The sequence below is a fragment of the Neofelis nebulosa genome, chromosome 6 (genome assembly GCF_028018385.1).
Source record: "Neofelis nebulosa isolate mNeoNeb1 chromosome 6, mNeoNeb1.pri, whole genome shotgun sequence".
In the NCBI taxonomy this organism is placed as follows: domain Eukaryota; kingdom Metazoa; phylum Chordata; class Mammalia; order Carnivora; family Felidae; genus Neofelis; species Neofelis nebulosa.
This window is the reverse complement of record NC_080787.1, coordinates 53,804,305-53,916,871: the sequence shown is the minus strand read 5'-3', so window position 1 is coordinate 53,916,871 and position 112,567 is coordinate 53,804,305. Positions and strand designations below refer to the sequence as shown.

The following is a 112,567-nucleotide window of genomic DNA, read 5'->3' as shown; positions in this document are numbered from 1 at the left end:
CCACCACACTATCTACTATGTTTAAGACTTTCCCAGAATGAGAGCGACTCCAAGGGTCTCTAAGAATAGAACAATTTCGGAGGCTTCCAAGTAATAAAATGACTTAAAGTCACCTGCTGTAGAGTGGCAGAATTACTATAACAGGACTCTTTATTTCTCCACCAGCCTGTGTCATCATAGAGTCTTATGATACTGCTTTAGTTTCTCATTCAGGCAAATAAGAATGTTAGGATACTGTTATCCCTATTGTATTAGGTTGGACTTATGAAGTTGTCATTTTGTAGGTTAGAAAAAAAAACCCCATTAAACTATCAGCACTTTAGTATGTTTCAACTCATTAGAAATAAGGAAATAGAGATAAATGTTTGGTTTATCAACAAAGTTGAATAATACTTGTCCTGTCTAGTTCAGTTAAAGTGAATTCTTACAGAAAGATGGGTTAAAAAAATGAATAAAGAATGATTATTTTCAGCAGGGTTGGAAAATATGACTTCCTACCTATGTTAAACTGAGTCATGTCTGTGTTAAGTCAGAATTAGAAAGGTGAAATTGAACATACACTATTAGTCTTATTTGTGAGTGACTATTCTGACTCTTCTGGTGCTCAGCTGTTCTTGACTTGCTTATCTTCTTTATATACTTTCTCTGGATAAGCTCATCCTTTTGCTGCCAGCTGGACCCATCTCAGTCCTCTTGTCTGAGTCTTTGCTGGCTGATTCAAGTGTCTAGTGGACATTTTCAGTTGAATGGCTTAGAGAAATGAAAGACAAATCACCTCATTATTTTCCCCGAGCCTTGTCCTCCTCTACTCTTTATGGAGCAGAAACCAAAGCATTGTTCATTCATTCATTCAATCATTTTTCCAATACATATTCTCTAAACACTTACTCTGGGCTAAGCATTATTCTAGAAGCAGGATATCCAAAAATGTATTTTTTAAAACTATGAAAATCTCTAACCTCATATAATTTGCACTCTATTAAGTCTACAAGTAGATAATAAAATATGTAAACAAAATACATGGTATGTTAGATGACAATAAATGTTATGGAAAATAGAGGAGGATGGAAAAGGAAATGTGCGTGCTTGGGCGGAGGGTGGGGGGATGCATCATTCTAGACTTTTTCTCTTCCTTCCCCTACTGCTTGTTATGATAGGAAAAAATAGGATAAAATAGGCAGAGAGGGAAAGGATTAGGGCCTGAGATCCCTGGGTGGGGAAAGACATATTTTGGAACAATGCTGGGAGTGTCAGACCACAGCAAACCCCCTCAGGCTTAAGGTTCCTCTTAAGAATGTAACAGACCCCACCTACTTCCCCTCAGGTTTCCCCTCGGAATTTGACGAAAGACCTAAGTCTACAATGAAAACAACCCAATCGGGAATGGACAACCCAGCACCTAGAGATATCCAGCCAATAAGGGTAGAACCTGAGAAGGAACAGGGGGAAGAGATGGGGGCAGGGAGGGCACTACCAGAACCTTATAAAATAAGGATCCTTGCCTATAGTTGGTGGGCATTCATTTTCTAATGTCCCCTCTCTGTAAAGAGAGCTTTCCTACTTTCTTGCTTTCTGATTGTATACCCTAATAAACTTCTGCCTGCTGCTCATTTTGTGTCCTCCTCTTCATTCTTTGAAGTGGTGAAACAACAAATCCTGGGTTTTGAGGTAAAAAAAAAAAAAAAAAAAAATCCTGCAACACTGTGACTTGATTGTTAAGTCTGTTATCTTACACCTCAATATTGCACCCTTTTCTTAACCATAGTCTTCAAATGAATGGTACTACTTTAATACACACAGATATTTAGTAGGTTTCTCTCTACTTTGCACTGTCCCAATTTATTCTCCACGCTCCTGACAGAGAAATCTATTAAAAATAAAATCTGTGTTATTTGCTGTGGTTGTTCAGTGCCACAGGCCTCTCCAGGCAGGTACTTTCAAAAACCCCTCATGGGGGAAACCGATAATCAACATCTATAGTCGGAGAAATAGCTGAAATAGTTTTGAAGTCCTTTTGAAGGCATATATTTTAAACTGAGATCCATGTGAGTTCTGCCTTCTACTCTGTAATATAGCCTTGATGACTTTACTATGTTGTTTTAGTTTTAACTTATTTACCAGCCAAATCACTTTTGACTGGTAAAAAGTGACACGTGACACGTCTACCCCAATGTTGTCCTTCCTCCCATCCAGGAAGGTGCTCTGTGTAGCCTGTGACTTAGAGTTTCTGAAGTGAATGGTAAAGCTCAAGATGATAGTTGGGGTCAGGAAAGAAAGGGGGAAAACACATATATGTATTTAGTATATATACACAAAATGAAATGAGAGAATTTAAGTTCTGTTTAATAATACATGGGTTCTGTTTAATAATAGTATGTTTATGTAATGCCTTTTGTTCTCTTGTAGGGTACTTTGCTTATTTTAAGAGCCTTCAAATATTAGCTGTACCTATTATATGAATTTACAAGACGTTGCCCTTATTAAAAGTTTGTAGTTGCTATATTAAAATATTTGGTAGGGGTTGTCGTCTCAAAAGAAAGGCAGACTGCCACGTGCAGCGCCTCATTTGGATGTGTCTGGAGTCTTGGAAGCTTGACTACCCTACGTTCTCCTACAAATGGACCTTGAGAGCTTGTTTGGAGGTTCTAGCAGGGGAGCGCAGCTACTCGTATACCCTTGACCGAAGAACGGTCCTCCTCTATCGGGGAAGGTCGTCCTCTTCGACCGAGCGCGCAGCTTCGGGAGGGACGCACATGGAGCGGTGAGGGAGGAAGGGGACACCCGCCTAGCCAGCCAGATCAGCCGAATCAACCCTGGCGATCAATGGGGTGACAGATGTCGCAGCCAGATCGCCCTCACATCCAAAGCGCTAGGGGCGCGCACGAGCTATATAAACCTAAAGAGATTTTTAACTTTACGCATAGGCCGAGTCACTCTAATGGTACCGGGCCTCTAAAAGGATTTTTTAACTAAAGTCCTAATCTAACTAACACTTTAAAGTCTACTTAATTCCTCAAAACGCTAAAATTGCCGCTAAATGGCTCGAATTTGGACTATTTTCATATTATCCAGAATGCCTTGCAGATGGGTGGAGCATGCTAAACACTGCCGTCTCTATTGGTGAGACTTCCCAACCTCGCCCACCGGAGCGCCAGCTCGCGGCCAGCTGGTCCCGCCTCGCTGCAGACAGCTGGCAGAGCGCTTTGTGAGGCTCCGGGTGCTCCTAGCGGACTCCAGGTCTGTCTCCCTCCTGCCGCTCCCACCCGCCCATCCCCTTCGCCCTCCACTCCCTGGCCCCGAGTCTCTTCCTCCACCGTGCGTCCCAACTCTCTCCCAGCACCCATTCAGTCCTTCTCATCTCCCTCCCACCCGTCCTTTGGCGCCTCCGCCTCCTTCTGGGCAGACGTGGCCCTCTTGGCTGGGGCTGGAGTCATTCTTGGCTCAGCGTGCGTATTTTTATTAACCCGCTCTGCGGAATCCGAACCCACTGGTTTCCGTGGAAGGCTAGCTCGTGGGCTAGCTTTGGGTTTCCATGGGCTGAGCGGGGACCGGAGTAGCCCAGTCCTAGTAGACTAGGAGTCTAGTCTCGGGTGGTCGAGTCCGTGGCCTGGACGCATTCCCGAAGCCCGAGGCTCCCCTCCGAGCTGTGGCGGGGGACGTGCGGGACCCCGGGGAAGCTACCGCAGGCTGGAAGACCGACGCACATTTTGCAGACAATAGTAATGCTCGGCCGGCCCATCTCTCAATAGCTGTAATAATCACATATGACGATGCATGTGAAAACATGAATTCTTGCAAGGGTTCCAGAGTGCATAATTAATTCTCCGCGGCCCTCCGCACCTTGCCTCACCAGACCGAATTTGAGAAATTTAAGCTTTTCAAGGTCAAAGTGTATGATGTTCTGAATCGGGGAAGTACCGTACTGCTGGCTAGGATGTCTTTACAACAAATGGCCCCAGCTTCCCAAGATCCAGAATAAGAGATCATAAATAGAAATGGTATGGAAGTCAAGTGGTTGTTTCTTTTAATATTTGAAAATGGTGGTATGTTTTCATTGAGTGAGCGAAAACGCAGTCATAAAGGAAAAAAAAAAAAAAAACGAAAACAAAAAGCAAAACCGACTTCCTTTGCCAAAATCCTGAATATTCGTTTAGCCCGTGAGCACCGGGGTTGAAGACTCGAAATAAGAGAAATAAGACTGCTGGTGTGCGAGGAGCTGCGTATTTGTTTTTTTCAGAAACCTTTTCTGAAAGGCCATCATGGCAGCAAAGCCCAAGCTCCACTATCCCAACGGAAGAGGCCGGATGGAGTCCGTAAGATGGGTTTTAGCTGCCGCTGGAGTCGAGGTACCCTCTATGCTGTTTCTTCACAGATTTGTTGTACAACTTTGAGACTTTTGAGGAAAACATAAATGGCGGAGTCCTGTTCTAGCCCTCTCCCCCACCCAACACAGACATGCTTGGTTGAGTCAGAAGATTCCTTGGTTGAGTCAAAAGGGGTTTTTCTTTATAAATGGAATGTGGTTAATGGAAATCTGTTTTACTTTCCACTTTTACTTAATCATTGGCTTCTGATCTACCACCAGGAAGTATTAATAAGGAGAAGAGGAATGAACCTGAAATTTGCCAGTTACAACTTTTCTTAATTATACAAGCTATAGGTAAATTTCCTCTTCAATGGCTTCTAACTGGCAGCCTTCCTCTGCATATGTGTAGGCTTTGGCCCACGGTGGTTTTGTCTTTTTGTTCTATTCTTTTAGTTTCTTATTTATGGAAATGTTCTAGTGGGTTACAAAGGTTGGGAAACCATTGGCATAAATTTCCCTCACCCATTTTCTTTTTTTTTTTTTTTTTTTATTTATTTTTTTGGGGGGGGACAGAGAGAGACAGAGCATGAACGGGGAAGGGGCAGAGAGAGAGGGAGACACACAGAATTGGAAACAGGCTCCAGGCTCCGAGCCATCAGCCCAGAGCCTGACGCGGGGCTCGAACTCACAGACCGCGAGATCGTGACCTGGCTGAAGTCGGACGCTTAACCGACTGCGCCACCCAGGCGCCCCTCCCTCACCCATTTTCAATTGTCATTTGCTTTGTGCTAATCTTGTTTCATCCATCTCCTCCATTTGTTTTGTGGGAGTATTGTAGTTTTTATCTCTAAAAGGTAAGGATTTTAATACATAACCACAATACCATAATATCACCCAAGAAAATTAGCAGTTCTTTACTAATATCTTAACAGTCTGATTACTTCAAACAGGTCTTTTTATAGTAAGTTTATTCCAGTCTGGATCTATATCATGCCCACACATCGCATTTGCTTAGGTTTCTTTCAGGATTTTTTAAATCTGTAACAATTTCCTCTGCATTTTTTAAAAATAAACTTTATACTTGGGAATAATTTTAAATTTATAGCGAAGTTATGAAGACAGTGCACAGTGTTCCATTAATAGCCACTCAGTCCCTCCTGATGATATCGTCTTACATAATCATGTCAAAACTAAGAAATTAACATTGGTGCATGACTAAACTACAGACTATTTGAATTTAATTAGTTTTGCCAATAATGTCCTTTACTCTTCCAGGATCCCACATTATACTTAGTCACTACGTTTCCTTAGTCTCAACCTGTGACAGTTTCTCAGTCTGTCTTTTATTTCACGACCTTGACAGTTTTGAAAAGTATTGGTCAGGTTTTTTGTAGAATTCTCCATAGTTTAGGTTTGTTTGAAGTTTTCTCATAGTTGGACTGGGGTTTGAGGTTTTGGGGAAGAATAGCACAGAGGAGAAATGCCTTTCTCATTGTATCATATTAGGGCTGATATTAACATGAGTATATCACTGGTGCTGTTAACCTTGGTCATTTGGCTAAGACGGTGTCTGCCAGGTTTCTTCATTGTAAAAGGATTTGTTCCCTTTATTTTTTGGAAACGAGTCATTAAGTGCAGCCCACGCTTAAAAGGATGGGAATTAAACTCTACCTCCTGGAGGGGGCGGCATCTGTGTTTAGAATTCTTACATAAGAGAGATTTGGGTTTTTTCTTGTCCATTTATCTATTCAATCATTTATTTTTATCAGTATGGACTTTAGTATTTATTTTGTGCTTTGGGTTGTAATCCAATAATGTTTTCTTGCTCAAATTGTCCCACTTTGGCCATTAGCTCTTTCACGTTGGCTCCTGCGTCACACGTGTGCACATGACTTCATCCTCCCTTTTCTTTTTTTCCCTTTAGCTCTTTCTTACTTTCTGACACTACAAGATGCTTCAGGCTCATCTTGTATTTTCCTTGCCCTGGCCTTAGAAATTGGTATTTTTCCAAGGAGCCCTGGTCCCTTTTATTAGCAAATGGTATTAGCAGCCAACAGCTGAGTGCTAAGTGTCTGCATCTGTTTGTAGTGCCATTTATTTGTGGAAGAAACTACCCTGTAGAATTTCCCCCATTCTGGATTTGACTGACTTACCCTCATTTCAACATATTCTTTTATTCTCTGTGTTTCCTGTAAACTAGTTAGACCCAGAGATATGATCAAATCCAGGCTCCTTTTTTTCTTTCTATCTCTAAATCTTTTTTTTTTTTTTTTTCCTACCAGACTCCATCACAGGGATACTGGGTGCATATTTTTATTATACGACATCAAGGGATGCATGATGTTTGACTGTCTCCTTTTCAGCAACGCCGGCTTGATCAGTGCGTTCCGGTGACGTCAGGCTGGATCCATGCATAAAGTTTCCTCCATCACCTTCTCAACTAGTGGTTTTAGCAGCTATTTTCATCACCATTGTTAGGGATAACAAAATGGTGCTTTTTCTATTTCTGTCTATCATTTTATCTGAATTTATTAACTGTGTTTCTTTTCTGAAGAGTAATTTTTCACTTAACTATTTAATTACTTTGAACTACAGCTCATATGGGAAGAGTAAGGTAAATGCTTGATATAGTCTCTTTATCGATTTTCAGAATAATTAGACGTTACCGTAGTAACCTCCAAAGATGATACATGAGGGTTTTGGGGTTTGCGGTTTTGTGTTGTTTGGTTGGTTTTAGTTTTGGTTTCTTTGCATATCATTATAACTCACCATATAGTGTTTTACAGTTTTCTAAGTGAGTTGATATCACTTTTATATACAAATTCTGACTTCTGACTTCTCTTGAGAAATTTGAAGATCTGATTGATACTGGACCCTCATTTTCAGAGGGCAAGTAATTACTAAGTCTGACTAAGTAAGGAAGGACTGCCACCATAGATGGTCCTTTCTAGTTCATCACAGTCCCCATTATTCCCCCATTGTCTCAGGATATGTTTTCTAATTATGTTAATAAGATAGTGAAAAAAATTCTTGGTCCTGTGACCTGAACCTGGTTGGCTTATTGATGTCACCTACCTTTTCCCTGCATGCTTCTGAGTTTGCAGTTCTGTCTTATTGAATAGGTTTGCAATGGATATCTTATTTGTACCTTTAATATAATCTTTTCCCAAATCTTCTCTCTTCCAATCCTCATTCTACCTCATGCCTCCTACTCTCCTATGTATGAGTCAAGATTCTTGGTGACAGCAGTAGAAAGCCAACCCTAATTAAGTTCTACAAAAAAGAAAGTGGGTCACGTAACCCACCTCCCCTAGACCAGTTGCAGTGGGCAGGCAGGTGAGGTAGAGGAATTAGCCTAGCAGGTCCTGAACCCACCTTCCAGCAAGTGTGGAGGGAAACCGCAAAGAAGTGTATAAAGGAGAAACTGACTCATGAACTCCCACACAACTTGGTAACCAAATTCCATCTAGAAGAATTATCAGAGGAGGGCTACCTAACTAAAGTCTAATCTCTTAAATAAAGATTTGTCCTTGGAGAATGGAGCTCACACTTTCAGTTGGGAAGTGAAAGTTAGTCTAGGAAAGGAGAGCCAGATAAGTGGTAAAGACTGCAGAGTGGGAATGGCAGAGGTGGATCCCTCGAACCTGTTCACAGATGTTGCACACTCAGGAGAAACTTAAACACAAGCAAAACAAAAGGAAACAAGTTTTCTGTAGGTTTGAAAGAGTCTCAGCCATTTTTGTTACAGAATACCCCGCGTCCTGGATTTGCCTGATTTTCACCTTGCAGTTAGATCTGGCAGTATTTTTTACAGTGTTATTGTGCCCTTCTCACTGTCACGGCAGGAAGCACACACTGTCTCAGTGTCCCCCAATGGGGAGCTAAGTTTGACCACTTGGTTAGATAGATGGTGTGATCTCCAAATCTTTCCACCACAAAGATGCTTTTTTCCTTTGTCATAATTAACTTGTGGGCTGATACTTTAAGGTTGTTTGAATATTCTGTTCCCCATAAGGCAGTGATTTCAGCATCCATTTTGATCCTTTTCAGAATCAGTTGTTACATTGTAGGTTACAAATTGGTGATTTTCTAATTGTATCATTAGCACTAATTCTTCTGTTAAAAAAAAAAAAAAGAAGCTTTTCCTTCTGCCTTGTTGAATATCATCACTTAAGGACACAGGGATTTTTTTTTATTAGAGTGTGTGATGATCCTTAAGTGACATTACCCGTCTGATGCTTGAATTGTCCCTAATTTGGCTAAGGACTCCCCTTCAGGTAGGGTCCTGCCTGCCTTTGCCTTTGCCATATCTCATTGGTCTTTGAGCTCTTCCTTGCTTTCTGATGTATTAGCATCAACCTTTTCTCCCAGGAGTCCAGGTTTCTTTTAGTGATACAGGGAAACCAAGATGTGGGTGCTAAGTGTGCTCCTTCTGCTTCTGAGACAGTTTAACTTGGTATTTTCAGTCCTGATCCTGTAATGATATGTGCCTTCATGGGGGATATCTTTTTTTTTTTTTTAATTTAGTTTGATGAAGAATTCTTAGAAACAAAAGAACAGTTACAGAAGTTGCAGGATGGTGAGTATGGAAGTGAAACAACTGTTTGGTAATGCTGATTTTTCTTTTAAGAACCGATATTTATGTGGAAGGTCAAAGATGCTGCTTACACTGAACTCTCAACAGTATCCTAACACCAGGGGGGGAAATAGCTGAAATTGCTCTTCTCTGAGAGCTAAAGGGAGTGAACCATCAGGTGAACAGCCTTTCTCCATCCCTTTCTCCTCTCTCTGCCCCCCTCTTCTCCCGCTTTTTTTCCTCTCCTTCATACCTTCCCTCTTCATCTTCCCCACCTAGCTCCAAATTATCTGAGCCATCAGTGCCTGCTTGAGTATGCAAACAGAAGTCCTCATTTAAACTGGGCCACATATTTGCAGTGAATACTAAACAGAAATGAATTCAATGAAAGTCCCCCCACCTTCAACTCCTGATCAGCCCCACTCCCTCTATGCCCAGGCTCCATAAGGAATACCTAGTGACTCTGTAAGTAGCCTCCCTCCCAGCCATCAGCAGGGTCTCTAGACCCAACTGAAGGCTGCCTCAAGAGGTACCAACTGTAATGTCACTCTTCCTGTGTGACACTGGCCTCATGTCACTAGGCATGTGTTGAGTAATCATTTTCCCCAGACACTCATGTACCCCCAATCTGTGAGCTCCTTGAGGGCTAGGCTGTATCCTACATTTGCATCTCTCCCCAGGGCTTAGTATGTGGAAAGTGTTTGACACAGTTTTGTTGAAAAAAGCAAGTGGTTGGTTTTTGATCCATGACAGCAGACTTGGTAGTACGTGGTCTGTGGCTGTGGAACAGAAAGCCCGGTGAGTACACATGAGTCTCAGTCGGTGACGTAGGTTTTATGATCAGATTGTTTAAAGCAGTGCAATCGATAGAACATTCTACAGTGATGGAAATGTTGTATTCCCAGTCTGGTGTCATAGCCGCTAGCCATACGTGCCTACTGAGCACTTGCAATGTGTCTAGCATGCTTAAGGAATTGAATTCTAAATTTGTCAAAATTTTGATTAATTTAAGTGTACATTTAACTAGACACATGCAGCTACTGACTACTGACTGGGTTGGCCAGTGCAGCTCTGAAGAAATATCTTCCCCACATTCTCTCCCGCCCCTTGTCATGACTGTTGGGCACTTTTGCTGGTGTGAACATGAAAAGGGAAGGTTTTGAACAGGGCTTGTTTTCAGGCTTATTTGGCAGTTCAGTCTGCTACCCTGCATGAAGTTGATGTCATCTGTCATCAAGGAGCTTTCCACTGTTCCCAAGGCTCTGGCCCCACCGTCCCTTTTCATTCAATAGGGCGTGTTCAGGGGTTGGGGGACAGGGAAGAGATCAGTTTTAACTCTGGGCTTCCATTCTCAGGTAACCACCTGCTGTTCCAGCAAGTGCCAATGGTTGAAATTGACGGGATGAAGTTGGTGCAAACCCGCAGCATCCTTCACTACATAGCAGAGAAGCACCACCTGTTTGGCAAGGACCTCAAGGAGAGAACCCTGTACTATGGCCCTCTCAAGTGTTCTTGATTGTCACTTATTGAGACCTCAGCCGATTAGCAGTCTCTACAGCACACCCCGTCTCCTTTATGTCTTGTATCATTAGAGTAAACCGGGAACAAAAACCAGTTGGAAAATCAGCACAGAGAGTCTGGGCAAAACAATAGAGAAGAATTGAGTTCAGATACTAGATCCTCTATTTGGGGTGTGATTGTTTCAGGTTTCAACATGTTTAAATGCTTTGATATTGCTTTTTACCTTTCTTGCAAATTTAATATCACAGAGTATTAAGAACAGGCAGCTGCTATGACATTCAAGGTCAGGAATACTGTACCTTGATTATAATTTGGATTATATTTTTGAACTCAAAGCCTGATCGTTGTACCTACTAAGATGCGTGATCCAAGGCAAAATGCTGAGTTCCACAGTCCTGCCAAGTGTCCTGTACAATATATTGATATCATATGCCTGATAATGAAAGTCAATTAATATGGATAATGGAGTCAATGAAATATTGGGTGGAGTGTTTAGCACCATGCCTGGTACATACCAAGCATTCCATAAATGATAGCCACTGTTTTTATAAATGTGAAATTCCACCCACACCAAGCGTGGGTTCTGGAGTAAGGATACACAATTAGGGTCCCTGGAGAGGGGGATGTCATGGCTATTTGCTTTCTGATCTGTGACAGATTTTTTTGAATTACAGCTAAAATTGGCTTTGCATCTTTGCTCTTGAGCCACGTATAGATAAATGCTCCCGGGTCCTTAAGTGGCCAGAGCCTTAAGAGAAAAGCACTCTGAATTCTTAGTTGTGGAAGCCGATGAGTTCAAAGAAGGGGAAACTGAGATAACCTTTTTTTGTTGTTATTTTAAGGATTGACATGTATGTGGAGGGGACGCTAGATCTGCTGGAACTGATTATCATGCATCCTTTCCTAAAACCAGATGATCAACAAAAGGAAGTGGTTAACATGGCCCAGAAGGCTATAATTAGATACTTTCCTGTGTTTGAAAAGGTAGGTGGCAGAGCAACTCACGAACACAGCATGGCCAGACTACAAGGGAGCTGTCACTGACGCCCCGCTCTGCTCTGGGCAGTGGAAAGGGGAGCCTGCTGGACTAACCTCGGGGATTCCCGAGAGCTGACAGTAGCTGTCAGAGCAAAGCCAGGGTGTCTTGAAGCCCCTCAGGCTCTACTTGGACCATGTTACTCGGAAGTCTGGAAAAAACATGGGTTCACCACATGTGCGCATTATTGTTCACCGGGTGCCCACCCTGTGTAAGATGCAGAAAAGCAGAAACTGCCTAATTCCTACCTTCTTTCATCCCATGAACATTTGAGGAAAGGCCATTGTATACCAACATCCTACCTGATAGTTTGGTATGATGAGAAGACCATTGTTTTATTTCTCTCCCGTTTGCTCTCTTTGCTTCCTGTTTTGTTATTTTCCTCATCTTGTTAATATATCTGCTTTACTGGGCTTCAGACTCCTGTTTTTCTCAACTAAGAGCAATTGTTTTAAATGTTTCGGTTAAAAAAAAGAAGAGAGTGTAAACGTACAGAATTGGCAAATCTCTGGCCATCTTTGTAGAATTAGATTTAAGAAGGAGAGGTATTCTCTGGGTTTTTCGGTCACTTGGTTTCATGATCTCTCACCCACAGGCACTTTGCAAATGTAAAATGTGATAATGTAGAAATGTGTGACAAGGGAGGAAGAGGTGCCTTGGTGAGAGGTCACTGCTGGTTCTTAAATTCCTATGGCCCAGACTGAATCAGGGCTCCTAATACATACATGAGCTAAAAATTTTTAGCTTTATTTTTTTTAATTTTTATTGTTTTTTTACACATAATGGAATGGAATCACAGAGAGACTGAACAACATGCCTGATGTGGGGAGCCAGGATTGGGAATCCTGGCCTCTGACTGTAATTCTGGATTCACTATGCTCTCCCACTCTGGCTCCAGTAGCTATACTTGATTTGGAGTTGTATGTAGAGCCCCTGTCTGACACCCCGCCAACCCCCCCCCCCCCCCCCCCCACACACACACACACCTTGCATGCATTCATACTCACTTACGGGCATCTAAGAGTTCACTACAAAGGAGATCCCCCCTTTTCTTTCTTTCTTATTTTTTTTCTTTTTTTTTTTTTTTTAACTTTTATTTATTACTGAGAGAGAGAGACACAGAGCGTGAGCAGGGGCAGGGTAGAGAGAGGGGGAGTCACCGAATCTGAAGTAGGCTCTGAGCTGTCACCACCGAGCCCGACGCGGTGCTCGAACTCACAAACCTAGAGATCACTACCTGAGCCGAAGTCGGTCGCCCAACCAACTTAGCCACCCAGGCGCCCCAATCCCTCCCTTTTTTACCACTGTTCCTTGCTTCCTCCTCCTCATCATCTATCCCTATGAATCTCTGAAGCGACATGTTGCCCTCACAACGGGAATCAAGATGAGCCCTTGTGCTTTTAGTTTTCTCTGTCTTGGAAGTTGTGACAGGAAGCCTGCTTTATTAAAAAAAATTTTTTTTTCAATGTTTATTTTTGAGAGACAGAGACAGGTTGTGAGCAGGGGAGGGGCAGAGAAAGAGAGAGGGAGACACAGAATCCGGAGCAGGCTCTAGGCTCTGAGCTGTCAACACAGAGCCTGACGTGGGGCTCGAACTCACGAACTGTGAGATCATAACCTGAGCCAAAGTTGGACAGTTAAGGGACTAATCTACCCAGGCACCTCGGAAACCTGCTGTTTTTATGGTCATGTCTAGTTGATGACTGCAGGTCCCCATGTTTGTAGAAATACAGAGTCAGCAAGTGAGATTAGAGTCCTTGGAGGGGACCTGTTGCTGACTTACATGACGTCCCCCAGCCTCCTGCATCTGTCACCTCTAATCATTTCTGTAGGATACGTTTATGGAATAGATGTGTCCTTTTAAAGCACTGAATGCTAAATCTAGAATTCAGATTTTCTTCCCCTTTTCAGTGTTTGATATAAAGCAAGTATTTAATGGTACTTCTGTGTCTACACCCTTTGTGTGTTCTCTCTCTCTGATATAGGGATCCTCCTCTTGGTATTACTTATATGCAGAGATACTGCACTGACTCAATAGTTTCATCAGTTTCTCTGTGTAAAGAATTGTTAGCAATGCAAAACATTTATATCCTGCAGGTTTTAAGGGATCATGGGCAAAGGTTTCTCGTTGGTAACCAGCTGAGCCTTGCGGACGTGATTCTACTCCAAACCATTTTGGCTCTAGAAGAGAAAATCCCCAATATCCTGTCTGCATTTCCTCACCTCCAGGTAAATAAAACCATGTTTTAGAAGATTGGTCCAGATCTGTTAGACCTTCCTTCCTTCAATATCTGTTAGTTGGTTGGCTAGGGGTGCATGTGTCCTTTTTTAGATTCTGGTTAGTAAAATGAAATGAAAGTAGAAACTTGAAATGGTTTTTCTGGTTCCCAGATCTTACGAGCTGGAAGATAACATATCTGTGAAAGCAGTTTTACCTAAGTTTTGTCCCATAACTACGCCCTTGAAACAAATCACATACACAGTTTGCTAACAAACTTGCCTTAGGGGTAATCTCAGGGATGAGGCGTTCCTCATCTGTCCATGCCGTATATATACTGACAGGAGGGCTTCAGGGTCAACACCAAAAACAGTCCCCTTGTCAGGATGTGGCTCCCGATTTTCAGAAATAGGTGCTCTTGAATTGGAAATGTCCCAGCCTGAGTTCTGAAAACAAGTAAGAGGCTCACTGAATATCACTCCAGAGAGTTCCCACCATACATTCCCCTTCTTGGAAAATCCAAGGAGAGACTTGTGTGTGTCTCCACTTATTCCTCAGTATTATTCTGGTAAGACTGATCATGGAACTTCAAAGCAGAAAAGGGCTTTAAACACCTAACCTCATCCAGCACCTTTGGTGTAGATACGAGGAAATAGAGACCCAAGGTCAGGAAGTCAGCAGCCAAGATGGCCTAGTTAGTGAGCCTCAGTTCTGTCTAGGACCTTAGCCTTTTATCTCCAGGTCCAGTGGGTTTCCTCTATATGGGGGTTTGGCAAACTGCAGCCTCCGGGTCAAATCAACCCTGCCACCTGTTTGTGTATGGTCCCTGAGCTAAGAATGGTTTTTACATTTTTTTTAAAAGTTTTATTTATTTTTAAGAAATCTCTACACCCAACATGGGGCTTGAACTCATGACCCCAAGATCAAGAGTCACACACTCCTCCGACTGAACCAGCCAGGTACCCCAATTTTTACATATTTAAGTGGTTGGAAAAAAACATCAGAAGAATAGTATTTCATGACACATGAAATTATATAAAGTTTGAATTTCACAAAGCCATGCTCATTCATGCACACATTGTTTACAGCTGCTTTTGTACTACCACAAGAGTTCAGTAGTTTTTTTTTTTTTTAATGTTTATTTATTTTTGAGACAGAGAGACAGAGCATGAACGGGGGAGGGTCAGAGAGAGAGGGAGACACAGAATCTGAAACAGGCTCCAGGCTCTGAGCAGTCAGCACAGAGCCCGACGCGGGGCTTGAACCCACGGACCGCGAGATCGTGACCTGAGCTGAAGTCGGATGCTTAACCGACTGAGCCACCCAGGCGCCCCAAGAGTTCAATAGTTCTGATAGAGACCATATGGCTTGCAAAACCTAAAATATTTACTAACTGGTCCTTTATAGGAAAAGGTTGCCAATCCCTTATATACCCAAATGGGCACATATTTGACTAAGTTACCAAAAGTCAAGAGAAATACACTAGATCTCCAAAATCTCCAATGCTTCTTAAAAAATGATAATAATTTTTCCAAGCCTAGCAAATACACTTTGATATACTTATGAGGACAACAACCACTAGTTAAATACATACACCTGGAAAAGAAGAATAGCAGTCTTCAACAAGGCAGTAGCCATTATATTGTTTAGCTGCCTGTTCATTTCCTCTTGTAGACACAGGGGCGAACATTCTTTAACCTGACTTTCATACCAGTAAGTCCCTGAAATAACTCAGGGACCTGTTGGCATTTTCCATCCATGACACTAACAACTTATTTTTAAACCCCAGGTACATCTATGTAAATGTAATTTTTTGAAATGTGGGTCAAGGTTTTTTTTTTCCCATATTGAAGGATAGTTGACACACAATGCCATGTTAGTTTCAACACCGTGACCCAGCAGCTCCACACATCATGCTATGCTCATGACAAGTGTAGCTACCATTTGTCCCCATACAACGCTATTACAGTGTCATGGACTATATTGTCTGTGTTGTACCTTTCATTCCCATGATTTATTAATTCCATAACTAGAAGCCTTTATCTCCCACCCCACCCGTTTTGTCTATCCCGCCCCCACCCCACCACCTTCCTTCTGGCACCTGTCAGTTTGTTCTCTATTTATGTGTCTGTTTCTGTTGCTTGTTTCATTTTTTAGATCCCACATATAAGAAAAATCCTATGACACTTGTCTTTTTCTGACTTATTTCACTGAGCATAATACCTTCTAGATCCATCCATGTTGTCACAAATGGCAGAATTTCATTCTTTTGTATGGCCAAGTAGTGTTCCATTGTATATGTAAATACATATCTTATATATCCACATCTTCCTTATCCATTCATCTATGGGTGGACACTTAGGTTGTTTCCATAATCTGGCTATTATAAATAATACCACAATAAGCACAGGGGTGCATATATCTTTTCAAATTAGGGTTTTAATTTTCTTTGCGTAAATACTCAGTAGTGGAATTACTGGATTGTATGGTATTTTTATTTTTAATTTTTTGAGGAACCTCCTTACTGTTTTCCATAGCAGCTGTACCTAAATACAATTTTAATCTCTGATGAGATTGGGCATCAATATTAAAACACTTTTTTTTATGTTTATTTTATTTTTTGAGAGAGAGAGAGAGAGAGAGGGACCAAGCATGAGCAGGGGAGGGACAGAGAGAAAGGGAAACACAGAATCTGAAGCAGGCTCCAGACCTGAGCTAAAGTCAGACACTTAACTGACTGAGTCACCCAGGGACCCCTTGGTATTAAAGGACTTTAGAATCTAACACCAGATCTAAGTTGAAATGAGTATCATTCCTGCATTGATTAAAGGGCATAAAAGTCAGATGTCACAAAAGTTTTATTATATGTGACAAATATGAATCTCAGGTAAACCTTTAAATGATAAATCCTATAGAACAAGTTTCCAAATGTTAGTATAGTATTTGAAATTAGATGATATAAAGAGTTAAAATAAGTAATAAAAAGAGAAAATTGTCATTTACATAGCTTTAATTGACATAATTATTAGCTTTTGTTAATAGTGAAATATGTATGTATGTTTCTGTATCTCTGTGTGCATGCTTAAGGCTATGCTTTGTATATTATTGACTTTTAATAAATAGTAACTTTTTGAATAAATGACCTTTTTGAAAAATTTTATTAGAATAATTATATATGATAGATATACACTTCTTCATATGGTTCAAAATTTTTATTAGATCGAATAGACTTTTCTTCTCAATTACTGAGAATTGGTAAGATTTGACTGTATGAATGGAAAATATGATTGCCGTAAATATATGGTATCTGGGGTCTGAACCCCAGGCTGTAAAAAATGCTACTGTCCGTCTCCCATTCATAGCCATAAAGAGGATCCATTTGCTAATAGGAGTAAAACAAGTCCAAGGAAGCTGAATTTCAGTTGTGCCATATGGTGACTTTTTTAAATACTTTTATTCAAATGACTCATGCATTTTCTCTGAGTAGAATAGTATATTTAAGGTACTGATTTTTCCTTCCTTTTTTCTCTTTAAGCAAGTATTATAATCCTAATCTAAGTATCTTTTTTATTTTTCTATGTCTGAAAAGAATTCACATTTTGGTCTGAGCTGTGAGTTTGCATGAATAAGGCCTGGATAGATCCCAGCCATTGTGGGCAGAGATTGTAAATAGTCACACCAACACTTCTGCTTGGGTTTCTGTAACAAATATGTATTGCAAAAACTTTCATGGGCCATTTTGCACAACTGTATTTTCACAGTAACTTATTACCTTTGCTGTTAACCTTGAACTGTTGTTTTCCTTTTTCAGGAGTTCACAGTGAAAATCAGTAATATACCTACAATTAAGAAATTCCTTGAACCTGGCAGCAAGAAGAAGCCTCCTCCAGATGACATCTACGTGAGAACCGTCTACAACATCTTTATGCCCTAAGACATCACACCCATCTGTGAGTGCGAGCTAGTCCCTAGAGATTGCTGTCTCCACAATAGCATCTTCACTGATGCTGGGCCACTGCGATCCCAGCTCTGTCATGGTGCTATGTATGATTGTTCTTCAGTTGGGTCTTTCATGTCAAGATCTCTTTTAGAATCATTGATTTTTTTTTTTTTTTTTTTTTTTTTTTTTTTTTTTTGTCCAGTGAATAATTGTTAAGTGACCTTTTTCTGAAAACCTTTTTGAAGAGGCTGACATTTAAGTTAGATCTGATGTGGTTACTCATTTCCTGAATACCAAGGATGGGCAGGACCTCATGTTCTCCTCTGAGCTTCTTTTCTCCTTTCCTTATCCCATTCTAAATGCCCTCCAATCTTTTCCTAATGTTTATTGTTTGATAACAACAGAATATCTAGTGAATAATTCCTCTCTGCTATAATAAGTCTGTGGTAGTAATGAAGGCAGTCAGTATTAGCCAAAATAAAGAATTTATAAATCATCGCCCTGTTGCCAGAATTTTTTTTTTAATTAAGTTGTTTGGAATTTATAACACACTCTCATGGTTCAAAAATCAAAAGAGCATAAGAGGGTATAGAGTTGGAAATGTTCTTTTCAGCCCTGCCCCCAAGCTACCCAGTTCTGTTCCCCATAGGTAAACACACTTATCATTTGTATATCCCTCCAGTTGTATTTGATGCATGTATATGAAAATATAAATATATATTATTTATTTCTTACTACCCAAATGGTTATTTGTAGACTGGTAACTTTTTGCATTTCAAAACTAAAAGTACTGTTTATTAATACTCCTTTATTTTTTTTTTATTTTTAAGTAAACGTTTTTTTAAAGTTTATTCATTTATTTTGAGAGAGAGGGAGAGAGCAGGGGAGGGGCAGAGAGAGAGGGAGAGAGAGAATCCCAAGCAGGCCCCACACTGTCAGCACAGAGCCCAATGAGGGGCTTGAACTCATGAACTGTGAGATCATGACCTGAGCTGAAACCAAGAGTTGGACGCTTAACCGACTGAGCCACTCAGGTGCCCCTATTTTTAAGTAAACCTACTAATTAAAGTATAATACACACACAAAGGTAAACATATTGTAATTTTAAAGTGTAATGAATTGTCACAAAGTGAATACTCCAATGTAACCACCATTCAAATCAAGAAATAAAACATCATCAACACCTCAGAGGCACCCCCCAAATGTCTCTTCTCAATAGTTTTTGTATATATAGTGCAATCATATGATACACATTTTTCTGTTTACTTTTTATACTTAATAATTTTTATGCCAAGAACGTATACCCTTGTTATACCACTGTATTAATACCGCTTTAAACATGTGTTGGTTTATTGCTCAGATACTGAGTACCTACTGTGTGCCAGGGAGGGTGTCAGGAGGCAGAATCCCAAAACAGAGCCCCTGCTCTGGAAAAATCCACCACACGGTAAGGGAGATAGACATGTAAACAGCTGAAGTAACTTTGGAAAAGGAAGAGTTGCTGCTTTTAGAGTATCTGATATTTCAAGAATTAAAAAAAAATTTTTTTAACGTTTTTATTTATTTATTTTTTTTAATTTTTTTTTTCAACGTTTTTTATTTATTTTTGGGACAGAGAGAGACAGAGCATGAACGGGGGAGGGGCAGAGAGAGAGGGAGACACAGAACCGGAAGTAGGCTCCAGGCTCTGAGCCATCAGCCCAGAGCCCGACACGGGGCTTGAACTCACGGACCGTGAGATGGTCACCTGAGCTGAAGTCGGACGCTTAACCGATTGAGCCACCCAGGCGCCCCTGATATTTAAAGAATTAAAAAACTAAGGAAAAGCAAGTTTTTGATGAGAGTCTTAGAGAGGACAAACTCATTTCTTACTGCAGAGGAATTTTTTGTCCAGATGTAAAAAGCAAACAGCAGCCATGAGGTGATCATTAATGCCTATCTTAATCAATGCCAGTACCTCAGTGTTTTATTAGAGGAAAATCAAGTACAGCCATCAGGGTGATTATTTGTGTTCTCATGTCCACAGTGTGGGCTTCTGTTATCACTATATTTAGAATTGCTGGAGGAGCAATGGCTTGGTGGCAGGCACAGTGCCGGGCAAGCCTGAGAAGTAATGATGAGCTAGGCTGCTGCTTCTGAGGGAGAGGCCCAGGCTCCCTCTTGGCTCCTGAGAGCAAGAGCAAAAGCCAGTAAGAGGAAAATGGGGGGTATATAGTACAGTATCACCTTGCCCAAAGACAGGTCTGCCCTTTGCTTCTGGGAGTTGATCTCTAAGCCCTTGGAATATCATGCCTGATGGGAACGCCTGTTTGCCTGGAGGAATTGGGCCAGCCAGATCATAACTACATGATTTAGGGTGAGACCCTTGAGCCACACCAACAATAGAGTACAGGGTGGTGTCACATGTCTACTCAACTATGGAGGGGCTGGAGACAGATCAGCCATATGGACAGTCAATCATGACCATATGATGGAGCCCTCACACCCACTCCCAAATTCTGGACTCAAGGCTCCAGGAGCTGTCCTGGTTGATTATACTCCATTGTCACACATGGTTGTCAGGAGGAGTTAATGCTCTCCATGACTACACATGACGAGGACATCCGGAAGCTCCATGTTGGGAACCTGCCCTGTGCATGTCTTCCCTTGGCTGATTTTCATCTGTATCCTGTCCTTGTAATAAACTACAGCTGTGAGTATAATAGCTCTCAATGTGTTCTGTGAGTTTGTCGGCAGATTGTGGAACTTAGGCTGGTTTGGGGGCACCCTTCAACTTGCAGCTGGTGTCAGAAGTGAGGGTGGTCTTTTGAACTGCTCCTTCTAACCTCTTCAGAGAAGAGAAACATGTTACACTCATGTGTAGATTAATGTATGCATAGGAACCAGACATTGACTTGATAACACCCAGGGTCTGTATGATTGAGTTTTGTGGGATGGCAGCAAATTTGCACTATTTTGTACTGTTACTGTGGTGTGATTTTACTATGCAGTGCCATTGCCTGGTGATATGTAGACCTCAAGCCTTTTTGTAACCGGTGGGTTTTAATTCTTCAACACTAGAGGGCCCTCAGGGCTCTGAGAAAACAACCAGAAAGAAAGGTTGGCTTCTGAATTAGAGGATTAGAGAAAATAAATACAAGAGACCATGTGGTGTCAAATGAAGACAGGTTCCTGTGTCTTTCCTGCTCAGGGCTACATGACCTTAAGTTGTGTGGTTCTCTTCCTGTATTGAAAACAACTTTCCCTCCTCCCCTATTTTGCCTCAGGTGGCATTACCCATTTTGTCACAGTCCATTTTTGGTCCAGGCTCCTACCCTTTGGTCTCAGCCCACAGCACTCCACCCCCATTTTCATGAGCCACCAGACTCTGGTAATAGAGTAAGAGGTCAGGAACAAGAAATCGTTTATTCTCAACAACAGCAGTATGGTAGAGGGTTCAGGGCTGACCCCAAGCCCATGGAATAAGAGGCTCACCAACTAAAGCCTCAGCAGGTGAATGAACAAGTAAAAGTGCCTAGCCCTAAATGGGCCAGTTGCAGAGGCTCTGGTGTCTGGACAGAGGAGAAGGTGCAGCACTTAATGAGCTTGGGACCCAGCACAAGCCACTCAGAAAGTTTGCAATACAGATTTACAACTATGCAAAGACCACTTTCGAATAACACTATACTGCCCGATGGATAGTGCAGGTATCTTAGAGTATTCCCGATTCTTTCCTCTGGTCCCTTATAACATTCTGTCATAGATGTCACTTATCCACAAGCTATAATCATCTGACATATTGTTCCTACTATTATTTTTAACACACTACATTTACTTGTTCATATATTTATACTGCCTGTCTTTCCCAACTAGAATGTAAGCACCACGAGTGCAGGAATTGGGGGTTATCATGCCTGCCACCATAGACTCCAGGCCTAAACCACTGACGGGCACAGAGCGGTACTCAGTAAATATTTGTTCAATGCACCAGTGGAATCTTACTTTCTTCTTACTTGGGCAACCTGATGCACTCTCAAATACACAAACAATGGATATAAAGTGAAGCCCCAGAGGTGTGTACAAACTGGAATGCTCGTTGGCTAATCCCTTGAGTTGGGTGGAGCATTCAGTGGGAAAGGAAAGGGTAATAAACCCTCACTTGATCTTCCTGCAACACTCCAAGACAAGAGCCACGAAGAGGTAAGGATAGTGGTGAATTTCTTATATGATGTTCTTGGGTTTGGCTGGATAGTTCTATTTTGTGGCCAAATTTGCAGCTTACAGTCAGCAATTGTTTTAACTTTGTGGTTAATTTAATGCCTAGGATTTTAAACTTGCCTATATCAAATAAAAGGAACATTTTTTATGCAGAGTAGATCTGTACATGGAAAAGAGATAGCAAATTTTCATCTAGACAGGCCTTTTGGAGACTTTCATTGCCTATGTATGACATACATATCACACATTGAAATGCCCCCCCCAAGCCCATACTGCACATTAAATGTAATTTAAAAAATAAGTATGTAAGAATCAAGTGGTATTTCAGTTGATTGGTGGAAATAACACACTTAAGTAGAATTGAAACATTTACCAATTTTTAAGCCATTGCTTCTCTGCCCCTCAGGCAAATCTCCTACTTTTGTACATAGTTGAAAAGAACACAGGTGCCCCCCACTCTGTGCCATGGTGGCTAACAGAGTAACTCTCCTCCATCTAGGTGTCTACTCTATGTAGGCTTGGAAGATATAATCATCCAGTCTGACACGGGGGTCTTCCTCCGAGGTCCTGCATCCCTGAGGGTCTGTGCTAAGTTGAAAAACAGGTGTCTGTCTCTAGTCAACCCTGACACAGTTTTTCTAGGTCTTGCCCAGATCTTTAAACAGCAATAGGCCAGGTGGTGGCCTACTTTGTTCATTCCTTCAACAGCCTGAATCACCTGGGCAGCTGAATGTCTCTTCCTTGGCTCAGGTATGTATTTCACCAAGATAAATTTATAAACCTGGGGGGTGTAAGTCGACCTCTTGTTAGTTTTGGCAACATGAACCAATCCATTAGGCCCATTAAACCCTAATGGAAAGGAAATACAGTTTCTGAAATATTTAGGAAATATATATTGCTGAAATACAGGGCTCTTTGGAGAAACTGCTTAGCATGTGAGGTTGGAATAGAGCTACCTCCCTAACCACCCTATTACAGAAGTAACTCCCACCCCCACCCTACCCAGGAATGTGGTTTGGCGGTTTGTGTATTAAAAATGTCAGAGAAATACTTGAGCTGTTTTTCGGAGGGGCTAATTCCATGTAAGAGGCTTACCTTTTGATAACATGTCAAATTCAACCAACGTGTCAAATCAACTAATTAAATATTTTTCTAATATGTCATGTTAGGAAAATAGAAGAGAAATAATTCCTACTCCATTACAAATGGATTGTAACTTTAAGCCTATATTTAACTATACTTTAAAGCTACACTGAAAGTCTTGGTTATGCTGTTAATATTGCTGTTTTCCAACTTTAACATATTCTTTGTCTGAAACATTGTCAACTTAAGGCTAAATTGATGCTACATTTTTCCAGTCTAGCAAATTTAAGTTCTGTGGGTGAATACAGGGTTATGTGGGAGAGATTTGGGTTTGTTTTGTTTTGTTTTGTTTTTGTCTCAATGATACATTTGGATCTACTGGTTACAATGAAGATAGGCCATTCTGATGCACTGGAGAAGCCAAAGTAAATGTTACAGATATTTCCATTAATAATAGATTTAGCATCAACATCTTGAATTATGGCCCAAAACATCTGCTAAAATTGGCAGCTTCTTAAATTAACCCCTTAAAATTTTCATTATCCTGAAAATTCAATAAAAGCCTGCCTTTTGCCTAACTGTTCAAATAACTGAGAAAATCGTGTGCTATTTTGCCCCAGTTATCCAGAATGGCTGTTAACATTGTCAGTAGAATTTCACCTCAAAAAGATTGCCTGTTTTCTCAAGGCATGTGTTCGACGGTTAGAGGAGTGTAGGGCAAAGAATGAAGACAAGTGAAGAAAAATAAGATCAGAAAGACTGTTCAAACTGAAAGAAATGAAGGAGATTATCAAATTCTAAGCCAACTCCCCGTTTGATAGTTCAGGCAAGTGACATTTCTTCCAGACCTCCCACAGGATTGGAGGAAAGCTACACATCTGGTACTTGGTTAAACTTGGGGATGGAAGAAGCATTATATCTCTTCAAAGGGGGTCAATAAAAATTTATTTAGCATGGGAAATTCACTTACAACTATCCCAAACTCCCTTTGCCCTTCTTTTTCTCAATTCTTAGCCACATGCCACTCCAGCACTTCACCATTTGCTCACCCTACTTTTTAAGTATCTGCAATTTATGTCTGCACGACAGTTCCTGAGAAGAATGACCTAGGGCCACACATGGAGCCCCAGATGCAGTTGTGTTGGGTGTTCACTCCAGACCTGGCTTCTCAAAGTTCATTAAAAAAAAATTTTTTTTAATGTTTATTTATTTTTGAGACAGAGACAGGGTGTGAGCGGGGGCGGGGCAGAGAGAGAGAGGGAGACACAGGCTCCAGACTCTGAGCTGTCAGCACAGAGCCCAGCGCTGGGCTTGAACTCAGTGATTGTGAGATCATGACCTGAGCCGAAGTCGGACACTTAACCAACTGAGCCACCCAGGCGCCCCTCAAAGTTCATTTTGATATACAACTGAATTGTCTAGGTCTCTTATGAAAAACATAGACTCTGATTCAGTAGCTTTGACCCAGGAATTTAGAGTCTACATTTCTAACAAGCTCCCAGGTGAAGCTGATGCTGCCAGTCCAAAATCCCACTTGTGGAGAATGCCTTCTTTCAGAAGCAAATTTGACTTCTTTTCTCGCATGTGAATGTTACTACAATCTGGAGATAGGGAATGTGTATGTGCCTATGTGTGTGTGTGCATGCGTGTGTGCACGTCATTTTTTGAGTCCTTACTATGTTCAGCAATTTGCACACATTATCTCATTTCCCTCTCATTAACTACCCACGTGAATTAGGAACTATTTGTCTTATTGTACAAATGAGGAAACTGAGGCTCAGAGAGGTTAAACTTGCTTAAGTGAGAAACAGAGCTAAAATTTGAACTTAGGTCTTTGCTTTTATTGGTACCCAGGGCATAACTCAGATATGAATTCTTCCACATTTTCTAAAAGATTTGGGGCATATTTTTTACCCAGGTCCACACTCTGACTATGCAAATGTTGTGATGTCATCCCATTACTGTCTTCTGCTGACCCCGTCTTAGGCATGGGCCCCCGGGGCTCTGAGTGGGGGGAGTGCATCCAACGGCTCATCTCACAGGTGAAGTTTGCGAGCCCGAAAAGGTGGCCCTCAGTTCCCAATGTAATAAGTCCTGTTTGGGAATCTTAGCTGGTGCACCAGGTTTGTTTAATTAAGGACATACATGTTGGTCAATATTAGCGGCACAAAAAGCAGACTTGAAGACTGGGGTTTGAGTTTATGGTGAGTTCAACACCTCGGGTTCTGGGTCTTCCAGCAGCCGTGTTTGCAGAATGTCTGCATTTTGGGTGAAATCCAGAACACACTGCTCCTTTGTTCCCTTTAGTTCGCATGAAAGGCACAAATATTTCCATTGCACCTGTTCCTTTCAGATTTGACGATGTACTTTTACTTTTTTTTAACAATGAGAATAATTGAGTTTATTTCTTGAAGCACAAACAAACTTGGTCTTCTATATTACCAAGCTGTGGCTTATTCTAATCTTTGTCGAAATTCATTAGAGGTCAAAGGAAAAGGATTAAAAGACTTGGTTTAGGCCCTTAACCTATAATGTCATGGGACTGGAAGGGGCAGGGCTCAGAAAAACTTATATTTATATGCTCATTCTGCACGGCTCTGTCCAATTCTTATAATACCATATTGTATTTTTTTTAAACACTATTTACTTCTTACAACTTGATAGTCTGGATGTTTCCATTACTAGGTATCAGATTTGTAAGGGGTTTTTTTTTTCTTTTTTTTTCAGTTTATTTTTTTATTTAGAGAGAGAGAGGGAGTGCAATCAGGGGAGGGGCAGAGAGAGAGAGAGAGAGAGAGAGAATGAGAATCCCAAGCAGGCTCTGCACTGTCAGCGTGGAGCCCAAGGCAGGGTTTGAACCCATGAACTGTGAGATCATGACCTGAGCCAAAACCAAGAGTCAGACGCTTAACTGACGGAGCCACCCAGGCGCCCTTGGTTTGTAAGGTTTTTGATTGCAGGAACTATATCTTATTTATCTTTGTATGCTTGGAGTACTTTACCTAGTACTGTATTCATAATAGGAGCTCAATAAATGTGTGATGTTGAAAGAATGAAAGATCAAACAGACATTTTGGCGAGTTTAGAAACTGGCATCTCAGAGTGGCACACTGAGGTAATACCTATATTCTGTACAACCGCCATGTGTCTGGGATAGTACTGGGTTGGTTCTCTAGGAGATGGAAGGAAGACACCCTGACCCCTGCCTTCCAAGAGTTTGCCACCTTGTTAGAGTTTTGCAGTGCAGAATCTAGGGGGAGCAGTTGGTTCTTGGCTGGGGTGGGATTGTAAGCAGTATTGGGCTCCTTCCCTGTATTCAACTCTTCCAGAAGAAACAGCTGTTCCTGGGAAGGGTTGGGGATAGGGACTGGACCCAAGAGCCCACTTTAGAACACCAGAACTGAGGCTGAGAGGTGAGGCATGGTGGCTGGTTGGCCAGAACCAGCTGTTCATGGGGTGCACAAACATCAAGATTTTTATAAGAAGTGGTAACGGGTTATCATTTGAGTGCCTGGTTATTAATAACTAGTGGAAAAAGTTTCCTTCTTTTGGACTGGAAAGGGAGGGTTGCAGGCTACAGTCCTGTTTTTCAGAGGTGGGGGTCTCCATTGTAACCCTGGGCTTTTAGGGTTCCCTTGAACAACAGGGAAGGTTTGGAGGTGGTGGCAGGGAGGGGAGTGATCCTGTCCCTTGTAATTCAACTCTGGATTCCAAAGATTCATCCTTCAATCTCCCACATGCCTTGAGAATGAGTAAGAGCCTGGCAGAAGTGAAGTGGGGGAAAGTGATGGGCACAAGGGCATCACATAAAATCCCCAAATTCTCTTCCATATAGCAGCAAACCATGAAAAAACTCCAATGATGCTCACAATCAAAAAATGAAGGCAAAAGTCACATCCTAATTTGCTTTTAAAATGTCTTATATTGCAATATTGAGTCAAGTTTACAAAAGTCTTGTCTTAGCTCCCTTTTACAAAATATCAGTATCATTTGCAACAAAAACTTATAGATCACAAATAAAACTAATAGAGAAGCCAATCAGCATTAGAAGCTCTAAGAAAACATTAAATCTGTAATTCATTTAAAGAAGCACAGAGGACTCTGTTTATGGACCAGATACTGTAGTATGTATTCTATCCATTATTTTGTCCTCGATCCTTGCAATAGCCCTCTGAAGTGAGTAGTACAACCACCATACCCATTCTAAGGATTAGGAGACTGAGGCTTACAGGGGTGGAAAAAAGTTGTACAACATTAGTGAGGACTTGTGACTCTGCAGCCAAGAGCACCTTGCTTTGAAAGATGGGGATAGTAACATACACGCGTCATCTCTGTTTTGAGGACTGGACATAGTTGGGTACCATGCCCGTCAGAATGGGATGTAAATGAATGGTACTAGATCCACATCTGAGCCCTCAACTTTTTCAGTGTTCACTCTCTGTGAAGCTAAGGTGGCTTTTCTTTCTTTCTTTCTTTCTTTCTTTCTTTCTTTCTTTCTTTCTTTCTTTCTTTTGTTTTTTAGAGGTAGAGAATCTTAAGCAGGCTCTTTGAGGAGTCTGGAGCCCGACTCAGGGCTCATCTGGGATCATGACTTGGGTCAAAATCAAGAGTCGGACGCTCAACTGACTGAGCCAGCTAGGTGCCCCAAGGTTGGCTATTAATCCATATTCTTGATTATATACCCTAAGGAGCACAGCTTTCCCTTCTTACCCATTGACAATGCCCCTCCCAGCAGAAAACACCACATTCCATCCCTGGCACCTAGATTCCTGGGCACCTGATGTTGCTGGCTCCCATTGTTTCATTCCAGCACCTCCAAAGGCTCATATGCCTGCATCTCTTTGAGTGTTGATTCTGCCCATGCCACTAAGAAGCTTGCCTTTTCTTGATTGTTTTAGGAGTACATTTTGCTGCCCCTCTTTTCATCTGAGAGATTTCACCATTACTGGTACCAGGCACAGTACCAGTAATCTTACTCTTACTCTTGACTGGGTCTCTGGAACAAATACAATGTCTGGAGCCTCCACATTATGACACTCAGTAGTTGTGTTAGGTATCTGTCTCTCATGGGCAATCTGGGGCCAGAATTTTAATCTCTGTAGATTTCAAGTAACTAAGAGAATAATCAGAAAAAAGACCATCCAGCCAACATTTTAAGTGACTATTGTTGAGAAACAGCTTTTGGAGGCTACCAGAGATGACCTTTTCTGGATCCAAGGTCTAAATCAAAGGATAACTTTCAGCCTTGTCTAACTGGGGGTAGAGGGGTGGAGGGTAGGGATGTGGGGGGTAGGACAGAATCACTATAAAAGGGTGTTAGCTGGGGCATCTGGGTGGCTCAGTCGGTTAAGTGTCTGACTCTTGGTTTTGGCTCAGGTCATGATCTCATGCTTTTGTGAGTTCAAGCCCTGTGTTGGGCTCCACACTGACAGTGGGGAGCCTGCTTGGGAGTCTCTCTCTCTCTCTCTCTCTCTCTCTCTCTGACCTTCCCTGACTTGTGTTGTCTGTCTCTCAAAATAAATAAACTTAAAAAAAAAAAAAGGTGTTAGCAGGAGTTCCTATGTCCCATATTCTTTCACCATAAGACTTATTTCAAACAGAATTTGGATTCGTTGAAGGTTTCAAGGAGATGAAATGACAGGAATTAACCTGAGACCAGCCACAGCTAGATTCACAGCCTCATCTCCATCTCTCAGAGCAGGTAGAGAGGGGTCAAACTGGTTAGAGCTCCATGCACTAAGCAGAGTGGAAAGAGGAAGCTCCCCAAGCTAGACACTGATATTTAACTTCACCAGTGTTGCTTTATTTTTGTCTGAAGGCAGCAGGACGGACAGATACTTGGAAGGGGTTCTCAGAGGGCTTGAATCATTTGTCGGTCACCCAGGGTTTGCTGTTGTTAATACTGTTGTTGTTTGTTTGCTTTGCTGCCTTCCTGACATCTGGTCAATACCTGAAAAATGGCCCATGTGGGTGTGAATTACTCTAGTGCTGACACCCACTGGGCATGTGTGTCCTGCCGTGTCTTTAGCATGCTGGTGAACTGCTATGCCTCCTCTTTCCGACTTCCAACAGCACTTCCATTGGCTCCTTAACCATCCTACGTGGGACCTGTAGGAGACCAGAGAATTCAAGAGCTATCTCACTGGGAAGAGGTTAAACAAAAAGGCACCATTTCCCTTCTCCCTCTTGCCATATTCTTTCCACGCTGGTTTTGTTGTAAGGCTCATTCTAAGTTGTGTTAGTAGTAAGTTACTAGACCCAAACATGTTTCTCTAATCAGGGAATTCAGGTGCCTTTTTAATCATTGTGTTTCCCAAGACAATAAATAAGTGGGTTTTCAGGAAGCTCCTGACACTTTCAACACTCAATAGCTAAAGAGGCAACTTAAAAGAAATGAGTCTTAAAAGCAACCCAACATGGGCAGTGCCCAAGAGGTGACAAGACCACAACAAGAAAAGAATTGGTGTGGCTTTGGCAGCACATACGCTAAAATTGGAAGAATACAGGGATCAGCATGGTCCCTGTGCAAGCATGACATGCAAATTTGTGAAACGTTCCATATTACAAAAAGAAAGGGATTCAGCTTTTCCAAGAGTTAAACTGTAAATCCAACGTAGAGGAAAATAGAATGATTGAGGGCAACACGGCCTCAAAACACCTGCAAGATTTTGTGAACCTGAGTGACTTTGTTGTCATAGGATATAGGGTATTAACAGCCAAATTCTTCATCATGAACCGAGCTACTGATGTTCTGATTTTTTTTTACTTTCTTGTGAATTTTCTTAGCACAGGCAGCATCCTTGAGTGGAGTCCTGGCTAGGACATGCTATTTGGCAGTCTGGGGGTTGGTGGGCAGAGGACTATGGTGAGGGCTGCCTTGGGAAGCTGAGGTCAGTCTCTCTGTCCAGGTCATCTGAGCACCCTCCCAGCCACAGCACCATGAGCACTGTGCCGGTAGTTTGGCTTTTTTTGTTGTTTCCTTGGAGCATGCATTGTTACCTATGGGGTCAGAGAGGCAGATATGGGAGAAGGAGACCAGGCAGTTCTCTGAGTTGGTATAGAGTGTTAACATTCTCAAAGCACGTTCAATAATCCTGTGCGACAGGCAGAGGTCACTAGCATAATAGCCACTGTGGCCCTTGCAGCAGTGAGGTAGAAAGTGCTATCACATATGCCTGCGTTATCACAATACTTTTCTTGAAAAGGCTGCAGGTCACCTAGTGTAATCCTTCCCAGTTACGGATGAGGACATGCAGGTGGACAGACCTACTGAACTGGGCCTAAGGTTGCCCAGCTCCCTGGTGGTCACGCAAGGACTAGAATCCTGGTCCTGACTAGGCGTACATCTGTGCCTGTCCCAACACTCAGAAAAGCCTTGTGACAGAAATGAAAGAGTGGCCCAACTCCCAAAGAACATCTCAGTCCAAAACGGCCCAGCTCCTTGCCACTGTTAGAAAAGATTTTCTTTTGCAAGGTTGTTCATGAAACCATCATATTAACACCTGGATCCTTTCTCAAAATACCAGAGACAGTCTCTCAAATCTATGGATACCTTGATACTTTGATAAGTATAGTTTGTTCTTTTTTCTTAAATTGTGAGATAGAGCATACATACAGGAGAGTGCATTTATGTGTGGTTTAAAGACTAATTATAAAGACCGATTATTAATTCTGTTTAAGAAACAGAATATTGGGGCACCTGGGTGGTTCAGTCGGTTAAGTGTCCAACTTTGGCTCAGGTCATGATCTCACAATTCATGAGTTCGAGCCCTGCATCGGGCTCTGTGCTGACAGCTCAGAGCCTGGAGCCTGTTTCAGATTCTGTCTCCCTCTCTCTCTGCCCCTCCCCTGCTCTCTCTCTCTCTCTCTCTCTCTCTCTCAAACAAATAAGCATTACAAAAATTTAAAAAAAAAGAAACAGAATATTAATAGCATTCCAGACTCACCCTCATTCACCCCCCGCCATCACAACCCTCATCTCCTCCTTGGAGGTAACCACAATCCTGCTTCTATGATCATTGTTTTCTTGCTTTTCTTACTTTTCTTATTTTGCCCTTCAGAAAACCCTGAGCCAGGAGTCATGACAACCAAGCCCAAGCTCTGCTACTTTCGTGGCAGAGGCAGGATGGAGTCGATCCGCTGGCTGCTGGCTGCAGCTGGAGTGGAGGTTGGTTCCTTCCTGGGAAAAGGAAGGAGGGTAATTTGGGTGGGCTGGAGTGGTCCTCTTCCCCACTTCATAATTCAGGGTGGTCTTTAGAGATGGATCAACTCTTTCCCTTTCCATCTGTCTTCCTTTGTAAGAGGTGAGGGGGGGATCATAGTCCTCTGTTTAAGCAGGGTTGGGAGGGTGGAAGTGTAGGGAGGTGTTCTGGAAACTTTGTAGGGGCAGAGAGATCATGATGACTCATAAGACAAAGGAGAGAGAGGAGACCCACATCTGCATCATTGTTTTCACTGGAACGAACTGATTTCCTGGGGTCTTTCCAGCTTTGGCCTGGCACCATGTTCTACCCATGGCTACCCACTGAAACCTTACCTCCAGCTGCAATCTGGTCTCCTCTTGAGCCCAGAAAAGTCTGCCCCACTTGGATCTGTCCTTAATTCTGAATTCCTTAACCACTGACTTTTCCATAGATTTTCGCAAGTGCTTTGAAACTGTTTGGTTTCATGCAGGTGTAGACTTCCTTTTCCCTCTTTGAATGCCATCTTCTTTAAAACAAGGACTCACGTATGACCTTCTTTGTTTTGTTCACCTTATCCTACCCCCATCTCAAGTCTTAGGGACAAAAAGTCACTCTTTCCCGCTGAAGCTTCAGAGATTCCATCAGTAAATGATAACCCCACCTGAGTAATAATCTTCAGATCCCTTTCATTGAATGTACAAGTATTGAAGAGAAATTTAATTTGACCTGATACAGAGGGAGAATGGCACAGAAGAGAGAGAAGAAGGGAAAGAGAGGAATAGGAGAAGGGAAATTATTGGGGGAAGTTAGAGAAAAGGACAAGAATTTGGAGAGAAAAAAGAGCTAATGTGAAGAAAAGGAAATAATATGAACGGGGCTGGGGATATCCTGTCAAGTAGAAAAAACCCCCAAAGGGATGCCAGTCCCATGCCCCCTACACACACACATGCTGGCAGAATTTTCAGCTGTGTCTAAATTGGTAACTTTGTGGTTCCTTTTAAAATTTTCATTCTGGGGGCACCTGGCTGGCTTAGTCAGTGGAGCTTCTGACTCTTGATCTTGGGGTTGTAAGTTCGAGCCCCACATTGGGTGTAGAGAATACTAAAAAATAAAATCTTTGTTGCTGTTGTTGTTTATTTATTTGAGAGACAGAGAGAGAGAGACAGAGAGAGACAGAGAGAGAGAGAGAGAGAGAGAGAGAGAGAACTACCACAAGCAGGGGAGGGGCAGAGAAAGAGGGAGCCAAAGGCTGAGCTGTCAGTGCAAAGCCTGACTTGGAGCTCCAACACATGAACTGTGAGATCACGACCTGAGGCATCCAGGCACCCCTACTTAAAAATGAAATCTTGGGGTGCCTGGGTGGCTCAGTCGGTTAAGCATCCGACTTCAGCTCAGGTCATGATCTCACAATTCGTGAGTTTGAGCCCTGCATTGGGCTCTGTGCCGACAGTTCAAAGCCTAGAGCCTGCTTCAGACCCTGTATCTCCCTCCTTCTGCCCCTCCCCTGCTCATGCTCTGTCTCTCTCTCAAAAATAAATAAACATTAAATTTTTTTAAAAAAATAAAATCTTAAAAAAAGTAAATAAAAATAAAATTTTCATTCAGGAAGCCATTGGACATTTTATACTGTGAACATTTCTCTCTCTCTCTCTCTCTCTCTCTCTCTCTCTCTCTCTCTCTCTGAGGACATTAAAGTTATAACAATGTTTCTCTTATCTAGTTTGAAGAAGAATTTATTGAAACAACAGAACAATATGAGAAGTTGCAGAAGGGTGAGCCTAGATTTATCCAATGCTATATTACTAGAAAAAAAAATTGTTTCTGGAAATATTCATTTCAATACAGGAACACAAAACTCTACAGTGACAACTATGAGGACAAGGACTGCTAACACTGATTGAATGCTCACTGTATCCCTGTCATAGAGCTAAATGTATCATCTGCATTTCTCCTTAGACTTCATAAAAGCTTATCAAGTAGACTATGACCCTGACCTCAATTAGATATGATAGCATAGGCTAACTGAGCTAATTGGTTCAATACTCCCCACCCCACTAAAGAATCCTTTTAGAATTCTTAAATACTGATCCAGTGGGTTGAAGGGGAGGGAGTAAAAGGGAAGAGGAATTTGACCAAAGATATTCTTTAGTTCTCATGGCTCATATCCACTTCCTCTTAATGGTTTCAGCAGGTTAACAGACACCATTTTTTATCAGGTTACAATTATAGAACCAAGACTACAGAAAAGATCAAAATTTGATTACATTTGGAAGAAGTCCTTCATCCTTACAATGCCCTAGAAAAGTCTCTCACACCAAGACAAAAGACTAGTACTTTCACAGAGCTTCTTAAACTTCTAACCGCCACAAAGTTATTTTCCTTATCTAAGGAAACCTGGATGTTCCCATTATTGCTGATAAACAGTCATGAAATGAACACAAATTATTTTTTGGAAAAATGTTCAACTAGTAATCAGTAGACCTACCATTTACAAACTGTATGACTGCAGAAGGCCCTTAACTTCTCTGCGTCCTTTCTCCTTACCATAAAATAAAAATAATCTCTGTGGTCACAGATGCAGGATGCCAGTAGATCTCATTAAATGGGGAAGGCCAGCTAACCCCTCCCCAGTTCTTGTCCAGAAACTTTAATAAATCCCTGAACCTCCTCTTCCTCGTTATTTCTGCCCTACTCCACCCCAAACAAGGCCAGTCACTGGTACGTAGTAGGGAGTAAATACATATGTATTGAATAAGTAAATGAAATGTATCTTCAGAAACTCTTCCATGATCATTCTGGCAGGAAGTCCTCCCTAACAGCCTAGGAGATCTTCCATTCCTCTCTGAGTCTGTGATGCTACTCTTGTGCTTCTGACACCCTCCTGGGCATTACTATTATTAGTGAATAAGAGGCAGAAAAGGACAGCAGAGAGGGCCCTCGGCAGAGAGTCGGGAGACCTACTTCTGTTGGTTTAGCTGTCTCCTATGAGTGTGAGCAAGTCACGTTTGCCCTCTTGGCCTCCATAGTGCCATAGTCTATAATATGAATGAACTAAATGATTGCAAAGATCCTTCCCTGCACTGTTGATGCTAGATTTTTAAAAATCCTTCTGAAGAAGATCATCAGTTCCTAGAAGCATGGATCATTTTTAATGGACTTCTGCATCCTTAAAAGCAGTAGCACAGAGACCAGTTTGGATGATCATTCAGTGTTAGACAAATGTAGCACTATCTTTAGGAAGTGGAGATTTTTCAGTCTCTCCATTAATAATTGTACTAATATTTCCAAGGCATGGTCACAAGCATGATTTTATTCCTGCTCAAGGAAACCCTACAATGGGCAAGACAATACTGCTACAGATCAGAAAATAGGTTTAGGGAAGACAGAGACTTGCCTGAATCATCCAACTAAATAGGGACACTGGCTCCCTGAAAAGTTCCTGTGGTGGTTTTCTCTCCACCATCTTCTACTGTCTCTCATTAAAGCAAGCAGCAACAATATTGGAAACTAGGGAAATTCATTATGGTCTTTGCCAATGCACTAGTGAAGTCTGGTTCCTATTCTAGATAAAGTTCCTTATTCTCAGCAATGTGCAGGTAGTAAAGGAAATTTAAAGGCTATGTATTTCTTCAAGACCCTATCCTATGAAAAGAGTACTAATTATAGTACACCTTTAAATGCATTACTTTTATAGGCAGTCACTCACAATGAAGAAAATTTAATTTTACTGAACACTGATTATTGACAGTGTTCAGTGCTTTTTTAAAGCTATCTCATTTAATCTTTTCAAAAATCCTGCTTGATAGGTATTATTACTGTTTTAGAGAAAAGGAAGCTGAAGCTCAGGTAAGTCATTTGCTTAAAGACACATGGCTGGGGAGGGCTAAAGCTGGCATTTGGACCCAGTATTCCTGGGTTCTTGTTGTCACATCTGTCCTGCTGCTGTGTAGACCTGGAGTGATACCTGATGTGCTTTTCAAAGAATTCAGGCTCCCAGCCTCCAGCCCTGAATCAGAATTATCTGGGGAGTGGGTGAGTATTTTTAACAATCCATCTCCCTGAGATGATTTTCATAGTATTTATATTATAATACAGTCATAGTAAATGTATAGTGTCTTAAATAGTCGTGATTAACCAATGCACAAAAATGCATGAAACCATCAAGCGAGTCTCAGATTTTCCATAAAGCAAATGGTAGGAATTTCCTCAACAACTGGCATCGTTAGCTCACCACTTTGGATGAAAACTAAAAACTACTCAACAAAATTAGAACGGACCCTCCTGAAGGCTTACCACAACCATGGAAGGAGAGTACTCTAACCTCTCTTTGCTCAATCCATAGATGGACGCCTGCTATTTGGCCAAGTGCCTATGGTTGAAATTGATGGAATGGTGCTGACACAGACTAGAGCTATCCTCAGCTACCTTGCTGCCAAGTACGACTTGTATGGGAAGGACCTGAAGGAGACAGTCAGGTACCACAGTGTTCATGTCTGTACTTGACTCTTATCCAAGCTCTGTAGTTCTGCACCAGCTGAAATTCAGTTCAGATGTAGACTTTCTGCCTGGGCTAGGAGGAGAAGGCAAGGGGAACAAAGGGGAGATGCTCTTGCTATACCCACATGTGCTGTGCATAACTCTGAATACTCCAGGTTTCCCCTTTTACTACTCATGGTGGTCTGCATTCAACATTCGTATCCTCTCCCCACTCCTCACAGAATAGGTTCTCATAAAATGACCTAGTAAACTTCATTCTATGTAAGGTGGAAATGACTGATTCAGCAAACACTGAGCATTGTATCAATGATCTATTACCACAAATACTGTTGTAAAACATACCACAGTGACTTAAATCAGTAGGCATTTATTCTTCGTCACCAGTCTATATGTCACGTGGGCATTGGCATATCTGGGCCAGGCTTGACTCCTCTTGGCTGGACTTACTCATTATGTCTGTAGTCAACCAGTAGGCAGTCAGGGGGCTCTGGTTTAGGGTGCTGACTGTCCACTGAGGGGTAAATGGGCCATGTGTCTCTCATTCTCTCATGCCAAGCTTGTTCTTGGAGCAGCTAGGGAGGGTTCTAAGAGAGAGTAAAAGCGTACAAAGCTTCTTAAGTTCTAGGCTCAGAACTGGTCATCAGTTCCACCTCATTCTATTTGTCAAAGCAAGTCATGAAGTCATTCCAGAAAACAGACCACAACTAATGATGGAAGGGACTGTCAAGTTTTATCACAATTACTGAACGGTGAAGTTTTGTGTCCATTGTTTTGCACATATATACCACAAGCATCTACTCCATGCTGGGCACGGTGCTAGGCTTGGCTGAGGATGGCTGGATTATTACTCCCAGGAATGCATAGTTCAGCTTTACATGAGATAAGTAAACTACAGACAAAACAAAGACTTACAATTATAAAGGTTTTATCTGTATTTGGGGTCAAAGGGCCATTTCAGTGGTCCTTGAAATCTTATCCCCACAAGCATGAACACTATGGGGTGGTCCATACATATACATAGAAGACATGGTAGGACAAAGGCCTAAGTTCAATTGTTCAGAAGAAGGAGAGAGAGTATAACATAGGAATGAAAAAGTCCATAACCAGAAGCAGCGCACCCAACTCTTCTTTAGATCCACCTTTAAAATAAATTTAGTCATCCTAACTTGCAGTCCCAAAGGTTTATGGGAAGAGAAGCAATTTCAAACAGTGTATGAAAAGCATCCTTTTGTAACAATGTAAATGAGTAATACTATGCAAAAGCAATCTGTTTCTCACTGTTTTGATGCATGTGTTTGTTTTTTACAATTAAAGGTGACAGGCTAGATGACAATCGAACATGTAAGAAAAACGATTTGTAATTCAGATAGGACAACAAAGTAAATTATGCTTTTATATATGTTGAAAATAGAAAGAGATGATCACTGAACCAAATCTGTTGGGCAGTTAGCATATAGTGGGGGATACACAGACACACAACCCTTAATGGTTGCAAACTGGTTGTAGAGAGAACTTGCACAGCATAACTGCACCAATAGTCTAATAAATGATGGTCATATATCTACCATTCTTAGTTTTTTTAACTTTTTTTTTTTTTTTTTTTGCATTTGTCAATGCAAGGGAAAATTTTAGAGAATGAATCAAGGTATTTGTCTGATCTGACTAGGAAAGCAAACGTTTCCTTCTCAATTGCCAGGTCAGGGGAAGACCTGCTAAATTATGCATCTTTCCTAAACAACTGAAGAGGTTCTGGTGCTAATAGTTTCGCACTTCCGGTAAACTTCATTCAGTTGGGTTTTTAAAACCACAATAATCTATTTATTTATGGCAGATATCAACTTAGAGGCACTTATTAATTTTTTTCACACATCCCTTCATTCAATAAACATTTCCAGAGACGCTAGTATACCCTGGTCACTAGGATGGCTCTGTTGGCAGAAATCATTCCTGAGCATGGAATCTTAAGGGAGGGGGCATGAAAAGTCATTTGCCCCAATATTGATCTGCGCCACCACTGTGGCGAATTAGGGAATCCCATACTGAAAGGGTCGCGTCGGAATGAGAGTCAACACGCTGTTTTGTCAGGATCAACATGTACGCTGACGGCACCCTGGACCTCATGATGATGACCGCGCTGGCTGCGTTCAAACCCCCTGAGGAAAAAGAGGAGAATCTTACTTTAATCGTGAAGAAAGCTAAGACCCGTTACTTCCCCGCCTTTGAAAAGGTAGGGGAGGAGCAATCCACTTTGGACCTCACTGAGGCCTTATCCTGGCGGGCCAGACGTGCCAGGGTGCTCTCGCGAGAGGCAGGGTCGCCCTTCGCGACGGCTGCGCGCGCAGGTCCTGCTAGGGGAGTAGGGGGCGGGGCTGGCATTATCAAGAGGCCTGCCGGTACCCCTTCCCACGCCAGAGGGCAACTGGGGGCGGGGCGGACGAGAACTGGGAAGCCGAGCGCGGGCAAGGCAAGTTCCCACCTGCACTTGCAGGATGCAGGCATTCCGGACTTACTTCCTGTTGCTAAGAAGACTATTTCAGGCGTGAATATCTGTTAAAAATGTTAAAAAGACAGAAGTTGTGGTAGAGCTTTACTGCACCTGGAGCAAAACTTTAATAAGGGTTACGTAATTATGGAACCTCTAACAAAACTGAATGGGAATAAGCCAAATGCAATGAAAGGTACAGCGTTTCTGTTCTGAATTTTTAAGAAGCCATCAGCCCAAGGCATCTTCACCTTAAATTTCCTGTCAGATGTTTCTTTACGTGTAATTCTGGTGTTTAATCATGCCTCAGTAAAAAGATAAGGTCTCTTAAAGTTACAACTTTTCCGAAGTCATTTTGGAGTGAATCATTAGGAATGTCCTGGAAATACATCTGGTAAGGTACCATGTATGCATAGGGTTCCATAAATAAAGGCTTGTCAGGCAGAAGAATTCTGTGGTATTTCTCCTCAGTCTTAGTCTTGGGGAAAGAATGATTTATTACTGATTAAACCACAATGAAGGATTCTGCCAGTACTTCAGAACTAGACAAGCAAGCTCCTCTTTATCTGGAACAATGTACAGTGTTGTTGAAATGCCTTTCATGTAAAAAAACAAAACAAAACAAACAAAAAAAAACTAGTGTGATTACTTGAGTTATAATGTTAAATGGACATTATCATACTTAACAGATTTTGAAATCTGTGTGGCCTAATCCAGTACTCCTCAAAACACTTAAAATAATGTATTTGTTCAAATCAGGATCAGACTCAAGTTTATCTGAAACCAATGTAACATTGTGTGTCAACTGTATTTCAATTAAAAAAAAAATAACCCCGAAAACAAAGAAACAAAAAATCCTCAAATTCATTCTCTGTCATTAGTCAATTACATTTTTAAGCTTCTTTTAATCTATAAGGTCCCTTCCTCTTTTTTTCTATTTTTTAAATATTTATTTATTTTGAGAGAGAGAGTGCACAAGGGAGGGGGGCAGAGACAAAGAGAATCCCAGGCAGGCTGCCTGCTGTCATCACAGAACCCAACTCGGGGCTGGATCTCATGAACCATGATGTCATGGCCTGAGCCAAAATCAAGTTGAATTGGACACTCAACTGACTGAGCCACTCGGGCTCCCCTTTTTCTCCCCTTCTATTCCTCTTGTATTTATCTTGTCAAATTTCCCATAGCCTGGATTTTACTAAATGCAGCATACTCCTTTATTGTCTAAAATTCCTGTCAATTGGAAGTTAGAATTAGAAGCCTAATCGTGTCCAGGTGTGATTATTTTGGCCAGACTGTCATAGGTGATGTTGTGAAGGTCATTAGGAAGCAGACATTATCTGGTTTTCCCTCTTCTTACAACTAAATGTGACTGATGATTAATGCCTAGACCCACTGATTTATTGGTGAATGCAAAATACTGACACCCAAATCTGTTAACCCCTCTTCGTTTATTAGCTGGAATACTTTCTATAAAATGAATCTTCCCCATCATAATATATTTAGTTACTTTGGGGTGTGGTTTATGTTAGGAAAGGATTTATTTAAAGGATTTATTTATGTTATGTAAATCCTTGATTCTTGCTCTGTGTTCACTGCTTTTCAAAATGAGTTAGTTACCTAGCATCTTCAAAGGGGACTAATGAGTTTATTGATTTTTTCCTTCTTGTTTTTGTTCTTTAAATAACATGATGATACTGTTTATTGCCATGAATTTAAACATTGGCTGTGCTTTGATTAATGTTAGAGCTCTTCTTCTTCTTCTTCTTCTTCTTTTTTTTTTTTTTTTTTTTTTGAGTATGGGGTGCCTGAGTGGCTCGTCAGTTAAGCATCCGACTCTTGGTTTCAGCTCAGGTCATGACCTTGTGGTTCATGGGATTGAGCCCCATATCAGGCTCTGTGCTGACAGCTGGCAGCCTGCTTGGGATTCCCTCTGTCCTCTCTCTGCCCCTCCCCCATGCATGCACATGTGCACATGCATGCCCACATGCGCGCTCTCTCTCAATAAATAAATTTTTAAAAATACATAAATAAAGTAAATTTGAGTATAGTTGACACACAATGTTACATTAGTTTCAGTAATTATGGAAGTGATTATAGAAGCTCAAGTGTCTTATCTTTTGGACAGTGGTAGCTTGGTCAAGTTTGCTTCTGGTTTTTGACATGGTCCCAGCAATCTTTGATTCCTCCCTTTTTTTTTTTTTTCGGTCTGAAGAATCTCCCTCTTTTTTTTTTTTTTAATTTTTTAATTTTACTTAAATCCAAGTTAGTTAACAAGAATGTCCTTCTTTTTGAAAAGATTCTGGAAAATCCTCCACCAAATAATAGGGAAAATGGCTTCCTCCCTATTCTCTCTGTTCTGTCCTTCTGGGCTCCTCTTAGACTTAGGTTGGAGCTTCCTTCTATATTACATGTCTCTTAACCTCTCTCTCATATTTTCAGTATCTTTATTTCTGTGGGTTTCCTCAGATCTTTATGCCAAATTACTTATTTTTTTCAATTTCTCTATTGAATATTTTTATACCATTTATATTTTTCATTTAATAATATTTATTTCTTTTTCAAACCCATATGCTCTTTTTTTTTTTTCCACATGCCTTCCTCGCCCATTTTCTCTTGAACATTTTAAGCATTTTTAACTCCTTAAAGAGTCCACTCTTGAGGTACCTAGGTGGCTCAGTCAGTTGAACATCTGACTTCAGCTCAGGTCATGATCTCATGGTTCATGAGTTCGAGCCCTGCATTGGGCTCTGTGTTGACAGCTCAGAACCTGAAGCCCGCTTCAGATTCTGGGTCTCCCTCTCTCTCTGTTCCTCCCTTGCACTCTCTCTCTCTCAAAAATAAATAAAGATTAAACAAAAAATTTTAAGAGTCCACTCTTACATTTGGCTCTGTGACCCAAAATTCTTCTTTGTCAGTGTGCTGCCTCTGTCTTATAAAAGAGTTATCTCAAGTACAAATCATGTGCTTTGTAACTTGTGTCTGTGAGCTTGTCTTCTGCAGGAATCATTTTCCATATATTTGGCATATTTGATATATTCCATCAACTGTTTTTATGTTTGCCATGGCTGGAATACTCTAGAATTCACTGATTCTAGTCATTTTATTCATCCATACTAATACTTTATTTTTATTTATGTATCACAGGAAGAGATGTGGTGCCTGAATTTATCTTTGTTCCTTACCTATGGAATAAACCCATATTTTGTACATCTGCCACTCAAAGCTACACCTGAGGGATTTTTATATTCACTTTTCATTGGATAGTAAGAAGGCTCAGGTTTGGGCTTCTGATATCCCATTGATGATTTATTTCTACTTGTGGGATAGTAGCCAGATTCTAGTTAATCATGACCTTAGTGTCTCCCTATACTAGTGGGTTCAGTTTTACTTAACCAGCTCTAAGCTTATTAGAGAGAACTCCATTCTAACACTTTACTACCCCAAATAACTTGATAATCACTGACAATTTTCCAACAATATTGTGCCAATTTGCAGCAGGTTTAAGAGTGTTTAAGAGTTGGTTTTATCTGACCATTTCTAGCATTCTTGGAGATTATCAAGAAAAAGATTCTTTAGTACATATGATCTTTACAAAAGAGTCCCTGCTTTTATAAGTGTTTAGCCAGGCAAAATAATCTTTACTTTTATATGATATTCTTTGTCATCTTTCTTTCTGCAGATTTTGAATGACCACGGAGAGGATTTTCTCGTTGGCAACAAATTCAGTTGGGCAGACATACAACTGTTGGAAGCTATTTTAATGGTGGAAGAACTCGATGCTTCTGTTCTTTCTGACTTCCCTCTACTGAAGGTAGTGTATTAATATCCACACGAAGCCTAAGAAAAAGTGAATAGAAACAAAGACTAAAACAAAATGTATCTCCAGGTCATCTTAAACGAAGACTGCTTAAAAAAAATTTTTTTTAATGTTTATGTATTTTTGAGAGAGAGACAGAGGATGAGTAGGGGAGGGGCAGAGAGAGAGGGAGACACAGAATCGGAAGCAGGCTCTAGGCTCTGGCCTGTCAGCACAGAGCCTGATGCGGGGTTCAAATTCATGAGCTGTGAGATCATGACCTGGCCTGAACTCCGAGGCCTAACTGACTGAGCCACGCAGGGGCCCCAGGCATCCGATTCTTGATTTCAGCTCAGAGCATGATTTTGCAGTTCATGAGATCAAGCCTCACATCGGGCTCCATGCTGCCAACTGCTAATGCTTGGGATTCTCTCTCTCCCTCTCTTTTTTTGCCCCTCCCCTTTTTCCCCTTTAAACTAAACAGCACATTCTAGAGCTCTTTCCCTGTCAATACAGGGGTCTTCCTCTTCTTCTTATATATTATATCATTTTAAATTACTGAACTATATACTTTGTAGGGATGTACCATAGTTTATATAACCAGTTTTCTGTTCTTGGAAATATAGGTTATTTCTGACTTTTCACTGTGCTAACATTCTTATCATTATTTCTTCGCTCATACGTTATGTTATTTCTTTGCTCACCCTTATAAGAAATTCCTAGAACAGGAATCAGTAGGTCAAAGAGTATGAATTTTTTAGAGTTTTTAATATGAACCTCTTTGAGACAATGATTTTTTATTTTTTCAATTTTTGAGAGAGATAGTGTGTGTGTGGGGGGCAGAGAGAGAGAGGGACAGAGAGAATCTTAAGCAGGTTCCATGCCCAGCATGGGGCCCAACATGGAGGCTCCATCTCACGACCCTGGGTTCATGACCTGAGCCGAAATCAAGAGTCGGACACACTGACTGAGCCACACATGCACCTGAATGATTGTTTAACAAAACAGTTTATTCAGGCTAAACATACTAGCAATTGTATTACCATCCTGGGAACATCCAGCAAACAGGCCTTAAGAATTAATTCAGATTCAACACACTGAGCTCCATAAGCTGGCAGCCTAAGCACTCTCCTCCCATGACAAAGTTATGATTTTCTTAAAGGTTGTGGCTGCTATCGAGGCTTTCATTTTACTGGTTCTCATTTCAGGCATTTAAAGCAAGAATCAGCAACATCCCTACAATTAAGTTCCTGCAGCCTGGAAGTCCGAGGAAGCCGCCCCCAGATAGCCACTATGTGGAGGTAGTCAGGGGCATCCTGCAGTTCTGATGAAAGTAGGTCTTACAGTGGCAAACAGCCATGATCCAGTCGCAGGATCAGTACAGGCTGCTGCAAACTGAAGCAAACTATAGATTCTAGGAGTAAAGTGTCTGAAAAGAACAAAACCATACTACTAGGAACAGGAAACACTGATTAAATGCAATACGAAACCATTCTGATGTGTGAAATTTTTTTAAGCTTGTCGATTGTGGATGATGGTTACAACCTTTATGAAATCAGTGTTGTGTGTAAATAAATAGGAGGCAATATGGGGCGCCTGGATGTTTCAGTTGGTTGAGCATCCGACTTCGGCTCAGGTCATGATCTCGTAGTTCATGAGTTCAAGCCCTGCATCAGGCTCTGTGCTGACACCTCAGAGCCTAGAGCTTGCTTCTGAATCTGTGACTCCCTCTTTCTCTGCCCTTCTACTGCTCATACTCTGTCTCTAAAAAAATAAATAAATGTTAAAAAATGTTGTTGTTTTTTTTTTAAATAAGAGGCAGTGTGTATTTAGGGCAGCAGCCTACATAAGGCACTGTTCTCGCTGTCTGTACCAAGATCAGGACCACTGTTGGAAGAGTGAACAGAGATTTGGGGGCCAGGATCTCTCCAACACCCACACTGACGCTGAGTACTTGGGTTAGATAAAAAGTGGCAAATGACAAATCAGGAGTGACATGATGGCTGATGCTAGTGAATCCTAAGAGGAAGGATGGGGGACAGAGAATGTCCAGGGAACATCATTCTGTGGCCCCAAAAAGAACTTGGACAATTAGACAACCCTATTCCCCCTAACAGAGCCTCCTTAGTCTGGGTTTTGCTTTGCTGAAACAATTCCAAGTAACACTAAGATTAAGATGTGACCGATGAATATTTGTACAAACTGACCCAAAGATTCCCTGTCCTTGATAAACATGCTTTAAGTGTATCTACTGCATTCCCAAGTTGGGTAATTTGGAACTCAGCTCCACATCAGGACCCTGTTTGGTGGGGGATGGAGCAGCTGTCCAGGGTGATCTTACAGGCACGGTGGTGCTTTCCAATGGGTGGTCTGGAGCAGGGCTTCTGTCAATGCTTTGAGGTACATGACTCTACCAGCTCTAAACTGCTGCTGGGCCATCCTGCCCAAGCCACACACTTGATCAGCTTCTGAGTATGTATCCAGGTACATGTCCTTACTTGTGAAATGACTTAATGGCTCACTAGACTTCATGCCACCTGAAGGGCACCACAGGGCATCCCTACACTGTACCTCACCTCTCCATTTTACCTCCCCAACTCAGATGACAGATTGGTCAACAGAGTTATAACCACGTAGACCATTCAGCATCCTCCAGCCCAGCCTGTGTATGACCTGAGCTCTTGCTCCCAACGTAGTCAAATCCCAACCTGGGGATTCTCATTTAGCTAATTGCCCTGTCTCATTCCCCACTCTGGCAAGGCCATGGTCACTACCAGATGATGAATCAGAGTGGGAGAAAAGACTTCTCACAGGGAAACTCTGCCCTTCTCTCTGTGGGATGACTTTTTCCTCTGACCTCCGCCAAAGCCAAGAGTCTGACCTGACAGAAATTAAGTGAGGAAAGGAAACGAACTTATTTTTTCACGATTCAAAATGGTAAGCCAATCTCTTTTTGTTATAATCACATGGTCTTGGTAAATAATTCAAATAGTTTAGAAGGCTTACACAGTGAAAAATAAAATCCTCCCCTCCCTGGATTGTTCTTAAAAACAAGCACTTCCTGGGTCCTCACTCCCTGCCCTGATGTCTCCCTTGAGAACCAAGCACCATGTGGTTGAGTTCCCAAAGCCATAAGCCTGTGTTGCCCAGGGTCCTACTTCCTGGGTTATGAAAACAAACCCTAGGTCTGACCCCAACCCGCCACATTCTCCGAGCACACTCTAAAGGCAACTAACAAAGACACATCCAACCAGTGCCAGAGAATGATTCATTATAATATGTACAAGTTGCTGTCTTTCTTGTAATAGTCTTTATCTCTTCATCCTTCCCTATAGGGCTCTCTTTGGGCCAACTGCCTACCTACCCAAACTAGTAGAGGTAACTCTGGGTGTCCAAGGAAGTGAGCCTCAGAGAGTCTATAGCAGTCAGCAACATTCAAGGCCCCACTTCTCTTCCATCACTAGGGAGTCGTAGCTTTGGACAGAAAAAGATGGGCAAGTGAAGACAGTCAGCTCAGTATACCCGTAGAAAGGGAGGTATAAGGCTTCAAAGGTCCTTGGTCTTCTCTTCCAAAATATTCTGGGATGAAGACCCTCTAACCATCTTTCTTTGCCCATTTCAAAAGGTTAGCCCTCTGAAAGGTGAGAATTTCTTTCCTTGGTGACTATGAATCTGTCCTATTTCAGTTAAAGCCTATTTGCTTTGTTTGCTTAGACCTCAGCATACAAAGAATTAAAACCTGGGCAGTGACCCCATAATGACCCTTCCTAACTGGATGTTGATCATTAATCCTCCCTTTGGACTCCAGCTTGGACTTTGCAGCATGGGATTGCTGCATGAGTTTCTCTGATAGGTCCAGAGGGCAAAAAGACACAGCCAGAGATGGTTGTTTCCATTAGCTTGTAAAATTGGGAGAAAGGGTTTTTTTTTTGGTTTTTGGATTTTTTCATTTGGGCCAGGGGCATGTCAGAGGGTGTAGTTGTAGTTTTTAAGCAAAGAAGGAGGTTTATTAGCTCATACATCTGAAAGAACAAGTATGAATCCAGAGACTTTCAGACCATCAGGATTGCCCATATTTCGCTCTGTGTTGGTCTTAGGTTCTTCCGAGGTTCTGTGATTGGCTCATCCTCATCCCAGGTGGGCCCTGGGGCTGGCGATGCTGCAGCCACAGTGGAACCACAGGGAGGAGGCAAAGGAGGTTCCTTAAAGGAGTGGGCTGGTATTGCAAGGAGGAGAGGGGAGACATGCTGGGCAGACACACCCACAAAGGTTTACTATCTCCCCAGTCTACAGAGAGGGAAAGTGAGGTTCAGCAAGTCTGTTACCCCATACACAAGGCTCCCACTGTGTTGTGCTACCAGTAGGAATTACCATCCAGCTTTAGAGATGGGAAAAATTAGACCCACAGAGAGGAGGCAAATTCATTTAAGATCACAAGCTGATGAGTGGCTGAACTGTAGCCCAGACCATGGATCCATGGTCTTTTAAATAGACTGGCAGGAGCCTGGTTTTCATTTTGCGAGATTGAGGAGAGGTAGGAGATAGTCTTTCCTGATTGCTTAAGGAACGGCAGATTTGGACACAGTGTTCCCATGCCTCGCCCTCAGTAGCCATTACAATGCTGAGTCAGTAAATTGTACTTTCTGGTTCTTGTTTTTTTCCCATGGCCCTTTCCATCCAGTATCTATTGGACCCTCCCCAAAACCTTGCAAGGATAAAGCTTCTTTCTTTCAGATTGTAACACTACTGGAACTTGATGATTTTTTTAATTTTTTTATTTTAGAGAGAGACAGTGGATGAATGGGAGAGAGGGACAGAGGGAAGAGAGAGAATCTTAAGGAGCCTCCAACCTCATCATGGAGCCCAAAGTGAGGCTCGATCCCATGACCATGAGATCATGACCTGAGCTAAAATCAAGAGTCAGATGCTCAACCAACTGAGCCACCCAGGCAACCGATTCTTTCTTTCTTTCTTTCTTTCTTTCTTTCTTTCTTTCTTTCTTTCTTTCTTTCTTTCTTTCTTTCTTTCTTATTATTTTTGTAAAGCTTTTTATGGAAGTAAAGCAAACAGTGAAGGAGGCAAATCTTACATTTACAGCTCAATGTCCATTGTTTTTGTTCTTACAAATGTCACATTTCTGTATTTTAATAGGAAGCAGTGCTGAGGATACTGTATATGAAATGTTCAATGAGTTTTAGTTAGCGTATATAATCTTGCAAACATCACCTCACTCTAGTCATAGAATGCTCCTATTCCACAAAGTTTCTTTGTCCCAGTCAAAGGCTGCCCCCATTCCAGTGCCAGGCCATCCCTAATCTGCTTTCTGTCACAGCCCATTTGCTTCTCCAAGATAAAACTGGCATGAACCCCCAATGCCAAATGTAATAATCCTGGGTCATCTTCCTGTGGCTGTCTCTTCCTGCAGAAAGGTCCAGCAGACCTGCCCTTTTCAGTGAGAGGCTGTCCTACCCGAGTCAGTAGCTCCTTCTCTCAACAGTGAATGAAGTAAGGTAGTACAGACATCACTGGGCAAAGAGAGAATGTCAAGGTCCTGTGAGGAAACCTCAGACACTAAGTCAATTAAGGATGCTGAGGTGTAACCTCAAGGAAACAGGATTTAATGCAAAAGTGAGTTATAATTCACTTAGCAGTTTTATATAGCAGTGTGCATAGAACATGAATTCACACACTGTTCCAACACTTGAACATGACTATTCTGGGCCCCCTGGGCACAGAACTTCCCAATCTATGTGTCCTGGATGGGTTGCAGGAAGCCAGGAATTAATCAGCTCAGTCCTTGGGGCTGCTGGAGCCATGTGGTGGTTTACCTCCAGGGCTTACAAATACCACCATTTCTTCTCTCTACTGGTTTGTGAAAGGTTGGGAAATTGCCCTGGGGAGTGTAGGTGGTGGATTCTGAGTTCATCGTGTCATGAGTCAAACCGGCTCTCAACATCAACCCACTTTCCTACCTTGGGTTATGCTTTCATCAGAGCTTCGTTTACAGACTTCTTTTCCCCCCTCTGGGTGTGGGTGTGTTGGCCAGTTATCAGGAACATTCAAATCCTCCGGGCAATAATTTTCTTCTTACAAAGTAACAGGTATCTCTGGTTTGTATATATGTCTCCTGTGTGTGTTTTATTGTGGTAAAATATGCATAACATAAAATTTACCATTTTAACCATTTTTAAGTGTACATTTCAGTGGCACTAAGCACGTTTACATAGTTGTATAACCATCACCATTATCCATATCTAAAATTTTTCATCATCCCGGGGAGCCTGGGTGGCACAGTTGGTTAAGCATCTGACTCTTGATCTCAGCTCAGGTCCTGATCTCACAGTTTATGAGTTTGAGCCTTGCATCGGGGTCTGCTCTGACGGTGCAGAACCTGCTTGGGATTCTGTCTCTCCTTCTCTGTGCCCCTCCCCTGCTTGTGCTTTCTTCTTTCTTTCTCTCTCTCTCTCTCAGAATGAATAAATAAACATAAAAATAATTTAAAAAAAAAGAAAATTTTCATCATGCCAAACTGAAACTGTATACCCATTAAATAATAAATTCCTATCCCCCCTCCCTCCCCACCCCATCAGGCCAGCCCCTGTTAAACACTGTTCTATTTTCTGTCTCCATGAATTTGCCTACTCTAGGTACCTCAAATAAGTGGAGTCATACGATATTTGTCCTTTTGTGTTTGGTTTCAAGGTTCATCCATGTGTCAGAATTTCATTCTTTTAAAGGCTGTCTTGTGTATTTTTCATGAAAGGAAGTTTTCTCCTGTTGTATTACCTATGGAGGCACATTTACACGACTGTATTTTAGGACCTGAAGAGCTGATACACAGACCCTGGGCTCATGGAATCATACAAGACGCCGCCATCTTTGTCTGAGAAGCAGGCTGGGATCCTGTTCTTTCTGGCTTCTCTGGCCACAACACTCTTCCCCTCCACAACTAGTTCTCAGCTTTATGTAACCTCCCTCTGCACAATTTGTATGCTCTACCTCGTACTTAATTGTAAAAACTTTGTCCCTTCTAAGAGGAATTTCAGGTATCAGGAAACAGGTATGGATATATCAGGGATCAAAGGTCCTTCATAGTGAAACTACACAGCACAGAGATTGCTTTAGACAATTGTCATGAGTGAAAAGTAACATTTACTGGGCATTTTCTATGGACCAGGCTCTCTTCTATGTGCTTTACATTCATTATGTGATTTAATCCTTTAGACAACTTTTTAGGAGACATAGGATCATTTGAGATTGTACAGCGAGGAAACTGAGGCCCTGAGAAGCCAGAGAACCCAGGTTCCCAGAGACAGGACCAGGACTAGTGTGAAGAGCCAGGCCTGCCCATCCCAGGCCCAAGGTGCCTTCCTTTTCCAGGGTTGAGAGTAAATGATTATAAAATACAAGGCTTTAAAAAGATCCAGACCCTGGTTGGGGAGAGATTACTTCATCTTGTTTCCCTGCATGGCCTCTAATACCATCAAGGAATCCAGTCCTGCAGGGATACCCTTGCTCAGACAAGCCTTCTGGTGACAGCATTCTAACAAGCCAGGTCCACCAGGCCAGTGACCCCAGAAGGGGCCAGAGAGGCAATTCTATTTTGTTTTTCTGGTAGTGATGCTACCTAACTATGGGCATCCTGGGTGGTGGGTGTATGTGGCCCCATTGTCCCTGGTGGCATCCCCCAAGACCTGCCTGGTAGACTGAGGTTGGCTTCTTGTCTAGATTTCTAACTACCTGAGACAGCAGCCATTCGAGGAGGCAATTGACTTTCCTCTCTCATCTCCACTTTTTATTTTCTCTCCTCAGTGCTTTTAAATTCTCTTCCCATAACCTCTGCTATTTATACTGATGCAGTCATCATAATGGCTACTGTCTTTGAGTGCCTTCCTTGTGTCTAGCTGCATGCAAGGCAGTTTTTATCTGTTACTTAATCTTCAAAAACACCTTATATTGTCAGTCTCACTAGCAGGGGAAGGGCAGGGGCAGGAAGAACCGCCATTGTTATTAGACTGTGCATACCAGGGAAACCAGTCCAGTGGAAAGGGGTGTGTGGAGAACTCTCAGGTTCTACTTAAAGACGGATCACCTCTTCACAGGCCTGTAATGCATACCTAGAAGTAGCTGCTATTTCCCCAAAGTCTGAAGGCCCCTGTTGTCTCTTTACAACTGCAAAAGAATTCAAGAGTCTAGTTAATTTGATTGTTTTTCCTTTTGGGTCTTTGTGGCCAAATTAAAAACTATAATTTAGTTGTATTTCTTATTCCCAGAAGGCATCATAGAGAACAGCTTTATATAGTCATAAAGCATCTGGTCAAGTGTGAAAGAAGCAAACAAGAGTCAAGGGACTAGAAGAGATGCTGGAGTTAAATTGAATTGGATGATGCCTCCAGAGACAGGTCCCCTCGAATAGGCAGGCAGCCCCAGTCTCTTCTAGGGAATGGAATTGCAAAGTCTTTTTCTCATGTAAGATTATACCCTACCTGACCAATTTCCAAAATCAAATTTTCTGTTTAATCAGGACATCCACATCAACAAAAGCAAAAAGATTTGGAGAGTGTGTCCATCTATAGACTCTAAAGATAGATATTTATTCTCACAAATGAAATGAATTCAACAAAAATTAAAAACCAGCTGCTTTCTGCCTCTTACTTTGACATGGATGTGTGTGTGTGTGTGTGTGTGTGTGTGTGTGTGTGTGTGTGTTTATATGTGTGTGAATCCAGTGACAGATTTAGGCACAATGCCTGCACATAGCAGCCCCTTGATGCATTGCAGTTTTTCTCCTTCTTTCCAAACGTAGAAAGGAGAAGTAGAGATTTTTCTGATAACCCCAAAGCCAATATCTGTTTTTGAGTTTGCCAAATATGAGGTGGGAGGCCTTGGAATCCAGAACAGAGTTACACTCTGTAGCATCATCATTGCTGATGTTGGGTGGGGAAACCTCTCTGCTCCCAGATGCTGGCTCAGTCCTGGTACAGCTGGCTTCTTACCAGCCTCTCTGGGTCTGGCCCCACAATTGGTGCTGCTCCCTATGTCAAAAACAACGAAACTTTGAAAAGTGAGATTGTGGGAAAGGAGTTCCTTTGATTTGGAAAGATTAGACCCTCCTCATCTTTTGACAAAAATAACCCCTCAAAACCCCAAGGCCAGCCCAACCACTGTAGAAACCTTTCCATTGATAGAAAAGAGATAAAACCTCCAAGGTCAACAGTTCTTGTAGGTCTTTTGCCAAAAGTAAACAATTAAGCCCACAGCTGGACTGTAACAGCAGCAGAAAATAACAGACATACTCTAGACTGTTGTGTCTGAAGCAGAGATTCCGGTGGCACTTCAGTGGCTGTTCCCCAGTGCCTGTGTCCCCCATCCTAGTGTGGAAGGCTCCATCTGTAGAGGGCACTTGTGTCTGAACTCCTCGTTCAGCTTACATGGTTTACACTTCCTACTTAAAGTATGGAACCAGACTAGCACTATAGATAGCACCTGGAAACATGTTAGAAATGCAGAGTCTTGGGCCCTATCCAAGACCCACTAAATGAGAATCTGGATTTTAACCAGATCCTGGGTGATCTGTGTGCCCACTGAAGTTTTTTTTTAATGTTTTTTTATTTTTGAGAGACAGTGAGAGACAGAGTGTGAGCAGGGGAGGGGCAGAGAGAGAGGGAGGGAATCTGAAGCAGGCTGCAGGCTCTGAACTGTTAGCACAGAGCCTGATGCAGGGCTCGAATTCACGAGCTATGAGATCATGACCTGAGCTGAAGTTGGATGCTTAACCAACTGAGCCACCCAGTTGGCGCCCCTGCTCACTAAAGTTTTTGACATGGCCTTGTACTAATACTTGTCTTTCCAAACAAACACAGTCTTGGCTCCACATGTAGAATGCTATCCTTCCCAGGTGTGAGAATGTTCTATTTCCTTTCATCCCCTACTTGCTGTCTATACCATGGGTGTAATCAAACATTTACTTAATAAGAACAACCTCAAGGCCTTGTCTCCAACTCAAACCAGATACAAAAGGCATTCAGAAATAGGGTTGCTAATTTACCAAATAAAAATACAAGATGTCTAGTTACATTTGTGTTGCAGATAAGCAATGAATAGTTTTTTGGTATAAGTATGTTCCAAATGTTACATATGTCCTGTATTTTATCTGGCAACACTATGCAGGAGTCAGAGTACTAGGCTGCTCTGATGGTTTCCCACCTCCTCCTCCGCCTGCTTGAGGTTTCAGACCCTCAATTGCTTCCAGTGGTGGTGGCTTTGGTTCATGTTTTCAAGCCCCAGATCATGGTTTGCTTCTTTCTTTCCACTCTGGGTGAGAGGCACATGGTGAAAATAGCATTGACTTTGGCATCAGAAAGACCTGGGACTGGCTGTGCCAACCCCGTGACTAAGCAAGTTTTCTTTCTAAGCCTGTCTCCACAGAGAGAGTTTCCGGGACAGAATGCATCTGCTTGCCCAGCGTCCTTGGTTGGCTTTAGTTATCTCTTGATAACCAGAGCCTTGGCAGGCACGGCCCACCTGTCCTTGAGTCTCTACCCTTTTCCGGTATCAACTCCAGAGAATCAGATGTGAACAATTCCATGCAGACCTGGGCCATCCTCACGTGGCATCCATTACTGGGCTGCCGTGAATTCAGCTCTGATTGTGGCAGTTCCCAGGTTGCAAATTTAGGATGAGATCCTTTACTCAAGTTGCTTACAAGCAAAGTGTGGTAATCATATGGTTGGTATGGGCAGCTGTGGCAACTTATTTGAGAGGAAACAGTATTTAACCATCACCAATGGATGAGTTTTCATCATTTTTTGTTTGTTTATTTAGCGCTAGTGGGGGAGGGGCAGAGAGAGAGGGAGGGAGACAGAGAATCCCAAGCAGGCTCTGCCCTGGCAGCCCAGAGCCAGACACCGGGCTCAAACTCACAAACTGTGAGATCATGACCTGAGCCAAAACCAAGAGTCAGACGCTTAACCAACTGAGCCACCTAGGCACCCCTCATTTTGGTGGTATAAATTGCATGTCTAACAAAAACATGTTTGGGGTATTATAAATTCCATGCATTCCACAAACACCTCGTACTTTTTCTCCCTTTGCATTTCCACTTTTGTTTGCTCCTTGAAGCACTACTGTTGACATCACTAGAGGTCAGCAGAAGTAAGAAGGCACATTCTGTTCAAATGGTCTTTGCCTGTTGGTAGCTCAGTGAGAGGGGAAGTTGAATTTTTCTAAATGGCTGTATCCAAACAATAGTTATTTTTACTAGGTTTATTACACAAGCTGTATGTATATCTGAGATGGCTGAATAATCAAAAAGGTAAAGAAGTACCAATTTTATGAAGTGTGTTGCCTCTAAAGTTTAATAAGATTTTTTTTTCAATGTTTATTTATTTATTTTCACAGAGAGACAGAGTGAGTCAGGGGAGGGGCAGAGAGAGAATGAGAAAGAATCCCAGGTAGGCTCCAGCTGTGAGCACAGAGTCTGACTAACTGTGAGATCATGGCCTGAGCCAAAATCAAGAGTCAGATACTTCACCGACTGAGCCACCCAGGTGCCCTGAAAGTTCACTTGGATTTTAAAGTCAAATTAGCAGCAAGCCCTAGCCCCAATCATTACTGTTGCACATGCAGTGTAGGGGTCTCATCGCAGTTAAGGAAACAATATTTCACAATAATAAGAAAGAGGAGGTGGGATTTAAAAGTTACATCTGCTATGAGCACTGGGTAATATATGGAATTATTGAATTCTGTTTGTATACCTGAGACTAATAAAAAACTGCATGTTAACTAAAATTAAAATTAAAAAAAGATAAAAATTAAAAAAATTTTTTTTAATTAAAATTAACAAAATTAAAATTATATCTGCTGGCTTTTCCTCATTTAAGGTTTTGGTTGTGGTTTTTGGCTTTCAGCTGGCTGTATTTTTGTCCACACAGATATTTGTCTCCATAGGTTTGCATTACTCATCATTACCAACACACTCCTTCTGTGCCAGTAGGCCACTTTTACCCTCTGTGTAATTCCAGGCATGTTCTAAGGAGGGACAGAGGCCCTCTTCACAGTGCTTCAGACCTGGTGTGCAGAGATCCGATGGTTAATCTTAACCTAAAGCCATCTGGGCTTTAACAGAGGCGCAACTTGATTGTTGATGAGTTTCAAATGGTTTGTGTTCAAAGTAGAAGGCTGTAGCAGAGGGAAGATGTATTGAAATAAACACTCGCTTCATTGAAATGAATTTGGAATTTTTGTTCCTGTTGTAATATGAGCAGACAAGTTGAATTTTATTTTTTTATTTTTTTTATTTTTTAATTTTTTTTTTTTAATGTTTATTTATTTTTGAGACAGAGAGAGACAGAGCATGAACGGGGGAGGGTCACAGAGAGAGAGGGAGACACAGAATCGGAAACAGGCTCCAGGCTCTGAGCTGTCAGCACAGAGCCCGATGCGGGGCTCGAACTCACAGACCGTGAGATTGTGACCTGAGCCGAAGTCGGACGCTTAACCGACTGAGCCACCCAGGCGCCCCGACAAGTTGAATTTTAAACATAATGGGAAAAAGTGATCAAATGAGGCCATTGTTTGCTTTTGCCTTAGTATATGTCTCTAAAAGTGTTGGATAAAAGTCTCCTTCATGGTAATTTGATGGCTTCCATGGTCATTTTTGTAGCTTTCCTTCTGTACTAAACTTCTACATTTCTGGAGATGGCCAAACATTGAAATCAGAGATTCCAGTGACCACCTGTCAGATTCCAGGCGTGTTGAACATGATCCAAAACCTTCAGAACCTGACTGAACCAAATTTTCCTAAGGAATTTGTTTCTTCCCTGTAGACTAAGTCTGGACTGTCCTAGACCCACACTGTATATACTGCACAGTCTTTCCATCTGCTGACTGGAGCTCTTTCCTGGAAGCACTTTTAGATTCGAAGAATGCACTCACCTAGTCCAAAGGAAACAGGGATCACCTGGTCCAGGCTTTCATCCATTTTATGGATGTGAAAACAAAGACCCAGAGAGATTAAGAGATTTGCTCTATTGAGAGCAACACCAAGTTACCAAGTGATAAAGAGGGAAGCTGATATCCCCAAGAGCTAATCTGTATACAGAGCCAATGTTTTTATGGCTGGTGGAGTCCTCTTTGTAAGGTTGCTCCACTGTGTGGGTTCATTGGCCAGCAGCATTTCCATCAGGGAGCTTCTTAGAATGCTATTGATTGATTGACTGACTGCCAAAATACATATAACATAAACTTTACTATCTTACTGATTTCTGAGTGTACAGTTGAGTGGCATTAAGCATATTCACATTGTTGTGTAACCATCACCAGCTTTCATCTGCAGAACTCCTTTTAATCTTGCAAAACTGAACCTCTGTACCTGTGAAACAACTCTCCATCCTCCTCTCCCCCACCCTGAGCAACCACTGTCTCTCTGAATTTGGCTACCCTAGGCATCTCATGTAAATGGAATCATACAGTACCTGCCTTTTTTGGTGTCTGGCTTCTTTCATTTAGCATAATGTCCTCAAGGTTCATCCATGCTGTAGCATGTGTCAGAATCTCCTTCTTTTTTGAGGCTAGACGATATTCTATTGGGTGTGCACAGAATATTTTGTTTGTCCACTCATCTCTGAGTGAACATTGGGTGCTTCCACCTGTTGGCTGTTGTGAATACTGTTCCTATAAACGTGGGTGTACAAGTAGTTCTTCAAGACCCTGCTTTCAATTCTTTTGAGTATATACCCAGAGGTGGAAAGGCTGGGTAGAAGTGCAAATTCCTGGACTCCATCTGAGCCAACTAAATGAGAATCTCGCCTCAAGGAGGCCCAGGATCTGTGCTTCTACAAGTTCTCCAGGTGATCCTTTTGTCTTTCTTTCTTTCTTTCTTTCTTTCTTTCTTTCTTTCTTTCTTTCTTTCTTTCTTTCTTTCTTTCTTTCTTTCTTTCTTTCTTTCTTTCTTTCTTTCCTTCCTTCCCTCCTTCCTTCCTTCCTTCCTTCCTTCCTTCCTTCCTTCCTTCCTTCCTTCCTTCCTTCCTTCTCTCTCTCTCTCTCTCTCTCTCTCTCTTTCTTTCTTTCTTTCTTTCTTTAAATATAAAATGGAATGTAGTGATATAAATGGCCGCAGAGGCCCCTGGTGGCATCATCTGAGTTGGTCATGGCTCCCAGTGGCATAGCCCACACTGGGGCACACGCAATGTCCTGTCTGTCTCATGTGGTGAGACTGGCTTTTCTGAGATATTAAACTCATAACTAGAAGGACTCCTCAGTTCCTTCCCTCCAAAATGACATCCCCCTTCCCAGTCACAACCTAATCATTGCCAATGACAACCCCATTGCCAAGGGGGTGGAGGTCAATTGAACCGACAAGAATAAGCTGTTACGTGCTGCAGCCCATGCTGTTGTCTTGATGGGTCTAATCTAAATTTCCAAATGGCCATGATCATGCTCCTCTGCATTCCTGGCCACACTCAGAAATCTTACCTTCTCCATAGTATGTACCAGACAGCGCCATTCAGGTTTCAAAGTTCTATAATGTTATGGAATGAAATAACAAGAACTCATTTACTGTTTCTGCTTTCCAGTCCAAAGAGAAATTTATAGAAACTCCAAGAAGACTTGGGTAACTTAAAGAATGGTAAGACCAGGTATCTAATTCCTCGGATGAGGGGATCAGGTAGAAGTCATAAGTTAGGGTTTGAACACCTACTTGTGAGTGTGGTGGGAGCTGGGGGTGGTGGAATGGAAGATGAGTGGCTCCAAGGTAAGGGGTGGGGCTCCTTGGGCAGATCTTCCACCTCACTCAAGCCTGGGTGGGCTTGAACTCTGAGTGTTTGCTAAAGGAACTATCCCCACCCCCCTACCCACCCCCCACCATGTCCTGTGAATGCCCTCCCCTTGCACTCTCCAGCTTTTCTGCCCCCAAGTGAGCTGAGTTCAGGATCCCACATAGCCTGCCCATGCAAAGACTCTCAAACACATGCAGTAGAATGAAAAGAGTAGAAATAGGCCAGCAGTTATGTGAGTTCTTTTCTCTGGTGGGTTATTGCAAGCTAATATCCTATCAAATAATGCAGATTTTGAAGAGCAGGGAAAGGAACCCCTCCATAGAACTCTCTTTCAAAACTCATTTAAGTGCTATGAACGCCATGAGCCTTGTTTATGAGCTCCAAGCCTGTCATTCAAAAGGCCAATACTCAAGAGGTGGGTTTTGATTGGAAAGGAATATGAGCTTTATTCAGGAGGCTGGACACATGGGGAGAAGCAGACTCTTGTCCAAAAGCCGACTCCAAGGCTTCCAAAGGAATTTTTCAGGGGGGTCAGGGTAGTTAATCAGTAAAGGGAATGCAGCGGTCTGCAACATTTCTCGATTATGCACAGACTTGATGCCAGCTGTAAATGTCATCTCACTGCTCAGAGTTGTGTGAGCGGGTCTAGTTCCTGTTTCATAATACGCAGGAGTGCTCTTCTTTCTGCAGAGGAGGGTAAGGTCTACAGATACACAAAGGGAGGTTAGTAAAATCATTTGTATGACCTAAAAAATAAAAATATTTTGCTGAAAAAAAAAATTGCTGTGTTAATCAGAAAGCCAAGGCATCTTCAAACAAACCCACTGGCTTCTGCAGCCTGGGAAAGGTCTGATCCCTCACTCCTCAAGGCCTGTGGCCAGTCTGTCACAGATCCAGGGACTTAGGTCAGCAAGGAAGGAGTGTATTCACTCGAAGCAAGTTAACCTTTAGGACGGGCTGGAGTGCTGTTGCAGACTTACTTGGGAACTTCCCATCTGAAATGACATCTGGTTGGCAGCCTTGTAGCCCTCTTCCAACATCTTCCTAAAGTCTCCATGAAGATAAATTGTCACAAAATTATGTGGGACTTCTCATGGACCTGGATGAGAAATCAAAAGATAAATGAAATAATAGGGTAAAGAGTAAAAGACTTGAGAGGAAAAACAAGGACTCTAGGAACCTAAAAATAAAATGCCATTCTGTTAAAGTGTTAGCAGGTCATTTTAGTGTCATTTTTAAAAAAATCTCTAGTCATTTCCACAAACTTTTTTTTTCGTCCAAAAAGAGTATAATCCATAAAACATTTAACTCTGCTTTTTTTTTTCTTTTTTTCAAAAGATGGAAGTCTGTAAGTTCCAGTAAGTGCCAATGGTCGAGATCGATGGAATGAAGATGGTACAGACCAGAGCTATTCTCTCTCTTTTTTTTTTTAACATTTATTTATTTTTGAGACAGAGAGACAGAGCATGAACAGGGGAGGGGCAGAGAGAGAGGGAGACACAGAATCGGAAACAGGCTCCAGGCTCTGAGCCGTCAGCCCAGAGCCCGACGCGGGGCTCGAACTCACGGACTGCGAGATCGTGACCTGAGCCGAAGTCGGACGCTCAACCGACCAAGCCACCCAGGCGCCCCAGAGACCAGAGCTGTTCTCAACGACATTGCCACCAAATATGACCTCTGAGGGAAAGACATAAAAGAGAGAGCCCTGTTTGGTACATTTTCTGGGTTTTCAGCAACAGTTAAGAGGAACAATCTAGTTCCTTCCCTGAATGAACAAGACTGTGCTCACAGGTTTTATGGCCAACAGCAGTAGAGGCCTTGGTGGTATAACTGAGGTCTAGCACAGGAGAGACCTACCAGGGAGAGGAAATAGTAAACTTGGCGTGGGCTCAAGTGAGGGTGGTTATATAAGGGGTTGTGTCTACAGGTACAGCAGAATGACAGAGGTTTCCAGAACTGATGAACTATGAAACCAAGAGGATGGTGCAACATGACTCATGTACTCAGGCCTTAGGAGCTGAAGATAGCCAACAACTAGAGACAAGTGACAAGTGTCTGAGTGTCTAGAGAATCAGGCTCGAGAAAGGAAGGATCCAAAGGAGGATCCTTTGGATTCTCAAGTTTCAGAAATTACAAATTAAGAAATTACAAGTTTCAGAAATTACAGAAATTATAATGGCTAGGACCCTAACTTATCAGCCAGTTACACGAACTGGCCATTTGACAAAAGTTAGCAGAGTCTGGTCCTCAAGGTGCCACGGTTACTTTGAACACTTTGATATAGGACTGAAGCAGCCAGATTTAGTCAATATGCTGTCTGGGCAATCTCCTGTCTGTTGTGATGGGACCACATGATTGAAATTTAAATCTTGTAAAGGACTCTCAGCAAGTACACAAAAATTACACATAGTTGTCATATTTCAGCAATTCTGCTGCATATGCACCCAGGAGAATTTAAAAACATATTCACACAAGAACTTGTTCACAAACATTTATAGCAGCACTGTTCTTAGTAGTCACAAAGGTGAAATAAATAAAATGTCTATCAGCGATGGATGGATGAGCAAAAGGTGGAATATCCATACAATGGAATATTATTTAACCACGAAGAAAATAAATTACTGATGCCTGCTGCAACAAGGATGAGCTTTGAAAACATACCATATGAAAGAAACCAGACACAAAGGCCACATATTGTATGATTTCAATTGTATTAAATGTCCAGATGTTTAAATCAACAGAAACAGAAAGTAGTTGAGTGGTTGCCTGGGGCTGGAGGGATGAGATTATGGCGTGTGGCTGTCACGGGCACAGAATTGTTTTTGGGGTGATAAAAATGTTCTGGAATTAGAATGTGTTGATGGTTTCATAATGTACTAAAAACTACAAAAATACATTGTAAAGGGTGACAATTATGTGAATATATTTCAGCAGAACCGAATTTTATAAGTAAAGATTTTATAAGCAGAACCGGTATTTTTATAAGTAAGATAGAAAAGCCAGTTTGAAACAAAAGAAAAAGAGATCCCTTATAATATGCACTGGTTGAAACTGTATTAAGAATTTCACCATTTCAGGGGATATTTTAGGTGAAGACTTGAGAAATGCAAACAAGGCCAGAGTTGGGCAACTGCATATGGACGGAGTGTGGAACCATGTGCTGTGGGAAATAATTGGAAAACCTGCTGACGTTGGGCACATAAACAGGTCTGTGTGGTGTAACAGGATGAGAGAGGAAGGGAACATGACTGAGATGGCTGTTCCAGAGACTCTCTCTGGAGATCACTTAGGGGGCAGGTCATAGCCACATAGAGTCACACTCCATTTGTGCACAGAATAAGCCATGGCAGAGGTGACAGACCCTAGGTATGGTCCTAATGGGTATTTGCAGGATTTCACTGATTTGTCTGTGACTCTGTCCCTCTATTTGGTCATGAGTGTAATGACAATTTTAGACATGTATATGTACCTTGATGGCTTATTCCAGGATGAAAATGGTCAAATCAAATAAAAATCAGAGCTGAATGACTGGCATATAAAAATGAATCCAGGGGTGCCTGGGTGGCTCAGTCGGTTAAGCATCTGACTTCAGCTCAGGTCATGATCTCGCAGTCATGATCAAGCCCCACATTGGGCTCTCTGCTGTCATCACAGAACCTGCTTGAGATCCTTTCTCCCACCTCTCTCTGCCCCTCTTCCACTTGTTCTCTCTCTCTCTCTCTTTCCCAAAAATAAATAAACATTAAAAAATTGAATCCAGTGGAGCTGATATACTTTGCTACCTCCTGATGCCTGTTCTTATATGTTTTTCAACTCTAAAAACAAGGCAGAAGGCATTTGACAATTTGGTAATTTTGTCTTTCAGGATAGATATGTACACAGAAGGTATGGCAGATTTGAATGAAATGATCCTCGTTTTGCCTCTGTGTCCACCTGATCAGAAAGAGGCCAAGATTGCCCAGATCAAAGAGAAAGTAACAGATCGTTATCTCCCCGTGTTTGAAAAAGTAAGTGGACAGTCATTGAGCACTTTGGGTGCTGGACATAGAGGACAAAGAAAGACAGTGGCTGGCATTCCTTGAACCTTTACCTTCACTTCCAATGAGCCTTCCTGAATACTGACGCAGCACCCTGACTCTCAAGGCATTTCATAAAAACTGACTGTGAGGAAGAATTGCACCAGTGATACCTAAGTTTTAATTTTCCAACAAGACTTCAACTTACCAGGAACCAATCGAGAATTCTCTATTTGGCAGACTTTCATGGTCATAGTTAGAGCCTGGGCTGCTGAAGGCTCTGAGAGCCACACTGGACATTGGAGTAGGTCCTGCAGACAGAGCACCACATAGGGGCTTTGATCCAAGAGGACCACAGTGAGAGCAATGCATCAGGAGATACTGTGGCAACATGCGTAGGGAGATAGGGAGACATGAGACCAGCTGCCCTTCGGGAGAAAGTGGCAGTGTCTTGGGGGTGGACAGATGAGGTGTATCTAGTCAGAGATGAGGGCAGTGTGATGAAGAGGAAGATACAGATGGAGAGATGTTAGGGAGAAAAGAATTGACCTACTCGAAGGCATGGCTCTCACACTTCAGAGGACAGCCATGCAAACTAAGGAAATAAGGTTCCATCATTATAGACAGTGCTTATCTCAGTTAATGTTTCTCCTTGGATGTAAGAGGAGAATGTTTCAAGATCCAAACTACCTGAAATCATGCTAAATGGAAACTATGGGCTGGGGCACCCGGGTGACTCAGTTGGTTAAGCATCCCACTCTTGATTTCAGCCCAGGTCCTGATCTCACAGTTGGTGAGACTGAGCTCTGTGCTGACAGCCCAGGGCCTGCTTGGGATTCTCTCTCTCCCTCTCTTTCTGCCCCTGCCCCCACTCGTGCACGTTCTCTCTCTCTCTCTCTCTCAAAGTAAGTAAATAAACTTAAAAAAATACTCTCTTTCCTGACTTTTGTGGTGCTGAGAGTTGGGGCGCATTCACATGACAAAGACCTGAACAGTCATCCCACTTGAGCAAGCCTATACTTTGAAATCAAAGCGCCCTATGGTAAGTTAAATGCAAAACATATGTTACCATATGGCATTTGAAGTGGTCTTATATTCTTTGCATAACAATTATCCATGTTTCTATATGTGTACATAGTGTGAAAGGGTATTTACCCAAAGTGCCTTAAGCCGGTGATGCCGTGGGGTTTTCTCTTCACGTTATCATTTGCATATTATTGGGATGTTTTAATAAATTTTGTGAATTTCCCCAACATTTTATTAGGAAAAGTTGCATACATCAGAATAGTTGAAAGGGATACACAGGAGCACACGTTTCAGGGAAACGGTAGCTGGGGCTTCAGCTGAGGAGCAGGGAAAGAACAGCAGAGACCTGCTGTCACACTGAGTCAGAGCGCAGCGAAGAGGGTCTGCAGCCAACACCCCCTCAGTGAGGCAGCAGAGGTGAGGAGGTTGGGTTGGAGAGTGCGGGGAGGGGCAGAGGGACCCAGCCTGACCATGCCTGTGCTCATGATGTAATTCCTCAAACCTGCCAGGTGTTAAAGAGCCACGGACAGGACTACCTTGTTGGCAACAGGCTGAGCAGGGCTGACATTCACCTGGTTGAACTTCTGTACTATGTGGAAGAGCTTGACCCCAGCCTTATGGCCAACTTCCCTCTGCTGAAGGTAATCTCTCTCACAGCCTTCAGGAGGGAAGGCTCGCATCTCCCCCTCTAGAATCTAACATTTACATTTGGGTCCCATCGTTGCCCAGGACTTGGCCGTCCCCACGTCTCCAACATTAATTACCTCCCGGGTGCTGGTCGAGGCATGCAGAGAATCTTGTCATGCCCAGAACATTTGAGGTGGATGCTTCCCCAAGAAGAACACTATGTCTTTACCATGAGAAGGACCCAGGGCTCGGCATCCGTCTCCCCATCCCCATTGCTCTGTGGCATTTGTCCTTGGTTTCTCTGGGATTTCCCTTATCCACCTGTGTCCTTCTCTTTCCTTCCTGTGCCTGTCTGAGGAGGTTTCCTACCCTCTGATTTCTTCCCTCCGCACCTGCTCCTAAGGGCAGACATCATGTTCCCCTGGGCAGTCTCCCTCTCTCAGTCCCTCTCTCAGTGGGATGCCTGGTTTTGGCCAGTCTCATGGTTCAGCTTTCTATATTTTCTGTCTCTCGTCCAGGGCAATTTTCCTACATTTTCATTGTCTGTTTGGAGACTTGATGTGTGTGGATTCTGACAGACACAATCCTCTTCCCCGTATTGCACAAAAGCCATGAAGCTACAGGATTTCGTGTAGGGAAGAAGAAACTGAATAGAAACTGAATAGAGCCTGAAAGAAAGACATCTTTGGGGAAAATGGGATCGAGCTGTCTTTTCTTCCTCCCATCTTCGTGTCTCGCTGGCTGTGTATTTCCCAACCTCACACTGGTGCTGATGGAGGGCACTCAGCTGGTCCTTGTCTAGGAGGGTCTCTGGCTTGTGCCAGGGATGGGGCTGGCCCTGGCTCTGTCTGAGGCTGTGCCCTTGTGTATTGCAGGCCCTGAAGACCAGAATTAGCAATCTCCTTCCCGTGAAGAAGTTTCTGCAGCCTGGCAGCCAGAGGAAGCCTCCTATCAGTGAGGAAGATTTAGAAAAAGCAAGGAAGATTTTCAGGATTAAATGAAGCGGGCATGGATGGCCAGCACTTGCATCTGGGGCTTCCAACAATGACATGTGTTACCTGATGTAAGATGCTGATGATTGTGAGGCTAGTAAAGTTTTCAAAAGTATATAATTTCATGTACTATGAAGATTTGCAAAGCAATTTATTTTGTTTTTACCAAATATCAAATCATGATCAGCCCCTAGGACATCTCTTGGACTTAAAAATAAATAAAGGGAGAAAAAAATTTAATGGATTCTTTGATGTATTAAAAAATTGTCATAACAGCTATCATATACCTTGTCCAAAAGATTGAAGTAGAAAGTTTCATGTGGCCTATATTTAGTAACACAAAAAATGCTCTTTTTTTTCCTTTGTATTTGCTGTATTTCTTTAAAAAAAATTTTTTTTTTAGTGTTCATTTATTTTTGAGAGAGAGACAGAATGCTAGCAGAGGAGGGGCAGAGAGAGGGAGACACAAGATCCAAAGCAGGCTCCAGGGTCTGAGTTGTCAGCACAGACCCCAATGTGGGACTGGAACCCATGGACTGCAGACCATGAGATCATGACCAGAACCGAAGTTAGATGCTTAACTGACTGAACCACCCGGGCACCCCAAAACTGTTTACATTTTAGAGATAATGTACTAAATGTTTGATAGATGGAGTGATACACTGTCTAGGGTTTTCTTCACAATACTCCCATGATATTGGGGGGCAGTAGATGGGAGTATACAGTGGTTTTTTATGGTTGCTCTAAGAAAGTACTACAGAGGGAAGGCTTAAAACAACAGAACTCACACTTTGGGAGGCCAGAAGTCTAGAGTCAAGATGGTGGCTGGGCTGCTCTTCCTCCAGCAGCTCCTGGGGAGAATCCTTCCCTGCCTCTTCCAGCTTCTGGTGGCTTTTTGCACTCCTTGCCTTTCTTGACTCATGGCCACATCGTCTGCATCTCTGCCTCCATCTTTGTACCACCTCACCTTGTGTGTATCTGTATTTTTTCTTATGTTATAAGGACATGTGTTATTGGGTTTAGGATCCACTTAGATCATCCATGATGATCTCATCTCAAGTTCCTTAACTTAATGACATCCACAAAGACCTCTTCTCCAAATAAGATCACATTCACAGGTTCCAGAGATTTGGACACAGACCTATCTTTTTAGGAGGCCGGTATACCACCCATTACAGGGTGTTGATGAAAAAAGATTGTTGGCAGTTGCTGAAGCAGGGGGATGAGTACATCGGGATTTATTACTCTGTTTTCTCTACTTTTGCATTTGCTAGAAATTTTCCATTTAATTATTTTAAAACAGCATATTATTTATTGAGCTCTACATGCCAATATGTGTCCGATGCTGTGCCAGGCAATGGGGCCTTGACTGAAAACAAGATGAAGACTCTTTTCCAAGAGTTCGTAGTCCATGGAGGAAACTGATAGTAAACATATAATGTCAAAATACTGTTAGAAAGAACATAATTGGATAAATACAGTAGCTTTAGGTAGAGTATTCCAAACTGAACAAATAGTAAGTGCAAAGGCCCAGAGGCTAGGAAGGCTGGTTGGAGTGTGACAGTGAGAAAAAAGCATACGAACTAGATTTCTAGATTTAGCAGAAAAAATTCAGGATACCAGTTAAATGTGAGTTTCAAGTAAACAATAATTCTTTAGTGTTAAGTATGTTCCAAACAACATTAAGGGCATACTTATACTAAATGAGTATTTATTTTTTGAAAGCTTTTATTTTTGTAATTAAAAATTTTTTTAATTCTAGCATCATTAACATACTGATATTAGGTTCAGGTGTACAGTACAGTGATTCAAAGATTTTATATATTACTCAGTGCTCATCACACTACTCATACTCTTAATCCCCCACTGACCTCCCCTCTGATCACCATCTGTGTGTTCTCTATAGTTAAGAGTCTGGTTTTTTTTGTTTTTTTGTTTCTCTTTTTACTTTTGTTTCTTATATTCCACAGATGAGTGAAATCATATGGTATTTGTCTTTCTCTGACTGACTTATTTCACTCAGCTTTATACTCTCTAGGTCAATTTGTGTTGTTGCAAATGACAAAATTTCATTCTTTTTATGATTGAGTAATATTTTTTTGTGTATATACACAGAACATCTTTGCTTTAATTATTTATTTTATTTTAGAGAGCCACACTCAGTGCGAAGCCTGATGCAGGGCTTGATCGCACAACCCTGGGATCATGACCAGAGTCCAAATCAAGAGTTGGACCCTCAATCAACTGAGACACACAGGCACCCCACACCACATCTTCTTTATCCATTTATCTGTCCAGGTACACTTGCATTGCTTCCATATCTTGGCTATTCTAAATAATGCTGCAATAAACATTGGAGTGTATATATATATATATATATATATATATATATATATATTTTTTTTTTTTTTTTTTTTTTTTTTTTTTTTTTTGCATTGCTGTCATGTTCCTTGAGTAAATACCCAGCAGTGGAATTACTGGCTCATACTGTAATTATAATTTTAATTTTTGAGGAAACTATAGTGTTTTTCACAGGGTAGCACTATTTTGCATTCCCACCAACCACAAGGCTTCCTTTTTCTCCACATTCTCACCAACACTCATTGTTTCTTGTGTTTTTGATTTTAGCGATTCTCACAGGAGTGAGATGATATCTCATAGTGGTTTTGATTTGTATTTCCCTGACGATGAGTGACATTGAGCAGGTTTTCATGTGTCTCTTGACCATCTGGATGTCTTCTTTGGAGAAATGTCTGTTGATATCTTCTGCCCATTTTTAAGTTATATTATTTGTTTTCTGGGTGTTGAGTTGTATAAATAAGTTCTTTAGATATTTTGGATATTAACCCCTCAGCAGGTATATCATTTGCAAATATCTTCTCCCATTCAGGAAGTTGCTTTTTTGTTTTGTTGATTGTTTCTGTTCTGTGCAAAGCTTTTTATTTTGATTCAGTCCCAACAGTTTATTTTTGCTTTTGTGCCCTTGCCTTATGAGACATATTTAGAAAAATGTTGCTAAGGCTGATGTCAGAGAAACTACTGCCTGTGTTCTCTTCTAGGATTTTCCTGGTTCACGTCTCACATTTAGATCTTTAATCGATTGTGAGTTAATTTTTCTGTAATGGTGTTGGAAAGTAGTCCAATTTCATTCTTTTGCATGTAGCTGTCCAGTTTTCCCAGCACCATTTGTTGAAGAGACTCTTTTTCCTATTGTATATTCTTGCCTCCTTTTTTGAAGATTAACTGACCATATAATGATGAGTTTGTTTCCGGGGCTCTCTATTCTGCTCCATGGATCTATATGTCTATTTTTGTGCCAGTACCAAAAGATAATGTATTATGTATCTGAAATTCACATTCAATTGGGTGCCCTGTATTTTATTTAAAACCCAATATAAAAGGCATTCCCGGGGGCGCCTGGGTGGCGCAGTCGGTTAAGCGTCCGACTTCAGCCAGGTCACGATCTCGCGGTCCATGAGTTCGAGCCCCGCGTCAGGCTCTGGGCTGATGGCTCGGAGCCTGGAGCCTGTTTCCGATTCTGTGTCTCCCTCTCTCTCTGCCCCTCCCCCGTTCATGCTCTGTCTCTCTCTGTCCCCCCCCAAAAAAAAAAAAAAAAAAAACGTTGAAAAAAAAAAAAAGGCATTCCCGAGATCTGCTAGCCTCGTGGTAGAGGTTTTTCATCTGTATTGGTCCTAGTATGCAATTCATGAAAACCTCACTGTAAATTTCTTCCCAAAGCCATACCTCACTGACTAGCAGAGAGAGTCCAATCAGTCAGAAATTGTTTAATCTTTTGGGGCGCCTGGGTGGCGCAGTCGGTTAAGCGTCCGACTTCAGCCAGGTCACGATCTCGCGGTCTGGTCCGTGAGTTCGAGCCCCGCGTCAGGCTCTGGGCTGATGGCTCGGAGCCTGGAGCCTGTTCCCTCTCTCTCTGCCCCTCCCCCGTTCATGCTCTGTCTCTCTCTGTCCCAAAAATAAAAATAAAAAACGTTGAAAAAAAATTAAAAAAAAAAAGAAATTGTTTAATCTTTGAACTGCCAACCTTGAAAAGGAACATATTAAATAGTTGTTTCATAAGAAGGTGACTCGCCATTTCCTTCAAATCTGTCACAGAAGCCAAGGCCCTGAACGTTGTGGGAGTGACTTTTCCCCCACTGAACTCTACCCACCTCACAGAGGAGGAGTTACTAACTATCAAAGAGCTTATAAACGCAGGAAGGATTGGCACGCAGCTGCTGAGCCTAGTGGGAAACAGACCTCAGTAAGGTAAGTGCTGCTTTTCTAAGTTTTCAGACATTGCCTTCCATCCTCTTCTCTAGGTCACCAGAAAACTGCGTTCAAATGTGTCCTTAGCACAAGGAAAAGCCTGTTTTATAGTCACATTACACTTCTTGGTGTGTCTGGGGAACAGTTCAAGAGCTGTTTTTTTTGTTTTGTTTTGTTTTGTTTTTTTGAATGTTTATTTATTTTTGAGAGAGAGAGAGAGAGAGAGAGAGAGAGAGAGAGAACACAAGCAGGGGACGGGCAGAGAGAGAGGGAGACACAGAATCCGAAGCGGGCTCCAGCTCTGAGCTGTCAGCACAGAGTCTGAGGCGGGGCTTAAAACCATGAACTGTGAGATTATGACCTGAGCTGAAGTCAGATGCTTAACCAATTGAGCCACCCAGGTGCCCCAAGAGATGTTTATTCACTTGCTGTTGGATACATCTTTACAGAAATATAAAAATAAAGAGATTAGAAACCTAGGACGTAAGAATTTAGGTAGAAAAAAACTGAATGATATAAGGGGAAAAAAGAACGATACCATTTCAGCAATCTGAGAATATGACTAGTGCAGGAGAGAGTGCGAGTGTTTTGCCAGACTTACTTTCTCTGTGGAAGCATAGTGGCCCCCTTACGTGTCGTTTGCCTTCTGCGGTTTCAGTTACCTGTGGTAACTGCAGTCTGAAAACATTAAATGGAAAATTCCAGAAAGAAAAATATTCGTATGTTATAAATTGCCCATCATTTTATTATAGCATATCATTAGAATTGTTCTATTTTATTATTTGTCATTGTTGTTCATCTGCTGTGCCTCATTTATGAATGAAATTTCATCATATTATGTATATATAGGAAAAGAACATAGTATATGTAGAGTTTGGTACTCTCCTCGGTTTCAGGCATCCACTGGGGGTCTTGGAATGTATCTCGTGCAGACACAGAGAACCATTATAGTCAACACGCAATAGGTGTGAATTATGATACAGTGATGTGATGTAGGCTGTAAAAATTAAAAATTAAGACTTAATATAAGAGTAAAAATTAATCTGAATGTCAGCAGAACTAGATTCTAAGTCAGTCTCTGCTCTGATTAGCTGACTGGCAAGCCCCATTCTCTTTCTGGGCAACTCATGGCAAACCTAGAGAAGGGCTGGAACAGGGTTTCACAAGCTTGGCCTTCTTGATACTTTAGGCTGGCTTATTCTGTGTTGTGGGGGAGCTGTCCTGTTAATTGTTCTTTTGTTGCCATTGTTGTTTAGTTAAAAATATTTGTTATAGAAATGTGCATTTAATTAGTTTTAAAGAATGTACTTGACAATAGTGTTAACATACATATTTTCTCAAATTTGTGAACTTCGACCTTTAAAATATCTACAATGAGAGCTTATTTACAAGTTTTGCAAGAAATGGTTACTTCAGGAGTACTGTTGACACAGTTAAGATTCTCATGGTTTCTTTCTGTTTCACTCAGTACTTCTAGAAAGAGCACAGTGTGGGGGTCAGGCTCCACCCTAGGGCCAGTGACAGGCAGCCTGTGGAGCAGAATAAGTACCAATGGATAATGGGAGAATTACTGTGTTTTCCCAAAATGGCAGTGCATCCTATCCTGGAAAGACTACATAGGTACTATAGCTAATTGCAATCAACCATAAGACATTTTCAACTAAGTATCTAATAAATGTGTCTGTTAGGATAACATGGTTGATGAAAATAAGCAGATAAAATGCAGAATGACTAGTAGGAGACAAAAAGCATTCGGAGGCACATCAAGCATGGTCTCATGCCATAGCAGAGGCATCTCTGATCCCTACCCAGCTGACAATGCAACACTCTCCTTTCTGGTTTTGATACCTAACAATGTCTCTAGACATTATCAGATGTCTTCCAAGGTGTGGGGAAGCAAAATCACCCCTAATTAAGAATCACTAGATCATGTGACTTCTCCAACTCCCAAACTCAAGAAATCTTGATGGGAAAAGTAGGTAATCAGCAGAACACTTAATTCACTTTTAAAGGCACAGAAATTCACCTAGCTAGAATGCACGAGTCATTGCAATCAGAATATAAGAGTCAACGATGTGCTGTCCTAAGTTTTAACATTGGTGGGGAAAGACAGGTTTGGACAGGCGAGACTAGAGTTTCAGTGACAGCACTGTAACAATCCAGAAGTTGTCCAGGCATAACAGAATCCACGGGAAAAGATATAGCATGTATGGCAGAAGATATTGAAATGACAGTGAAGAAAAGCACTTTGCAAGATGCTCAAGAGAGCATGGTTGACAAGGATAAGGCACAATCCTAATTTGAAGAGCAGGAAAACAGACAAATGGTGGTCAAAGAGGCAATGAGCATGAACATGTCATGCTGTCCTGGGAGGCAGGAGCCTTGGCTTTCAGCCTGGCAACCTTCACCTTGCTCTGAATTACTTGGGTAAGACAATCATGAGTTGGGGGTTGGACCCAATTAAACTGGAGTCACCACTGGGCCTTTTGTGTGCTGCCAGTTATCTCTAAACCCTTTAGGGCAGAGACCAAATCAGGCTCTTGTCTTGTTCCTGTGAACCATCATTTCTTAGTACATGAAACTGATCAATGTTAGTCGAGAAAGTTTGAAGGAAACTTTTTGAAAGCAGGATATACCTTACATGTCACCAGAAACGAAGTGTTGAAGAAGGAGCAGTGAAAGGTCTGTTACCAGGTAAGAAACAGGATGTTGGGAGAGAAGGGATAATTTTCAACCCGAATTGACAGTGAGGCCTTGTGCTAGTGCTGTGACCAGCTGCAGGGAGAAGCAGCGGCTGGAATCCATGCAAAGGGCTGGGGCAGGAAAGACTCCATAGTGCCTGGATCAGGGAGCCAGTGGCATGGGGGATGGACCAGACACGGAAGACAAGGGATGCACATGGCCGGGGCAGAACCAGAAATCTGCTGATATCTTGATCAGGCAAAGTTCTCTGATAACCTTTGCTCCAGCCTTTATCAGGCCTCTGGAGACCTCCCCTTCAGAAGGTGAACAAAGTTGCTTATCAGGGGAGTCCTATGATAAAATATTACGTAAGGTAAATATCATTTCCTTTAGTAACCTGATCCTCAGTCCATGGGTAAGCAGTGTGAGGGTTTGAATCATAGCTCTGTGACCTGTAGTTCAAAACACACATAGAATGAGCACTATTCTTTTCATTCTGCTGAGTCATAGTACCTCTATTCCCTGTGGTAAAAAAGTACAATAAACAAAATCTCTAATTACAGATGACTTGAGTAACTATGTTTCCAAATGGTTCTTTACTTTCTAAAGATTTGACTGTTGAGTCCCAAATGAAAAATGTGGACATTAAAAACATTTTGATATCGAAAATTCTAAAATTCAAGTCACACAGTTTTTCAAAGATGTATCCACTGGGTAAGGGAGGTATATTTTTGTCCCAAACTCCACAACAAAAGTTTGCAAGACAATCTTAACGTTTTGCAAACAGAGCTTGGGATTTGCATAGAAAAGGCAACTGTTCCTCCTTAAGACCTGCCTTGGGGACTCCACCTTTTAATGAGTCCTGTGTGTTTCCATTCACACCTATGATAGCACATCCATTGTTTGAGCCACTGAGTTTTATTATCTTGGTTCCCTGCTTTGTTCACTTCCTAGCAGCCTGGGATGGACCAAGGGCTTTCAAACTTCATTGACCAGATACAAAGTATCACAAAGTACCATTATACTGATCAAATGAGTGTGTACTCATGCACAGGCCAGTATACACAACAAACACATAATAGAAGCTAAGACCTCATGAAACAAAGTTTATGTTTCTACGTGAATGCACTCTAATATTTTCTATTTTCTCCTACTTCATTTTAAAAATTAGTAGATTTCACAATCCACTGAAGGATGGTCACGCATTTTTTAAAAACACCAATGTAGAAAATAAAGCCTTTGTCTTTGAGTAGAGGTAGGTTTGAGTCCCAACTTCACCACTTACTTTGGGCAAGTTACTCAAGAAACCTCAGTATCCTCAACTTTAAAATGACACTAATAACAGAATGTATCTCAGGTGATTTTTGTAGGATTGATTGAAGATAAATAGGCGAGAATACCCATTGTATGATAGACATGAAGAAATGTTAGTTCTGTTCCATTGACTGTAATGTTAATATGGTAATACCCCTTTTTCAGATTATAAAGTGCACTAAGTAAAGGCAGAATGTAGAATCAAAAAAAAAAAAAAAAGGAAGGGAATTGAAGGAAATTAGCAATTAGCATCCTGTGTCTATGGAAAGAACCAGGGTCGGGGCGCCTGGGTGGCTCAGTTGGTTAAGCCTCTGACTTCCGCTCAGGTCATGATCTCGCGGTTTGTTGAGTCCAAGCCCCGTGTCAGGCTCTGTGCTGACAGCTCAGAGTCTGGAACCTGCTTCGCATTCTGTGTCTCCTTCTCTCTCTGCCCCTCCCCTGCTATGCTCTGTCTCTCTCTGTCTCAAAAATAAATAAAACATTAAAAAAAAAAAAAAAAAGAACCAGGGTCTTTTGAGCTGCAGTTAAGCAAGTCTTAGTCCTAACTTTGTTTTAAACAAAAGCAGCATAACAGTCAGGAGTGGAAGCCTGACTCTGCTCCTCATCCTGGTCTTGTTCTGATGTCCCCTGCTTTCAGTGTCCCTCATAGGCTTCCATGTCCATCACTAACTAGAGAAGACTATGGACAAGGCTTTTCACCTCTGAGCCTTGGTTTCATTAAGTGAAAAATGGGTCTGATAACAAATAGTTCATGGGGCCATTATGATGATTAAAGATATAATGTATCCAAAAGGACTGGCATTGGGTCAAGATCATTAGCAGAGTTTCAACAAATCGCAATTCTCTAATCCTCCCCCCTCCTCCTTACACCCACACCTGCATCCTTACCACACACTCTCACCTATTAGCCTGCCAAGAGAATCAGACCTTACCTAGTGGAGGTAACAAGCAGGGTTTGGAAGAGTTTCCCAGGACTGGCTAATGATGTATGAGAATTGGGCCTTGAAAGACATTCTAGGGTCTCTTCTAATTCTTCTATGAGGAAGGCAGGTACTCCTTAAGCACTGTTGGTGCTATTTGACCAACATCAAAAAGTATGTTTTTGCTTCTGTGATATCGTTCATCTGTTCATTCATTCATTCATTCATTCGTTTGTTGTTTCATTCATGTTTAGAGAAATTCAGAGTCTATCATGGCAGGGAAGCCCAAGCTTCACTACTTTAATGGACGTGGCAGAATGGAGTCCATCCGGTGGCTCCTGGCTTCAGCCGGAGTAGAGGTTAGATCTGAGTTTTGTCATCCTAAGTTAGACCAAAAATTGACTCTATCAGAATACGTTTCTCACATAAGCTAGGAGATTCTTCTACTTTTATAAATGACCTGTCAAGAGTTTTATGTTAAAAGAAAAATTGTCAGCTATTAAGAGATGAACAGATTTCACCTAATATATTATTAAATTTCTTCTCATCAAAGAACTTAAACTCAGAAGCTAAGCATAATGTGTAAGCCTTATCTGGATTTTGATTTAAGCAATCTACAAAATATCATTTTTGACATTTGTGCAATAATTAGAAACATGAATCTTTTTCAAATATCAGATGATTTTAAAGAAGCATCCTTGATATTTTAGGTATGCTAATTCATTGTTTCTGCTTTCCAGTTTGAAGAGAAATTTATAGAAACTGCAGAAGACTTGGATAAGTTAAAGAATGGTAAGACCAGGTATCTAATTTCTAGGATGAGGGGATCAGGTAGAAGTCATAAGTTAGGGTTTGAACACCTACTTGTGAGTGTGGTGGGAGCTGGGGGTGGTGGAATGGAAGAGGAGTGGCTCCAAGGTAAAGGGTGGGGCTCCTCGGGCAGATCTTCCACCTCACTCAAGGCTGGGTGGGCTTGAACGCTAGTGTTTGCTAAAGGAACTATCCCCACCCCCTACCCCCCCCACCCCCCACCATGTCCTGTGAATGCCCTCCCCTTGCACTCTCCAGCTTTTCTGCCCCCAAGTGAGCTGGGTCATTTCAGGATCCCACATAGCCTGCCCAGGCAAGGACTCTCAAACCCACACAGTAGAATGAAAAGAGTAGAAATAGGCCAGCAGTTGTGTGAGTTCTTTTCTCTGACGGATTATTGCAAGCTTATATCCTAGCAATATCATAGACTCAGATAATAAGATGGTTTAGTTGGATTAATTGAAAGGCCAGGTGACAGTATGAAGATGGAGATGAAGAACCAAGTTCAAGCACTACTTGCATCAGCAGAGTCAGGAAACCAGGGCTTGCCCGATACACACTGTCCAGTGGTAGAACTGGGGGAGCAAGCAAAACACCCTGCATCGAAATCTCCCTTCAAATTCGCCTTAATGGCATGAACCCAGAGACTTACTTTGGAATGTTTCATTTGAACTGAATGCGATGTTGGCCCTGGTGTAGCCTCTCTCAACATTTCCTAAAACACCCATGAAAGTAAATCAACCACAAAAAATACAGGAACCTACCATGTATCTGGATGGTAAATAAAAAGATAAATGAGGGTCGCCTTGGTGGCTCAGTCGGTGAGCATCTGACTTTGGCTCAGGTCATGATCTCACCGTTCGTGGGTCTGAGCCCCACATCAGGCTCTGTGTTAACAACTGAGAGTCTGGAGCCTGCTTCAGATCCTGTGTATCCCTCTCTCTCTGCCCCTCCCCCATTCTCGCTCATCTCTCTCTCTCTCTCTCTATCAAAAAAAAAAAAAAAAACATTAAAAATTTTTCCAAAAAAGATAAATGAAATAATAGGTGAAGAGTAAAATGCAGACTGAGATCAAAGAGGATTAGAGGATGCAAAAACCAAAATACAGAGATGATGAAATGTTACCAGGCAATAATTTTTGTTTCCTTTTATATCTTCGGTCATGGCAACAAACGTTTTTCATGTTAAAAGAGTATGAGCCGTAAAATATGTCACTCTGCTTCTTCTTTTCTTTTTTCAAAAGATGGAAATTTGATGTTCCAGCAAGTGCCAATGGTTGAAATTGATGGAATGAAGATGGTCCAGACCAGAGCCATTCTCAACTACATTGCCACCAAATACAACCTCTATGGGAAAGACATAAAGGAGAGAGCTCTGTACAGTACTTTTTTTTATTCTTTCATCAGCAATTAATGTAAAAATTTGGGTTCTTGGGCAGGCAGGACTGTGTTGGGGGGATCGTGGCCAGCAGCAGCACAGGACTTGGCGGTATAGATTGAGGTCCAAAACCACAGAGAGCTGTGAGGATGAGGGATCCCCCTAGGAGTGGATTCACCAAGTGGGATTACAGAAAAGGAAGTGGTCCACATATAGAGCACATATGGTGACAGTCTTTTGCTAACGCTGATGAACTAGGAAGCCAGAAAGATGGTGGAGTCACTATTCTCAGTACTCAGGCCTTTAGGAGCTGGATATCAGCCAACAGCTAGAGACAAAGGATGAGTCTGAGTGTCCGGCAGATAAGACTGGGGAACAGAAGGATCCAAAGGTGCTGATTCTGAAGGTTCAGAAATGATCAAAATGATAATCAAGAACTTCACTTATCAGCCTGTTATATGGACTGGCTATTTGACAAGGGTTAGCAGAGCATGGTCCTCAGGATGCCAGGGTTATCACGAGCATTTTGATACAGGACCGAAGTAGCCAGATTTAGTCAATACAACCATATCTGTGGGTTCTCTCTGTGGTTATGGGACCACATGATTGAAATTTAAATCTCAGAAACAACTGTTATGAGTTGCTCAAAAGTGAACCATAGAGTTGCCATATTCCAGCAACTCCATTACTAGGTATGCAAACAAGACTACTGAAACACATCCACGCTAGAACTTGTACACAGATGTTTATAGCAGTGGTGTTCTTAAAATTCTTAATGTGGAAATGACACAAATGTGCATCAACTGATGAGTGGTTAGTCTACTTATCAATGCAATACTGTTTGGCCAGGAAAAGGAATGAAGTACTGATGCATGCTACAACATGGATAAACCTTGCAAACATCATGTTATATGAAAGAAACCAGACACAAAGGCACATACTGTGTGAATCCATTTGTATGAAATATCCAGAACATTCAAATATATAGAAACAGAAAGCAGTTTAGTGGTTTCCAGGGGCTGGAGGAGGGAAGAAATTAGAATGGGTGTAAAAGCATACAGCATTTCTTTTGGGATTAGGAAAATATTCTGTAATTAGTGTGTGGTGATGGTACAGAATTCTGTGTCTTTACTATAAAAATCACAAACTTAAACACTCTTGAAGTGTACACATTATAGTATTGAATTATATGCTAATAAAGATTTATTTAAAAAAAAACTCTTACAGGAAGCCCAGCTTGGAACATTCAAAACTACTCTGCTGGAATATGTGCTACTTGGAATGCACAAAGTATTTCACCATTTCAGGAGATATTTTAGGTGAAGACTTGGGAAATGCGAACAAGGCCAGAGTTGGGCAACTATATGTGGACGGAGTGTGGAAACATGTGCTGTGGGAAATTATTGGAAAACCTGCTGACATTGGTTTAAACAGGCCTGGGTGGTGTAACAGGATGAGAGAGGAAGGGGACATGACTGAGATGGTTGTGCCAGCGACTCTCTCTGGAGATCACTTAGGGGGCAGGTCAGCCACATGGAGTCACACTCCGTTTGTGCCCAGAACAAGCCACCATGGAGGTGACAGACCCTAGGAATGGCACCAGTAGGTATTTGCAGGATTCCACCAATTTCCCTGTGACTCTGGACAGGTCACCAATGCTCTCTGTCCCTCTATTTCATCATGTGTATAATGAAAGTTTTAGACACATATCTACCTTGATGGCTTGTTCTAGGATGAAATGTTCAAATCAAGTAAAAATCAGAGCTTAATGACTGGTATATAAAAATGCATCAAATGGAGCTCAATTACTTTGCCACCTCCTGATGCCCCATTCTCATACATTTTTCAACTCTAAAATCAAGGCAGAAAACATTTGACAATTTGGTCATTTTGTCTTTCAGGATAGATATGTACATAGAAGGTATGGCAGATTTGAATGAAATGATCCTCGTTTTGCCTCTGTGTCCACCTGATCAGAAAGAGGCCAAGATTGCCCAGATCAAAGAGAAAGTAACAGATCGTTATCTCCCCGTGTTTGAAAAAGTAAGTGGACAGTCATTGAGCACTTTGGGTGCTGGACATAGAGGACAAAGAAAGACAGTGGCTGGCATTCCTTGAACCTTTACCTTCACTTCCAGTGAGCCTTCCTGAATACTGACGCAGCACCCTGACTCTCAAAGCATTTCATAAAAACTGACTGTGAGGAAGAATTGCACCAGTGATACCCAAGTTTTAATTTTCCAACAAGACTTCAACTTACCAGGAGCCAATCGAGAATTCTCTATTTGGCAGACTTTCATGGTCATAGTTAGAGCCTGGGCTGCTGAAGGCTCTGAGAGCCACACTGGACATTGGAGTAGGTCCTGCAGACAGAGCACCACATAGGGGCTTTGATCCAAGAGGACCACAGTGAGAGCAATGCATCAGGAGATACTGTGGCAACATGCGTAGGGAGATAGGGAGACATGAGACCAGCTGCCCTTTGGGAGAAAGTGGCAGTGTCTTGAGGGTGGACAGATGAGGTGTATCTAGTCAGAGATGGGGGCAGTGTGATGAAGAGGAAGATACAGATGGAGAGAAGTTAGGGAGAAAAGAATTGACCTACTCGAAGGCATGGCTCTCACACTTCAGAGGACAGCCATGCAAACTAAGGAAATAAGGTTCCATCATTATAGACAGTGCTTATCTCAGTTAATGTTTCTCCTTGGATGTAAGAGGAGAATGTTTCAAGATCCAAACTACCTGAAATCATGCTAAATGGAAACTATGGGCTGGGGCACCCGGGTGACTCAGTTGGTTAAGCATCCCACTCTTGATTTCAGCCCAGGTCCTGATCTCACAGTTGGTGAGACTGAGCCCTGCGCTGACAGCCCAGGGCCTGCTTGGGATTCTCTCTCTCCCTCTCTTTCTGCCCCTGCCCCCACTCGCTTTGAAATCAAAGCGCCCTATGGTAAGTTAAATGAAAAACATATGTTAACATATGGCATTTGAAGTGGTCTTATATTCTTTGCATAACAATTATCCATGTTTCTATATGTGTACATAGTGTGAAAGGGTATTTACCCAAAGTGCCTTAAGCTGGTGATGCCATGGGGTTTTCTCTTCACGTTATCATTTGCATATTATTGGGATGTTTTAATAAATTTTGTGAATTTCCCCAACATTTTATTAGGAAAAGTTGCATACATCAGAATAGTTGAAAGGGATACACAGGAGCACACGTTTCAGGGAAACGGTAGCTGGGGCTTCAGCTGAGGAGCAGGGAAAGAACAGCAGAGACCTGCTGTCACACTGAGTCAGAGCACAGCGAAGAGGGTCTGCAGCCAACACCCCCTCAGTGAGGCAGCAGAGGTGAGGAGGTTGGGTTGGAGAGTGCGGGGAGGGGCAGAGGGACCCAGCCTGACCATGCCTGTGCTCATGATGTAATTCCTCAAACCTGCCAGGTGTTAAAGAGCCACGGACAGGACTACCTTGTTGGCAACAGGCTGAGCAGGGCTGACATTCACCTGGTTGAACTTCTGTACTATGTGGAAGAGCTTGACCCCAGCCTTATGGCCAACTTCCCTCTGCTGAAGGTAATCTCTCTCACAGCCTTCAGGAGGGAAGGCTCGCACCTCCCCCTCCAGAATCTAACATTTACATTCAGGTCCCATCGTTGCCCAGGACTTGGCCGTCCCCACGTCTCCAACATTAATTACCTCCTGGGTGCTGGTCGAGGCATGCAGAGAATCTTGTCATGCCCAGAACATTTGAGGTGGATGCTTCCCCAAGAAGAACACTTTGTCTTTACCATGAGAAGGACCCAGGGCTCGGCATCAGTCTCCCCATCCCCATTGCTCTGTGGCATTTGTCCTTGGTTTCTCTGGGATTTCCCTTATCCACCTGTGTCCTTCTCTTTCCTTCCTGTGCCTGTCTGAGGAGGTTTCCTACCCTCTGATTTCTTCCCTCCGCACCTGCTCCTAAGGGCAGACATCATGTTCCCCTGGGCAGTCTCCCTCTCTCAGTCCCTCTCTCAGTGGGATGCCTGGTTTTGGCCAGTCTCATAGTTCAGCTTTCTATATTTTCTGTCTCTCGTCCAGGGCAATTTTCCTACATTTTCATTGTCTGTTTGGAGACTTGATGTGTGTGGATTCTGACAGACACAATCCTCTTCCCCGTATTGCACAAAAGCCATGAAGCTACAGGATTTCGTGTAGGGAAGAAGAAACTGAATAGAAACTGAATAGAGCCTGAAAGAAAGACATCTTTGGGGAAAATGGGATCGAGCTGTCTTTTCTTCCTCCCATCTTCGTGTCTCGCTGGCTGTGTATTTCCCAGCCTCACACTGGTGCTGATGGAGGGCACTCAGCTGGTCCTTGTCTAGGAGGGTCTCTGGCTTGTGCCAGGGATGGGGCTGGCTCTGGCTCTGTCTGAGGCTGTGCCCTTGTGTATTGCAGGCCCTGAAGACCAGAATCAGCAATCTCCCTCCCGTGAAGAAGTTTCTGCAGCCTGGCAGCCAGAGGAAGCCTCCTATCAGTGAGGAAGATTTAGAAAAAGCAAGGAAGATTTTCAGGATTAAATGAAGCGGGCATGGATGGCCAGCACTTGCATCTGGGGCTTCCAACAATGACGTGCGTTACCTGATGTGGATCCTGATGATTGTGAGGCTAGTAAAGTTTTCAAAAGTATATAATTTCATCTACATGAAGATTTGCAAAGCAATTTATTTTGTTTTTACCAAATATCAAATCATGATCAGCCCCTAGGACATCTCTTGGACTTAAAAATAAATAAAGGGAGAAAAAAATTTAATGGATTCTTTGATGTATTAAAAAATTGTCATAACAGCTATCATATCATATCATACCTTGTCAAAACAATTGAAGTAGAAAGTTTCATGTGACCTATATTTAGTAACACAAAAAATGCTCTTTTTTTTCCTTTGTATTTGCTGTATTTCTTTAAAAAAATTTTTTTAATGTTTTTTTGGTTTTGAAAGAGAGAACGCAAGCAGAGTAGGGGCAGAGAAAGGGAGACACAGAATCCGAAGCAGGTTCCAGGCTCTGAGCTATCAGCACAGAGCCCGACGTGGGCCTGATATGGGGCTCAAATTCATGAAGTGTGAGATCATGACCTGTGGGGAAGTTGGATACTCAACCGACTGAACCACCCAGGCACCCCTGTATTTGCTGTTTTTGTGATGCAGCCTAAAAGATTCCTCCTCCCTTCACCCTCCTTCCTTCCTGCCTGCCTTTTTCCTTCTTTCCCTCCTTCTCTCTCTCTCTCTTTCTTTCTTTCTTTCTTTCTTTCTTTCTTTCTTTCTTTCTTTCTTTCTTTCTTTCTTTTTCTTTCTTTCTTTCTTTCTTTCTTTCTCTCTTTTCTTTTTTGTACAGAACCATTTTCCCTCAGTTGATGAATCTTTTTTCCTGTTTAGTTATGGAGCATATATTTATTTTATCTTTAATATAGAACGTTCTGTGTTCCAGGATCTGGGTTATTAATGGTAAACAAGCCAGATATAGTCTTTGCCCTATGGGAGGTTACTATAGGGATAGAAACAAAACAAAACAAAAAATAGGTAATTCTAATCCAAAATCATGCATACCTTGTATATCATGCTCCTAGGGCTGTTGTAACAAATGACTACAAATTTAGTGGTTAAGAACCATAAAGTGTATTCCCTCACACTTTTGAGGTTCTTTGTGTGACATGAAGGTATGAGCCGGCCATGCTGTCTCTGAAGGCTTAGGGAAGGATCCTTCCATGCCTCTTTAGCTTCTGGTGGCTGCTGGCAGTCTTTGACATTTCTTGGCTTGTAGATGCATAACTCCAATTCCTGCCTCTATTGTCACATGGCATACACATTTGTGTGTGTGTCTATCCAGATTTTCCTCTTCTTATAAGAACACCAGTAATCAAATTTGGGCCCATCCTAATCCACTATAACCTCATCTTAATTGACTGCAACTCCAAAGACCCTATTTCCAGGTAAAGTCACATTCACAGGTACCCAGGGTTAAGACTTCAACCTATCCTTTCCGGGGGACATAATTTAATCTACAACCTCATGCTGGGGCACAAGATAATGCTGAGCATGAACCTAATCGGGACACCTTTGCCTGAATCTATGAGTCCTTCATGGTCTGTCATGAAGGGCAGTCATAGCTGATGTGAGATCTGAGGAGCCAAGTTGCAGCAGGTAAGGTCAGGGAAGCTTAGGTTGGGCAGTAGGGATGGAATCCAGGCAGGAGGTCAGCAGGATCACTGGCCATGCAAGAGAGAGACTATTTGTATTGGAGGAAACAGAAGTCATTAGGTTTGGGTGTAGCATGACAGCACAGGTGGGGAAGGGCAATGATGAGGTGAGATCAGGGAACAAGGCCTAGAGTCTAAGGACTTTGAAGGCGGTGGCAAGAAGTTTGGATTTTGTTCCAAGGAAAATAGGGAGCCACTGAAGTGCAGCCATACACCCTGCTCTATGAGCCTGATGTACATATAATAAAATCACATCTTTTCAATATTCATTTTAAGTCACTCAAGCACACATCTTAGACCAGTAGGAATGTTCATTCCCAAAAGCAGTCTCTTTTGCAATGGTACATCCAGCAACCTAGGGGCTCACTCCATTCAAGGAGTCCAGTAGACCCAAGACTGACCAAAACTCCCAGAATCCCTCTGCGGCAGTACCTGTTCTCTGCTGCCCCTCCCACCACATGTAGTTTTTGTTTTCCCAGACTGTCTGGTCTGAGAGGGTTTGGTCAAAACTGGCCACCGTTCGTCCATCTGGGCAGCAGCATCCTCTTTCTCTATAGCTTCAGAGGGAAGGAAGTGGAGGTCTCCCTCCTTGCTGCCACTCAGGGCTGGGATCTCAAACTGTACATGGAGATATATAGTCCTTTACCCCCCGGCCTGTCGCCGTGCAGGGGAGGCTGGAATAGAGTGATGTCCAGCCTCAGTTCTCTACTGAGCCTGAAACTTGAGCTCCCCCAAGAAATGCAGGATCTATGGGGCTGAGCCCAGGGCCCTAGCCCCAACTGGCCATTTTCATAGTGTGAACTTCCCCACAGCTGCATAGGATGGGACAGACACGTACCAGGACGCATGGCCTGTGTCCTTTATGCCTACCCAGGGTTAGGTCAGTTCAGCCCAAGCAAGATGTGCCAAGCTGTCCTCCTAGGAGGCTCCCAGTTCCCTTCGCATGGACCTACTCTCTGTCCAGCCCTGGACTCCTCAAGTTGTTTATGAGGAGTTTGTTATCTATTCTTCCTACAATATATTCTTATATTTTGCTCCAGGACAGAGTTTTTCAACCTCATCACATCTAGCCTTCCCCAGTTTCTAATGTATTTTGTAATCCTTTCTTATTATCCTGAAGTGAACTCCATAACATTTACCTCATTATGGCTGGTGCTCTGAGTACAGGAAGAGTAAGATACCATCTCACCTCAAAAAGGGTGGCTGAAGAGAGGTTAGTGAAATGCCTACTTACAAAGCTGGGGTAGCATTAAGATACCTCAAGGGGTGGTGATACACTTGGGGCTAGCCACAAAGGGAGGCCTCTACCTCTCCTACTCTCGATGGGACAAGGGCAGAAAGCAGTATAGGAACCAAGTTGCAGGTACAGGAAAGGGCCACCCTGACAGAGCAGATGGCCTTTACAGAGGAAGGTACTCACTGGCAACCCAAACTACTAAGGACACAGTGACAATTAATAAACATCACAAATGACTGGAAATTATCACCATGATTTCTGACTGGTTTGCACTATAGCTTTATCCAATATTTTGCCATACATAGTTTGGTTAGAAAACAAAAGGAAATACTGTTTTTTTTTAATGTTTATCTATTTGAGAGAAAGAGAGCATGAGTGGGGGAGCGACTGAGAGAGAGAGGGAGAGAGAGAATCCCAAGCAGACTCCATGCTGTCGGTGTAAAGCCTGACATGGGGCTCAATCTCATGAACTCTGAGATCATGATCTGAACCAAAATCAAGAGTCAGATGCTTAACTGAGCCACCCTAAAAAGAAATATTGTTAATTTTCAGTATATATCCTGCCTTACATATTAATTCATATTTACTATACAGATGTCAAGTGTTTTGAATATCACTCCTGGGTAATCTGTGACATAAAAGGATAGAGATGTTTGTTACAAAATAATTTACATTTGGTATATGACCCTTATACCACCCACCATTTTCTTGGAGGGATTATATAGATATAATTGAAATGAAAATAGATATTAATTTCTCTGACTATACTGGGGAAACTGGGTCAAGATTTGAGGTATTATACATGGTAACTTGCCAATTTTCCAAAATCTTCTTGAAGAACAAATACGTATTAGAAACATTTTGCCAACCAGAGCTGGTTGGACAAGGCATCCATGAGTCAGCACAAGTATTATTAAAAAAAAAAATTTTTTTTAAGTTTATTTTGAGAGAAAGAGAGAGAGAGCATGAGTGGGATAGGGACAGAGAGACAGGGGAGAGAGAGAATCCCAAGCAGGGTCCGCACTGTCAGCAGAGAGCCCGATTTGGGACTCAAAGTCACGAATTGTGAGATCATGACCTGAGCTGAAACCAAGAGTTGGATGCTTAACTGACTGAGCCACCCAGATGTCCTGAGGTCCGCACAACTTTTATCTGTATTGTCTTTGATCTATTTTTTCCTCCTACCTTTCTCTCACAATCTTTGCTTACCTCTTCTCTGCACTCAATAGCTATGTTTGAAATATTTGTCCTTTGAAACTTTCAACATAATTGTGACATTCTAAGTCAACAGGCAGCCAAGGATACCTAGTAGAAAAAAAATATTTAGACTCTGATCTCAGAAATTGATGAAATCTTCTCAAGGAAGATATTATTCTCAAGGAAATAATATTTAAATAGTTTATTTTTGTTTCATTCAGTAACCGTTCATTGAGCACCTATTTTGCTCCCTGCATTTTTCTAGGCACAGAGGATGCTATGGTACATATAAGAGCATTTTCCTGCTCAGATGATGAGTAAATAAAGAAATCAATGAAAAATTTATTATGGTTAGTGATAAGTGCTGTAAGGAAAATAAAACAGGGTGAGGTGATGGAGACTTTTTAGGATGGCAATGGAGAAGTGGTTAACTTAAAATGAGTAATCATAGAAGACTGAGTTCTAAATGACAGGAAGAAGCCAGGCATGAGAAGATCCAAGGTAACAGGATATTAGCCAGAGGTATCAGTGAGGACCAGCTCTTGGTCATAAACAACTTTGGTATGTTTCAGGCACAGTAGTCAGGCAGATGTTGTGGGAACATGATGAGAAAGTACTGGAAGATGAGGTCAGAGAGGTAGACTTGGGTGTATCAGTTATCTATTGATACCTAATTAATCAGCCCAAAGTTTAGTGACTTAAAGCAACAAACATTTACTATCTAACACAATTTCTGAGGGTCAGAAGCTTGGGAGAAACTTAGGTAGGTGTTCTGGATCAGGATCTCTCAGGAGGTTGTAGTCAAGCCATCAGCCAGGGCTGTCATCATCTGAAAGCTTGATTGAGGATAGGTGATCCATTTCCAAGATGGTTCACTCACATGGCTGTTGGCAATGGACCTCAATTCCTTGTTAGGTCTGCTTCTCTGTAGGGGCTGCTTCAATATTTTCACGACAGATCAGCTAACTTACCATAGCGCAAGCAATCCAGGGGAGAGCAAAGCAGAAACAGCAATGTCCCTCATGATCCATTTTCTGAGGTCACACTTCTGATAACAGTGACAGACTAGAGACCCACCTAGGATGAGGAAGCAGCTGGAGAGGAGAAGGCAAGTAGAGTGGGAGCCAGGCAAGAAATCTGAGGAGGTGGTGTCTATGAAGCAGGGGAGAGCCGGGAAAGTGTGGCGTCGTGAAGGAGAGGAGCATGAGGACTGGAGAGTGAACACTGAAGTTGGGGACAGGAGGCCACTGCTGGCCTTGATGAGAGCAGCCGAGTGTGGGACAGAAGGCCGACCAGAGTGGGTTAAGGAGGAAATGGGAAGTGAGGAGTAGAGACAGCAGACACTGACCACACTTTTGAGAAGTTTTGCTCCAAGAAAAGGCCGATGAGTGGGACGGTAGACTTTCTCTGAGATCTAAAAAAAGAAAGAGAATGTTAAATAGGTTGGGCTCAGTTTCATTTGCAATTGTGGGAAGTTACCTACGAACAGCAAGGCTGTGTACTACAGTGACAGATTCCTAAAGGCACTTAAGTTGTTGGTACCAGAAAGGTCCTGTTGCTCTGGAAAGTGTGCCATCTAGTGCTCAGCCATGGCGTCAGAGTCATGCTAACTTCTTAAGAGTAGGTTGGGCCTCTGGTTCACAGCAATCTGTTTGCTGGAACAGAGAAATTGCTTTTTGTTTCAAATCTTAAATCTACATTGGAGAACAGCCAAAAGAGAAACTCAACATTTCTGACTGAAAAGCTGAGTTGGAAACTTCTCCATGCTTCCCCTCAACACCTTCCAGATCATTCCTCTTTATTTCTTACTTCTTCATCTCTTTATCTTCATCCATCAGACCCCTATTAAGTGACCTTTTCCATTGTCTACAATCTATAATATAGATTGGACTGATGCTCCCACAAGCCAGAGATCGCCATGCAACCACCAGCAGCTAGGGGAGGGGCATGGAACAGATTCTCCCTCACCATCCTCAGAAGAAACCACCCTTGTTGACACCTTGATTTCCAACCGCTGGCCTCCAGAACTGTGCGAGAATAAATTTCTATTGTGTAAGCTGCCCAGTTTGTAGTAATTTGTTGCAGTGGCCACAGGAAACAAGTCCAGCTACTTTTTGATAAACAAGAATGAATACACATCACAACATAGATGAATCTCCAAATAACGATGCAGAGTGGAAGAAACCAGAAAGATCAGAGCACTTATTGTATGCTCCCATTCATATGAAATTCTAGAAAACACCAACTAATTTATCATGATAAGAAGCAGACGGCTAGTATGGGGAGGGGCAGGAGGAAGGGATTCCAACAGGGCATCGGACATAATGTGTTTGCTATACTGATTGTGGTGAGGCTTCCACAGGTGTATACATATGTCAGAACTTATCCAATTGTACACTTAAATTACGGGTACTTTACCATAGGTCAGTTATGCCCCAAACATAGTAATAATACTAATGGAGGCAAATAGCCCCACAAATCTACCCTGTAGATAGTCATTCTAGACAATTTGTCTGCTAACCATTCTGCCTTGCCTGCCACCCTTGCCTCTGGCATGTCACCTTCTAATTACAAACTGACTGAGATCTCTCCTGTCATAACCCCTTAGCCACCTACATCTCCACCCCTCAAAACAAAAACAAAAACAAAAACAAAAACAAAAACAAAACAACAAACCCTGCAAAATAAATCAAAACAGTCCTTCTTTATCCCTGGCTGGTCTCCTCTTTGGCTATTTCCTTCCCTCTTTCTTCTCACTTCCAAGGCTCCAGGAGTCTACATTCTGGCTATACTTCCTCTTGCCAAAGGCCAGAGTCGTGAACTTTTGTTTCATGACCAATGAACTAATCGCCATCTTAGTCCTATCAGTTCAAAGGTGTCTTCTCAGTTCTATGTTGTTTGACCCCTTTATTGCAAATCCAAGCCCACCTTCCCTTTCCATCGGCAACTTTCTGCCAGGGCCTCCCTGCCCCCCACCTTCCACCAAACTCTAGTGCTCCCGTAATCCTGGAGCTCCCTTTTCTTAGTTTAGTGATTTATATGCCTTTCTTGCCAACATGCTGTCACACTCATTGCACCCAATCCTGCTTCTTTTCAAAAGGACAGAATTTTCACAAAATGAATAATAAGTTATCAGTGACAGCCCTCCCCTGTCCAGAGCTCGGGCTTGTGAAGAATGTTAGGAAAACCTTCCAGAGTCTGACACTGGGCATCAAATGCAGCATTTGAGAGGGCAACTTGGATGAGTCTCAAGAATGACATGACCACTATCCCACACTCCCTAAGCTCCTTTCCTTCTTATCTTGAAATGTTCTCTCCACTGCTGTCTGCCACTCTCCCAGTGCCTTTTCCATCAAGACACCTTCACTGATGGACTCAATAATACTGGGCATTCCCACAAGTGCTCCTAGATATGAAGTTTCTTTCCATTCTGTATGTGAGTGTATGTGTGTTCAAATTTTTTAATTTTATTTTATATTTTATTTTATTTTATTTTAAGTTTATTTATTTATTTTTGAGAGAGAGAGATGGACAGACAGACAGAGAATGCAAAGACGAGAGAGAGAGAGAATCCCAGGCAGGCTTTAGCCATGTGTGCAGAGCCTGATGTGGGGCTCGAATTCTCCAACCACGAGATCATGACCTGAGCTGAAGTTGGGCACTTAACCATCTGAGCCACCCAGGTGTGTCCCTTAAATTTATTTTGGAGAGAGAGCACGAGAAGGGGAGAGGGACAAAGGGAGAGAGACAGAGAGAGAGAGAGAGAGAGAGAGAGAGAGAGAGAGAGAATCCTAAGCAGGCTCAGTGCAGAGCCCAATGCGGGGCTTGATCCCACGACCTTGGAGTCATGACCAGAGCCAAAATCAAGAGGGGGATGCACAACAGACTGAGCCACCCAGGCTCCCCTCCCATTCTGTTTTCATGTCCTTACGTTATAGTATCCTCAGCCTAGCCCTGGGGAAGATATGCAAGGGAGTGGTAGTAATCAGTAGTGTTTCTACATTTTCTACTCAGTAGGAAGGTGGCTATTAGGCATTGTAGGTGAAAGCTGGGCCCCATGCACCAGAGATGGGGATGCATGGAAGCTGATTAAAATTCTCTCTCTTTTTTTGATCAACAGAATCAAATATCCTTCATTTAATATTTATTTTCCTTTCTTCTATGTACATTACAGCAGAACAAAAATTGCAGTACTATCGCCCATAAAACGTTTCACTGGCATATTAACCTCCAAGTTTTCTCTACATAGTTCTCACCCACCTACCCATCTACCTACCTACCTACCAGATGTGGGGGTGGATGACCTCCCTACTGTGGGGATATGTGTTTATAAGATCCCACAGAAGTCCCCCAAAATGGCTAAAAGTGACCCAAATTCAAAAGTAGTCCTGAATTTTGTCTGGTATCAGCTATGATATGGGCTCCAGACACAATGTGAACCTCTGGATGATGTTATCCTTTGTGCCTATTAACTGCTCAGATTTCAAGATTTCATATTTGCTGGTGAATTTCCATGCCTCACTACCAAGAATAGTACAGGAGGGAAGTGGGGTGAACTGTAGCAATGATTTTCAATTTACTTGAGGGGCACACTGGCATAGTAATTAAGAGCTTGGATTTCTGGCCTTTCAAATTCCAGTTTTGCTTCATACACAATGTATGATCTTGAACAAGTTTCTTGACTCTTTTGCCACAGTTTCCTCACGAGTAAATGGGGATAATATTAACAGAATTTACCACATTGGGTTATGAAGATTAAGTGGGTTAATACACATAAACTACTTAGAAAAGTTCCTGGTACTTGGTAAATCATCAATATTATTAGCTATAGTTATAATTATTATTATTTTTTAACTTGTTTTGTTTTTTATTTTTTTAAATTTACATCCAAATTAGTTAGCATATAGTGCAAACAGTGATTTCAGGAGTAGATTCCTTAGTGCCCCTTACCCATTTAGTCCATCCCCCCTCCCACAACCCCTCCAGCAACCCTCAGTTTGTTCTCCTATTTATGAGTCTCTTCTGTTTCGTCCCCCTCCCTGTTTTTATATATTTTTTGTTTCCCTTCCCTTATGTTCATCTGTTTTGTCTCTTAAAGTCCTCATATGAGTGAATTCATCCAATTTTTGTCTTTCTCTGACTAATTTCACTTAGCATAATACCCTCCAGTTCCATCCACGTAGTTGCAGTTGGCAAGATTTCATTCTTTTTGATTGCCGAGTAATACTCCATTGTATATATATACCACATCTTCTTTATCCATTCATCCATCGATGGACATTTGGGCTCTTTCCATACTTTGGCTATTGTCGATAGTGTTGCTATAAACGTGGGGGTGCATGTGTCCCTTCGAAACAGCACATCTGTATCCCTTGGATAAATGCCTAGTAGTGCAATTGGTGGGTCATAGGGTAGTTCTATTTTTAGTTTTTTGAGGAACCTCCATACTGTTTTCCAGAGTGGCTGCACCAGCTTTCATTCCCATAAAATTCTCTTGTTATACCGTCCTGACCCTATTGTTCTACCTCGAAACCTACCCGTTCTTTTTCTGAGGTTGCCCTAAATACTGGCTCTTCCCATGTTATTGTGAGAAAATGAGGAAGGAAGATTCAAGCATCAAAACTTGGCAGCCGTCTTACCCTCAATACATCTAATCTCCCTAGTTTAGATGAATAATGGCAGGGGTCCAGAGAGGTTGGGGTTTGTCTAGGGTCAGAGGGCTGGTCAGCGGTAGGAGCAGCCTAGAGGCCAGATCTCCTGACTCAGGCCAAAGCCTCTCTCAGTTACTCATTGATTCAGGAAATACCTTTTGAATCTAGCCTGAGATGTTGCAAGGGTACAGAGATACTGGGCTGAGCAAGATGGACAAAGGCCTTTGACCTCAAGGAATTTACATTTTAGTAAGAAGAGATAGACCACAAACAAACAAATAAATACCGCAGTCATAGCTTGTGATAGAGATATGAAGAAAATTACACAAGGACTACAACAGAGAGTAGTTGGGGGGCAGGTGAGGGGAGAGCTCTACTTTATTTTTTCCCAGTATTATGGAGGTATAATTGATAAATAAAATTATAAGATATTTAAAGCGTACAACATGATGTTTGATATTCGTAAACATTGGGAGAGGATTTCCTCCACTGAGTTAATTAACACATCCATCAGCTCACATAGTTACCTGTCTTTGTTTTATTTTTTGTTTTCTTTTGTTTTGTTTTGGTGAGAACATGTAAGTTCTACTTTCTTAGCAAGTTTCAATCATGCAGTAGTGTTATCAGCTACAGTCACCATGTTATAACATTGGATCCTCACACTGTTCATCTTATAGATGAAAGCTTATACTCTTTTACCAGCAAGAGCTCTACTTTAGATGGATGGTGAGGGAATGCCACTCTGGGGAAATGACCTTTAAGATGAGACATACGAAGTGAAAAGAAACCAGGCAGGCAAGGAGACAGGCAAGAGGACTCCAGACCAAGGAACCAGCATCCTCATAGGATTTGAGTGGGAAAGCCCGCAGTGTTTTGTGGACCCCAAACCAGAGGAGGCTGGGCTAGAGAGTGGGGGATAGGAGTGTGGCCTGAGATGGGGTGGAGATGCCAAATGACACACTACTACCAGTCCTCTCCTTTTATTCTAGATGAAATGGGAATCCAATGTGTGGCTTCTTCTGTAAGATTTTGCCCAGATGATACAGTATTTGGGGAGGTATAATTTCACATTATAGATATTTGAAAATATACCTTGAACTATAGAAGAAAAACTCATCTGCTTTTGCACCCAAAAAAAAAAAAAAAAAAAAAAAGGATGACAAGAAAACTGAAAATCAGTCGTAGTGTGTGGATTTGCCAAACTAAATTAAATTGCCTTTCTGGAATTTAGTGGATAAGTATGTTGGTATGATTTGTAAAACTTGTAAAAAAAAAAAAAGAATTATAACATAATGATGTAAAAAGGATGGAGCCCACTAACAATTTTAATTAAGACTACTCTTTGCTGGATGTAACTCACTGAGAAGGTAACAGTGAATGAAAACATTTTAACAGAATCATTTAAATCTATCAATTCCTATCTATCTATTCCTACTTAAACTTACCAAATCATTTCAAAAACAAAAGGAGCTCTGGAAGAGTGGGAATAGTTGCTTCTAATGTTGTACTTTATAAATTAATATTTTAATGCTAAGCTTTCTTGAAATGAAGCTTATAGTACAAGATTGTATTTGCACAGTCACACATATACTCCATGCACATATACATATATGAGGAAAACACATCCTAAATGCTGACGGGCTGAATTATACCTAAGTGCAAAGTTCCACATTTTAAGATTATTTGACAGTTTAAAAACATTAGATTAATATATAATAGGTCATTGGGATTTGTGAAAAGAATTGATTTTGCTTAAATGTTTCCCAATATAGTGTAAATAAGTTGACTTGTTTGCTTACCTAGCTATTGTCTGATTATTTTCCACCTATTGTAACAATTCAGTTCCAAGAACCAAGCAATCCTCCTGCAGCAATACTGAAGTACAGAATTTTCCAAATCAGAGAAATATGTGTCAGGACAGTCTCTTTATGGGAGCAAACTTCACTTCACTTTATGTCATCAGCAGGCCAAAAATTCTCCATAAACCAGAAAATATGCATTCTATACCCAAGGACACATGAGAATCCACTGTGTGCTAGGCTTCTAGATTAGCTCTTGTAGAGGGGAACATCATTGCTCTTTCTCATAGATTACCCAGGAATCAATGTTACTAAAATCCAGTTTCAGGAGACAAAGCAAAATGGGGGCGTGATGCCAAGATAAGTAGAGATAAAATTCCAGAAGGCTAGGCTTACAATAAAGGAAAAAGACACACAGTTCCCAGTCTACTTAATTCCTTTTATTCTTACACCCTTTAAACAATGGATTATTACCTTTTTTTTTTTTTAATTTCAGATGCTCACTTGAAAGCTATGAAATTATCTACTTAGCAGGTTTACCTGCCTGCTCAAGTTCTTCTACCTAGAATGAAATAAAGCAATAATTGCTTCTAATCCCTTTCCTTTCTGAAAATAGGTGGGGGGACGTTGTGATCGGTGCTCTTAGACTCCACTGAGCTTTCTTATGATTTCCCTTGACCTCCATAAAGGACAGATTTGGAAGCAGTTACAAAAGGAACGACAGCTGGAAAAAGTTGGTGGCAGATGGTATTCTATTAATACTTATCGCTGGGAGATCTGTTTGGGGTCCTTTGTAGGAGGAAGTTCAATACTTTCCCTTAAGCAAACAGTTCAGTTGTTCAAATCCAGTAATTATACTACAGTGTGTTTATGTGTAAGTCACAGATACTAATAATATATCTAATGTTTTTATTGACAATAACATGTAGCTTTAATGAAAGCCCAGGTTACAATTTGAATGGTTTAAAATCTATTAACCATATTGATTTAGTTATATTTGCCAAATACTCTTGTTACTCCCTCACCTCACATTAGTGTGTACAATTTGGAACAAGTGGACTGGGGACTTAACCATTATATGTTACATATACAGGGGCTCTCCCACCTGTCACCCTGGCCCTTCTCTGGTTTCTTTTTTCTCCAAGGTACAGTTTTCTAGTAAGACTCAGATAAGCTGCCTCCTAGGTCAAATACTTATAAATGTCACAGTCCCCATTTGGGGGGTGAGTGGGCAGATGAGTTGGGGGCAGAGGCCTTTCACATCCCCTAAAAGTTGGGCAGGTGAGGGGGCAGGATACTAGTGAAGCCCTGTGCTGGTCTAGTCACCTGCTGGAGAAGGGGGTGACCCAAGAAATCCCTGGTCCAGAATGCTGGGGATGCCCCCACTTGGGGGAAACCAAGATTTGCCGACCCAAGGGAGAGCAGAGGGGACAAGCACTTGTGCTTCAGGCTGGTGGGTCTCCTGGGAACTGCCCCCAAGAGTGAGTGCTTATGGTGAGAAGGGTCTGGACAGGGCACCCTTGGCAGTCTTGCTGGAGGTCAGGGTACAAGCCCTATGGATGGCAGGTGAAGTTCTGGGTGGCTCGGGTCCTCCCCAGCTCAGGCCCCTACCTGTGCTTATCAGCGCCTCCCCAGCACATGACCCAAGGCTGCCCACTGGCCTCCAGTCTGTGGGAACCAGCCCAGAGCTGATGGAACCAGACACCAGGGACCACAATATCCAGCCCCAGGTCCTCACAGGGGCCTCACCAGGCTCCATGGACTCAGCCCCTCTTAGCCAGCTCCTCAAGATGACATGAGAATCAGAAACTAATTGTCCTTTGGGAGGATTTGTAAAACCTGTAAAAAAAAAAAAAAAAGAATTATAACGTAATGATGTAAAAAGGATGGGGCTCACTAACAACTTTAATTGAGACTACTCTTTGCGGGATGTAACTCAATGAGAAGGTAACAGTGAATCAAAACATTTTAACCCAAATGGCCAGATGGGAAGGAAGGTCAGCTTGCAAGCTCCCTGGGCCTCAGACTTTTTGGAGAGAACTTTTCAGAGTGGATACCACAGGGTGGAGATCCAGGTGAATCAGTTCACAAACTCAAGAGTGCATTTTTTTTTAATATTTCTGTAACTGAGTTTAATTTCTATTTTGAGCCCCATTCCACCAAGGACACAAACTAAATCTAGGCTGAGCATTCATCCCACACATTCATCCCTAAATCTGGAATGAATACTGTTCCAGATCTCCTTGTGGTTCAGAAGTCACCCCGGGGCCTTTAAAGCTTTAGTCCTTTATGAATAACATCAGCTTTTGCTGAGCAATTAAAAAATGTTTTTATGATGGGAAATTTCATACATTTAGGAAAATGGACGAAAAGTATAAGAAACCCATATACCCATTGCCCAGGTGCAGTAATTAGCAACAAAAGGTCACTTGTGTTATACTTACACTCTCACCCATTCCCCCTCACAACTGGTTTAATTGGAAGCAAATGCCAATATCATACTTTTTCATCCATAAATACTTTGATATGAGTGTCTGAAAGATATGGATTTTCTTGGCTTAGAATAACATGCATTTATTATTTCATAGTTTCTGTTTCTATAGGTCAGGAATCCAGCTTTGGGTTAATTAGATCCTCTGCTCAGGGTCTCTGAAGATAAGGATTCTTTCTGAACAACATTCCATAATATCACTATAATACCTAAAAAATTAACAGTAATTCCCTTATCTTAAAAGTTCACAGTTCAAATCCTCCAATTGTGTCATATATTTTTAAAATAATTGCTCTCAAGATCAGAAACCACAAAAAGTTTCTATATATTGCATTTATTTAAAGAAGCTCTTAAATCTGTTGAACCTATAGCTTCCTCCTGCCTCTCTGATTTTCATGCAACTTTAAAAACTTTTAGGGGCGCCTGGGTGTCTTGGTCGGTTAAGTGTCCGACTTCGGTTCAGGTCATGATCTCACGGTCCATGAGTTCGAGCCCTACGTCGGGCTCTGTGCTGACAGCTCAGAGCCTGGAGCCTGTTTCAGATTCTGTGTCTCCCTCTCTCTCTGACCCTCCCCCGTTCATGCTCTGTCTCTCTCTGTCTGAAAAATAAATAAACGTTAAAAAAAAATTAAACAAAAAAACTTTTTATCACGGGTATATAAGACTAGAGAGTTCTTTGGGAATGTATTAGTCACTTGACCTGGAGAACAGTGCTTCTCAAACTTGAATGTGCATGTAAAGCCCTTGAGATCTTAAAGTGTAGCTACCAGAGGGTCTAGGCTGGAGCCCAAGCTACCTGCATTTCTAGCAGCTTCCCAGGTGCTCCATATGTTGCTAGCCTCCGGACCACTCTCTGAATAGCAAGCCTGTAGAGTTCCACATTGTAGATTTTGCTGATTTTGCTAATTGCATCCCTGAAGTGCTCATCTGTTTCCTGTATTTCCCATAAATTGGTATCTTGAGGCTTGACTGAATTCCAGGTCAGTTGTTTTGGCAAGAATTCTTCACCGGCAGTGCCGCACACTTTCTACTGTATCGTATTAGGAGGCCTGTCACGTCTGGTTGTCCTACTTTTAGTGATGATAGATGTTTCGAGTGCTCAGCCTAACCTTTCCATGCTAGATAGAGATCTCTATCAGTAGTTTTAGCAGCCATTGTCCAGATCAGTGGTTCTTAATGCTGACTGCACATTAGACTCACCTGGAAAGATTCTAAAAGACACAGATGGCAGGGTCCTTTCCCAAATCAATGTGGGACCCAGGCAGAGAGAGAGAGAGAGAGAGAGAGAGAGAGAGAACATGCATGCCACTTGTGCACCTGCGTGTGTTTTAAGCCCCTAATAGGGTGATTCTAGTAGGCATCACATAAAGCTGAAAAGCCATGATTTTCAAAATGGTTTCCAAAATAATATCCTCAACTATCATTTTTTCTTCATTCATTTTGCTGAGCTTTTAATGGGTAAAAGTGCTGTTTCTTTTTAATGTTTATTTATTTAGAGAGAGAGACAGCACGAGTGGAAGAGGAACACACAGAGAGAGACACAGAATCCAAAGCAGGCTCCAGGCTCTGAGCTATAAACACAGAGCCTGATGTGGGGCTCAAACCCATGAACTGTGAGATCATGACCTGAGCTGAAGTCGGACGCTTAACTGACTCAGCCACCCAGGTGCCCCATAGAAGTGTTGTTTTTAAAATTGAGCCAGGTGATATGCTCCAAAATATATCAGTTCCCATTGAAAGCATGTAGACATGAACTCTTTCTACTCCTAAAGCCACTCCCACCCCTCCACACAGGCCCTGATGCTTCCAGGAACCCCCTTCCAAGTACCTCAAGCCACCTTTAAATGTCCAAAGACTGTCCCCCCACCAAGTCTACCCCTCCATGTCCCATAAACCTCAGATGCTATCTTGGGGTTGTGCGGGATGGGCTTTTGATTTCTATAATACTTTAATTTCTTCAAGGTGAGCAAAGGTTATGTTTCTAAAAAAGATATTTCCATTTTCAGAGGAAAAAGAAAGTGTGAAAAGACCCACTTTGCTTAACTTTGCACTTTTGCTTTAAATCCTAATGAGTCATTGAAAATCCCCTTGATTGCTGTCTCCAGGCTTCAGAGGTCGCCAGAATTAAAGTACTGAAATTAATTTGGAAAGTGAAAAGCATCAGCTTCCCCTAATCTCACCCCATTTAGCCAGTCTGGGCTGTGCCGGTAGGAGAAGGGAGGAGGACCTGGATAGAAAAAAGAAAAAAACATTGCAATGCTAACACCTCGCCACCTGCTACCGGAGGAAGAGCTGGTCAGAGTCTTATTTTCAAATTCCTTCCATCTGTCTGGCTTCCTCACTTGTCCTCTTTCTATTTTAAAAAATGTATCAGTGATTCAATTAAGTTTTGAGAACATCAATTTGTGGCGATAAACTCCATTTGTGGAGAAGAGCACAGAACACAGGAAGCCTTGGAGCTGAGGAGCAGCTCTGATTTTGGGCACAGGCCCAGAGCTTTCTGGTTAACTTTGCACTGCTCTCTTCATGTGGATTCCTCTCCTGCTCTGTGTGCAGAACAGTCTTCATCAGTCTCTCTCTGTTGATTTGCAGGAGTCCTTAAGCATGGCGGGGAAGCCCAAGCTTCACTACTTCAATGGCCGAGGCAGAATGGAGTCCATCCGGTGGCTCTTGGCTGCAGCAGGGGTAGAGGTGAGATGCTGATTTATTCATATTATTTTCGTCTTGGGGTCGTTGAATACTTACTTAGGGAGCTGGTGTAGAAAATATGATTGAACAAAAAGCCAATTTTGCCACCTGCTCTTTAGACACTGGGCTGTGAGTGAACCAGTGCATTCTTTTATTAAGAATAAAAGTGCCCAAATAGCGTGGAAATAGCGTGGTTGTTGGCACTGAGCTCACCCAAGGTGAAGCAAATAATGACTAATGAGCAAAGGAAGGGAGGGAGGAAGAAGACGAGGAATAAAGGAAGGGACCCAGTCTGTCAAACAGCTTCTTTTCATTTCATTCTTATCAGCCAAGTATTGGATATGTTTAACTACATTAGTCTCAAGCCTGGGTGGCTTGGTCGGTTAAGCATCTGACTGTTGATTTCAGCTTAGGTGATGATCTGGGCTCAGGTCATGATCTCATGGTAGTGAGATCAAGTCCTGCCTTGGCTTGCACTGACAGTGCAGACCCTGCTTGGGATTCTTTCTCCCCCTTTCTCTCTGCCCCTCCCCCACAGGTGCTCCCTCACTCACTCTCTCAAAATAAATATATATGTAAAAGAATATTAAGAAACAGGTAGTTTTCTTTAAATATATAGAACACTCTCATACTGATGTTAGAACATATCATTCATTACCAAAACTATAACTATCCTATACTTTAATGAATTAAAAAAATTCTATTCTCAACATATTTAAAAGCTAAGTTACTGAAATTTATAAAGACCTTTCAAAGATAAATATTTGTATCTGTAAATATTTATTGTGAGTAGAAAGCATTAGCCTCCTCTGTAACCCACACAATTAAAAAATTTTTTTTAATGTTTATTTTTGAGAGAGAGAGAGAGAGAGAGAGAGCAAGCATAAGTGGGGGAGGGGCAGAGAGAGAGGGAGACAAAGAAATGCAAGCAGGCTCCAGGCTCTGAGCTGTCAGCATAAAGCCTGATGCTGGGCTCAAACCCAAGAGCCATGAAATCATGACCTGAGTCAGATGTTTAACTGAGTGAGCCACCCAGGCGCCCCCACACAACTTTTTTTAAAAGATTTATTTATTTTTGGGAGAGCGCAAGTGCTGGCTAGGGGCAGAGAGAGAGAGAGAGTGACAGGATCCAAAGCAGGCTCTGTGCTGACAGGCTGACAGCAGTGAATCCGATGTTGGGCTTGAACTCAGGAATGCAAGATCATGACCCGAGCCCATGTTGGACGTTCAACTGACTGAACCACCCAGATGCCACCACACATTTTTTTTTTTTTCTAATTGCTCCTAAATGGTCTCTTAGATCCAAAGATGAAAGAACAGGCAGTTTTCTTCACACTTACGGTCAGCTCCACGTGGTTTAACGTGAAAATAGCAAGTAACCCCATTCACTTGATATTTGTTAGGATGGTCTACATTCTGTTTTAGCCCTGACAGAATATGTAAGTTAATTTGTTCACTAGGAATGTAGATTTCTCATATGAATGCAGCTTAGAACATGGTTTATTATTTAAATAGTTTGTGAAATAGACCCATTTTATGTTACCTGGTGGTACAGAGGTTTTGAAAATATTTTAGGTAACAATAACAGATGTTTTATACTAAAATCTGAAGAAACCGAAGAAACTATTTGCCAGGAAAAAGTCTGATGTACTGTAGGGGCTCCAAAAAGCCACGAAATACATACCTGGAATCTAGGTCCCCAGGTAGAGAATTTCTGTTGTAATAGGGGCACCTGGGTGGCAGTTAAGCAGTCAGTTAAGCATCTGACTCTTAATTTTGGTTTAGGTCATGATGTTACGGTTCATGGGATGGAACCCCACGTTGGGCTCTGCACTGACAATGTGGAGCCTGCTTGGGATTTTCTCTCTCCCTCTCTCTGCCCCTGCCACACTTGTGCTCTCTCTCTCTCTCAAAATAAATAAATAAACTTAAAAAAAAGAATTTCTGCTCTAATAAAGCAAAAAATCTCTGTGAAAACTTCACCAGTACTTTTGTCAAAAATTCCTTTGTTATGAATTTTTTTAATTTTAAATTAAAATTTTGAAAATATGTGAAGTACAAAAAAGTTTATAATGAACATGATGCCACTATGTGGAATGAGCAGTTATTATTATTTTGTCATATTTGCCTTCAGCCATAAAAATAAAACCACAAGGGTAATATATTAATATAATCTTTTAGAAATAAAGCATTAACAGATGAAGCTAAAATTCAGTTGGACTGTCACTCCCATGTCTACTGAAGTAACCTCTATCCAGTCAGTCCAGTCTTTATATTTTTACATTCATGTGTGTGCTCACCAACCACTCGTGTGCCTTTTGAAATAATTTACATAAATGGTGCCTTTTGAGCATCATTCTATATTTTCCTCCTAACATTCACTATTATGTTTTTGAGATCTATTCATATGGAGATGGATAAATGATAGATGAATAAAGGAAGGGGGTGAGGAATTAGGGTCATTCTTTTATAATTACTTTTTATTTATTAAAAAATAAAAAAAATTTTTAATGTTTTTATTTATTTTTGAGACAGAGACAGAGCATGAACAAGGGAGGGGCAGAGAGAGAGGGAGACAGAATCGGAAGCAGGCTCCAGGCTCTGAGCTGGCAGCTCAGAGCCCGACGTGGGGCTTAAATTCACGGACTGTGAGATTATGACCTGAGCTGAAGTCGGATGCTTAACTAACTGAGCCACCCAGGCGCCCCCCCAAAATTTTTCAATGTTTATTTATTTTTGAGAGTGAGAGAGAGAGAGAGACAGAGAGTGAGCAGGGGAGGGGCAGAGAGGGAAAGAGAGAGACACAGAATCCAAAGCAGGCTCCAGGCTCTGAGCTGTCAGCACAGAGCCTGACACGGGGCTTGGACTCATGAACCATGAGATCATGACCTGAGCTGAAGTTGGATGCTTAATGGACTGAGCCACCCACGCAGCCCCAATTATTTTTTAGATCTCAGTTTTTATGTATTGTTGTTTTAGCATTAGCTCTGAATAAAATATGATAAAACACGTGGGAGACAATGTGAGCCCAAAGCCCACCTGTCAAAAACACTGCAATTTCTTCATGGGGGAGGGCACTATTTTTTAGTATATAATAAAACAATTTGAACTTGTGATTTCTTCTTCCAATGACCTAATTTTTTCAAAACAATAAAAGGCCAATTCTCCTTTCTGAGCCACATGAAGCTCTTTCTGGGATCTCCTGACTCTTCACAGTTCTTATATTCAGGGTTGGTATTGTAGTTTGTCAGAGTTAGAAGAAAATTCTATAGTCAATATTTACCTTCTGTGCCTGACTTTTCTTTTTGATGTAAGTCATAGCAAATTTTCAAAAGTTAAATAATCATGCTCTAGCACAAATGACTTTGCTAAAATGGCTGTGCTTTGTTTATCCTTAGAGCAGAACTTGACAGGGCCCCTCACATAATAAGTGTTCAAGCAAAAGATATAATTGAAGAAGACACCCCATTAAAAACAAAAACGTTCAGGTGGTAAACCCTTGCTTTGTGGTCTGGTGAAACTCAATCTAAACCTACTAGAAAATTCCTCGGATAGTATGTAGTCTGAGGAATTTCACTGTATTCCATGCTCTTCATGGCCATACCCAGACAATGGGCTCCCGGGTGCTGCCCTCTCCCCAAGTTGCTCTCATGGATTAACCTGGTAACGCCCTGGGTGGAATTGGAGGTTGGGCTTCACGCTCTGAGATCTTGAAGCCTGGCCAAAGCAAATAGTAAAGTTACCCTGGAGTTCCTGACATGAGAAATTCAAGGAGAAATTAAAATCATAAACAAATGTACTTTTCCCCCCATCACACTACATGAAAGTCAAAAGTAATCTTTAAAATGTTTTTTAATGTTTATTCATTATTTTTTGAAAGAGAGAGAGAGACTGAGTGTGAGCAGGGAAGGGGCAGAGAGAGAGGGAGACACAGAATCCAAAGAAGGCTCCAGGCTCTGAGCTGTCAGCACAGAGCCCAGTGGGAGGGGCTTGAACCCACAAACTGGAAGCTTAACCAACACTGAGCCAACAGGTCCCTCAAAAGTAATCTTTAAATTTAGGAAAAAAGGGCTTTGGGGGAAGCTTTGTTTTTATACTCTGGTTTCCCCATCTGTATTCTCATATTTGGTGTCAACTTTGGAATATGACTTCTTCCTATAAAAATTACTCAAATACATGCAGCACCTGGGTGGCTCAGTCGCTTAAGCATCTGACTTCAGCTCAGGTCATGATTTCACGGTATGTGGGTTCAAGCCCCACCCATCGGACTCTGTGCTGACAAGCTCAGAGGCCTGGAGCTTTCTTCAGATTCTGTGTCTCCCTCTCTCCTGCCCCTCCCCCTCTCATGCTCTGTCTGTCTGTCTGTCTCTCAAAAATAAACATTAAAAAATTATTCGAATACAAATTACACATTTAGCAAGGTGATAGTGTCTAAAATGTAGTGGGTTTGGAGAGAAGGGACTCTAGCCCTGGTTCTTCCACCTTTTAGCTGAGGGACTTTGGGCAAATCAATTAACCTCTCTGGGCTTCATATGCATCAAATGAAGGCTTGGAAAAGAAGAGCACCCAGAGTTGTAGCTAACGCTCATTTTCAAGGTTTAGGAACAAGGGTGATCAAATACCTCAGTTTAATGTTAACTCTACATATTCAGGAATAACACTGGGAACCACATTGTCAGTACCTTTTCTTAGTATTTTTTATCATCCCAAATTGTAAATGTAAAATTTAAAAAATTTTTTTGTTACAAAGGGGGTAGAATAAAATCTTTGGGGAAAATACTGTTTTCCATTTATGCATTGTGTTTTCCATCTCTAATCATGATAGAAATAATACAGAAAACCCATTGTGTTTAAATTTTACATTAAAATTATACTGTACAAAATGCATGCATTCAGTTTATAGATGTATTTTTTTTTCAGTTAGATTGCTACCACATAGTTTCTGAGATTTGCTGCAGTTTAAGTTCTCTGTGTCTAAATAATAGAATGATCAAACAAACATTTGCTTGTTCTTGAACCCTGGAAATGAGGGACAACAAACACCACCCAAGGGAAAGTCCTGAGGAAAAGAGTAACAATGATCAACATTGAGCCAAACATAAGAGTTCGTCTTCTTTGGTAGGATCTCATTTAACCATCATGACTGTCAGGAGTAGGTATTAGCTTCATTTTCCCACATTAGGAAACAGAAGAGAGTAACTTGTCTGAGCTAATGAAAGGAGTAGTCTGCATTTAGATTATGATCTGAAAAGTCCATCTGGCAGGTTCCATCCATACAACAGGGGGTATCAGTGTTACTCAAGATCAATTGAATTCAGTAAATCCTTTGCTTTAGTTTTATATAAACATTTCCTTAGGTTCACAGAACACAGAAGAGGTCAGCATGGGTTCAATAACTACTTGAAACATTGGTTTAATTGGTGGCTAGACCATTTACTTCTATTCACTTATTTTTCTGTGATATCAAAAGTAATAATAAAGATCAAAATGATGCTGGCAGCCCATTATTATATTCTGTCTTTCATTCTTTAGTTTGAAGAAGAACTTTTTGAAACACGTGAAGAATTTGAGAAATTAATCCAAGGTGAGAAAAAAAGCCTGTTACACATGATGCTGTATTAGATCAAGGATGCTGTATTAGACCAAGGATGAGACAGGTGGTCTCTCTATCTCTGTGAGAGGCACACCACACACACACACACACACACACACACACACACATTCTTTCTTTTTTTAGAGAGAGAGAGAGAGAGAGAGAGAGAGAGCGAGCATGCATCAGGGGGAGAGGAGCAGAGAGAGGGAGAGAATCATAAGCAGGCTCCATGCTCGGCACAGAGCCCAAGCCAGGGCTTGATCTCACAACCCTGAGATCATGACCTGAGCTGAGATCAAGAGTCAGATGCTTAACTGACTGAGCCACCCAGGCGTCCCACACAAAGAGCAGAGAAAATTAGGTAGACAGTATCTGATGTATCTCTATGTCAAGAAGGCAGCACTTGGATCTTGCAACAAGCATATGAGAGTTCAAAGTGGGAGGAGCCCTGCCTCCAAGTTCCCAAACTGTTACAATTTCAGCCCCATCCCCTTGTTTCCTCAGCCATAGGGATGATACTTACTTTCTGCAGTAGCCACTTTCATGACACTGCATTGTCCCTTTGTTGCCTCTCAGTTCTCCAGTGTTGCATCCACACAACTCCTGAAACAGAATGCTACGGGCACCAGTGACAGTCACAACAAAGTTTATTACAATGAGAGGCAAGGCCGACCGATCGGGACCAACACTCTTGATAAGAGTGCGGCCCCAAACAGCCGGGGTACAGAGTTTTTATAACCAATCACATAGTTTTATCATCACCTGGGAACAGAACAAAAAAACAGTTTCCAGATGAGTTAGAAACAGTTGCCTAATGAGGTGTTTACTTTAGACTTTCTGCCTCTAAGTTGCAACCAGTGGATCTCCTTGACCCTGCCTCTGATGCTCTTTTCTTTGAACTTTTGTTTCCTTAATTGGTGAAGCCTAATTTACAAGGGTATGAGGCGTAGTTTACCAGAGCAAAGCAAGGCTGTTATCTTTTAACCTTCAGTGTCAACACAAAGCTGTTATTTTCCAAGGTAAGCATTAGCTCTACACTACAATTTAACCCTTACATTTCCCCCTTTTCTTGTCAGTGAATCAATCCCTTGATTCATCATTAGGAACTAAGGGGATATAATTGGACCTAATCATCATAATTTTTATTTCACTAACTCGCTTCTTGACATATTGTACTAACCAGTTGATAACGCACGGGCCAATAGTTAACCCAAGAAGTAACAATAGCAGTGGCCCAGCTACGGCCGTAAGCAGTGATGTGAGCCAGGGAGACCAAGAGAATAAACTCTGATACCAATTATTGCTGGCTCCCCTGGCATGTTCCCTGGCCCTAAGATTATCCCTGACCAAACTGAGAGTGTCTTGGATTACTCCGGAATTGTTTGCATAAAAACAGCACGTTTCTCCGAGGGCCACGCAGAGGCCCCCTTCCTTCATGAAGAGTAAATCAAGCCCTCTTCTGTTTTGTAATACAACCTCGGCTAAAGAGTCTACTTGGTGTTCTAGCCGAGAAATTGAAGTTTCCAAGTAGCCTAGGTCTCGGTCCACTTGCTTGCTTACAGTTTTGAAATTTTGGTCCCCCACCAAGTCACATAAATCAAACAAACAAGCAAACAAACAAACAAGGCACAGTGGAAGAGGTATTAGATGCTATCACCTTCCCCGTGACAGTGTCCCTGAGTTCCCATTGGTATGGCCAAAAAGATAGGGGATGCAATTTCATACAGTCCCCCACACTTATCACCATACAAACCCAGAAAATTATTATTATTCCCGCATCAGTCTTAGCTTTAAAGGATCTTCTGGATGCCTTTGAACCTTCCATTGCTGTTTGTTATCTGGTTCTGTATCAGTCTGGGTTGTTCACGCCTTCACACAGTTTTTCTTAACCTGAGAGTGATGAATCCAGGTTCGGACACCATCTACCTTCACGGCCGTGGGCGTAGTCAGAATCACGGTGTGTGGTCCTTTCCAGCGCGGCTCCAGGGTTTTAGGCTCGTGCCTTTTGACCCAGACTAAGTCTCCTGGTTGAAAGGGGTGGGGAAGAACAGGAGGATGAGTGAAGGCTTCTCTCAAGGCCCTGGTTATTTCCTTCTGTACATGTTGCAGGGCCATGAGCGAAGCCAGCAAATGGTCCTGTTCCAACTGTTCCATTACATCGTCTCCTAGCCTCGGCAGGATAGGTGGAGGTCTGCCAAATAAAATTTCATAAGGGGAAAATCCCTTGACAAACGGAGTACAACGCGCTCGCAAAAGGGCAAAAGGCAGGACATCAACCCAATTTTCTCCTGTCTCAAGGGACAATTTGGTTAAGGTCTCTTTTAGGGTCCGATTCATCCTTTCTACTTGACCCGAGCTCTGGGGTCTATATGCACAATGTAATTTCCAATCTATTCCCAATGCCTGGGTCAGACCCTGGGACACCTGCGCTGTGAAGGCCGGGCCATTGTCCGATCCTATGCTCAGAGGCAGCCCGAATCTAGGGATTATTTCATTTAATAATTTCTTAACTGTCGCCTGAGCCGTTTCTGATTTAGTGGGGAATGCCTCGACCCACCCGGAGAAGGTGTCTACAAAAACAAGCAAATATTTATATCCGTATTTCCCTGGTTTAATCTCAGTAAAATCTACTTCCCAAAAGCGGCCTGGCTCAATTCCTCTATCTCTTTTAGCTTCTGAAACCTTCCTATTTGCACCCTGATTTACTTGGGCACAGCTTACACATCTTTCAACCACCTCTTCAATCTCTTTTCCCAGCCCTTGTGCCCTGAACTTCTTCCGCACTAATTCCGCCATCTTCGTTTTCCCCAGATGAGTCCCTTGGTGGAGCTGACCCACCATGTGCCGCCCGAGTGCCGCGGGTAAGAGGATCTTACCTTCAGGATCCTGAAACCACTTTTGTCCGGGCATCCTACTTCCCCCTTTTCTGGAAATCCACTCCAAATCTTTAGGAGTGTAACTGGGCTCCAGTGGAAGCAGGGGCTCTGTCAAGATCGGTAGCTCCAAGGCACTTTCACTTTTAGTTAGGGCAGCTTCTCGGGCTGCTGCATCAGCCAGGCGGTTTCCGACTGCCTCTAGGGAGTTGCCTTTTTGATGTCCCGGGCAGTGAATGATTGCCAGCCTCGCAGGTTCCCAGATGGCTGCTAGAAGATCTAAAATTTCAGCTTTATTTTTGATGGCCTTGCCTTCTGCTGTGAGGAGATCGTGCTCTTGATAAACGGATCCATGTACATGCGCGGTTGCAAAAGCATAGTGGCTGTCCGTATAAATGTTAACTGACTTGTTTCTTCCAAGTTTTAGGGCTTTTGTTAGTGCGATGAGCTCTGCGCGTTGGGCTGAAGTTCCTGGGGGAAGGGTCTGTTGTCACCGCAGCACCGGCATACCTTTGCCCTTGAAACACAAAACTACTGCCGTCTGAAAACATGCTGATATCAGGGTCATGTAAAGGAATGTCCGTAAGATCAGAGCGGAGGGACGAGATCGTTGCCAAGGTTTCTGGGCAAGAGTGTAGAGGGGGATTCTGTCCTTCAGGCAGCAAAGTGGCTGGGTTTAAGGTTGTGGGAGCACAAAAACGTATTCGGGGCTGGTCGAGTAGCAATGCTTGATATTGGGTAATCCGAGCATTTGACAGCCATCGCTCTGGGGGAGCCCGCAGTAAAGTTTCCACTTCATGGGGCCCCGCGACAGACAATGCTTGCCCTAAGGTTAGTTTGTCTGCATCTTTAACTAGAAGCGCAGTGGCGGCAATTTGTTGAATGCATGGGGGCCACCCGGAAGCAACTGGATCCAGCCGTTTTGATAAATAAGCCACTGGTTGGCGCCAAGGTCCTAGGCGCTGTGTCAGAACTCCCTTGGCTACCCCCCCCTTTTCCGGCTACAAACAAATGGAATGGCTTGATGGGATCTGGCAGGGCCAAGGCTGGTGGGGTCATGAGAGCATCTCGTAAGGCTTGGAAGGCTTTAGTTTGAGTCTCTCCCCACATGAAGGATTCTGGAGACCCTTTGAGGGTGGCATACAAAGGGGCTGCCAGTTCAGCAAAGCCAGGTATCCATAGTCTGCAGTAGCCTGCCGCCCCAAGGAACTCGCGGACTTGTTTGCGAGTTTTAGGCTGAGGACTTTCGAGTATAGCCCGAATTCTTTGTTCACCGAGATAGCGCTTACCTTTTTTAAGGTTGTAATCTAGATAGGTCACTGCAGTACGACAGACCTGTGCTTTTCTAGCTGACACTCGGTACCCCAGTTTTTTTTTTTTTAAGCTTATTTATTTTTGAGACAGAGAGAGACACAGCATGAACGGGGGAGGGTCAGAGAGAGAGGGAGACACAGAATCGGAAGCAGGCTCCAGGCTCTGAGCAGTCAGCACAGAGCCCGACGCGGGGCTCGAACTCACAGACCGCGAGATCTTGACCTGAGCCGAAGTCGGACGCTCAACTGACTGAGCCACCCAGGTGCCCCGGTACCCCAGTTTTTGTAGAAGACTCAAGAGTCCTTTGGGTGGCATTCAGGCATTCTAAATGAGAAGGGGCCGCCAACAAGATATCATCAACATATTGCAATAGAGTTACTTGTGGGTTGGAGATCTGAAATGGCTCTAAATCTTGGTGCAGGGCTTCATTAAAAAGAGTAGGAGAATTTTTAAATCCCTGGGGGAGTCGCGTCCAGGTGAGCTGTCCGGCTTTTCCCTCTTCAGGATCAGTCCATTCAAATGCAAATAGTGGCTGGCTTTGTGGGGCCAGCGGGATGGCAAAGAAGGCATCTTTTAAGTCCAGAACTGTATAGTACACCTGAGAAGGGGGAAGCAGACTAAGGAGAGTATAAGGGTTGGGTACAGCGGGATGAATTTCCATTACCCTGGCGTTTACTGCTCTTAGGTCTTGAACTGGCCAGAAATCGGATGAGTTAGGCTTCTGGACAGGAAGAAGCGGAGTATTCCATGGCAACTTGCATGGGATCAAAATGCCAGAGTCACGCAAATGCTTGATGTGAATAGCGATTCCCCACCTAGCCTCCCGGGACATGGGATATTGTTTTACTCTTACCAGAAGCGCGGATGCCTTAAGTTCCACTATTATGGGAGCTTGATGAATTGCCAGCCCAGGTGGATTGGTTTCAGCCCATACCTGGGGAAAATCCACCTGGAGGCTTTTAAGGAGGGGATCGACTGCATGGACATTTTCATTAGGCACTGGAGTGAGCAGGCCCTCTTCCCCAAGTGGCACAGTCACCATTACTGTTGTTGGGCCATCCTCGCCGACTTTCATATGCATACCCCCTTCAGTGAATTTCAAAGAAGCCGTTAGTTTATGCAGTAGGTCTCTACCTAGTAATCCAGGGTAGGGGCATTCAGGCATGATTAGGAAAGAATGTGTAACAGTTTTATGGCCTAAATCTACTTGGCGGTCAGTGGTCCATTTACAAGTCTGGGACCCAGTTACTCCTTGCACCAGGGTTGCCTCTTGCCTGGTGGGGCCAGGATCTTGTTTTAGAACTGAAAATGTTGCCCCAGTGTCCACCAAGAAGGTCTTAGGTTGGCCCCCTATATTAACAGTAACCAACGGCTCAGAAGGGGCCACCAAGCTGTGGCCCCGTCAGTCGAAATCGACTCCCATCACAGATACCTGGGGTGGCCGAGTTTTGCGTTGGGCTAAGTTGGGGCAATCCTTTTTCCAGTGTCCCTCTTGTTTGCAATATGCACACTGATTTTTTCCTAGTGACACTTTAACCCTTTGTTTATCTTTTTTCTTTTGTTCAGACCAGAATTCTTTGGGCGTTCTGGGTCCTCTTCCCTCACGGGCATCCAGGACGGCTGCCACCACCCTGCTTAATTTTTTTGTCTGTCTTTCTTCCTGAGAATCCCTATTGTTGAAAACCTTTTGGGCTATTTCAACTAACTCAGATAAATTTTTTCCTTCAAACCCATCTAATTTTTGTAACTTTTTCCGAATGTCTGGGGCTGCCTGTAGACAAAAGCCAGATTTAATGCCCTTCAATTTTCAGGTGCCTCAGGGTCAATAGGGGTAAAGGTGCGGTAAGCCTCCATGAGCCTTTCTAAGAAGGCTGAGGGGCTTTCCTCAGCTCCCTGAATTACTTCTGTTACCTTAGACATGTTTGTGGGCTGGCGGGCGGCCACCTGGAGACCTCCCAGTAGAGTCTGGCGAAATAGGGTTAATGATCGCCTACCGTGAGGAGTGTTTGGGTCCCAATTCTCAGGATGCGAGGAAGGAAAAACTTCCTCCAGCACAGCAGGATCCTCGGTGGGTTGCCCGTTTGGCCCCATCACTAATTTCTGGGCCTCACGACGGATCTTATCTCGCTCCTCAGTGGTGAAGAGAACCTGCAAGAGCTGCTGGCAGTCATCCCAGGTTGGCTGATGGGTCACAAATATGGTTTCAAGAAGAGAAATTAAGGTTTGGGGTTTCTCTGAGAATGAGGGGTTTTGAAACTTCAATTATAAAGGTCGCTAGTGGAGAAGGGTACATAAGTCATAAAGGGTCAGACTTCACCCTGCAGGGGTGGCCCTGGACGAAGGGGTAGGGCAGGGGGAGGGGGATGAAAGGGAGTCCCTGACCGGGTATGAGATGGGCTCAGGGGAGTGTCCTGACTTGGGCTTGCCTCCTGATCTGAAGCATCCTGACTTGTATTTTTTGAGCGAGAACTATAGGGCGGTGGGCGGTAAGTTTCTTCTTCTTCCTCTGGTGCAGGTGATAGAGGGGGCAGCCGCTTAGTCCCGTCACGATTCTTATTTTGAGCTCCAGATGGACTGCCTTTGAGTGGTAAAGCCTGTACTTTAGGGAGGCAAGGGGAAAGGGGAAGGAGAAGTTTTAACCAATCTGGAGGGTTTTCGATGAGGGTCCTCCATGCCCCAATATATGGGATTTGGTCTACATGCCTAGAAAAGACAATATCATGAACCTTATATATCAATGTAAGGTCAAAGGTCCCCTGTGGAGGCCATTCCACTTGAAAGCTGGTCCATTCTACCTCGCAGAGAGTTCGAAGGACTGGCTTCTTAACGTGGAGGCCGAAAACTGAGGCAGCTCTCCTATAGTCCTGGAAATGGGTTAGTATGAGACTCAGAGGGGTGGGGGTACTCTGATTTTGACCCATGACAAAGATAGGCAGAACTGACAAGGACGCACAGACACTCAACAGGAAGAAGACAATTAAGACACGAAGAAAACACAAGTTTGAGATCTCTAGGCCAGTAGGCCGTGGCAGCCACCTGAAAATGGGATCCTTCTTGACAAAAACCAAACCAAATGGGGTCCACCAGCGTCCCGGTAGGATCCCTGACTCTGGGTCTATAGCCGCGTCCAGCAGACCCTCCTGAGTCATCCAAATGGCGCGCCCCAAGAATTCCTTACCTCTCCCAATCCCGAGCTTCTTCCCAGGGGTCGGCGGAGCAATCCGCAGAAAGGGCCCTGTTTCAGACCTTTAACTTTCCCGTGGAACAATCCAAGGAAAGGGCCCTGTTTCAGACCTTTAACTTTCCCGGCCAATGCACCAAATGTTGCATCCACACGACTCCTGAAACAGAATGCTACAGGCACCAGTGACAGTCACAACAAAGTTTATTACAATGAGAGGCAAGGCGACCGATCGGGACCAACATTCTTGATAAGAGTGTGGCCCGGAACAGCCGGGGTACAGAGTTTTCATAACCGATCACATCGTTTTATCATCACCTGGGAACAGAACAAAGAAACAGTTTCCAGATGAGTTAGAAACAGTTGCCTAATGAGGTGTTTACTTTAGACTTTCTGCCTCTAAGTTGCAACCAGTGGATCTCCTTGACCCTGCCTCTGATGCTCTTTTCTTTGAACTTTTGTTTCCTTAATTGGCGAAGCCTAATTTACAAGGGTATGAGGCGTAGTTTACCAGAGCAAAGCAAGGCTGTTATTTTTTAACCTTCAGTGTCAACACAAAGCTGTTATTTTTCAAGGTAAGCATTAGCTCTACACTACAATTTAACCCTTACACCAGGACCTAGTTAACTTCTTTGGAACTAGGTTTGGTTAAAGGAACTAAAGTAACTGGTATGGTTCTGTCTCCCAGCTGGACCCCAACTGATGTAATTAGGGAGCAGAGAATGTCCTTACACTGAAACCTGGTGGCAGCAGCAGAAAAGCCAGGATGCTCTCGCCATGGATCCAGTCCAGAGAACTAGCTCAACTTAAGGTGTTAAGTGGGAAAAGTGCCAGCTTTGCTGTTTCCCTTCTGAGGAAGGGTCAGACAGCTGGACAGAGAGGGAGGGAAGAATAGGGACAGAGAGTGGGGTTTAAATCGAACCATTGCTCTCTCAAGTTGTTGTTGTTAAATGCAAAGATTCCCTGAAGGACTGAAACATTCAGCCCAAAACAAAGAGCTATCACCCAGATGGGAGGTCACCAGGATTCCGACTGGGAGAAGGGAGGGAAAGGATGGAAGATTCATACAGAGAGTGGTGTGCCATAATGTGTAGACAGTGCATGGAGGCACATTTCAAGGAGTGCTTTGAATTCCAGGTTGAGATTAGATATTACTGACTTATAAGCAAAGAGGAGTAATGGAAAGGTTTAAACAGAGCGTTATGACTCCAGGAAAACAATCAGGCAGTGCATGTGGGGTAGGTAAGAAGGGTCCATCTGATCAACGTTACTCATCGTCAGGCAAATGCAAATCAAAACCACAATGAGATATCACCTCATACCCGTCAGAATGAAACAAAAGGTGTTTTTTAATCAAACAACACAAGAAATAACACAAGAAACCAAAAGTGTTTTTAATTCAAAAAATTAAAAGTAGAATGGCCCTGTGATCTGGTAATTGCCCTACTGGGTATTTACCCAAGGAATACAAAAACAATAATTTGAAGAAATACATGCACTCCTATGTTTATTGCAGCATTATTTACAGTAGCCAAGATATGGGAACAGCCCAAGTGTCCACTGACAGATGAATGGATAAAGAAGAAGAGGTGGTGTATATATATATATATATATATATGCAATGGAATATTACTCATCCATAAAAAAGAACAGAATCTTGTCATTTGCAACAACATAGATGGATCTAGAGAGTATAATGCTAAGCAAAATAAGCCAGCCAGAGAAAGACAAATACCATATGGTTTCATTCATATATAGAATGCAAGAAACAAAACAAATGAACAAAGGGAAAAAGAGACAAACCACAAAACAGGCTCTTAACTATAGAGAAAAAACTGGGAGGTGGGGCAGGGAAGAATAGGGGAAATAGGTGATGGAGATTAAAGAGTACACTTATCACGATGACCATTGGGTGATGTATGGAATTGCTGAGTCACTATATTGTACACCTGAGACAAATGAACACTGTATGTTAGTTATGCTGGAATTAAAATAAAAAACCTTAATTAAACAAATGGAGGGCCCATCTGAGGGCTGAGTTACCACCTAGGACCTTACTATGATGGTTCAGAGGGAAAGAGAGTCTAATTCGTGGAGTGGCTATAGGAATGGAGAGTAAGTGATGAGAAAGGTGCATTCCTGGCCAGGAAGAAAGTTTCTGTGTCTGTACTTTGTTGTATCTCCCAGATTACACAACCTCAAGTCTTGCACTGTACACATTTTTGTGTGAATAAATGCATAAATATTTCTTTTATATCAGTCTCTAAAATATTTTAGTAGTATTTGATTACTTACTCTCATTTTGTAGCAGCTTAAGAGTTTAAAGAATATTTAGTTACTACCATCAGGGACAGTAAATAATGCAACTTTTCTTTATATATTTTAAGGTGGAACTCTGATGTATGAACAATAGGGACAGAGAGTGGGGTTTAAATCAAACCATTGCTCTCTCAAGTTGTTGTTAAATGCAAAGATTCCCTGGTCAAAATTCCATGGTCGAAATTGATGGAATGAATCTGGTAGAGACCAGAGCTATCCTAAGATACCTAGCTGCAAAATATGACTTGTATGGAAGGAACATACAGGAACAAGCCTGGTAACAACAATCACTTCTTACTTAAAACAAACAAACAAACAAACAAAAAGAATACCTAACCTTTAGGCATGTTAGCAATCGTAATAGATGCTAGATTAATCGTAATAGACGATAGATTAACTGAAAATTCTTTTCTTATTTTTTAACTTCATATTATGGGAAAACTAACACACATCAAAGGAAAGAGAATGGTAAAATAAACCCTATTTACACAATGGTTACTTTCAACAATGATTAATTCATGGCCAATTACACAGTTTATTTCATTTTCTGATTCTTTATCTAGTACAAAAGCAAGGACAAGAACCAGTGAGGGAAACGGGACTCTTTCTCATGAAATCTGTTGTTTGCCTCCACTAGGTGGGAGTAAAGCACAGGGTAAAACACAAGAACGAACAGATTTGGGGCATGAACGTGAAATTGATTCCAGAAGTATCTTTTGGAAACCACCTCGCTAGTCTCCGGCATACCAGATAGCTTCCCAGTCTCCTAGACAGTCTAAATTCTCACGTACACACACCAGTCCTTTTGCAGTGGACAACCTGGTCTACAAACCAGCACAACAGTCTTGTCTTAATCTGGATTTTATTTTGTTTTATTGTATTGTATTGTATTGTATTGTATTGTATTGTATTGTATTGTATTTTTTTATTTTGTTTTGTTTTGTTTTATTATTTTTTATCTGGATTTTAAAATAGCAACCTTAAATTGCAAATTATTGCATGGAATTAGAAAACCATTAATTGGTAAACAACAAACAGTCCATTTTTACCAAATGTGGTGTGTTTTAAATAAATTTCTCATCGTTTTATTCACAGAATGCATTTATTTTCAGAAGCTTAGCTTTAAACTTTTTAGTGCAGTAAGATTTTTGAAATGCATCTTGTATTTTTAAATCTTAAAATAAGTTTTCTCTTGCTTTCTAGCAGATTCTAACTGCCAAATTTCTGCTGATTACATCCCTGCAGTGTATTTTAACACATTCTTCTGTCTCAGTATTTCCTGGCAATTAGTTGTTAGATATTGAGGTTTTATCAGACTCAAATACTAGTGGTTTTTGCAAGGCTA

At 42.2% G+C, this 112,567-nt stretch overlaps 5 protein-coding genes and 1 pseudogene across 8 annotated transcripts; 5 read left to right on the top strand and 1 right to left on the bottom strand.

The window, feature by feature from the left end:
• Window positions 1–3,105: 3,105 nt before the first annotated feature.
• Window positions 3,106–18,095, top strand: GSTA4 (glutathione S-transferase alpha 4). Its single transcript, XM_058734249.1, has 7 exons — window positions 3,106–3,237; window positions 4,238–4,346; window positions 8,834–8,885; window positions 10,238–10,370; window positions 11,246–11,387; window positions 13,537–13,668; window positions 17,469–18,095. Exons 2-7 carry the CDS (start codon window positions 4,260–4,262, stop codon window positions 17,589–17,591), a joined length of 669 nt encoding a protein of 222 aa, XP_058590232.1. The 5' UTR covers window positions 3,106–3,237; window positions 4,238–4,259; the 3' UTR covers window positions 17,592–18,095.
• Window positions 18,096–20,223: 2,128 nt separating this feature from the next.
• Window positions 20,224–57,979, top strand: LOC131514348 (glutathione S-transferase A4-like). Of its 3 annotated transcripts, XM_058734246.1 has the most exons (8): window positions 20,224–21,776; window positions 30,938–31,044; window positions 32,781–32,832; window positions 35,403–35,535; window positions 37,643–37,784; window positions 41,719–41,850; window positions 56,412–56,464; window positions 57,954–57,979. In XM_058734246.1, the coding sequence occupies exons 2-7, from the start codon at window positions 30,958–30,960 to the stop codon at window positions 56,451–56,453; spliced, it is 588 nt and encodes a 195-aa protein (XP_058590229.1). In that variant the 5' UTR covers window positions 20,224–21,776; window positions 30,938–30,957; the 3' UTR covers window positions 56,454–56,464; window positions 57,954–57,979. The 3 variants fall into 3 exon arrangements, with proteins under 3 accessions (XP_058590229.1, XP_058590228.1, XP_058590227.1); XM_058734245.1 differs by lacking the exons at window positions 56,412–56,464; window positions 57,954–57,979 and adding an exon at window positions 43,044–43,329; XM_058734244.1 differs by lacking the exons at window positions 20,224–21,776; window positions 56,412–56,464; window positions 57,954–57,979 and adding an exon at window positions 43,044–43,329 and having other exon boundaries at window positions 30,889–31,044.
• LOC131515580 (U6 spliceosomal RNA) lies at window positions 29,343–29,443 on the top strand (annotated as a pseudogene).
• LOC131514349 (glutathione S-transferase A2-like) lies at window positions 56,447–63,516 on the top strand. 2 transcript variants are annotated; one of them, XM_058734248.1, is made up of 5 exons: window positions 56,447–56,464; window positions 57,954–57,973; window positions 60,481–60,622; window positions 62,167–62,298; window positions 63,160–63,516. In XM_058734248.1, the coding sequence occupies exons 1-5, from the start codon at window positions 56,462–56,464 to the stop codon at window positions 63,283–63,285; spliced, it is 423 nt and encodes a 140-aa protein (XP_058590231.1). In that variant the 5' UTR covers window positions 56,447–56,461; the 3' UTR covers window positions 63,286–63,516. The 2 variants fall into 2 exon arrangements, with proteins under 2 accessions (XP_058590231.1, XP_058590230.1); XM_058734247.1 differs by lacking the exons at window positions 56,447–56,464; window positions 57,954–57,973 and adding an exon at window positions 59,737–59,822.
• Window positions 63,517–67,418: 3,902 nt separating this feature from the next.
• Window positions 67,419–79,436, top strand: LOC131514347 (glutathione S-transferase A2). Its single transcript, XM_058734243.1, has 7 exons — window positions 67,419–67,542; window positions 72,713–72,817; window positions 73,199–73,250; window positions 74,512–74,644; window positions 76,547–76,688; window positions 78,089–78,220; window positions 79,082–79,436. The coding sequence occupies exons 2-7, from the start codon at window positions 72,731–72,733 to the stop codon at window positions 79,205–79,207; spliced, it is 672 nt and encodes a 223-aa protein (XP_058590226.1). The 5' UTR covers window positions 67,419–67,542; window positions 72,713–72,730; the 3' UTR covers window positions 79,208–79,436.
• Window positions 79,437–102,164: 22,728 nt separating this feature from the next.
• Window positions 102,165–106,803, bottom strand: LOC131515415 (uncharacterized). The gene is made up of 4 exons (XM_058736155.1): window positions 106,576–106,803; window positions 106,102–106,320; window positions 104,412–104,892; window positions 102,165–103,559 (listed from the first exon to the last, which is right to left on the bottom strand). The coding sequence occupies exons 1-4, from the start codon at window positions 106,801–106,803 to the stop codon at window positions 103,399–103,401; spliced, it is 1,089 nt and encodes a 362-aa protein (XP_058592138.1). The 3' UTR covers window positions 102,165–103,398.
• Window positions 106,804–112,567: the final 5,764 nt, after the last annotated feature.

Bases quoted from the DNA above. Each gene is read 5' to 3' on its own strand.
- LOC131514349 (XM_058734247.1), top strand. From the start codon at position 59,752: ATGGACGGAGTGTGGAACCATGTGCTGTGGGAAATAATTGGAAAACCT. The intron at 60,623-62,166 runs GTAAGTGGACAG...CAAACCTGCCAG, and splicing joins ATCTCCCCGTGTTTGAAAAA to GTGTTAAAGAGCCACGGACA. The intron at 62,299-63,159 runs GTAATCTCTCTC...TGTGTATTGCAG, and splicing joins CCAACTTCCCTCTGCTGAAG to GCCCTGAAGACCAGAATTAG.
- LOC131514348 (XM_058734244.1), top strand. From the start codon at position 30,889: ATGATCATTGTTTTCTTGCTTTTCTTACTTTTCTTATTTTGCCCTTCA. The intron at 32,833-35,402 runs GTGAGCCTAGAT...CTCAATCCATAG, and splicing joins ATATGAGAAGTTGCAGAAGG to ATGGACGCCTGCTATTTGGC. The intron at 37,785-41,718 runs GTAGGGGAGGAG...TTCTTTCTGCAG, and splicing joins ACTTCCCCGCCTTTGAAAAG to ATTTTGAATGACCACGGAGA.
- LOC131514347 (XM_058734243.1), top strand. From the start codon at position 72,731: ATGGCAGGGAAGCCCAAGCTTCACTACTTTAATGGACGTGGCAGAATG. The intron at 72,818-73,198 runs GTTAGATCTGAG...TCTGCTTTCCAG, and splicing joins TGGCTTCAGCCGGAGTAGAG to TTTGAAGAGAAATTTATAGA. The intron at 73,251-74,511 runs GTAAGACCAGGT...TTTTTTCAAAAG, and splicing joins CTTGGATAAGTTAAAGAATG to ATGGAAATTTGATGTTCCAG.
- LOC131515415 (XM_058736155.1), bottom strand. From the start codon at position 106,803: ATGCATATGAAAGTCGGCGAGGATGGCCCAACAACAGTAATGGTGACT. The intron at 104,893-106,101 runs GTAACTCTATTG...CGGTGACAACAG, and splicing joins TTCAGATCTCCAACCCACAA to ACCCTTCCCCCAGGAACTTC. The intron at 103,560-104,411 runs GTAAGATCCTCT...CCTTTCAACCAG, and splicing joins GTGGTTTCAGGATCCTGAAG to GAGACTTAGTCTGGGTCAAA.
- GSTA4 (XM_058734249.1), top strand. From the start codon at position 4,260: ATGGCAGCAAAGCCCAAGCTCCACTATCCCAACGGAAGAGGCCGGATG. The intron at 10,371-11,245 runs GTACTATGGCCC...TGTTATTTTAAG, and splicing joins GACCTCAAGGAGAGAACCCT to GATTGACATGTATGTGGAGG. The intron at 13,669-17,468 runs GTAAATAAAACC...TTCCTTTTTCAG, and splicing joins CTGCATTTCCTCACCTCCAG to GAGTTCACAGTGAAAATCAG.